At 37.1% G+C, this 144,179-nt stretch overlaps 5 protein-coding genes, 2 long non-coding RNA genes and 4 other non-coding genes across 17 annotated transcripts; 9 read left to right on the top strand and 2 right to left on the bottom strand.

Moving 5' to 3' along the window:
* The first annotated feature begins 27,438 nt into the window (after positions 1-27,438).
* On the top strand, positions 27,439-34,813 carry LOC145072082 (GDA1/CD39 nucleoside phosphatase family protein). 3 transcript variants are annotated; one of them, XM_079018451.1, is made up of 4 exons: positions 27,439-27,731; positions 28,224-30,370; positions 30,489-30,767; positions 34,294-34,813. In XM_079018451.1, exons 2-3 carry the CDS (start codon positions 28,381-28,383, stop codon positions 30,764-30,766), a joined length of 2,268 nt encoding a protein of 755 aa, XP_078874577.1. In that variant the 5' UTR covers positions 27,439-27,731; positions 28,224-28,380; the 3' UTR covers position 30,767; positions 34,294-34,813. The 3 variants fall into 3 exon arrangements, with proteins under 3 accessions (XP_078874577.1, XP_078874575.1, XP_078874576.1); XM_079018449.1 differs by lacking the exon at positions 34,294-34,813 and adding an exon at positions 32,535-33,046; XM_079018450.1 differs by lacking the exon at positions 34,294-34,813 and adding an exon at positions 31,490-32,082.
* Positions 34,814-63,373: 28,560 nt separating this feature from the next.
* LOC145075217 (uncharacterized) lies at positions 63,374-69,219 on the bottom strand. The gene is made up of 11 exons (XM_079021518.1): positions 68,957-69,219; positions 68,401-68,488; positions 68,035-68,328; positions 67,792-67,941; positions 67,562-67,702; positions 67,420-67,476; positions 67,161-67,299; positions 66,990-67,094; positions 66,342-66,532; positions 63,837-63,878; positions 63,374-63,703 (listed from the first exon to the last, which is right to left on the bottom strand). The coding sequence occupies exons 1-11, from the start codon at positions 69,067-69,069 to the stop codon at positions 63,581-63,583; spliced, it is 1,443 nt and encodes a 480-aa protein (XP_078877644.1). The 5' UTR covers positions 69,070-69,219; the 3' UTR covers positions 63,374-63,580.
* Positions 69,220-70,696: 1,477 nt separating this feature from the next.
* LOC145074416 (DEAD-box ATP-dependent RNA helicase 18-like) lies at positions 70,697-73,656 on the bottom strand. The gene is made up of 11 exons (XM_079020796.1): positions 73,338-73,656; positions 73,011-73,247; positions 72,686-72,931; positions 72,525-72,604; positions 72,342-72,447; positions 72,075-72,188; positions 71,881-71,979; positions 71,717-71,806; positions 71,533-71,639; positions 71,311-71,454; positions 70,697-71,237 (listed from the first exon to the last, which is right to left on the bottom strand). Exons 1-11 carry the CDS (start codon positions 73,605-73,607, stop codon positions 70,970-70,972), a joined length of 1,761 nt encoding a protein of 586 aa, XP_078876922.1. The 5' UTR covers positions 73,608-73,656; the 3' UTR covers positions 70,697-70,969.
* A 15,588-nt stretch (positions 73,657-89,244) lies between these two features.
* Positions 89,245-94,322, top strand: LOC145075034 (uncharacterized). Of its 2 annotated transcripts, XR_013692263.1 has the most exons (5): positions 89,245-89,462; positions 93,114-93,652; positions 93,746-93,809; positions 93,905-94,023; positions 94,266-94,322. It is a non-coding gene; the product is annotated as an uncharacterized LOC145075034 (long non-coding RNA). The 2 variants fall into 2 exon arrangements; XR_013692262.1 differs by having other exon boundaries at positions 93,905-94,314.
* On the top strand, positions 89,706-89,778 carry TRNAK-CUU (transfer RNA lysine (anticodon CUU)). The gene has a single exon. It is a non-coding gene; the product is annotated as a tRNA-Lys (tRNA).
* On the top strand, positions 89,864-89,936 carry TRNAK-CUU (transfer RNA lysine (anticodon CUU)). The gene has a single exon. It is a non-coding gene; the product is annotated as a tRNA-Lys (tRNA).
* Positions 90,034-90,106, top strand: TRNAK-CUU (transfer RNA lysine (anticodon CUU)). The gene has a single exon. It is a non-coding gene; the product is annotated as a tRNA-Lys (tRNA).
* TRNAK-CUU (transfer RNA lysine (anticodon CUU)) lies at positions 90,192-90,264 on the top strand. The gene has a single exon. It is a non-coding gene; the product is annotated as a tRNA-Lys (tRNA).
* A 301-nt stretch (positions 94,323-94,623) lies between the features above and the next one.
* On the top strand, positions 94,624-98,830 carry LOC145075033 (uncharacterized). The gene is made up of 10 exons (XM_079021325.1): positions 94,624-94,739; positions 95,469-96,293; positions 96,386-96,529; positions 96,610-96,978; positions 97,061-97,132; positions 97,224-97,307; positions 97,415-97,597; positions 97,686-97,952; positions 98,027-98,206; positions 98,307-98,830. The coding sequence occupies exons 3-8, from the start codon at positions 96,401-96,403 to the stop codon at positions 97,704-97,706; spliced, it is 858 nt and encodes a 285-aa protein (XP_078877451.1). The 5' UTR covers positions 94,624-94,739; positions 95,469-96,293; positions 96,386-96,400; the 3' UTR covers positions 97,707-97,952; positions 98,027-98,206; positions 98,307-98,830.
* A 9,329-nt stretch (positions 98,831-108,159) lies between these two features.
* On the top strand, positions 108,160-108,769 carry LOC145075035 (uncharacterized). Its single transcript, XR_013692264.1, has 3 exons — positions 108,160-108,208; positions 108,350-108,413; positions 108,552-108,769. It is a non-coding gene; the product is annotated as an uncharacterized LOC145075035 (long non-coding RNA).
* Positions 108,770-110,074: 1,305 nt separating this feature from the next.
* On the top strand, positions 110,075-112,813 carry LOC145077065 (uncharacterized). 4 transcript variants are annotated; one of them, XM_079022842.1, is made up of 11 exons: positions 110,076-110,444; positions 110,817-110,859; positions 110,989-111,042; positions 111,177-111,240; positions 111,344-111,400; positions 111,491-111,597; positions 111,746-111,784; positions 111,907-111,995; positions 112,093-112,171; positions 112,323-112,370; positions 112,478-112,813. In XM_079022842.1, exons 1-11 carry the CDS (start codon positions 110,266-110,268, stop codon positions 112,556-112,558), a joined length of 840 nt encoding a protein of 279 aa, XP_078878968.1. In that variant the 5' UTR covers positions 110,076-110,265; the 3' UTR covers positions 112,559-112,813. The 4 variants fall into 4 exon arrangements, with proteins under 4 accessions (XP_078878969.1, XP_078878968.1, XP_078878967.1 ...); XM_079022841.1 differs by having other exon boundaries at positions 110,986-111,042; XM_079022844.1 differs by having other exon boundaries at positions 110,339-110,444; positions 110,817-110,873.
* The last annotated feature ends 31,366 nt before the right edge of the window (positions 112,814-144,179 follow it).

Raw genomic sequence — 144,179 nt, 5'->3', positions numbered from 1 at the left:
CTAGGTTTGAGGGATTCGGGTGCACCTTCGGGAGTAACCGAACTCAAACCGAGGATTTGAGGAAAACTTTTAAAATAAAGGCATAAACTTTTGTAAATGGTTTTGGTGGTAAGCAAGAAAGAAGCAGTGTGTACGATCAGTCAGCGCCCGAACGGTAAAGATCCCCAAAATACTTTACAATATTATATGATATAAATTGTTATGCATGCTAGAAGACTAGGTATTCATGATAGGATTTGAGTGGCCTGATTTGTGATGCCTTAGTCTAGGGAAGTTTGCCGATATGAGATGCTTTGCTAGTGTGCGGGTAGATAGTGCATATCAGAAGTAGAGTACTCACTATCCGGGGTTTGGGGAGGAAGACTTGGGATGAACGCTGATGCGGTGTGGTCGGTAGTATTGGGCCCGTACTACCGAGGACACCGGGTCAGTGGGAGACCCAAGTAAGAATCCCTGGATATCGGGGACTGAGTAGGGTTGCGTTATCGAGTGCGATTACACTCGATGGAGTCTCTGATAGTTTTATGTTGTATTTCAGAGACATCATGGTTAGACCACGCCACGGAGCGAGTTCGAGCGGTGTGAGTGACAAGGAGATTCGTCAGATGATTCACGAGGAGGTAGCTGCGGCGATCCGGGCTGAGATCCCGGAGATGTTTGGGTCTATTAAGACCACCCTGATGGAGACGTTTGAGGAGCGGTATGCCGCATTGACTGAAGCTGCAGCCGCTGCAGCTACCGCAGCTGTGGCCGCTGCCAGGCCACAGGGGGGTGACTCGTTGCTGTTCCGGGAGTTCAGCAACATGAAGCCACCTGAGTTCGTTGGGACGCAGGATCCGATTGCTGCGATGAGGTGGATCGCGGATATAGAGGGGTGCTTCTACACTTGTTCATGCCCGGAGCACCTGAGGGTACGGTTCGCTTTGAACCAGCTCCGTCTGGGAGCGAAGGATTGGTGGAAGTTCGTGACGGCGAACTTCACTCTGGCAGAGATTACAGCGGTGACATGGGAGGGGTTTACTGCTATGTTCAGGGACGAGTACGTTCCCCCGGTGGAGAGGGAACGGTTGGTACAGGAGTTCTTAACCCTCAAGCAGGGTACTGATTCTGTTGCGGTGATCACGCGGAAGTTTCATGAGAGGGCGATGTTCTGCCCCGAGCTGGTATCCACTGATCAGGCTCGGATGAGCCGGTACTTGGGTGTGTTGAGGAGGGATATCCGGGAGTTTGTGTCAAACTCCACCTACCATACTTTTGCTGAGCTTCAGGCAAATGCCAGGAAGCGCGAGATCGAGTTGGAGACCCAGGCCAGGGAGGAGGCCGAGTCTCAGCGGGTGGACCGGCGGCCGTCTCAGTCCCAGCCGGCAGCCAAGCGGATAAAGTCCGCCGATTCGAGGACAGGAGGTTCGAAGGGCCGCACTTGCGGGAAGTGCGGCAAGAGTCATGATGGGGTATGTCGATCTGGTGCTTGCTACAAGTGTGGCAAGGAGGGGCACATTGCTAGGGAGTGCCCCAAGGGGTTTACGGTTTGCTTTCATTGCAACCAGACAGGCCATAGGAAGGCCGAGTGCCCTCAGCTTCTTCAGGGATCTGCACCTGCTGCCAGAGCTACTGCGACCCGACCAGTGAAGGCCGAGGCCCCGCGGGCTCGGGGGAGAGCTTTTCAGCTGACTGCGGAGGAGGTCCGCGCTGCGCCCGATGTTGTGGCAAGTATGCTGTAATTCATGTATTTATCTTTAATGTTGAGATGTTATGCTTATGTTATTATATGCGTAGGTACTTTCCTTGTGAACTCTGTGCCTGCTTTAGTGTTATTTGACTCGGGTGCGAGTAGGTCCTTTGTATCTTTAACCTTTAGTCAGCATATCAGCGTTAGTCGTGAGTCGTTGAGTCGACCTTTGAGAGTTTCTATAGCTGACGAGAAAGTGATTTATGCCACGGAGGTTCTTCGGGGATGCGTGCTAGAGATTTTCGGGATTGAGTTCCCGATTGACCTGATTCCTATTGCGATGGGTGACGTCTGTGTCATCGTGGGCATGGACTGGTTGAGCCGATTCGGCGCTGTCATCGACTGTGAGCATCAGCTGGGGACTATACGAGACCATAGTGGGGGAGTCCTTTCGGTGTACGGCGAGGGTACCCGTTCAGGATCAGCTTTTTGTTCGGCCGCTAGGGCGAGGCAGTGTCTACAGCAGGGCTGTAAGGGTTTCGTGGCGTATGTGATGGATACGCAGGAGGTTTCCGAGAGACCGAAGTCAGTGGAGGAGGTCCCCGTGGTGCGTGAGTTTCCAGATGTTTTCCCCGAGGAGCTGTCGGGAGTACCTCCTGTGAGGCAAGTAGAGTTTGGTATCGATTTAGTTCCGGGGGCCGCGCCTATTGCTAAGGTGCCTTATCGTCTTGCACCTCCAGAGATGCAAGAGTTGTCCTCGCAGCTCCAGGAGTTGCTGGGGAAGGGATTCATTCGGCCGAGCAGCTCGCCATGGGGAGCACCTATTATGTTCGTCAAGAAGAAGGATGGTTCACACCGGATGTGCATTGATTACCGGGAGTTGAACAAGTTGACGGTCAAGAACCGTTACCCGTTACCGAGGATCGATGACTTATTCGACCAGTTGCAGGGAGCATCCTGGTTTTCCAAGATCGATCTGAGGTCAGGGTACCATCAGGTGAGAGTGCAGGATGAGGACGTCCAGAAGACAGCGTTTAGGACGCGATATGGGCATTATGAGTTTGTGGTGATGCCTTTCGGGCTCACCAATGCCCCAGCTGTGTTCATGGATCTCATGAACAGGGTTTGCAGGGCGATGTTGGATCGATTAGTGATTGTATTTATCGACGACATTCTAGTGTATTCGAGATCTAGAGAGCAGCACGAGGAGCATTTGAGGGAGGTCCTTGAGGTATTGAGGTCGGAGAAGCTTTATGCAAAGTTCTCCAAATGTGACTTTTGGTTGCGGGAGGTCCAATTTATAGGACATGTTGTTAATCAGAAAGGGATATTGGTCGATCCGGCCAAGGTTGAGGCGGTGATGAGTTGGGAGGTGCCGAAGTCACCCTCCGAGATCAGGAGTTTCCTTGGGCTGGCAGGGTATTATCGGAGATTCATTAAGGATTTCTCCAAGATCGCAGTGCCGCTCACCAGATTGACCCGGAAGGGTGTTGCATTCTCATGGGGGCCCGAGCAGCAGACCTCCTTTGAGACACTTCGCCAGAGGTTGTGCGAAGCCCCGGTATTAGCTCTCCCGGAAGGGATGGAAGATTTTATAGTATATTGTGACGCATCGATTTCGGGACTGGGTGCAGTGTTGATGCAGAGGGGTCATGTGATAGCTTATGCGTCGAGGCAGCTGAAGCCTCATGAGGCGAGATATCCCACGCATGATTTAGAGTTGGGGGCAGTAGTGTTCGCTCTCAAGATTTGGCGTCACTACCTGTATGGGGTTCGATGTACGATATACACGGACCATAAAAGCTTGAAGTATTTGATGGATCAGCCCAACCTAAATATGCGTCAGAGGAGGTGGTTGGATGTAGTAAAGGATTATGATTGTGAGATCCTGTACCACCCGGGTAAGGCTAATGTGGTAGCCGATGCATTGAGCCGCAGGACGGAGAGCACTCCATTGCAAGATGTATGCTTGAGACTGACTGTGATGACTCCAGTATTGGATGCTATTCGTGGGGCACAGGCCGAGGCTGTGCGGCCAGAAATGCAGAAGAAAGAGCGGGTTGTGGGATTAATTTCAGAGTTCGTTAAGGATGGGCGAGGGCTTATGACGTTTCAGGGTCGGATCTGGGTACCGTTCGTGGGCGGTACGCGTATTACTTTGATGGAAGAGGCTCATAGATCGAAATTCTCGATCCATCCCGGTGCTACGAAGATGTATTTGGATTTGAGGAAAGAGTATTGGTGGCCCTGTATGAAGAGGGACGTTGCATGGTTCGTTGAGAGGTGCTTGACCTGCCGTAGGGTTAAGGCCGAGCACCAGAGACCGCATGGCAAGTTACAGCCATTGGAGATCCCCGAGTGGAAGTGGGAGCAGATCACTATGGATTTCATCACCAAATTGCCGAAGACTGCCAGGGGAGTTGATGCAATTTGGGTGATTGTGGATAGGTTGACGAAGAGTGCACACTTCCTTGCCATCAGCGAGAGTTCTTCAGCGGAGAAGTTGGCGGAGATATATGTGAGAGAAGTGGTATCTCAGCATGGAGTGCCGATCTCGATTGTTTCAGACCGCGATGTGCGCTTCACTTCCAGGTTCTGGAAGAAATTTCATGAGGAGCTGGGTACTAAATTGCATTTTAGTACCGCATACCATCCCCAGACAGACGGTCAGAGCGAGCGGACGATTCAGACGCTGGAGGACATGCTTCGAGCGTGTGTGTTAGACTTCGGGGGCAGCTGGGATGCATACTTGCCCTTAGCAGAGTTTTCCTACAACAACAGCCATCATTCGAGCATTGGTATGCCACCTTTTGAGCTGTTGTATGGTAGGAGGTGTCGGACCCCCATCTGCTGGGGAGAGGTGGGACAGAGAGTGATGGGTAGCACAGAGATCGTGCTTCAGATGACAGAGCAGATTCAGCAAGTTAGACAGAGGTTATTGACCGCCTAGAGCCGACAGAAGAGTTATGCAGACAGGCGCCAATCCGAGCTTGAGTTTCAAGTCGGCGACTTCGTTCTCCTGAAGGTCTCTCCTTGGAAAGGAGTGATTCGATTTAGGAAGAGGGGCAAGTTGGGGCCCCGGTATATTGGGCCATTTCGTGTGATTGCAAGGATAGGCCGGGTAGCCTATCGTTTGGAGTTGCCAGCGGAGTTGGGGCAAATCCACGACACTTTTCATGTGTCGCAATTAAGGAAGTGCATAGCCGATGAGTCGGCAGTAGTCCCATTAGAGGATATTCAGGTGGATGCGGGCCTGAATTATGCTGAGAGACCAGTGGCCATCAGGGATCGGAAGATCAAGGTTCTGAGGAACAAGGAGGTACCTCTGGTGTTGGTTCAGTGGCAACACCGGAAGGGATCGGAAATGACTTGGGAGCCGGAACGTGAGATGCGGGAACAGCATCCGGAATTATTTTCAGAGTGAGACTTCGAGGGCGAAGTCTAGTCCTAGTGGGGGAGAATTGTAACAGCCCGAAATCTCAGGTATTGTTAAATTATGTTTTTGGGGTGTTTTAAGAGGGGACTCGGCGAGTTAGAGCCTAGACTCGCCGAGTAGGACCGCAGACCTGGTCGCGGGTTCGCGACTGGACTCGACGAGTCCAGATATGGACTCGGCGAGTCGACACTGTTTAGCGAAAACCCTAACCGTTCAGGTTTGGGACGTATAAAAGGGACTTATAGGTCGTCATTGTCCGTCTTTAGTCGACTGAGAAGAACCCTAAACGGCTGTGGGCATCTAGAGCAAGATTGAAGGATATTAGGGCCTTGAAGAAATTGTTGTGCAAGGAGGAGAAGAGTTTTGGCTAAAGGAACAGCAAGGGATTCGAGTTCTGCGGTTTGGGGACATAGAGAGTGCGTTATTCAGGTAATATTTCGGATCTTTTCTGTTATGTTGATGTGTGCATGGATTTAGGGTTTATGGAACCCATTTGGTGATTAGATGGATTAGTACCTTGTTACCCAAACGACTATAACCCTGTATTAGGACCTTTAGAGGTCCAGAAGGTCCCATGCTTGTGTATTTCGGGACAATACTTATCTCAGGAAGCAGTTTGATCGACTGCATGGCATGGACTCGCCGAGTCCGACGAACAGACTCGGCGAGTAGCTTGGAGATTGACTGGAACTCGTCGAGCTGTTCTTCAGACTCGGCGAGTGGAGTCGGGGTGGCCCCGCGATTCTTCCACGAGGATCTCGTCAAGCCAAGAGGGATACTCGACGAGTAGAAAGGGAACATCAGGGAAAGTTGGGGAGGACGTCTAGACTCGCCGAGTCGCCTTAGCACCCGCCGAGTCCGGTCAAGTTGACCGTTGACCGTTGACCAGAGTTGACCTACATGTAATTTCTTAGGGTCAGTTGTCTTGAAAGATAAAAGTATTAATAAGGGATATATGATATTATAGGGAGTCTGTGGCTCGGCGGATCGAGTGCGAGTGATTTCAGGAGTCGCTAGCTTTCATTACCCGCGAAGTGAGTCCTCTCACTATACTGTACCCGGAAGGGTTTGACTGTGTGACCGGAAGGTCGGATATGATATGTGATATGTATGCTATATGTGGTAAGTTATTTGTTATATGTGCTATGTATGTCATGGGCCGGAAGGAGATTATATTATGGGCCGGAAGGCGATTATATTATGGGCCGGAAGGCAATATGTTATGGGCCGGAAGGCAATATGTTGTGTGATGGACCGGAAGGTCGGCGTGGGTAGGACCGGAAGGTTTACCCAGCAGGGACGGAAGTCCCCTGAGACACATGGACCGGAAGGTCAGGGCCTGGAAAGGCGTATCTGCGTAAGTTGTATATTGGGGAACTCACTAAGCATTTATGCTTACAGTTGTTATGTATGTGTTTCAGGTACAAGCGAGGACCGTGGGAAGGCGCCGGCGTGATCGATACACACTGAAGGATGTTTTTATGATCTTGGGATTTAGACAGTTTGTATTTGACATGACACTTAAATTATTTATGCCTTGTTTTGAATGGAAATACTATTTTTTTTTTTTAATGAAAAATTTGTTTGAAAATTTGCGTTGTTACATTTGATGCTTGCCTCGTGGGATTTCAGGTTCACAATTATGGATCGTCCCTGGCAGTGCTTCTTCATGGGTCGAGACCGGTTTCTCAGGATGTGATTTAGTGGACAAATCTAGATTTTTCGGTTTTTGGTTTTCTTTATTTATGGGTGTATTTGGGGAAGACGATGAGCAGAAAAAGTTGAAACCCGGATGTTGTGAATTAGAGATTTCATTAAGAACCGTAAATGGTAGAGCTTTGTGTGAGATCTATAGAGCAATTTGGGGGATTTGAATGAGTAAGATTTGGTAACACAATTGTTGCAGCTTCCACTGTTGCAACTTTTTTTAGGATTCCTCCATTGTAAAGTGGATTACCTAGAGAGAGAGAGAGATGGGACCCACTGTATATTAAAATAATTATTTTTTTTCTTTTTTTTAAGTAACAAAAAACTCATAAATGGTTCCTGTAATAGTGAAATGACGAAAATGCACTTCACTTAACAGACAAAACTTGACGGAGTTAGCAATAAGGACCTTTTGTTGAATTTTTTGAAACCACAGGGACCACCCATGAGGTTTTTTTAATTAGGGACGAAACTTCAGATTTTGTGAAACCAAATGGACCATTTATGAAGTTTTGTCAATATTTAATTTAAAAAATCATATTTTTAGATTTTTTTTAATGGATAGTTAGTTATTAGTAGTATCATCAAATTAATTAAATTCTTCAATACCCGGAATAAACTTGAGACCTCCTATCTAAAACCTTGTTCTTGAGTTTATTTAGGGAGTGAAATGGAAATGAATTGAATTAATTTAGAGGGGAAATGTGTTGTTGAGTTTTTTTTTAAGATGGAAGTGATATCTTTGGGACCCTTAATGATTTGTTGTTGACATCTGAAGTGTTTGGCTGATCCCAGACTAAATTGATGTTTTCAATTAGTAGTCTGAATTCAGTCGTCATAAATCAGGAAATCGAGAAACAAAATCTTGGACTATGAGATTGATTCTAATCCATGTCTCACGTCCATACGATATCTTGTAAAACGAAGGAATAGATGATCACTTATCTTAGGGTCAATGCTTGATTTAAATTAGAGTTCAACAGTGGTTTTGGAAAACACTCTTTGTTGTTTAGTTCAAGGTTTGTACTTGCAATTGTAGTTACGTACTTATCCAAGTGGAAGAATGTTGAATAAAGTGTCTAAGCCAGTAAATAAATTGATATATTGTTGTAATTAGAAGCAAAGTCCTTTTTAGCTTGCCCTCATAACTAGAACCTGATTAAAATGACATTTTATAGATAAATGATGATTTATTAGCTTATTATATGATTAATAAACTAATTGGAAATTGTAAGGAAATAATTTGTTAATATATTATATGATTAATATATTAATTGAAATAGAAAATTGATTTGTTAATTTATTATGATTAATAAATTAATATGAAATCAATTAAATTAGTTAATTATTAATCAGAATTAGTCTGGAATTAATTCAGGATTAATTAGAATTAATTAAAGGTCTAACGGTTGAATTGTAATTGTTCATAATTAAGCAAGGAAAGAAAATTCTAAAACCCATATAGGGGTGAACGAACTTAGGAGGATTTCTAGGGTTTCGAAAAGCCCCCTGGTATTAAATAAGGAAAGGATTTGAATTATGATTAAATATATTATTTAATCATTCAAATGGTGTTTTGTCCCTCAGTTACCTAAACTATAAATAGGATCCTTCGGGACCTCAAGTTCGTTCATACTCTTCCTTGGAAGATACTTTGGCCGAAAATCTCTTCCTTCCTCTCTCTTCTTATCTTCTAGTTCTAGGGTTTGGGTGTTAGCCATTAAAGGCATCATCATTGTTGTGCTAAGTTTTCCAAGACCTACACTACAAGGAGATTGAAGTGATTTGTTTAGTGCAACAAATCAAAGGTATGTAACCCAAATCCCATGATTTCGATTTATACTAGGGTTGTATCATTTTATTTGTTCATTGTATGTTGTTATCAAGGTGTATGACATGGATCTCTTATAGGATGCATGTACTATATTAAATGTTAACTTTTCCGCATTGTACAAATTGTGTTTCCTATAAATCCCATCATTATATTCATAAATTGTTGACCCAACCTAAAAAAAAAAAAGAACAGTCATCTCCTTGTATCTTTAATTGTGACAGCCCTAATTTCACGACCAGAAAAAGACTGATTTGCTTATGCTTTTTTTGAAAATCAGAGTATCCTTTTGAAGAAATATGTTGCAGAATTTGTTCCAAAAAATATGATAAGTAATTTATCGAAGCAATTTCCGAAGAAAGGTGTTTTCATTATATTAAAAACGTTGTTTGTCAATACAGTACATAAGCATAAACAGAAATACTACATGCCTTACAACATCTATTATTCTAATGGCCTATAATCCATTGATCTCTCATCAGATCATCACTCTTGTGCTCTATTACCACTACCTGTAATACAAGAAACTGAGTGGGTCAGGCTTGGGAGCATGGTGAGCACATAAGGTTCACAATAATGAGGTTTATTAATTTTGATCAAATCGATCAACTCGATTATCCGTTCTCATTATCCTCACTTCCTGTCCCTAAAGCATTTAAATTAAGGGACCTAGCCTAAGGATTTTCATCGGGACGGACAACACTGCTTTGGGGATTCCTCAGTAATATATGTCAGTAAGGAAACCATAAGGGGGATGGAGTACACCTGGTGAACACATAGTTCAAAAACACCTACAGGTTGCGAGCCTGCCAGCATTCCACTAGACTGTCTAGAATAGTCAGTGGTCGTCATTTATATTCTGCTAGATGACTGGATCAGCTTAAACATCAAGGTCTCTCATCAATTATTTGATCATCTATATCATCTACCCATCTTTACCCTTCATAACTATAGGTATAAAATACATATACAATTTAAAGCGAATAAAACATGTATATTTTGTTCATCCAGCATAGATATCAAGAACACAGATAATATGCACACATAACATATAATTTATATTAAATATTTCATATCTATGTGTAAGATGAAAGTAACTATGCACTCACTTGTTCAAGTGACAACCCACAATTCGGGCAACGCTTCACTTCTAACAATTTTATTTTCCTTCGACGAAACCTAGTATCATTATCACTAGATTTTAGTCTAATATTTATTGCGCCTAATTATTAGTCGAGCAATATTTTTTTTCTTGTATTATATAAGTGTTAAACAATATTTTTCAACTACTATGTATAGACAAGGGCCAAACATAAAACACCTTAGGGCAGGACCATTTTGACATTTAAGCTGTTCCAGGAATCCAACAACCCTTCAAACTAGATTCCCCATACCGCAAGCAGTTAAAAGGTATTATAATAACACTTTGTATAATTTATAATACTTAGCAGATATATTCTTTATAGGTTCATAATAACGATAATCAGCTTAAACATAAGCTATACTTAAAGTCGGGTAAGCGTAACTCACTTACAATGGAGTTTAGCTAGGAGTCGCGCTCTACAGGGGCAAAACTTATGAGCCGAAAGCTCTTCTTCTCGGAGCCTTCTGGCCCTCCGGGACTCGCCTCTAGCACTTAGGAAGTACTAGGGAATGGGAGAGGCTAAGAGAAGTAATTGAGAGAGAAATAATGGGAAAGGTGTGAAGAAAAACGAATAAATGTGCATCTATTTATAGCTGAGGGTTGTGCATACACGGGGCATATCTTCAGAGTACGTTGCGCGTACTCAGTACGTTGCGCGTACGAGGGGCAGGTGTCATAATCCTATGTGAAGCCGTGGAGAGAAAGGGAGGCTCCTGATTCGGCCACGTGTCAGCCTCGCATCAACCCATAATTTATTTAATTTCGGCCACGTGTCAGCCTCGCATCAACCCATAATTTATTTAATTTCTAAATTACGTAACTTTCGCATACAAGCTCTGTTTTTGACGTTATTTATATCCACGCGTAGGTAGCGACATGATCTACAACTCTCGTTTAATCTCTATCGGCAAATTTTTACTTTATTTTTAAAGTTATATTTTAACAAGCTTATAGATATAAAGTCCGTTAAAAATTCATAACTTTGTCATCTGATATCCGTTTTCATCCGTATTTTATATCGTTGATCTCCTATTAACAAGATCTTTGATTCTCGTTTAGATTGTGCCGGCTAAAAACAATAGATCTAAAATTCAATTTTTGGCCTGCATATTGTTATGTCAAATCTTAGAAAAATCATAACTTCCTCAAACAAAGTCAGATTTGGACGTTCTCTATATGCATGCTCTCGGTTTAACGTATACTACGACTTTCGTTTAGATCGTTAAGGATAAAAAGTATTTTATCGCAAACTCACTTTTTACGACACACAGCGTCGTGCTGGTTTTGTCGCAAAACTTTGTCAGATCATAACTTCTTCGTTATAAGTCGGATTTCTGCGTTGCTTATATCCCTGAAATCCTTGTTGCAACCACTTCAACTTTCTTCATACCATGGTTGCAGAATCGGGATTAATCGGCGATTAATTATGGATTAATCGTTTGACGTTCTCTAACCGTCGAGGATTAGGGTATTAATCGAAAATTTAGGATTAATCGGGTTTGGCGGGATTAATCTGTCAACAAAAGTAAAAAAAAATGTCAAAAACGGTCAAAAAAAATTTAAAGAATTTCAAAAAAATCAACTTTTTTTTACTCCAAAATTTTCAAATTTTCAAAATTTCAAATATTATACCAAAATGTTTATATTTTCGTATTTTCAAATTTTCAAATTAATTTTTTTTATTTTCTAATTTTGAAGTACTTGTTTCTTAAGCTATATTAATATTTGATTAATTTTATTATTTTATTAATAATTTATGGTCTCCAATTAATCCTCACCAAGACCGATTAATCCATTAACATCTGTCGATCGTCGAGCTACCGTCGAACAATTTTTACAACCTTGCTTCATAGAAATTGGGTCTATCTATTATTTTATTTTTGACACATATTATTATTATTATTATTATTATTATTATTATTATTATTATTATTTTATTACATCGTTATAAGCATGTATATTGCACATAAATCATATAAATCATATAATACTCAAATATTTTTTCTTCATTACTTCAAAATAGGTTATAATTGTTGACTCTAACTATTATATCATCATACTAGTGTTTAGCCAGAAACGCGGGCGTTACATCAATCGATGTCACAATTTAAGCACTTTTGTTTCATCCTTAAATTGAGCCAAAAACTTTTTTCCATTTATAGTGAAAACTTTTTTTTGGAAATAAATTAAAATAAATATTAATAATTAATAAAAAGCTATAAAATTAAATAATTAAAATTTAAAAAAATAGAATATATGATAAGTATGATGATAGAAATAAAATAGACGCTTAATAGAGTCTAATTGAGGAAAATTATGATTAAAGGATCAAAGTTGCCAAATCATGAAAGTTGAGATTTGACTCTTGTTGACTAAATAGAAATTAAAAGACATAAGTTATATGAGGAAAGGTTACTATCTAGTTCCAAGTCAAAATAATGGCCTAAGTGTAAACTTTTGAAGTCAAAGGACCAAAACTATCAATTAGACAAACTTAAAGGGCTACTTTGACCTCTTCAAGACCATATTTATAGGAATAGAAAATTATAGGAAAATATGTGAGAATGATAAATTGCATTAAAACATTGGTAAAATGGTGCCCCTTTAAGAGAAATCATACATAAAGGACCATACGGTAATATATAAAGGAATATAAGCTTGAGGGCTTTTCTCAATTTGGGAGAAACGCAAATTGGAGACAAAGAATAAAGCTTCCATGGACGATTTTAAAGCAATTATTAGTGGACTGGAATGAAGAAATTGGAGAATGATTTAGGGTTTGAATGCAAGAAGGCAACTAAGACTTTACATGGTAAAAACTCACCATCCTCTTTGCTAGAAGTCAATTTCAGGCTTGGGGTATAGACCTAAATCCGAAATATAGATCCCAATATGATGATTAATAGTTGAATATAATTTTAGCTCTTGTATTTGGACTCCTAAACTCCATGGGTTCAAATCCAAATTTATTATTGTAGAGTTTTGTGAGGATTTAGAGCTTAAAGCTTCATATATGGTGGGATTTTCTTGTGAAATGAATTAATTGATTTTATATGATTAGATTTGTTTTTAAAATGGTTTAGAATCAAATCTTAAGTTAGATGATCATAAAACACCATGAAATTAACTACTTGGATTCATAATTATAGTATCTAAGGTTTTAATGGCAACTCGTCTGATTGTGATTATGATTCCAATGGTTTGATTCAAATTTGGATGGAAATATCAATCAATGAAGAACTAGGTCAAGTAATTAGTTAGATTTGGAAGAATAAGTTGTCAGGAAAAGGATTTGGAAGTACATGTGATAAAACGGGTTTTAAGTTGCATAAAAGTCTAGAATCACCCATTACAACCTAAAATTCTAGTGGAATTATATTGTTAATGTTGGAAGCTATTTAGAAATAATTGGTTAAAAGGAAAAGAGAATGTCCATAAGAGTTTCTCTAAATCTCTTGTAAGGCTAAAATGGCTTAACCATTAAGTCATAGGGAATATAGGACTTCAATGAGATTAATTAATGATAATGAAACTTAATTCAAATTGTCACTACTTTGGAGCTCGGGCGGGCCTGAGAATATATCATTGTCACCTAAATTGTTATACTTGTAACTTTTTCATCGGGACTTGGAATCATAATTGGTTTCGCCTATGTTCATATATTTAACATAACGAAGATGATGAAGTAATGAAATTTTAGACTTAGGGTTAAGAGATTAATAAGTGAATTAATGAATCACTTAATAGAGTTATGATACACCTTTTGATGCTATTAGGTGAATGAAGTTTGTCCAACCTAAAATTCATGGTAAATGACTTTTGATGACGTATAATGACTTATGACTAGTGATGGTATCCTAGAAAATGTATCACATGCATGCAAATCTAGCTACTTTGTATGTGGATATATATATATATATATATATATATATATATATATATATATATATATATATATATATATTCTAGTGATGGTATTCTAGACAATGCATCACTTGCATGGAAAGTTAGCTAACCTTGTATACAAATATATGAGTGAGCATATATCCTATTTATGACTTCGAGGTTCCATTATAATGTTTAGTTAGGATGTGCTACATTAATTAGATACTCTCCCATGATAACAATGTGAGGCACTTTTTACTTTCTGACTTTGTGACTTTATGACATGTGAAGTTGAGCATATAAGATTGACAAGGGAAAAGGGTTAGAAGCATCATGTATTGCATCTATCTTTTTATAACTCTAATATAAATATTTTGATTATTACTCTATTGACGATATTTTGATTATAACTCTAATAAGGATATTTGATTATGAATCTAATGATGATGTTTTAATTATGATACTTGATTACGATTTTAATGATGATATTTGATTACGACTATAGTGATGATATCTTGATTATGACTTAACGACGAGTAGTGAATCATGAACTTTATTTAAAACGACTTGTGGTATAAGAGCCAAACGACAAAAGGACATATCGTTATGGTCGTACATTTTCATGGGATCCATAGAAGTGAGGACTAACTGGTGGGTTGCCGCAAATTAAAGGGTGATTTGTTGATGAATGCTCTACCTCCATTGAAGGAAGTATCTGTTGGGTTTTGGTCATAAGACATCCTATGTGCTCATACAAACCCTAATGCTTGGATCTAGGTTTCTCTATTATACATGCTTTGAATCCAAGACTATAAACCCTAATTCTAGCATATGGGAATCAATATTAACATATAATTAGGTTTATAATATTACCTTGATTGTTATGTAGCAATAACAATCCCAATTCCTCCTTGAATTGACTTTGGAAGGCTTAGAGTCACAAGTGTCACTCCTCTAATGGTTCACAAACACCATAAGAAAGAGGATGAAGAGGAGAGAGGATGGAGGCTGCCCAAAACATGTTCTAACCCTAGAAAAGAAGTTCCCCACGTTTTTGAGCCTTAAGGGTTCTATATATAGTGAGGCTATTAGGGTTATCTAACAAGGAAACCCTAATTTGGTTGCTTAAGCCCTAAGCAACCCATAGACTCCTTTAATCAAGCCCTTGGACGATTTCCTTATGGGCTTCCCATAAGAATTCGTTCACCTCTTGATTTAAGACAATCCATGGCCCAAATTGCAATTATCTTATAATTACAATTCCAGTCCCTTAAGTTTAATTAATCTTTTTTAGTCACAAAACTAATTACCAATTAATTATTGACTAATATTAATTAAACAATATGATTTCTCCTTTAATATATTATTCCCATAATATATTAATAAATCATATTTAATCCTTTCTCTCCATAATTCATCCTATCAAGTTGCTTTGGTGAAGGCAACCCAAAAGGACCATGCACCATCGGGTCAAGTACATACCAAAATAGTTATGGACTTAGACACTAATCCAATAGTCTCCCACTTGGATAAGTCTAATAACTATTATGCGTATAACTTCAGATCCTGATCTGCAATCGTAGCTTTCCAAAGCCGTTGTCAACTCTGATCCTATCAGATACGTGTGTCCTTAGATAAGGGATCATATATTCCTCCATTCTAGATATCATATGAGATATGATTTCAAATCATTCTCTTTGTACTATATCTCGATTCCCGATTTATGACAACTGACTAATTGAACAAATCAAATTAGCCCTAGCCCGGCCGAGCATTTACGTTTGTCATCACTAAACCATCGAGGGGCCCAAAGATATCGCTTTTATCCTACTTTGAATAAAAGGAACGGATAAACTTTGATACAATGCTTGCTTGCACTCACGCACCGAATCACACACAACAATATGTTTTATAACACCAAGTTACTAGTGCGTTTACATATTATCAATGTGCAACCGATTTGCAAGATACAACTCACACATCTCGGTTTCAAGAATATAAGATGTTATCGTCTCACCAATCACTCGTGATACAATTCATGGAGTGATCCAAGTGAGCGTGGGTTTAGTCCAATGCTCAAATTCATATTCATAAACACTCATGAACGTTGCATCAAACATTTGCTTATGTCTAATGCTCTTTAGACAATCCACACACCATTTCACGACAGTCTTCATTCATATCTACTTCCAACATATGAACGACTGTGGCCCGTTTGTATAATTCGATTATTCTTAATAAACTCAATTATTCTGGAAGTCAAAACATGCAAATGTGAAACACAAGAATAATACTAATCCCATATGGCCTCAATCCTTTGAGCATAAATAAAACACCTTTTATTTATCACCATATCGATTACTCATTATTTGTCGTTTCGGGTAATCAACTTCTTACTTGAATTACAACACTTGTCCCATGCTTCTTAGCATGCACACAATGTTTACCTATGGTTCTTACTTTTGTGAAATAGATCAAATTGAACACATTTCCAATCATTCTCATTTCACAACTCCAAATCCTTTTTCATAAGTGTAAGAATATCAAATACTTGCCACTTATAGAATATGCTAGATTCTAACACTTTATGCAATGATCCTTTTGTAATGTCACCGCACCAACGTCACAAAGACTATTGCCAATGATATTACAAAGTTCTCTATCGGAGATTGTTACAAGACAATTCCTTAGATATGATGTCTCTCACTCAAAGTACATTCCTTTGAACATCCTTTTGCATAAAAGTTTCTAATCTAGTCATAGATTATCAATATTCAATTCCCAATGTGGATACATTTCCATATTTTCCATATGACAACTTATTCTTAATAGAATCTTATCTATTCCTAATAATGTTGATATGGTCCATCCAATATGAAAACATTTCCATATCTTCCAATACTATACTTCCAACTACTCACAAGCAACCAATCCTCGTCGAACTTGGATTGTCCTTTGATAGTTGTTTAATTATTTTAGTCTAAATCGATTCTAGTCCTTTTTCCCTCTAAATGCACTAGACATTTGGAAAATTTTAGAATGGTCAAACATTAAAGCATTTGCAATCGATCCTATACCCGAAGCGTATGGGACACGACGCATAATGTTTTATTTGCTATGTTCTCAAAATTCGAATTGTGAAGAGGAATGCCGTAATCATAATCGAAATTTTAAGAACACACTATGTACCCTTGACTAAATTTATTAACATTTCTCAACCTAAACCTTTATATTTGAAATGAAGCATAATATTCTCTCCCTTAATTATAGCAAAACAACTATTCCATCCTTACAACTTTGCAAAGAATGACTCTTGTTTTCTATAATTAATATTGCCAACTTGCAATACTTTCCTTAATAATCATACAATCATAACATTTATGCTCCCACTATCATGATGATTATTATAAAACATAACACTTATGCTCCCACTAGCTTCGACATGTATTCATAAACATCTTAACTTTCAGAAAAACAATACCTATTGAATTTCTTAAGTCCATGTTTCTAATACTTGGTGCTTTGATAATCTTTTATCAAGGCTTCTTGAACTTATACACCTTTGCCTTAGATAGTTCATATGTGTGTGTAAACAATTGCCAAACCTCACAATTCAAATTATGGAAAGGGATACCATAACCATGATTGAATTCGAGAATGCAATTTTACAATTACTATCTTCTTAAAATCTTTCTTAGTGAAAGCATTTCCCTACAATCATTTTCATGAAGGAGGAAATATTATGACACTTATATTTTAAACGGTGTATGTGTTCCTATCCATGTGAATTTGTTAAAACCAAGGTTTACGACAAATTCAAACTTATATGGATCGAACTTTCTTAATCTTGATTTCTTGCCTTCATGGTAGCACAACTGCCCACCATGTCTTCCAAGTAGTCAAGCAGCTCACCTTTTCTTATCAATGTACTTTCCATTGATCAAGGTCCTTGCCTTTTATGCATTCAAATGAGAACTCATAAGACTCACATGCATAATTAACTCAAGTGGAACGGCACAGAAACAAAATACTGTCAACACGATAGGTTGTAAACCTCAACTCGTGTGCTAGTGATGATCGATAAGGTTTATTTGATTTGTTCTTTAAACCTTTCAAGACCATTAAGACTCCCACTTACTCCTTGACATATAAGATTCTCTTGTCAATAAACATTTATTGACAAATAAATATCCAAGAGTTAGTGTAGCTCATATTAAAAATACTTCATAAATTGGTCCTAGTTGGTCTTTGTCTTATCATAACTTTCAACATTTGATGAATGTTATAAACCTTACTTTTTTACTCGATGTCACAATCTTAACTTTAAGACTTGTTATTGGAACGAAGTATGATTGACTTATTGATTTAACCATTTCTTCAATTCTTGATTCCTCTTCTTAGACATACAATTGTACTAAGACTCATTTAGAGGATCAATTGAGATATGGTTCTTAATCATTAAGACCTATCATAAAGCATAAAAGGCACTCTCCCATCTTCTTAGAATGGAGAAACTTTTATCTTTTTGCCTACTTGATTCTTCTTATTCGTTCTGCTATTGATCTAAACCCTTTAATCAATTCAGAATTACACTTAATCTTGTAAGTATAATCATATTTACTAAACCTTTAGTAAATCATGACGAATTTCTTTGTTACTCATATGGTGACCTTGATCAACACACAACTTTGTGTGCTTGATCTCCTAGTCCTTCACTTGACACTTTGTCAATGAATTAGTCTAATTTCCAAATATAAAATTTCTCATTCATAGTGCAACCAAGTTGCATGATTCCAAATTTCTGTCCAATTGAAACTTGGGCGATGAGAAACTCTCCCTATTTGGTAAATTCTCGACTTTTCCATAAACACCATAAATAAGAATCATATCCATTTGTTGTAGAAATATGCAAACACCAATTTTCATAACGATTTCATTGCAAGGAAATAAACAAACAAATAAATAATTCAAACGAAAATTTATTTTATTTATAAAAGCAGCGGAAAACATTTGTCCTTACAATGCAAAATCCATTGAAAACTATGTATTTCAAATGAAAATTTTCTAACAACTCTATCATAACTATCTAAGCTCAAAATCTAATCTTCAAGTCCATGCGATCAAGATCCATTCCTTGTGATTAGATTCATCTTGCTCTTTCACCAAGCTTCCTTTCTTTTCACCGATCCTATAAAACATTCAAATGCAATCTTATTACATTATGTATTAAGAATTAATGAATAGGAACTTAATGGAGTTAGATAGTGGATTTTACCTGAAGCGTAGCCATACTCCTTGACTCTCCCATCTTCTGGACTCTTCAGGCTCTTTGGGCAGACTTGTATCCAACGCCCTTTCTTTTGGCAGCAAACGCAGGTCGGTTCTCCTAGAACGTCCTCGGAAGCATGGTCGGTTAACTTTCCCAACAAATACGCTCCATTGCTTCGCCAAATCATTTCTGATTCAGCAGCAATGAGCATGTAAGTTAGGTCAATGAGGTTGTCGTCATGATCCATCATATAATACTTTCTTTTGAACTCATTATATGATTCAGGAAGTGACTGCAAAATCCAATTCACAACCAACTCATCTGGGAATGACACACCCAACATTATCAACCTATCAATGTGTGATTTCATTCCTAGAACGTGGGCACACACGGGTTTACCATCTTCATGTTTCATTTCCAATAGGGCATTAGTGATATTGAACCTTTCAATTCTTTGATCTTGTGGGTTGGGGAGAACAATAGGAGGAGGAGGAGGAAGTGAAGCATGATTTCTCGTTCCTCGATTGAATCGTGGAATACCATCTTCATGTGGAATGCTTGTTCCACGTGATTTGGGAAGACCATAGTTGTCGAACTTTGACATCTACAAAATGGGAGAAAACGAATTCAAGTTATTTGATTGATTGAGTCCTTAGTAAATCACCCAAATGAGATACTAAGGCTAGGACCCAACACAATATTCTACAACTCGGGAGAGGGATGCCGTAACCCTAATTGCAGAATATTTGAAGGTAAGTGAATGACGATTCACTAATTTCCACCATGAAAAATGAAAAAGGAAATTTAAGTTTTAAATCTATGAAAACTCCTAGATCCTTTGAGATACATTGAACTTTCAATGGCATGTTTAAATCTCGATATGCCCCTCTTGTTTGTGACTGGGATGCCGAGGATCACAAAGCGAGTGTGAATAACCATGCAAACTTACATGGTGCCCTCACATGTTACAGTCACCTATTTGATGTGCCGGTAAACCACACACGCTCCACCGAACTATGACAAACATTGAGTCACCCTTTGCTACCTTTGCTTAGAACCATTTAGTGTGCCGGTAAACCACACACGCTCCACTAACGTCTTCGCAAGGGCACAAAGTGTAATTTCATGGAATTGCATCAATTCACTTTTGCCTAAGTAACTAAGATTGGGAATTTTATGAAAACATTTAGTTACTTTTATACTTCATTATACTTATAATGGAAGGTTTCGTCCTATCCTACCCGTTCGGCTAACGACCCTCCACTAGTCAACGGTGCGGTGGGTAAGAGTGGATACCCATTCAATCGCCATTTTATAGGCAATTTCCTTAAACACCCCTTATAGACCAGCTTCGTGAATGAGGCCTACTAACGGTAAGACCGACTTTTTACTCATACATATATATAAAGTTAGACTTTTAATGTTATATATAGTATAGGGTGTATTTTATACTTTTAAAATATTAGGTGGTCAATTTTAACAATTAAATTTTAAACCTAAACTTTTATGGATTTATTAAACCTCTTTTAATTATACACCTTAATTAATTAATAAAAACATAAGGGTGTGATTTGAACTTTTTCAAAACAATACTAGAGTTTTAGAATTTAACAATCCTAATTAAACTTTTAATCAACTTTTAAATTCCAAAACTTGAGGGCAAGTTTTGAAACATTTCAACACATTAGGGTTTAGAATTTAAACATACATCAAAGTTAAACCATTTAATCAAAATTTAAATTCCAAAACTTGAGGGCAAGTTTTGAAACATTTCAAAACATTAGGGTTTTAACTATTTAAATTTCAAAACAACAAAACTTTTGGGGTTCAAATTTAAACTATAAAACCTAAAAGAGAAAATATGAAACTTTTCAAAACAACAAGGATCAAATAACAAATAATCTAAATTAACAATTAATCACATAATTATCCAGATTTGATTTATTTAATGATTTCTTGCAAAAACAATTTACCAATTTAATCAAAATAATTAATCAATTATCACATAAGGAAACAAATATTTTATTAATTGATTGATAAATATCTTCAATTAGATCAAGAATATAGTCATATATCATAAAATCGGATTTATATTGATCTAATATGATAAGGTAACTATCCATAATCAAAAACAGCAAGAAATCCCGGATATACCTCTGTCTGACGAGTTGACTCGTCGAGTCACGCTTGGACTCGTCGAGTCTACATGGACTCGGCGAGTCCAGCCTCCAGAACACCAAAAATCGAATTTTTTTGAACATGTAATGCATCAATACAATTGAAACCAGTCTAGGCTCTGATACCACTGTTGGGTTTTGGTCATAAGACATCCTATGTGCTCATACAAACCCTAATGCTTGGATCTAGGTTTCTCTATTGTACATGCTTTGAATCCAAGACTATAAACCCTAATTCTAGCATATGGGAATCAATATTAACATATAATTAGGTTTATGATATTACCTTGATTATTATGTAGCAATAACAATCCCAATTCCTCCTTGAATTGACTTTGGAAGGCTTAGAGTCACAAGTGTCACTCCTCTAATGGTTCACAAACACCATAAGCAAGAGGATGAAGAGGAGAGAGGATGGAGGCTGCCCAAAACGTGTTCTAACCCTAGAAAAGAAGTTCCCCACGTTTTTGAGCCTTAAGGGTTCTATATATAGTGAGGCTATTAGGGTTATCTAATAAGGAAACCCTAATTTGGTTGCTTAAGCCCTAAGCAACCCATAGACTCCTTTAATCAAGCCCTTGGACGATTTCCTTATGGGCTTCCCATAAGAATTCGTTCACCTCTTGATTTAAGACAATCCATGGCCCAAATTGCAATTATCTTATAATTACAATTCCAGTCCCTTAAGTTTAATTAATCTCTTTTAGTCACAAAACTAATTACCAATTAATTATTGACTAGTATTAATTAAACAATATGATTTCTCCTTTAATATATTATTCCCATAATATATTAATAAATCATATTTAATCCTTTCTCTCCATAATTCATCCTATCAAGTTGCTTTGGTGAAGGCAACCCAAAAGGACCATTCATCATCAGGTCAAGTACATACCAAAATAGTTATGGACTTAGACACTAATCCAACAGTATCGGGGTTGGCCACATGTCGAGGATTCCGACCTCGAAGTATAAGGGTTGGATCTAGTGTTGTGGTGTGCAATTGTACATGGAGTCATAATTAAGGCTATTTCGAAGGGAAGTTCATATTCCAATTGAAGATGATGTGTAACATTTTGGCGGTACGAGAGTTTCAAAGGCCGAATATCCCATGACCATGTTGAGTGACAAGACAAAGATGATGTCATTAGATTAACTTGTCATTGGGTTCAAAAGGGACCTGCCTAGACCAAAGGCGTTGTTAGTATAGTAGTTGTCGTCTAGACGAGTCGTTGAAGAGCTTAACAATGAAGGGGACCATAGCAGTTTAGACATAACTTGTTGGTGGGCTAGTGTCGCTTCCCTGATAAGCCTATTGTAGTGTGAAACCAGTTGACATATGTAATTTGGGATGGATGGTCTCAGGGTTTTATAAGGGACCTCGGGACGCAACATAGGAAAGAAATAGTATCGAAATTAAGTCCATGAAAAGTTGTACCAGAGCCAAATGATGAACATACATATCAGTAGAGATGAGCTTTGGAACCAGACCGGTTCGGAACCGGTTTTCGTATATTATAAGAACCGGGAACCGGACTGCCGGTTCTAGCGCCGGTTCCAGTTCCGGTCCCGGTTTTTCGGTTATTTTTCAAATTAGAACCGGTTGAAATACTATAGATTATATGCTATCTTCTGGAGCTTGTAAATGATTCAATATTTATCCAAATTATGACTTTTTACATTCTAAATTGAAGTACAAACACTAAATTACATGATGAAAAAAGAATCAAGTAATTCCGGCTTCATATGAGTGAGTTATGCGCATTTTAAAAGCGGGGACAGATTCCAAAAAAATAAAAAAATGCTGAAACAGAAAAATCGCAGCATTGATATGTTGTCTTCTGGGGTCTATAACTGATTCAATATTTAACCAAAATAGGTGTTTTTATAGTCTAAAATGAACTACAAACATCAAATTACATGCTGGAAAAAAAATTAAATAACTCTGACGTCATATGAATGAGTTATACACATTTAAAAAATGGGAGATATTCAAAAAAACAAAAAATGTGTCTGATTTAATATCTAACCAAAACATATGTTTATACCGTCAAAAATGAATTACAAACTCCAAATTACATGTTGGAAAAAAAATCAAATAATTTCGACTTCATATGAGCGAGTTATGCGCATTTTAAAAATGAAAAAATGTCAAACCGGTTCCGGTTCTTAGATCCGGGACCGGTTTTCATAAAAATGGAGAACCGGTAACCGGACCTATAACCAATTCCGGTCCGGTTCCGGTTCCGGTTCCGGCGGTTCTAATGCTCATCCCTACATATCAGTATGCTCGTATACTTTTGTGGGCTCCATAGAAGTGCAAACTACCTGGTGGGTTACCGCAAAATAAAGGGTGATCTATCGATGAATGTTGTACCTCCTTGAAAGGAAGTATCAGGGTTAGCCACATGCCAAGGATTCTAAACTCAAAGTATAAGGGTTGGGATCTGGTGTTGTGGTATGTGACTGTACTTGGCATCAAAAGTAAGGCCATTTCAAAGGGAAAAAAGTTCCCCTTCCATCGCACGAGGATGTGCGACATTTTAGGAGTGGGAGAGTGTTACATGGCGGATATCTCGTTTTCGTCTTTACTAAGAAGATGAAGGACATGCCATCAGATTATCTTGTCATTAGGTTTAAAAAGGGACCACCTAGACCAAGGGCATTGTTAATCTAGTCATTGTCTTTTGGTTGAGTCGTTGAAGAGCTTGATAATGAAGGGGACCGTTACAGATTATACACAACTGGTTGGCGATTAGTGTGATTCCATAATGAGCCCATGGAAGGGTGTAACTAGTTGGCTTGCATAATCTGGAATGGTTGGTCTCAAGGTTTTATTGGGGACCTTGGGATGTCGTATGGGCAAGAAGTAGTGTCAAACTAAAATCCATGTCAGGGTGGAGGTGATGTTCTAGTGGCAGATTTAGGTACAGCGACATGAAATTAGGCGGAGGTGTTCTAACGTTGAACTGAATCCGAAGGAAATGATTTAAATGTTAGAAAACACATATGGAAGACGAAGGGTTTGTTTTTGAAACTAGATTTTTTTCATGTCTTTTAATGAAAAATTGGATTAAATGTTTTCAACTTTTATTCTTGAAACGAGTTAAATGTTTTAGGCTTTGGTTCAGTTAAACTTGAATGTTTTTTAAGAATATGTTGAATGCTCTTGAAAATGTTAACCGTTAGGTTGAACACTAGTATTTGAGCTCGCACTTTATCCTAGGTTTTTATGTGTTTTTCATGTGTATAAGGCATGAGAATTGATTAAACTAGTAAAACATATCACAACTTCCTACAACACTAAAAGTTTAAAATAAATGAGCGTTAGACGATTTATCAAAAATTGAGAAGAGTTTTGAGACTATTTTTTTAAGTTGTATGGTTTTTGAATAATCAATATAGGACCATTACATTGACCAAAATACAATGATATACAAGTAAAGACTAAAAATGACAACAACCAAAATACAAGGACTAAAGTTCGATAAAAAGAAGTGTGCTGTCACTTCAACCTAGATTTAAAAAACACATAAACATACATAAAATTTATATTGAAATGTTAATAAACTCGAATTTATATGACACGTACATAAAATAAGGAGTAAATTACACGAATGGTCCCTATGGTTTGGAGTAATTTGCGTGTTTGGTCCCTAACTTATTTTTTTAACTCGGAAGGTCCATGGTGTTTGTTTTTGTTACGCGCTTGATCCCTACTGTTTGTTTTTGTTGCACGCTTGGTCCCTGTTTTACCTAAAAAAATTATTATTTAAATAGGGAAAACGGTGGGGTCAGTAGCGGATCCTCTATAGGGCCAGGGGGGCCATGGCCCCCTAGCTTTTTTGATTTATTAATACATGTATGTATAAGTATGTATCTCTTATTCTCGTTACAAAAATATAAGAGCCGATTTTATGGCCCCCCAAATTTTATGCTTAATTGTTTATAGATCTAACTGATTTAAAGAATCCGGACAAATCTTAATAAGTTATAGACTAATAAATTTGGAAGCTTAAAAAAAAGTAACATCAAATCCGAAAATCACTGAAAAATCAAAACCAATCGTATCTTACCAAAATGTTAATTAATTTGAAAAGTAAAACTCTACAATAACCAAATAACTATTATAATTTACAACTTATTTCATCAAAAAGTTGAAAAAAATGAAAAAACCCTAAAAACCACAGCCTCCACCGGAGAATGAAATCTCGAGTCTCACTAGAAAATATGACAGTCGGAGTAGTGCTAACCTCCGTCGTCTGCCGAACAAGACCTTCGTTCGCTTTATTTCTGCTCTCCTTCCTTGCTGCTCACCTTCGTACGCTCTCTCTATCTGCTCTCCTCCGTTTGCCCGCCGAACCTATCATCTCCTCGAAGAAGCTACCTCTGATGCGCTGCTCACTTTCCTCTCCACTAGTACGTTGTCTCTCCTTTTTTCTCTTTATCTCACTGGTAATTTTTAGATGAATAAGGTTTTGAAGATATGAATTCTGAAAAAGTGATAAATGTCTGAAAAGTTCAAAAGTGACTCACAGCTTTTTTTTCCAATTTAAATATTCATTATTGTTTTACCAAATGAAACATATCAGTGGGTATCGAAAGTATCTACAAGTTAAAAGAAGTAAATAATTTATTTGTTAAAACTTAAAAAGGTATTTATTCCTTATTAATTTATTTTAATAATGTTTAATTGTTAATTAATTTGTTATTTGTTAACTATCAGTAAATTATATATAATTTTTTATGTGAAATATGTTAATAAAGCAAAAATAACTATTTAAACAAATATTTGTTCAATTATTTTTAGTGTTGCTCTATTGTTTCTATATATTAGTTAATATTTTATGCATTGAAAATTGACATGAAATAACAACCAAGTATCATTGTGTTTAAAAATCATGCAAGTACTCAAAATTCCGAAAACCATTGCCGATTGTTTCTGGTTTCGGCCCCCTAGTTTTAGTGTTTGTGTTCCGCCCCTGGGTGGGGTAGGTAAAGTAAGGTGATGGCGGGTGGGGTTGGGGTGTGTTTATTTAAATAAATTAAAAATCAAGGGGAAAATAGTATTTTTAGGTAAGACAGGGACCAAACGCGTAACAAAAACAAACAGTAGGGACCTTCCGAGTTAAAAAAATAAGTTAGGGATCAAACGCATAAATTACCCTAAACCATAGGGACCATTCGTGTAATTTACTCTAAAATTAGCAAATAATTTTTTTAAAGTTAACGAACAAAGTTATTAAATAAAACCAAAAAACCAAGTTATATATATATATATATATATATATATATATATATATATATATATATATATATATATATATATATATAAAACAGGGGATAAACACGAAAATATAAAAAATTGAGGTGGTAAGAATGATATTCTATAAAATTCAAAGTTGATGTGTCAAAGTATCATTCTAAAAAATAGAGGGGTGGAAAATACATTTTCAAAAATGTTTAGAAAATAAAAGAATGAAAGTGATTTTACAATGTAAGTGATAAATTATACAAACCTAGAGAAATTAAATATGACATGATGTAATATGAAGTGTGCATTATCTACATACATGTACAATATGTTTTATAAAATGCACTTTTAGTTAAAGTAAAAGCCATTTACATACCCTAACTTTCAATTTTACATTTTAGTTGTATTTATAATTCTAGAAATATCAATTCGTATTGGATTGCTACATTAGTGATGTTACCATTGTAGAGTTTTGATGAAATGGCGTTTTTGATAATGTTTTTCTTAGTTAAAGCTTTCGGTTAGTGAAAAAAAAAAAAAAACTCAAAAACCTTTTAAACCAAAAGCAAACTACATGCATTTAGACGTGTTTGGCACAAAGCTTTTGGGAGTATTTGGTAATTTCTAACTTTTAGCTTTTGACAAAACGTTCTAGTTTAAACAAAAAACTTCGTTTGGTAGTACGAGGGTTTAACTTTTAGTTTAAACAAAACACTTCAAATCTAAAAGCTACTTCATGTAACGTTTAACAAAACGCTACTGAGCTTTTGAAATCAATTTCCATAATTACCTTTAAAACTATATTTATATATTTATTTATTTTTAATCAATTGTCCTTTTATATAAATTTATATATTTCAAAAGCTTGCGGTCTCTTTTGCCTAACAAATAAAAGTTATAGCTTCCCGCTACCAGCTACTGCTACTCGTTTCCGCTATTTTTGTCAAACACGCCCTTGGTCCAATTACACTTACATTTTCCCTATATAAATATCAATTAAAAAAAAACAAGTGGGGGTAGAATGGTAAAAATGCAAAATAAAATTGAAAGGAAGGTTCAAAATTACTTTGGTATGATGTGTGCGTCGGAGTTGTTTAACGCGGAAAGCCTAGCCTAGCCTACCGTATATTACTTCTATCGCCTTTCTGGATCCAATCAAAATCCGGTGACGGCCGACGGTTCTTCGCGATCTCCGGCAACCACAACAACAAATCCGACTTTCTTTCCTTAAATTATTAATTATATTCTTCTTCCTCTTAATCTATTGTATTGGAACTGTCACTTCATTCATACTCATCCCTCGAGATCCGAAGTCTTACTCTACTCATTAATCAAAGGAACCTCATTGCTCTTCACACTGTAAGTATTTGTAAATCTATTTTTGTTCTACAATTTACTATTTCACTCGTTTTTACTATGAGATCTGAATTTTGTATCTTCGAATTTCCATATGTTTGAATTCTGATTATCGGCGTCACGTTATTGACATTTAGGACTTCAGTTATTGTTACCTAAAATGCAGACAATAGAATTTAGAAGATTAAGATTACAGATGCTAGAGTAAATCTTAAAGTTTTAGAACGATTTGATCTCACTTAGGGGTATCATCATAACAAATTCAGTCTAATTTCATGTAAACAATTACTAGTCACAGATTTTGGAGGAGAATTGATATTATGCAACACACATAAGATGACAGATGAAGAATTAAATTAAGAACTTGAAAGAAAATACTCAGTTTCACCTTCAGTTATATGCATAGAAATGATAGAGTTTTCTTATTCATTATTCATGGAGTCTTCAATTAGATAAAGTCATACTAAACTAACTACTAACCATGTAATATTACAGGTGAACCTATGCATACAACTCTCGATTCTCACAACACAGAAACATGAAGAGTTTCATTCTCAAGAGTTCAACAAAACCATATGAAGGGAAGATGCAAGTCTTCATTTTTCTCTTACCCTTAACTTTCTTAGCTTAAAACTTCCAAATTTCTCCAAAAATGGCATTCAATGGAATCACAGAAATCTTTTCCTCATTCACAAGTCGTTTCTCAACTCCAAAATCTTCAACAAATCAATACGTATCATCCGGATTACCACCACTAGGTAGTGGTGGTGGATCTGTTCATGGCTATGGTTTTCCTGGTTCTAGACAAAAGAATCTTCTCAGACTCTCATCCTCCCTCCAAGATTTCTCAGCATACCGAAGGCTCGATCCAGAAAATGGCAATTTTACCCCTGGAATCGAACCAACCTCATCAAACATCAACCAAATTTTACTAAGAGAAAATGGAACCACAAGTTTCTCAAAAGAAAAACCATCATCACAAACCACGATTAGAAGAAAATGGGTACGTGCAATCATGGTTCTCTTTTGTCTACTTTCATTGGCTTCTATCATCTATGGTTTACTCTTTCTATATTCCAACTGGACTCAATCTTCCGGAAGATTCTATGTTGTTCTAGATTGTGGAAGCACTGGAACACGTGTATATGTCTACCAAGCATCCATAAACCACCAAAAAACCAACGTTCTTCCCATTTTGTTAAAATCAATCCCTGAAGATCTCAAAAGCAAACCAAGTTCTCTAAGTGGGAAAGCCTACAATCGAATGGAAACCGAACCTGGATTTGACAAATTAGTCCACAATGTATCTGGATTAAAACAAGCAATAAAGCCACTCCTTTTATGGGCTGAAAAACAAATCCCCAAACATTCTCATAAATCCACTTCTGTGTTTCTTTACGCTACTGCAGGTGTTCGACGCCTCCCTGATTCCGATTCCGATTGGCTTTTAAAAACCTCTTGGTCGATTTTAAAAAAATCATCTTTTTTATGTAAGAAAGAATGGGTTAAAACCATAAGTGGAATGGAAGAGGCGTATTATGGATGGATAGCTTTAAACTATCATGCTCGTGTCCTTGGATCTTCTTTACCAAAAAAAGAAACATTCGGTGCACTTGATTTAGGTGGATCTTCTTTACAAGTGACATTCGAAAGCAATGACTATGTCAACAATGACACGAGTTTGAATTTACGGATTGGCCCTTTAAACCATCATTTAAGCGCGTATTCTTTAGCGGGATACGGTTTAAACGACGCGTTTGATAAATCTGTTGTCCATATTTTAAAAAAAAGTCCAAATTCCATCAAGGGTAATTTGGTCAAAGGAAAAGCCGTGATCCGACACCCGTGTCTCCAATCCGGATACAAAGAGAAATACATTTGCTCCCAATGTCTTTCCGCTTTCCAAACATCAAACGTAAAGAGAAACCTTTTGGGTAAAGGGGTAAAATCGGGAATTCCTGTTCAACTAATCGGATCTCCAAAATGGGAAGAATGCAGCGCGTTAGCTAAAGTAACGGTTAATTTATCCGAATGGTCAGATAACGCCCCGGGACTCGACTGTGATTTACACCCGTGCGCCCTTCAAAATTCCCTCCCTCGCCCCTACGGGAATTTCTACGCGATGTCCGGTTTTTACGTGGTGTATCGGTTTTTCAACTTGAGTTCCGATTCTGCCCTTGATGATGTTCTAGAAAAAGGGCGTGAGTTTTGTGAAAAAACATGGGAGTCTGCTAAAAGAAGCGTGCCAGCTCAGCCTTTTATAGAACAGTATTGTTTTAGGGCGCCTTATATTGTGGTGTTGTTGAGAGAAGGATTGCATATAACAGATAGACAAGTGAATATTGGGTCAGGGGGGATTACATGGACAACTGGTGTTGCATTGTTGGAAGCTGGGAATTCAGTATCGAGTAAAAAAGGGTTTTATGATTATAGATTATTTGAAATGAAGATAAATCCGGTTTTTGTTTATGTGATTTTGTTTGGGTCGCTGTGTATGGTGATTTGTGCTTTATCATTTGCGGGGAATTGTGTCCCGAGGTTTTTTCGGAGGTTTGTGTTTAGAAGGAATAATGGTACAGGGAGTTCTGTGCTGAGTATATCAAGTCCTTTTAGTTTTCGGAGGTGGAGTCCGATTATTACAGGTAATTCTTCTATTATAGAACTCAACTTCTTTCCAATTGAAAAAAAACTAGCCAAGTAGATTGGTGTTTTTGGTATGTAAAATAGTAAAAGTAGTGATTTGTTGTATGTGAAAAACAGGGGAAGGAAGGGTTAAGATGCCACTGAGCCCTGTGGCGAGTGCGCAAAACCGAGCCTTCAGTCCGGATATCCAGCTGGCAGAATCATCTTCGCTAAGCAATGTTGCACATAGTTTTTCTTCAAGTAGTCTTACCCAATCCCAATTCGATAGTAACAGCAACACCAGTGGATTCTACTCGGGCCCACACCGAGGCCAAATGCGCCTGCAGAGTAGACGATCGCAATCCCGTGAAGACCTTAATTGTTCTGTTGCTGATGCTCATTTGGTCAAAGTCTGAGGTACTACCACTACCACTATCTCCTGCTTGACTTTTTTTTCCATCTCAGAAAATCAAAATAAATATGAGTCAACTCATGGTCAAATCACACATGTTCAGCTGTGCTTTGTAAATACGTTGACTGACTGACATGTTGACTATGATGCATGGTTTGACTTTGACCAAGTAGTCATGAGGTTTATTTTGGTTTGGGATGGACTATGTTTGTGAGGAGAGGGGAGGGGAGGTCTAATGAAGGATAAGAAAATTTTGGTTAACATGTTTTGGCCTAATGGGGGAATTAGATTTTTTTTTTGTATAATATTCGATAGATGTTTTTGGCTAAAGTTATATTTATATTTTTCGGTTTTATTATCATCAGTCTTTGTGTTTTTCAGTTTATAAATAGTTGAACAGGTAACGAAGTTTGTCTCGATAAACGTAATGGCTGTTTATTTTTTGGACCGAATAAATGTTTGGATAAAGTGGTTAGTTAAGGGTTGTTTCATTGTTGATTGAATTTACATCTTAAGAATTTTAAATCATTAAACAAATATAAAGTTTTGTATTTATAAATAATTAACAAAAAAAACCCAGAAAAGAATAGATATTGTCTCCTATACAACGTCATCGTGATTAGTAACATAAAACAATGAAACTACATACATTCACAACTCCTAGTGCATCAAATTTCACACTCATATAAAATGAATGTAGTAATAGATTCATCTTTCCTGGATGTAGATCACAACAAATGCCTCGGTAATTATCTCAGCTAAATCGAGGCTCGTTTCATCTAAAGATCCACAAGAGCTGATTTTCAGGCGAAAAGAAACAAGAATGATGGCAATGAACTTTAGTTACTAAAGTAGATTAAAAAAATATTAAATATAGAAATGGCTTTGACTAGAGGGGTGAAATCTAGAGCACTTTGGTATATCTATTTTTTTTTTACAAGATCTCAGACATAAAAAAAAGTCTAGATTACCTTTTTTTAGAAGACAAAAAATAGATAAAGATTTTCAAAAGATATCTTATAATTTCTAATATGTTACTTTTTCCAACACTATTAAAACCATCTCTACCTCCGCCGCCACAACCACCACCTTTGCCAATGTATCACCACCACCTCCGCCGTCACTACCACCTCTGATGTCACCTCCACCGCTGCCACCACTGCTGTCACTGCCACCACGACTTGGTTTTTTGTTTGATATCATCAATGATCCATATGGTTTAGTATTAGTTATGCAACTTGCAAATAGTTTTTTAGAATATCAATGATCCATATGGTTTAGTATTAGTTATGCAACTTGCAAATAGTTTTTTAGAATGCACACTTTTTGTCTACGTACTCTTCTATAAATATGGAAAAAGGACTACAAACATTTTATCTCTTAAAAAATAAACACCATAGTCATAATTAACTGGAACATTAGTTGAATTTAGAACTTAGAGTTATATGTGATCTTCATTAGCTAATGAAAGTGTGGCCTGTAATGACTTAAAAGTGTAATATATTTTTTGATTTGTACACATTAAGTCACTGACTTTTTTTTTCATCCACATTTACCCCTTTAACTTGTTAAACTGTACACATTTAGTCCTTATGACCGGTTACTCCAGATTAACCGGTAAAAATGACTTAATAGGGTAATATATTTCTCACTTTGTACATATTTAGTCCTTAATATTTTTGTACACATTTAGTCATTAATATTTTTTTTTATTGCAAAATAAATCATTTTTGTTTTTGTACTCATTCAGTACTTATGAATGATTTCTTTAGGTTTTTCTCACGACATCTTACGTGGGATAGCCATATGGTGGTGGGATAGGTTGAGGTGGTCCTACTATATGTTGTAGGCCAAGATACCTGGTGCGGGCCGGTTGTAAGTTGTAGCACCGGAGGCTCGAGAAGAGAGGTTGGGTTAAGACAACATGCTGACAAACCCTAGGTATTCTAGTCTGATGACTGAGTGAATATGTTGTATGTTGGCATTCCAGTCTGATGACTAATTGGGCAAAGATATTCCAGTCTGATGAGTGTGGGCTCGTTATGCATGATAATACGTTTGTCGTATCGAGTACTTTGGGGGAAACTGACTAAACTTTGTGCTTACCCAGTTGTTCGAAGGCACGAGTGTACACACTCATCAACAGTATTGAGGATTTCACGTTTGTTATATTACTCTGATTTTCCATAAATATATTTTGGAATAAACATTTTTTTTCTTAACAATGGATTTATAATCGAGGACTTTTGCCTTATATAAAAATGAAAATTTTTGGTTGTGAAAATGAGACGTTACACATAAACATCAACAACCCCACACACTTCATCAATGATTATCTCACGTAAGATGTCTTGAGAAAAAAAACCTAAGTAAATCATTCATAAGTACTGAATGAGTACAAAAACAAAAATGACTTTTTTTAAACAAAAAAATATTAAGGACTAAATGTGTACAAAAATATTAAGGACTAAATGTGTACAAAAATATTAGTGACTAAATGTGTACAAAATGAGAAATATATTACCCTATTAAGTCATTTTTCTCGGCTAACCTATAATAACCGGTCATAAGGACTGAATGTGTACAGTTTAACAAGTTGAAGGGGTAAATGTGGACGAAAAAAAAACTTAGTGACCAAATGTGTACAAATCGAAAAATATATTACCCTTTTAAGTCATTATCACTTTTTATAACGATGTACTCCAACAACATAACTAAGACTATGTTTGGCAGACTGGTTGAAAGTTAGCTGGTAGCTGAAAAACTAGCTGATAGCTAAAAAACTAGCCGATAACTAAAAAGCTAGCTGCTAGCTTTTAAGCTAGCTGACAAAAAATAATGTTTGATAAAAACTAGTTGATAAGCTAGTTGAAAGATATATAAAATAACATAAAAGGACATTTAAAAGAATACGTTTTTTGTAATTAATTAAAGGTATATTTGAGAAATTTTTAAAAAACTCATAAAAAAACTACTCAAAATAGTTTTTTAAAAAGCTAGCTTATTAGCTACTTTTTGGTTTGCCAAACATGACGAATTAAAAAAAAAAAAAAAAACAAAAAAAACTCGAAAAATAAGGTAGCTTATCAGCTAGCTGTGGCATGCCAAACACAGCCTAATTTTATATTAATAAGCTGGAAAATCACCTACAGTTAGAAGTTAGAAATTTTATTTGATCTTCATTAACTAACAGAAGTTCTTTTTAATTTCATAAGTTAAAATAACGTAGAATATTTTTCTTAAGATGTAAAATATTAATTTAATTTCTTCCTTAGCTCACATATTATGAAGAAGACAAGAAACAATATGAGAGAATAAGTACCATATAAAAAGATGACAACATAACTTTAGAAAGAGCATTGAACACGTCAACATTGTCAATTGATAATTGGTCTGTAATAAATCTATTTGTTCATCAACTCCAAAAGCATAATGAATTTTATGCTCATAATCAACATTAACATCACTTTTATTTAAAAGTTAGAATTCTTTACAATTTTAATTAAAATTAAGGGAGGTTTGTTTGTCTAGTAGGTTCAGTCGTCATGGTGGAGACCATGATGCAGGTCGAGTCTTCGATACAGTTTTGAGAAGAACGGGTGTCTCTGATATAGATTGAGGATATGGTTCCAGGATCCGGACATGAGGCCCGACAAAGGAAGAAAGACTTGGTGCATGATCAAGCACTATTGGAAGTTCAAGTCTGTTGATGTTCATTAGTAGATCAGGGAAGTTGCGATTCTTGCAACATGTATAGGAAGGCGCACATAGGAGTTTATCAAGCTTATGACTTAAGGTGTTTCAGATATGGTTAGGAGAATACTTGCAATTGGGATTGTAAGTAATGGGAGATGAAAGTATAATTCTCTTTTCACAATCAACTGTATCATGTCAAGATGATTGTCTCTATTGGACCAGAAGGATGGTGTGGGATTCAATACCCGTCGTTATGGCTAGTATGTTTCTATTATGTTATGATGGTCTGTTATAATCATGTTGTTGATCAGGTTGGGTAATGTAATTCGACTGAATCCTTGTCTTAATTTGTCAACTTAGTCTTTTCAGTTTAGAAATAGACATGGACCAAAACCACAACTGAATTTATTCAAAATGACCACCAATTCGAAAATATCATAATTAGACCTTTTTTCTAAAAAAATAGATACAATAGACCATTTTTTCTAGGTTTTTATATAGAGTGATGATGATATTAGCTTATATCTCGAATATTATATGGGCCAAAAATAAGGGGCCTTCCCCATGGGCTAAACCCTTAAAAAACATAACAAACGCCTCTCATCTCTCTATTCATCTCGTACGATTGATGATATTGATTTTTTTGCATTATTTTCTTCTTTGTCGTCTGATATATATATATATATATATATATATATATATATATATATATATATATATGTGTGTGTGTGTGTGTGTGTGAGAGAGAGAGAGAGAGAGAGAGAGATTACAAGTCGCAATATGTGCACGGCTTCAGAATTAAGCATTTACTGATCAAAATTTTGGGGGCAAGTTGAAGATTTGACCTATTAATTAGGCAGATGCTTACAACTGAATCCTTTAAACCTAGATTGCACATCAATTTGTCTATGTTTCTCTGATCAACATCACTAACATATTTTTCAAAAAAAAGTAAACCATGAAAAACCCTGCACTTTGATCTCTTTCTTGAGAAAAGAAATCAAACATCTTATGTGAAAGTATTCTGTCTTAATAAACTTTGTAATAATGTTAACATTGGTTATGTTCTAATGTTAACCAAATGCAAACAACTAACATATTTTTCAAAAAAAAGTAAACCATGAAAAACCCTGCACTTTGATCTCTTTCTTGAGAAAAGAAATCAAACATCTTATATGAAAGTATTCTGTCTTAATAAACTTTGTAATAATGTTAACATTGGTTATGTTGTAACGTTAACCAAATGCAAACAACTTGTCCAGCAAGAAGTTTCAAGTAAACGGGATGAGGTCATTATTGGATATTAGGGATCGGGTATTTTATTTCTCTTTATGTGTGTATTAAGTTTGCTTTATATACAGGGGAATTCACAGTTCCTTGCATTATATTAGAAGTTGATACATAAAAGATATTCTTAATACGACTAATGTAACTGTCTACTGCAAGTTTTCCATGTTAATACTACTTCGTTTGAATGTAAACTAAAGTTGTACATCTTTGGTTTTTCTTAACACACGATCATAATCTTTGCCGTGGTTTGTTTTTGAATTTCGATCACCATGTTAACGAATCCCCAAATTTATGTTCCAAATTATATAACAATTCGATACTGACAATTTTATCTGCATTTTTTATGTTTACTTGCAAAAACACTACAACAACACCACTACCACCGCCACCTCCACCGGAGATGGATTCAGCAGCATTCCAGGCAGCAGTCTCTGCTGCAGTTACCGTAGCATTAGCCCATATTAAAAACAACAACGGAGGTTGATCAGGGAGCTCTAACCTTGGAAATAACCAAGGAATCCAAGAACATGTACTTACAAAGACTTCATGAATGGGAAAACAAGGCCATTCAACGAAAGTGGGGGTGTAATAGCCCTCACCCGGTGGTTCGAGAAGGTCGAGTCTGTGTTCGAGATATGTGGATGCCCAGAAGAATGCAAGGTTAAATATGCAACTTGCATATTTACTGACCGAGTTCTGTCGTGGTGGAATGGCCATGTCAAGGACTTAACACTACCGGTGGCCAATTCCATGGCATGGGAGGATCTGAAGAACATGATGATGAATGAATATTGTCCCTGGGGCGTAGTACAAAGCTCGAACAGGAATTGTGGAACCTGACTGTGCAAAACTCCGACATCGAAATGTACATTACTAGATTCAATGAGCTAGCACTTCTGTGCCCTGGAATAATAACATCGGAGGGCAAAAAGGTCAAACGCTTTATTTGGGGGTTAACACCTCCAATCCAGGGGAACGTGATCACTGCGAACCCTTCGACCTTTGATAGTGCCAAGCGTATAGCACAAAAGTTGTACGACCACGGTGATGGGAAGGGTGTAAAAACTTTCGGCAACGAAACAAAGAAAGAAGACAACCAGAATCGGGGAAATAAAAGGAAGGAGCGACAGAATCAGGAATCCTCCATGTAACACTGAAATTTTTTGAAACTAAAATTTTCATTTAAAATCGCTTAATCTTAAAACACTTTTCGTAAAAATCTCATTTTGAATAAATTACAAAACAAAACTCCATATTCAATTAAATAATAATCCAGGATCCTCGAAAACATAATTCTTCCTCTGGTGTGTACAATCGAGCCGGTACCATCCCGTGATCCTGAGAGAAACCTGAAACACATAACACATTAAGCACGAAGCTTAGTGAGTTCCCCAAAATACCACGTACAACACATAAGCCTTTCCAGGCCATAGCTCTATGGGATCTTCCGATCCAAGTGTCTCAGGGGATTTCCATCCCATAACTCTGTTGACCTTCCGGTCCATATCATCATATTCATATCATAACATATTACATATACAACATACATCACATTTTCATCATATAGTGAGAAGACTCACCTGGCAAGCAGAAAGCAGTTATCCTCACACTTAAATCTCGAACTCGCCACCGCCTAACACATAAGGCAAATATCTCTAATTAACACTCGAAATCTCAACTCTAATTAAACCGATGATTACTCTTTCCCTCTCTAATCGGGAAGTGGGTAAAAGACCATTTTACCCCTCCATGGTCTCTATTATTTATGTTGACCAAAACCCCAAGGTCAACAAAAGTCAACTCAAGTTAACAGTCCACACTTGACCCTACTCGTCGAGTGCATCCTTGCGACTCGTCGAGTCCCCTCGCATCATCTGAACTCTACCCGGGTCTCATTCAGCTCGTCGAGTTAAACCCTAACTCAGTGAGCCAACACTGGGTTAGGCTACTCGATCAAACCCGCTACGACTCGTCGAGTCACCTCATGGACTCGACGAGTTGGCTCCAACAGATTGCTAATTCAGCCATCTGAGGTCATATCTGCTACCCAAACTCATAGATCTAACCTCCTACTACCCAAAAGCCACGTAAAGGTCTGAAATTGAGGCTCATACATGGTGTATTTTGCTCAATACACCATTTGGACTCCATTGAAGCTCCATAGCTTCAAAGCTCCCTAACAACTCTTTCATGGCTGCCTACTTTCTGGTTCCCTGGACCTCACAAGGTCCAGATCTACACATGACTCGAAAAAGGGTTTGGATGCACCCACAACCCTATCTAAATGGTGATTCAAGCCCTAACTTAACAACCAAGGAAATCTATACAAACACAAAGAAGGGAAGAGATTGTACTAGATCTGTAGCTTGCAATGAAAATGAACTGATCCTTTAACTCTCCTCTGAGATCCTTGCAACACCTTTGCTCTTTCTTTCCAAGAAATAACGTCCAATTAGCCATTTTCTTCTCTAGATCACCAATCACTCTAGGGTTTCTCTCAAGGAACGAAGACTCTGATGGGGAGGGGCCAAGGAGGCTAATAAGTGCCTTTAAATAGGTCCCAAACCCCAGAAATTAGTGTTTTCCTTAATAGCGCTGACTCGGCGAGTCCAGATACTCAACTCGTCGAGTCCTTCATTAAACAGGTCACCAAGTCGCGATCCTAATCGATTAGTTAAGGCGTCAACTCACCGAGTCTCTTCATATCCCAAAATAAAATACTCAAATTTCCAAGCCTGGATATCTGGATGTTACAATTCTACCCCACTTGAATTAGATTTCGCCCTCGAAATCATTCCTTAACCACTTATAGATTGAAATTATCAACTCGAAAGGCACTATCGAAATTATCTTCATACTATACTGATATCTTTCTCTATGGACACCCGAAACCACATAGAACTTCGAAAACCAGAGTTTAAACCAACTCTTTTGTCGCTGAAATACTCCTTCCCAATACCCGAAAACTCTAGTGGCCTGACCCGCCGCCAGACCGCCTACTCGAGTGATCACCATGATATCTGCTCCTCAAATATCAACCATGTTTACTCACTGGCTCTTTGATTCTTATAAGACCACATCCAACAACCGGCTATCGCTCCTCCAAATCGATCATGCTAAATCATACGAATCACACCCCAAGAACGAAAGGGGCACACCCACTAAACTGCTATTAGAACCCATCCGAAAAAGAACCCCTAACACTTTGCCCTCAGAACACAAGGGAGAAACCATGCTCGTTCATAAGTGTCCTCAAACATCACATTCATAAGCCCCAACTCCAAATTCCATATCTCTTTTAACACCACACAAGGTCTGACCTCGACCCCATAGTTGAACCTCCATGGTTACCCATAACATGATCCAAAATGTCTCACTGAATTCCTCCTCGCATCAATTATCTCGGCCCAGTGACACATAAGTCACAAAGTCCTCTTTACCCCAACCGGATACTTTACTCTCAACTGGAATCGTCTCATGTACCCCATGGTATTTCCAGTGCCCACGAACCGACCCTGCTCAGGTCTAAGATATTGGGTGACAACAACACCCCCTTCTTAACACGGAATCCATCTCTAAATCCGAAACTCAACCCGCCTACCTGACGCATCACCAGTGCCAAACTCAACTTGAGAGTTTGGTTGGCCCCAAAGTTGGAACTACGCATCCCAACGAAACCTCATCTCATAACTCATGACTCGCAACCTGCACGCAAACCACCTCTCTAATTCCCTTTGGTTGCGACAACCACCACTCAATTCGGAATATAGCGATTCTGAAAAAGACGGAGACCCTAGTCTCGCCCCTGGTCCAACCACCAGGCTCCAAAACTCAATACTATGGCTACTCAAGCCTAAAACTCTTTTGCATCATACTCTGATCGGAGAACACTTCATCATCACACTCTCTTGTCGTCTAGTGAGTACTACGACTCCTCGTAGCATCACAACAACCTCTGACTAGTGAGTACTATGGATCCCCGTAGCATCATAACACCCTCTGACTAGTGAATACTATGGCTCCCCGTAGTATTACAACTCCCTCTCTCTGACTTGTGAGTACTACTGCTCCCCGTAGCATCACAACACCCTCTCTTATCACCCCATAATCTCATTCTCATTACAACACAACACTACGTCCACTAACTCATGCTCCACAAACTATCATAGATAGCTACACACACTTGACCCAAATATGCATCACAGACTCTGACTGCAACTGCCAAAACAAAATACCTTCCCCTGCTGAGATCCACATTCCTAAATAATCCCTCTTGATGACAATACTCGAAGGGCTCCCACTGGAACTGTAGATTCTTGATACACCACTTGTCGTCTCAAACTCAAGATTCTAAAATAATTCCGAAATCAGGACATTATACCCAGATTCCTCGGAGCACTAACACAGAACGTTACAATGTGCTGCCCCAACCACTAGTCTCCTACTCCCATCATCTTACATATACATCAATACATTCCCTCTGAACCCCATAACTAATTCTTCATTTTACCCAATGCACAACTTCGGTGTATCCAAATACTCAATTGGAACACAGAGAAAGCGCTAACACTTCAGAACACGCTAATGATCTTTCCAAAATTCTTTCCTTTGCCGCTCAAAACCCTTGCAATAATAAACATACCGGCCCGGAAGTTGGCTGCTCGATCATCTTCTATCTACCCCCAAAAGGGGCATATACAATTTATACTTCGACTCAGAAGTTCTCAACTGCCCATACCCTCCTTACGAGCCTTCTACTTGGAACGACCCTGACCACTAACAGGTTCCTGACCATTGACCACCTGCCGTGGAGACACTCATCCTTTCCTCGATCACCAATAACTCCGGTCTCATGAATTTATACCGCAGGTCTCTAAATCTCACCTCCTAACTGCTCTTGAACAAATCTCTGCTTCCTTCAATACGATACCAAGTTCTCCCCCACTTAGGGTTCGAACCATCATCAATTGGCGCACAAATCATCCCACAGACTGTTTCCACTAGCAACATCGCACCTGCCCTTGGAAGGTGCTACGCAACGTCCGATAATCTCCTTTAAAGAGATCAAGCAATCCTCACATACTCTGAATCTCATATGAAGTCCTCAGGAACCTCTCATCACGACTGCCTCTAGTCATTCAAAGTCTCATACCATCCCAATCCCGAACATCTCAACTGTCCTGTAATATCACTGACTCTTAGACTGAGACAATAAATCATCATACTTCTCAACCCACGTTCCAACACATGAATCATCACAACAACAGGGAATCCACTCCCATACTCAATACCCATCATATACAGAAGAGTCGCCGCCCTGATATACTTGTTTGGATTACCCGCTGATACCGCTACCACACGCCCTACTATACTCAAATAGGGTGCAACGTGGTCCTTGATCACCTCAGTCCCAACCGACTACATGTTCATGATATATGCTTACCTCGCGGCAAACATGCTGCCTGATACTCTGGTGGAAAATTGACATAAACGTCAATCCGCAGGGTTTTACTCCTAAACCCCCAAACCAAAATCTCACACCTCGTATGTTTCCCACTAGAAACAGAAATAGCACCACCCAGATCACCGAAGGTGACATCTCTTCTATCGGCTGGTTGCTCAACTCATACCGCAATCCTCCATAAACGTCATCTCTACTTATCCTTGAGGCTCGCGACTACATCTGACATCTTACCAAAAATACTTTGAAATGCTCTCGACCTCCCTCTCAAGGGATGCCTCTTCGGACTCAATCATGGCCCTCAGGCCTAAAACCCCATCGCGTCCAATTTCCACCTAATCAATCATGACCGGAGAACCACAAGCGTCATTCGCTACGAACCCTGGTACTCATCCCATGACATCTCTTCTCATTCTGCTACGATGTATGGTACTCAAACCATAACATCACCCCTCAATCTGCTAAGATGCAAGGTACCCAAACCATGACATCACTCCTCAATCCGCGATGATGCATGGCACTCGAACCATGACATCACTCCTCAATCTGCTCCGATGAATGGTACTCGAACCATAACATCACTCCTCAATCTACTACTTAGAACCTTCAGGATACTCCTTGTATTGAGTATGGGTCCTCTGCTTTCGGTAGTACGGGCCCATACTACCTGCCACATCTACCCATACTTTCCACACGAACTATCCCAGAGCTCCTAAGTAGCTACTCAACCTTCTTGTTCACTAACTCCGTCACCCGTTCTTGCTCCTCAGCAAAAGGCTCTACTCTTCTAGTGTACTCATCTGACTAGGGTTACCGCATAGGCTCTTCCTAGGTTCTCACATTTCTCCGCCATCAACTGCTGAAGAGCTCCTAATGATGCCAGCCATCTACCTCCTGAATATCGTCATATTCACTTAGTAGCTGACTCCCATCATCGAGAGTTCCACAGAGCACGAAGCAAGCAACATTCAGGCATCGAAGCATCTCCTTCAGCACATAAAACCTCCTTAGATTATTATCCACTCACTTTCCTCATACTCGAAGGATATCACCGAACTCTAACAACTTCGCCCCACATGGCATCTGGCTACCCTCTCGGCATGCTCCTCCTATGCTCATATAGACACCTCTTCTAGATTATTCCTCTACTCGAATCCCCTAAAAGGATTCCTACTGAACACTCTCACTCAGCACATACTCGAAAGCGCGTCACATATAACAGCAACTCCTAGGCTAAGGCATCACAAATCAGGCCACTCTAGTCCTAAAATATGAAATACCTAGACTGTCTCTAGCATGCATAATATCTTATAAAATGTCTCATAAATATCTCATAACATAAAAGTAAGGGTATTTTGGGAAATCACCGTTCGGGCTTTGGCTGATTGTACACACCGCTCTTTCTCGTTTTCTCTTTGAGCTCTTATTCGCTTTAGAAAATCATTTCTTTGAAAACCTTATCTCAATTCCTCATTTTGAGTCCAAATTTACTCGAAAGTGCATCCGAATCCCGCAAACCAAGGCTCTGATACCAACTTGTAACACCGAAATTTTTCGAAACTAAAATTTTAATTTAAAATCGCTTAATCTTAAAACACTTTTCGTAAAATCTCATTTTGAATAAATTACAAAAAAAACTCCATATTCAATTAAATAATAATCCAGGATCCTCAAAAACATAATGTTCCTCTGGTGTGTACAATCGAGCCGGTGCCGTCCCGGGATCCTAAGAGAAACCTTAAACACATAACACAGTAAGCACGAAGCTTAGTGAGTTCCTCAAAATACCACGTACAACACATACGCCTTTCCAGGCCATAACTCTATGGGATCTTCCAATCCAAGTGTCTCAGGGGATTTCCATCCCATAACTCTGTTGACCTTCCGGTCCATGCTCTGTTGACCTTCCGGTCCATACCATCATATTCATATCATAACATATTACATATACAACATACATCACATTTTCATCATATACATAAGACCTTCTGGTCACACATAATCACCCCATTGGGTAAGGCATAGTGAGAAGACTCACCTGGCAAGCAGAAAGCAGTTATCCTCACACTTAAATCTCGAACTCGCCACCGCCTAACACATAAGGAAAATATCTCTAATTAACACTCGAAATCTCAACTCTAATTAAACCGACGATTACTCTTTCCCTCTCTAATCGGGAAGTGGGTAAAAGACCATTTTACCCCTCCATGGTCTCTATTATTTATGTTGACCAAAACCCCAAGGTCAACAGAAGTCAACTCAAGTCAACAGTCCACACTTGACCCTACTCGTCGAGTCCCCTCGCATCATCTGAACTCTACCCGGGTCTCATTCAGCTCGTCGAGTTAAACCCTAACTCGGTGAGCTAACACTGGGTTAGGCTACTCGATCAAACCCGCTACGACTCGGCGAGTTGGCTCCAACAGATTGCTATTTCAGCCATCTGAGGTCATATCTGCTACCCAAACTCATAGATCTAACCTCCTACTACCCAAAAGCCACGTAAAGGTCTGAACTTGAGGCTCATGCATGGTGTATTTTGCTCAATACACCGTTTGGACTCCATTGAAACTCCATAGCTTCAAAGCTCCTTAACAACTCTTTCATGGCTGCCTACTTTCTGGTTCCCTGGACCTCACAAGGTCCAGATCTACACATGACTCGAAAAAGGGTTTGGATGCACCCACAACCCTATCTAAATGGTGATTCAAGCCCTAACTTAACAACCAAGGAAATCTACACAAACACAAAGAAGGGAAGAGATTGTACCAGATCTGTAGCTTGCAAGGAAAATGAACTGATCCTCTAACTCTCCTCTGAGATCCTTGCAACACCTTTGCTCTTTCTTTCCAAGAAATAACATCCAATTAGCCATTTTATTCTCTAGATCACCAATCACTCTAGGGTTTCTCTCAAGGAACGAAGACTCTGATGGGGAGGGGCCAAGGAGGCTATAAGTGCCTTTAAATAGGTCCCAAACCCCGGAAATTAGGGTTTTCCTTAATAGCGTTGACTCGGTGAGTCCAGATACTCGACTCTTCGAGTCCTTCATTAAACACATCACCAAGTCGCGATCCTCCTCGACGAGTTGAGGCGTCAACTCGCCGAGTCTCTTCATATCCCAAAATAAAATACTCAAATTTCCAAGTCTGGATATTCGGATCTTACACTCCAAAAAGTAGAAAACTATAGTAGTCCATACTACCACCACTCATGATCTCGAGCTGGGAGTTGTGGTCTTCGCCCTAAAGATTTGGAGGCACTACGTCTATGGTACAAAGTGCACCATCTTCACAGACCACAAAAACCTCCAGCATATCCTGAATCAAAAAGAACTAAACATAAGATAGCGGTGATGGTTCGAGCTGCTAAATGACAACGAATGCGAGATCAAGTACCATCCAACCAAGGCTAATGTGGTGGCCGATGCCTTAAGCATAAAAGAATACTCGGAACGCCGAGTAAAAACACTAATGATGACCATCAATTCCTACCTGTCATCACAAATCAAGGAGGCTCAACTGGAAGCCTTGAAACCAGAGAATGCCGCAAACGAAGCATTACATGGGATGGACAAGAATCTTGAAATCAAAGAGGACGGAGCATAGTACATCAATGACCGGATCTAGATCCCAAAATTTGGAGGGTTCAGAGACATAGTCATGAGCGAAGCACACAAGACACAATACTCCGTCCATCCAGGTTCCGATAAAATGTAACTGGATATCAAACAACATTATTGGTGGCCGAATATGAAAGCAGAGATTGCTAACTACGTGAGCAAGTGGCTGACTTGCGCAAATGTTAAGGTAGAATATCAGAAGCCCTCGTGATTGTTACAACAGCCAGTGATACCCGAGTAGAAATGGGAGAGGATTACAATGGATTTCATAACCAAATTACGTAAGACGGCAGACGGGCTGGATGTCATTTGGGTGATTGTCAATCGGTTAACCAAATCCGCCCATTTCCTACTAATAAAGGAGACGTATAAGATGGAAAGACTAACGTGGATTTATATAAAGGAGGTAGTGAGCCTACATGGAGTACCAATATCTATTATCTCTGACCGAGATAGTATGTTCACTTCTCGATTTTGGCAGTCGCTCCAAAAAGCATTGGGAACCCAGTTGGATATGAGCACCGCCTACCACCCCAGACTGATGGCCAAAGTGAGCGAACCATACAAACACTAGAAGATATGCTCCGAGCTTACATGACAGATTTCGGCAAGGCATGGGATAACCACCTGCCACCAATCGAATTCTCGTACAACAACAGCTACCACACAAGCATTAAGGTCGCTCCCCTTGAGGCCATATACGGACGGAAATGCAGATCACCTCTTTGTTGGGCGGAGGTAGGAGACACGCAAGTGGCGAGAGGGATGTTACCAAACAGCACTCTTATAGGACTTGAAATCATCCGAGAAACAACTGAGAAAATCGTCCAGATCAGCGCACGGCTTCGGGCATCTCGAGGCAGGAAAAAGAGCTACGCAGACAAAAGGCGAAAGCCTCTGGAGTTCCAAGTAGGAGATCACGTGCTGCTAAAGGTCTCCCCTTGGAAAGGGATGGTACAATTTGGAAAACAGGGAAAGCTAAATCCATGATAGATCTAACCATTCGAGATCCTTGTTAGGATCAGTCTGGTGGCCTACAAGCTGCAACTACCATCGAAGCTTAGCAACATCCACCCTGTCTTCCACGTATCAAACCTGAAGAAATGCTTGTCGGAAGAAACCCTCGTTGTCCCACTCAACGAGATTAAGGTGAATGAAAATCTACTGTTCGTCAAAGAACCGGTTGAAATCATGGATAGAGAAGTGAAACGTACGAAACAAAGCCGCATTCCTATTGTAAAGGTTCGATGGACTGCAAAACGCGGACTTAAGTTCACATGGGAACACGAGGATCAAATGATGAAGAAGTACCTAAAATGCTAGTTGTGACAAATATTCAATTATTAATTTTATCTATTTATTTATTTATTAAACGAAATGTTACAGGTTAGAGTCAAAGCCGAGAATTAAGGAAGGAAACCCTAATCCCTTAGCTTAAGGACCAACCAGCCCAAGATTCCCTATCGAAGACCCCTTGGACAAAAATTCTAGGGCCTTCCTAGAAGTTTTCTTCCAAGCCTTTCTAGGGAGATTCTAGAGTCTCTTTCCTCAACTATCAATAAATTGCCAAACAACCCCTACACTTTTAATTAATTCTTTTTATCCCAAAATTAATTCTAATTAATTTCTGATTAAATATTAATTAAATAATATGATTTCTAATTAATATATTATTTCCATAATATATTAACAAATCACTTATTTCAATTTATTAATCAAATAATAAATTCAACCTTTCTCTCCAAAAGTCATCATGTCTAGTTGCTAGTATGAGGGCAACCCAAAAGGACTATGCTACTATCAATTCAAGTATATATCAATTATAGTTATGAGCTTAGACACCTAATTCAACAAATGTAACATCCTATTTCGAGAATTTCTTATTTTAGGATTGTAGAGAATTAATGGATCAACGAAGGCCTTAGGCTTCAATGGAATGGAGTTTAGAATCTATTGGAGATGTATGATGTTGGATAAGTGACTTAAACCTTGGATTGTTCAATGGAAGCTGAGGGGTAAAAATGTTTCAGACTTCTTACATAAATTAAGGATTTTATTTTAAGATGTTTTTAGTCATAAGTATCAAGCTATAATTGTAGAGCTTGTCGATACCTTTCCGTGGATATAAAGATCATTGAAAACGGAGTTCGAATGAAGAAGTTGTGCCTATTTGAAGTTAAGCTGGAGAGTCTGGTAGTACGTTGCGCATACACTAGGAGTACATTGGGCATACTAGACTGAAGAATTCATGTTATTAGCGTATTATGTGATGGGTTTTATACAAACAACCCTAGAGTTGGATCTATGTTTTCACTATTAGTTATACAACTTTATGAACACAAAAAGAAACCTGGCATGCTAGTACTATTTTCGAAATCCACATAGAAAAATAGAATACATACCTTTTGTTGTTATATAGTAATAACAACTAGTTCCTTGAATCTCCTTAGCTTTGAAAGCAAGTACCACAAGTGTAGTACCTCTAATGGCTCACAAACACCAAGAGCAAGAGGATGACTTAGGAAAGGAGGAGAAGCACCCAAAAACGTCTAGAAACCCTAAGGAAACTCTTGGCCACGTTTTTGGTGCTCTAGGGGTCCTTAAATAGTGAGGCTATTAGGGTTATCAAACAAGGAAACCCTAATTTGACTGCTTAGGTCCTAAGCGGCCCATGGATTCCTTTAACATATCCCTTGGACGATTTCTAATGGGCTTCCCCATAGAATTCGTCCAACCTATATATTATTAGGTAATCCATAGCCCAATTGCAATTATCTTATAATTACAAATCCAGTCCCCTAAGTTTAATTCCCAAAAGGACCATGCACAATCGGGTCAAGTACATACCAAAATAGTTATGGACTTAGACACTAATCCAACAGTCTCCCACTTGGATAAGTCTAATAACTATTATGCGTATAACTTCAGATCCTGATTAGCAATCGTAGCTTTCAAAAGCCGTTGTCAACTCTGATCTTATCAGAAGCGTGCCCTTTTGATAAGGGATCATATATTCCTCCATTCTTGATATCGCATAGATGTCAGACATGGATTGAAATCAATCTCTCAGTCTATGTGTTGTTTCCCGATTTCCGATTTGTGACGACTGACAACAGACTACAATTGAAGACATCAAATTAGTCTCGGCTTGGCCAAGCGCTTAGGGTGTCATCACTAAATCATCGAGGGGCCCACATATATCACTTTTATCCCACTTTGAGTAAAAGGAATGGATAAACTTCGACTCATATGCTCGCTTGCATTCACTCATCGAATCACACACAACAATAAGTTTTATGACACCAAGTTACTGGTGCGTTTACTTATTATCAATGTGCAACTGACCAGCAAATAACCACTCACACGTCTCGGTTTCAAGAATATACAATATTATCTACTCACAATCACTCGTGATAAAATCCATGAAGTGATTCTTGTGAGTGTGGGTTTAATCCAATGCTCAAAATTATATTCATAAGCACTCATGAACGTTGCAGCAAACCTTTGCTATGTCTAATACACTTTAGACAATCTACAAACCAATTTATGACAGTCTTTATTCATACTTACTTCCAACATATGAACGGCTGTGGATCATTCGAATAATTTGATTATTCTGAAATAATTAATTATTCAAGAAGTCAAAACATGCAAAGTGAAACACAAGAATAATACTAATCCTACATGGTTCCAAACCTTTGAGTATAAATAAAACACGTTTTATTCATCACCATATCGATTACTCATTATTTGTCATTTCTGTTAATTAACTTATTACTTGAATTATTACTACAATTGTCCCATGCTCTTAGCATGCACACAATGTTTACCCATGGTCTTTACATTGTGAAATAGATCAAATGAACACATTTCCAATCATACTCATTTCACAACTCCTAATCCTTATCACAAGTGTAAGAATATCAAATTCTTGCCACTTATAGAATATGTTATATTCTAACATTTCATGCAACGATCCTTTCGTAATGTCACTGCACTAAAGTCACAATGACTATTGCCAATGAAATTACAAAGTCCTCTATTGGAGATTTTTACAAGACAATTCCATAGACGTGATGTCTCTCACTCAAAGTACATTCCTTTGAACATCCTTTTGCATAAAATTTTCTAATCTAGACATAGACTCTCAATATCCAACTCCCAATATGGAAACATTTCCATATTTGCCATATGACAACTCATTCTTAATAGAATCTTATATATTCATAATAATGTAGATATGGTCCATCCAATACCATACTTCCAACTACTCACAAGCGACCAATCCTCAGCGAACTTTGGATCGTCCTTTGATAGTTGTTTAATTATCTTAGTCAAAACCGATTCTTGTCCTTTTTCCCTCTTAATGCGCTAGACATTTGGAAAATTTTAGAATGGTCAAATATTATAGCACTTGCAATCGATCCTATACCCGAAGCGTATGGGACACGATGTATAATGTCTTACATAAAGATACGATACTCTATTAATCTTCTGCCATAATATTTTATGTGTCACGTTCTTACAATTCAAACTATGAAGAGGGATGACGTAATCATAATCGAAATTTAAGAACACACTATGTATCCTTTGACTAAATTTATTAAAATTTCTTAATCTAAGCTTTAGATTTTGAAACGAAGTACAATATTCTCTCCCTTAATTATAGCAAAACAACTTTTCAACCCTTACGACTTTGCAAAGTATAACTCTTGTTTTCTCTAATTAATATTGCTAACTTGCAATACTTGCCTTGATAATCATACAAGCATAACATTTATGCTCCCACTATCATGATGATTATTATCATATAGGCATAACACTTATGCTCCCACTAGCTTTGACATGTATTTAGAAAACAACTGAACTTCCAGAAAACAATACCTATTGAATTTCTTAAGTTCATATTTCTAATATCCAATTGCCAAATCTCACAATTCGAATTATGGAAAGGGATGTCGTAACCATAATCGAATTCGAGAATACAATTTTCACAATTGCTATCTTCTTAAAATCTCTCTTAATGAAAGCATTTCCTCACAATCAATTTCATGAAGTAAGGAATCTTATGACACTTAGATTTTATGGTGTATGTGTTCCTATCCATGTGAATTTGCCAAAACCAAAATTTGCGACAAATCCAAACTCATGGACTGAACTTTCTCAATCTTGATTTCTTGCCTTATGGTAACACGAGTGCCCACCATGTCTTCCAAGTAGTTTAGCAACTTATCCTTACATATCAATGTACTTTCCATCGATCAAGGTGCTTTGTCTTTATGCATTCAAATGAGAACTCATAGAACTCACATGCATAATTAACTCAATTGGAATGGCACAGAAACAAAATAATGTCAACACGATAGGTTATAAACCTCAAGTTATGTGCTAGTGATTATTAATTAGGTTTATTCTTGATTTGTTCTCGAAACTTTTCAAGACCATCATTAAGACTCCCACTGACTCCTTGACATATAAGGTTCTCTTTTCAAGAAACTTTTTCTTGATAAACAAATATTCAAGAGTTAGTGTAGCTTTTATCAAGACAAAACACTTATCAAGATTAGTCCTAGTTGGTCTTTGTCTTATCCTAGACATCATAACTTACCAATTTCAAATGTGCAAGAATAAGAAAACCTTTTTCCAAATTCCACATTTGATGAATTTTATAAACCTTCTTTAGACTTTTCACTCAATGTCACAATCTTAACTCTAAGACTTGTTTTTGGAACAAAGTATGATTGACTTCTTGATTTAACCATTTCTTCAATTCTCGATTCCTCTTCTCAGACATACAATTGCACTAAGACTCACTTAGAGGATTAATTGAGATATGGTTCTTAATCATTAAGACCTATCATAAAACATAATAAAAAGTACTCTCCCTTCTTCTTAGAATAGAGAAAGTTTTATCTTTCTGCCTACTTGATTCTTCTTATTCGTTCTGCTATTGATTGAAACTCTTTCAATCAACTCAGAATTATACTCAATCTTATAAGTATAACCATATTCACTAAACTTTAGTAAATCATGACGAATATCTTTGTCAATCTTGTGGTAGACTTGATCAACGTACGACCTAGTTTACTTGATCTCCTAGTCCTTCAATTGACACTTTGTCAAGGAATTAGTCTAAATTTCCCAAATGTGAAAGTTTTTCATTCATCATACAATACTCGTTGCATGATTCCAAGTTTCTGTCTAATTGAAACTTGGGCGATGAGAAACTCTCCTTATTTGGTAAATTCTTGTCATTTCCACAAATAACATAATTAAGAATCAAATCCATTATTGCTAATAATAGAAACCTTCAAACATCAATTTTTCATACACGCCATTGCAAGGATAAATAAATAATATAAAATCAAAATTTATTTTATTCCGGAATAATTTGTCTTTACAATGCAATTCAATTGAAAAACTATGTTAATACATATTTCTTAGCAATCTATTCTAAATCCAAGTAGTAGCTCAAGAATCTAATCTTCAAGTAATGCGATTGAAATCCATTTCTTCACGATTAGATTCAGCTCACTTCTTCCCTTAAGCTTCCTCTCTTTTCTTCGATCCTACAAAACATCAAAATGCAATCTTATCACATCATGTATTAAGAATCTAGAATAGGAACTTAAAAGAGTTAGTTAATGGATTTCACCTGAAGTAGAGCCATACTTTTTGACTCTCCCATCTCTTAGATCTTTCAGGTAAATAGGACAGCTTCGTCTCCAATGCCCCTTCTCTTGGCAATAAAAGCAAATGGACTCCTTTGGCACAACACATTGGATAATCATAGACTTAGTTCTTTCTAGACTTCTGATGTTGCCAGTGTCCATTGTAATTTGGGAATTTGACTCACCAGAGAAATTTGCTTGACCAGCACGCCAAATCATTGCTGATTCAGCAGCTATAAGCAAATAGGTGAGATCAATGAGGGTCACGTTGTGATCCATCATATAGTACTCTCTAACGAACTCACTATATGATTCAGGAAGTGACTGAAGAACCCAGTCAACAGTCAACTCACCTGAAATCTCGACACCCAACATCCTTAACCTATCATTGTGTAACTCCATCTCTAAGACGTGTACACACACAGGTTTCCCATCTTCATGTTTACTTACCAAAAGGGCATGAGTGAGCTTGAACTTTTCAAGCCTTCGAACTTGTGGGTTAGGGAGAACAATTGGAGAAGGTGGAGGAAGTGAAGCATGATCTCTTGTTCCTCGATCATATCGTGGAACATCATCTTCATTTGGAAAGCTTGTTCCATGGGATTTAGGAAGACCATGATTGTCATAAATAGATATCTACAAAATGGGAGAAAATTCAAGTTAAGTTGATTAGAATCCTTGATGTGACACCCAAATGAAACATCAAGCTAGGATCCAACACAATAATCTACAACCTAGAAGAAGGATGTCGTAATCTAGTTGCAGAATATTTGAAGGTAGGTAAATGACGATTTACCAATTTCCACCACGAAAAAAGAAAGGGAAATTTAAGATTCAAATCTATTGAAAACTCCTAGATCTTTTGGGATTCATTGAACTTTTCAATGGCATGTTTAAATCTCAATATGCCCCTCGATTTGTGACTGGGATACCAAGGATCACAAAACAGGGTGTGAATAACCATGCAAACTTACATGGTGCCCCCAATGCTACAGTCACCTATTCGATGTGCCGGTTAACCACACACGCTCCACCGAACTATGAAAAACATTGAGTCGCCCTTTGCCACCTTTGCTTAGAACTCAATTAGTGTGCCGGTTAACCACACACGCTCCACTAACGCCTTAGCAAGGGTACAAAGTGTAATTTCATGGAATTGCATCAATTCACTTTTTCCTAAAGTAACTAAGATTAGGAATTTTGTAAGCATTTAGTTACTTTATTATTTATTATACTTTTAATGAGGAGAGGGTTTGCCCTATCCTACCCGTTCGACTAACGACCCTCCACCAATCAAGGAAGCGGTGGGTGAGAGTGGACACCCATTAAACGGCCATTTTAAAGGCCATAACCTTATACCCCCCTTATAGATTGGCTTCGTGAATGAGACCTACTAACGGTAAGACTAGCAGTTTAAGTTATACATATATGATATTAAACTTTTAATGTTATATATAGTATAAGGTGTATTTTACACTTTCAAAATACTAGGTGGTTTAAACTATTAATTATACCTTTAATTTAATTAGTCTTAAACCTTTTTAATTTATGGCTTATTAATTCTTTCTTTTAATTAATCTTGTAATTAAATCAATAAACCACAAGGGTGTAAATTTGAACCTTTCAAAATTAGGGTTTTAGAATTTAGACTTTCGAAAATTAAACTTTTAATCAAAATTTAAATTCCAAAACTTGAGGGCAAGTTTTGAAACTTTTCAAAACATAAGCAAGAACATTCTAGATCAAATTACAAATAATAATAATTAACCAATTAATCAGTAATTATCTAAATATGACCTAATTCAATTTCTTGCAAGATAATCTATCAAATAATTCAAATAAATCAAGTTTATCACATAAGGAAATGATTATCTAATTAATTTGACAATTATCTTTTATTTTGGTAAGGATATCTTTTAAATTAAACAATTAATTTAACCTAATCCCTTAAATCCCCTAGAATTCGAAATTATGGGATGGGATAATTCAAAATCTTTAATTACCAAATTTAAACATTTAAGGATAATTACAAGATATGGCATCATCCAAATCCCTAAAATTTAGGATCTAATCTTGGGGAAGGAGGCAATTTCGAAAATTCTAGGGTTAGACAACCCTATAATCGAAATCTTGGGGCCAAAGAAAAAAGGTTTAGGAAATCTTACCAAAAATTTCGAAATCTAAGGTTTAGAAACCCTAATTTCGAAAATCAAGCCTCCAGGGTTTATTAGCCATAAACCCTAATTGTCATATTCATACATTTGTATCAAATCTAATTCAAAACAAAAAAACAAAGGCTCTGATACTACTAATGGGTTTTATACAAACAATCTTATGTGTGCATGCAAACCTAGAGTTTGATCTATGTTTTCACTATTAGTTATACAACTTTATGAACACAAAAAGAAACCTGGCATGCTAGTACTATTTTCGAAATCCACATAGAAGAATAGAATTCATACCTTTTGTTGTTATATAGTAATAACAACTAGTTCCTTGAATCTCCTTAGTTTTGAAAGCAAGTACCACAAGTGTAGTACCTCTAATGGCTCACAAACACCAAGAGCAAGAGGATGACTTAGTAAAGGAGGAGAAGCACCCAAAAACGTCTAGAAACCCTAAGGAAACTCTTGGCCACGTTTTTGGTGCTCTAGGGGTCCTTAAACAGTGAGGCTATTAGGGTTATCAAACAAGGAAACCCTAATTTGACTGCTTAGGCCCTAAGCAGCCCATGGATTCCTTTAACATATCCCTTGACGATTTCTAATGGGCTTCCCCATAGAATTCGTCCAGCCTATATTTAGGTAATCCATAGCCCAATTGCAATTATCTTATAATTACAATCCAGTCCCCTAAGTTTAATTAATCTCTTTTAGCCACAAAATTAATTCTTAATTAATTATTGACTAATATTAATTAAACAATATGATTTCTCTTTTAATCTATTATTCATATAATATATTAATAAATCATAATTAATCTTCTTTCTCTATAAATCATCCTATCAAGTTGCTTTGGTGAAGGCAACCCAAAAGGACCATGCACAATCGGGTCAAGTACATACCAAAATAGTTATGGACTTAGACACTAATCCAACATTATGTTGGACGTAACTTTAGGTACGCTAGGCGTACCGTCGTTGTGTAAAAACCCTATTTTCATGGTTTTGAGTCCTATTTAAGGACTCTAACCCCTTAGGGTCCTTCCTAACGTCAGCCTCCACTCTCTTGAGCCTCTAACTTGAAACCCTAGCCTCCTCTCACTTATCTTGATCCTTGGAATCATTTATGAGCTTATTTCTCCATAGAAAGTGGAATCTTGAAGAACAAGGCAGTGACAAAGTTTATGGAAGAAGGATTCAAGCATAGATCTAGCAAGATTACATCATTTATGGACCATTGTGAGTAAAAAGCCTAAAACTTGCTCATTAGTTTCATAGATCTTGTTAAGTTTCATATTTGTTACTTTTGGTCACTTAAGTGCATAAAGTTTAGATCTTGGAAGTTTGTGACCTTGTTATGGATAAAGTTGGAAACTGTATCCATCTAAACATCATATTGATTCAGATATGAAGTTCGAAGACTTGGACTTAATGGATAAAATTGAGAAAGATGCATTTTGGTCCCTTTGAGACTTAAATACTAGATCTTGGTTGCTTAGATCATCCTAACGGATAAAGTTTGAAACTTCATCCATTATGGATCTATTAAGAACCATAAAAAATATGATATTGGTCCTTATATCCCTTCCATGTAAGAGTCATGATGTCTTAATGGATTATTAAGTTAGGGTTTTATCTTTTGGACCTTGTCTAGCGATGGAAAATCATAAAGGTGGAAACTTTATGACTTGGAATGATGTTACGGGTCTAGATCTGAGTGTTGGATGAAATAACTTTAGGTATTAAGCACTTAACATGAAAGATTGAAACATGGCCTAGTACGATGGGTGTACTTCTGAGTACGTAGTGCGTACTCCTTTGAGGCCCCATTTTTGGATGAATGAGTATGTTGTATGTACATGTTGAGTACGCAGTGCGTGCTCAGTTTGGACTTGACTTTTTGAATTTTGACCAAGTTTGACCTAGGAGTATTATTTTTGGGTTGTAGTATGAGATTTGTTCACTGTTTAATGTATAGGTGACCTATAGAGTTTGTATTTGGAGCAGTATATTGTTCAGCTATTTTGTTAGACTATGAAGTGAGTTTTCCTCACTGTACTTGTGGGTCGAAGACACTAATGTCGGCCCTGTAGATTGTGTATTCTGATTTAGAATGTTGTTATGTTGTAGTGATCAGTTAAGATCTGTATGATTATCTGTTTGATGTTATATGTTTTATCTGTTATACATGTCGACATAGTGTGGTTAGGTTGAGACTGTACTGCTATGTGTTTTCAGTCAACAAACCCAGGCAATCCAACCGAAAGGTTGTGGGCCAAGGCAATCCAACCGAGAGGTTGTGTGCCAGGGTAATCCAAACCAAAAGGTTGTGGACCCAGTATGCAATATGTGTAACAATCCAACCGGAAGGTTGTGGGCCAGAGCAATCCAACCGGGAGGTTGTAGGCCAGGGGTAATCCAACATGGAGGTTATGGACCCAATATGTATATTTGTTTGGTTGTGTGTGGTACTTTAGGGAAACTCACTAAACTTTGGCTTACAGTTTAAGTTTTATGTTTTAGATACTTTAGATGATCGGGGGAAAGATAAGACGTGATTATACACATCCTTCAGTTTTTATGAGATTCGATGTTGGGATAATCGTATTTGTGATTTTACACTTGGAAACTATGTTTTATAAACATTTATGGTTTTGGGTTGTTTTTTGAAAAATAAAAAAAATTTACCTTGATTTTTGGGATAACATAATTACATAATAACGAGATAAAAGTGATGGGTTTTGGTCATAAAACATCCTATGTGCTCATACAAACCCTAATGCTTAGATCTAGGTTTCTCTATTGTACATGCTTTGAATCCAAGACTATAAATCCTAATTCTAGCATATGGAAATTGATATTAACATATAATTAGGTTTATGATATTACCTTGATTGTTATGTAGTAATAACAATCCCAATTCCTCCTTGAATTGACTTTGGAAGGCTTAGAGTCACAAGTGTCACTCCTCTAATGGCTTACAAACACCAAGAGCAAATGGAGAAGGTATAAGGAGAGAGGAGAGGTACAAGAATTCGTCTCTAGAACCTCTTGGGAAGGCATAGACGAATTCATGAGCCTTGGGGTTCTTTATATAGGTGTAGAGATTAGGGTTTTAGTCCTTATCCTTATCTAGTTGCTTGCCCACCAAGTAACCATAAGATAAGCCTTGAAAACCCTTATCCTAGTCGAATTCTAAGGCCTTATCACCTTAAATTCGTCCAACCTATTAATAAGATAATCCTTACCTTATTTTGTAACTATCACATAATTACAATTCAGCCCCTCTAGTTTAATTAATTACACTTGATCACAAAATTAATTCTTAATTAATTATTGACCAATATTAATTAAACAAATATGATTTCTCCTTTAATATATTATTCTTATAAAATATTAATAAATCATAATAACCTCTCTCTTTATTTATTTCTCCAATCAAGTTGCTTTGGTGAAGGCAACCCAAAAGGCCCATGCACCATCGGGTCAAGTACATACCAAAATAGTTATGGACTTAGACACTAATCCAACAGTCTCCCACTTGGATAAGTCTAATAACTATTATGCGTATGACTTCAAATCCTGATCTGCAATCGTAGCTTTCCAAAGCCGCTGTCAACTCTGATCCTATCAGATACGCGTGTCCTTAGATAAGGGATCATATATTCCTCCATTCTAGATATCATATGAGATATGATTTCAAATCATTCTCTTTGTACTATATCTCGATTCCCGATTTATGACGACTGACTAATTGAACAAATCAAATTAGCCCTAGCCCGGCCGAGCATTTACGTTTGTCATCACTAAATCATCGAGGGGCCCAAAGATATCGCTTTTATCCTACTTTGGATAGAAGGAACGGATAAACTTTGATACAATGCTTGCTTGCACGCACTAACCGAATTACACACAACAATATGTTTTATAACACCAAGTTACTAGTGCGTTTACATATTATCAATGTGCAACCGATTTGCAAGATACAACTCACACATCTCGGTTTCAAGAATATAAGATGTTATCGTCTCACCAATCACTCGTGATACAATTTCATGGAGTGATCTAAGTGAGCGTGGGTCTAATCCAATGCTCAAATCATATTCATAAGCACTCATGAACGTTGCAGCAAACATTTGCTATGTCTAATACGCTCTAGACAATCTACAAACCAATTCATGACAGTCTTCATTCATACTTACTTCCAACGTATGACTAACTGTGGTCCATTTGAATAATTCGATTATTCTTAATAAACTCAATTATTCTGGAAGTCAAAACATGCAAAGTGAAACACAAGAATAATACTAATCCCATATGGCCTCAAACCTTTGAGTATAAATAAAACACATTTTATTTATCACCATATCGATTACTCATTATTTGTCGTTTTGGGTAATCAACTTCTTACTTGAATTACAACACTTGTCCCATGCTTCTTAGCATGCACACAATGTTTACCTATGGTTCTTACTTTTGTGAAATAGATCAAATTGAACACATTTCCAACCATTCTCATTTCACAACTCCAAATCCTTTTTCATAAGTGTAAGAATATCAAATACTTGTCACTTATAGAATATGCTAGATTCTAACACTTTATGCAATGATCCTTTTGTAATGTCACCGCACCAACGTCATAAAGACTATTGCCAATGATATTACAAAGTTCTCTATCGGAGATTGTTACAAGACAATTCCTTAGATATGATGTCTCTCACTCAAAGTACATTCCTTTGAACATCCTTTTGCATAAAAGTTTCTAATCTAGACATAGATTTTTCAATATTCAATTCCCAATATGGACACGTTTCCATATTTTCCATATGACAACTCATTATTAATAGAATCTTTTCTATTCATGATAATGTCGATATTGTCCATCCAATATGGAAACATTTTCATATTTTCCAATACTATACTTCCAACTACTCACAAGCGACCAATCCTCGTCGAACTTTGGATTGTCCTTTGATAGTTGTTTAATCATTTTAGTCAAAACTAATTCTAGTCCCTTTTCCCTCTAAATGCGCTCAACATTTGGAAAATTTTAGAATGGTCAAACATTAAAATATTTGCAATCGATCCTATACTTGAAGCGTATGGGACACGACGCATAATGTTTTATTTGCTATGTTCTCAAAATTCGAATTGTGAAGAGGAATGTCGTAATCATAATCGAAATTTTAAGAACACACTATGTACCTTTGACTAAATTTATTAACATTTCTCAACCTAAGCCTTTAGATTTGAAATGAAGCATAATATTCTCTCCCTTAATTATAGCAAAACAACTATTCCATCCTTACAACTTTGCAAAGAATGACTCTTGTTTTCTATAATTAATATTGTCAACTTACAATACTTTCCTTAATAATCATACAATCATAACTTTTATGCTCCCACTATCATGATGATTATTATAAAACATAACACTTATGCTCCCACTAGCTTCGACATGTACTCATAAACATCTTAACTTTCAGAAAAACAATACCTATTGAATTTCTTAAGTCCATGTTTCTAATACTTAATGCTTTGATAATCTTTTATCAAGGTTTCTTGAACTTATACACCTTTGCCTTCAATAGTTCATATGTGTGTCTAAACACTTAAGACTAATTGCCAATCCTCACAATTCAAATCATGGAAAGGGATACCGTAACCATAATTGAATTCGAGAATGCAATTTTACAATCACTATCTTCTTAAAATCTTTCTTAGTGAAAGCATTTCCTCACAATCATTTTCATGAAGGAGTAAATCTTATGACACTTAGATTTAAACGGTGTATTTGTTCCTATCCATGTGAATTTGTTAAAACCAAAGTTTACAACAAATTCAAACTCATATGGATCGAACTTTCTTGATCTCGATTTCTTGCCCTTATGGTAGCACAGCTGCCCACCATGTCTTCCAAGTAGTTAAGCAGCTCACCTTTTCTTATCAATGTACTTTCCATTGATCAAGGTCCTTGCCTTTTATGCATTCAAAATGAGAACTCATAGAACTCACATGCATAATTAACTCAAGTGGAATGGCACAGAAACAAAATGATGTCAGCACGATAGGTTGTAAACCTCAACTCGTGTGCTAGTGATGATCGATTAAGGTTTATTTGATTTGTTCTTGAAATCTTTCAAGACCATTTAGACTCCCACTTACTCCTTGTCATATAAGATTCTCTTGTCAATAAACATTTCTTGACAAACAAATATTCAAGAGTTAGTGTAGTTTTTATCAAACACTTCAAAAATTGGTCCTAGTTGGTCTTTGTCTGATCCAAGACATCACAACTTTCCACATTTGATGAATGTTATAAACCTTTTAATACTTGTCACTCATTGTCACAATCTTAACTCTAAGACTTGTTTTGGAACGAAGTATGATTGACTTCTTGATTTAACCATTTCTTCAATTCTTGATTCCTCTTCTTAGACATACAATTGTACTAAGACTCATTAAGAGGATCAACTGAGATATGGTTCTTAATCATAAGACCTATCATAAAGCATAAAAGGTACTCTCCCATCTTCTTAGAATGGAGAAACTTTTATCTTTCTGCCTACTTGATTCTTCTTATTCGTTCTGCTATTGATCTAAACCCTTTAATCAATTCAGAATTACACTTAATCTTGTAAGTATAATCATATTTACTAAACCTTTAGTAAATCATGACGAATATCTTTGTTACTCTTATGGTGGACTTGATCAACACGCAACTTTGTGTATTCGATCTCCAGTTCCTTCACTTGACACTTTGTCAATGAATTAGTCTAATTTCCAAATATGAAATTTCTCATTCATCGTGCAACCAAGTTGCATGATTCCAAATTTTTGTCCAATTGAAACTTGGGCAATGAGAAACTCTCCCTATTTGGTAAATTCTCGACTTTTCCATAAACACCATAAATAAGAATCATATTCATTTGTTGTAGAAATATGCAAACACCAATTTTCATAATGATTTTCATTGCAAGGAAATAAACAAATAAATAAGTCAAACGAAAATTTATTTTATTTATAAAAGCAGCGGAAAACATTTGTCCTTACAATGCAAAATCCATTGAAAACTATGTATTTTAAAAGAAAATTTTCTAACAACTCTATCATAACTATCTAAGCTCAAAATCTAATCTTTAAGTCCATGCGATCAAGATCCATTCCTTGTGATTAGATTCATCTTGCTCTTTCACCAAGCTTCCTTTCTTTTCACCGATCCTGTAAAACATTCAAATGCAATCTTATTACATTATGTATTAAGAATTAATGAATAGGAACTTAATGGAGTTAGATAGTGGATTTTACCTGAAGCGCAACCATACTCTTTGACTTTCCCATCTTCTGGACTCTTCAGGCTCTTTGGGCAGACTTGTATCCAACGCCCTTTCTTTTGGCAGCAAACGCAGGTCGGTTCTCCTAGAACGTCCTCGGAAGCATGGTCGGTTGACTTTTCCAACAAGGGCACAAAGTGTAATTTCATGGAATTGCATCAATTCACTTTTGCCTAAGTAACTAAGATTGGGAATTTGTAAAACATTTAGTTACTTTTGTACTTCATTATACTTATAATAGAAGGTTTTGTCCTATCCTACCCGTTCGGCTAACGACCCTCCACTAGTCAAGAGTGCGGTGGGTAAGAGTGGATACCCATTCAATCGCCATTTTATAGGCAATTTCCTTAAACACCCCTTATAGACCAGCTTCGTGAATGAGGCCTACTAACGGTAAGACTGACTTTTACTCATACATAATGTTAGACTTTTAACGTTATATATAGTATAGGGTGTATTTTACACTTTTAAAATACTAGGTGATCTAATTTAATAATTATACTTTTAATTTAATTAAATTGTGAACCAAGACTTTATGGATTTACTAAATCTCTTTTAATTATACACCTTAATTAATTAATAAAACCATAAGGGTGTGACTTGAACTTTTTCAAAACAATACTAGGGTTTTAGAATTTAACATTCCTAATTAAACTTTTAATCAACTTTTAAATTCCAAAACTTGAGGGCAAGTTTTGAAACATTTCAACACATTAGGGTTTAGGATTTAAATATACATCAAAATTAAACCATTTAATCAAAATTTAAATTCCAAAACTTGAGGGCAAGTTTTGAAACCTTTTTCAAAACATTAGGGTTTTAACTATTTAAATTTCAAAACAACAAAACTTTTGGGTTCAAATTTAAACTATAAAACCTAAAGGGGAAAATATGAAACTTTTCAAAGCATAGGGATCAAATAACAAATAATCTAAATTAACATTTAATCACATAATTATCCATATTTGATTTATTTAATGATTTCTTGCAAAACAATTTACCAATTTAATTAAAATAATTAATCATTTATCACATAAGGAAACAAATATTTTATTAATTGATAAATATCTTCAATTAGATCAAGAATATAGTCATATATATCAAAAAAATCGGATTTATATTGATCTAATATGATAAGGTAACTATCCTTAAGCAAAAACAGCAAGAAATCCCGGTTTTCCCTCACTCTGACCAGCCGACTCGTCGAGTCAGACATGGACTAGTCGAGTTCATCATGAACTCGGCGAGTTCCCCTAAAAACTCAACGAGTTCAGCCCCCAGAAACACAAAAACCGAAATTTTTCAACATACAAAGCATCAATACAATAGAAACCAATCTAGGCTCTGATACCACTGATGGGTTTTGGTCATAAGACATCCTATGTGCTCATACAAACCCTAATGCTTGGATCTAGGTTTCTCTATTGTACATGCTTTGAATCCAAGACTATAAATCCTAATTCTAGCATATGGAAATTGATATTAACATATAATTAGGTTTATGATATTACCTTGATTGTTATGTAGTAATAACAATCTCAATTCCTCCTTGAATTGACTTTGGAAGGCTTAGAGTCACAAGTGTCACTCCTCTAATGGCTTACAAACACCAAGAGCAAATGGAGAAGGTATAAGGAGAGAGGAGAGGTACAAGAATTCGTCTCTAGAACCTCTTGGGAAGGCATAGACGAATTCATGAGCCTTGGGGTTCTTTATATAGGTGTAGAGATTAGGGTTTTAGTCCTTATCCTTATCTAGTTGCTTGCCCACCAAGTAACCATAAGATAAGCCTTGAAAACCCTTATCCTAGTCGAATTCTAAGGCCTTATCACCTTAAATTCGTCCAACCTATTAATAAGATAATCCTTACCTTATTTTGTAACTATCACATAATTACAATTCAGCCCCTCTAGTTTAATTAATTACACTTGATCACAAAATTAATTCTTAATTAATTATTGACCAATATTAATTAAACAAATATGATTTCTCCTTTAATATATTATTCTTATAACATATTAATAAATCATAATAACCTCTCTCTTTATTTATTTCTCCAATCAAGTTGCTTTGGTGAAGGCAACCCAAAAGGCCCATGCACCATCGGGTCAAGTACATACCAAAATAGTTATGGACTTAAACACTAAACCAACAAAAAGTACCTCGACTCATCGTGCAGTTCAACCCTCGTATCTCTGCACACCCCCGTATAATCTTGTCAACCAAACAAAATTTTTATTGGATTTTACATTTGAATTCCTTTGAAATTTGTGAATCAAACACACCCTTATCAACCATATATTTGTATGTTTTGTTTCTAAAAAGTCAATGTTATATAAACTTGCCGATCGAATCATGCAAATACGAGTATATTGATGGTTTTATAGTAAAAATTATCATTTTCATTTAAAACATTAGTACATTATCAAACACTTATCTTTCGAATGCTTCATGTGCTCCACTAATTACATAAATACCCCCATGCCAAAGCTAAAGAAGAAGAAGAAGCATTTTCAAGGGTATAAACGGAACTAAGAATCTACTATTCATATATGTAAGAATTTAAATATTTTCACTCTTTCACTAAAAAAACCAACTTAACATTTCTAATAACTTAGTGGTGTAAGATTCATTGTCCATCTGTTCCAACTTCCCCTTGCATATGTTATTGTAGTTGTGTTTCAGATGTGGACTTGCTATTTTTTCCTGCTCCATACATATATGCACAATATGTTTTTTTTTTAAATAATAAAACGAATTAAATACATCCTATTTTTTCATCGTATCGAATGGTATTTTAAACATTTTAACAAATGATCAACCAGTTTTTTGGGGTTACCTTGAAAACTTCAAAAGGACAAAAATCGGCTTTTCCACACCCCTACACAATAATAGCAAAAGCATTAAAGGATTTAAAGATTCTAATAAATTTAAATCCCAAATTGGTATTACTGTTTATTTGGTATGATAGAATGAAATCACAAAGGAATGGAGTGAAATAGATCATTACATCCTCTTATTATGTTTGGTTGGTTTGAAAGAATGGAATGAATCATTCAAATATATTAAATATAACTAAATTGATAAATAAAGAAAATAACTGTTATTTTTATAAAGAAACTTCAATCAAATAAAGATTTATGCTAAGTTTGTTAATTACATAATGGAATGGATGAAGCATTCGAAAATGTGATGGGCTAATAGGGGGGTAGAATAATTAGGAGTGTTATTTTATTTATAAAAGTGTCGGTAGGATATTTCTATGTAAAGTGTCGGTAAGTGTCAATTATATTATTCGTGATGTAACATGGGGGGGGGGGGGGGGGGGGGGGGGGGGAATTGAATGATATATTATAATTATATGTTATCTTCCGTAATAATAATCTTTTTATAAATAATAAAACTTTAACTAAATTAATTTTTTCATTTTCCAAAAATGCGGAAAACAATTTTTTATTATAATACTATTTTAAGATTGCATGATATGTATTTTATAAACAAGTTTTAGATGATATGCATTTATCTAACAATATACCTTTATTTAACTAAACTTTGTTTTTATAAAATACAAAACTACAAAAATGGTCCCTGTGGTTTACCAAAGGTCACAAATTTAGTTCTTGCTAAATTTTTTGGCGTAGATGGTCCCTATGGTTTGCAAAACTTGCATGGATGGTCCATTTTGCCAACACCGTTAGTTTTGGTCAATTAATGTGAGGGTAATTTGGTATTTTCAGGTTGCACGGACCGAGTTTGTGATCATGAATAAACCATATGGGCCTTTATGTAATTTTGTCAATATTTTATGTTTATGAGTTTGTGGCATTTCCACCCTTTACTTTTTAAAATTTCACTTTGACCCCTTCAGTTTGAACTCTATAAAATGTTATTTTCACCATTTTATTTTCTAAACTTTTCGTGTTTACCCCCATAATTTATATAATTTGATTTTCTTTAATAACTTTCGTTCGTTAACCTAAAAAAACTATTTTTTACGTGCTTATTTTTATATATGTGTCGGTATAAATTCAAGATAGTCAACGTTTCAACATGAATTTAGAACTTCAGTTTCATTAATTTGTTTTTTAAGAAGTTACTTTTTTATGCTCGTGCCATTTAAATTCGAGTCTGTCTATGTTTCAAAGTAATTTTTTGTACGTTTTCGTGTTTAGTTTTATATACGTTTTGTACATATGAGTCGGGTCATATATAATAACTAAAAAACGTATTATATTCAAGTTTATGTATGTTTCAACGTAATATTTTTCTTAAGTTTTTGTGCTTAAATTTATATATATTTTCTATGTATGCATCGTGTCCTATATAGTAACTTTCATTCGTTAACTAAAATAAACTAAATTTTTTACTTGCTTATTTCTATGTATGTGTCGGAAATTTAGTTATTATATGTGACCCGACCCATACATACGAAACGTACATAAAATTAAGCACGGAAACGTAAAAAAAATTACATCGAAACATAGACAGGCTCCAATTTAAACGACGCGTGCATAAAAAAGTAAGTTCTTAAAAAAAATTACATCTTGATTTTATACCAACACATATATAAAAATAAACATGTAAAAATAGTTTTTTTTTAGGTTAAGGAATGAAAGTCACTAAAGAAAATCAAATTATATAAATTACGGGGGTAAACACGAAAGTTTAGAAAATAAAGTGGTGAAAATAACATTTTATAAAGTTCAAAGTGAAAGGGTCAAAGTGAAAATTTAAAAAGTAAAGGGGTGGAAAAGCCACAGACCATAAACATAAAATATTGACAAAATTACTTAAATTGTCCCTATGGTTTATTCATGATCATAAACTCAGTCCCTACAACCTAAAAAGACCAAATTACCCTCACACTAACTAACCCAAACTAACGGTGTTAGCAAAAAGGACCATTTATGCAAGTTTTGCAAACCATAGGGACCATCTACGTCAAAAAGTTAGCAGGGACTGAGTTTGTAACCTTTGGTAAACCACAGGGACCATTTTGTAGTTTTATCTTTATAAAATAACTTTTTTTATGTATCAATTTGAATATATATATATATATATATATATATATATATATATATATATATATATATATATACACATGTTTAAATGACTCATTCCATTCCTTGAAACCAACGAAACATGACTATGGAATGTAATGATCCATTCCATCACCTTACTCATTCTATTACTCTGTTCATTCGATTCATTTATGATTCCATTCCATCATACCAAACAGAGTAACACACCCATGACTTTGAAAGAAAAAATCTGATTTAATCGTACTATTTAGAAATTTGAAAATAAACAAGATACAGAAAGAATGAAAGAAAGAAAATCTTACAGCCATGGGCATTGGTTGTTCATTGTGTAGAACTTGCACAAAGTATTTGGTTTCATTGTTTGATGGACAATGGTGCAACACTAAAGCATTATTCCCACCAAAAGGTGCCACCTCGCTGTCCTTCCAAATTCTTTTTTGTGGAGGTTTTGGAGGGAGTTCCATGGTCTCTTCTCTTTGTAGTTTCTCAAACTCTGTAATGTTTTACCAAATAATAATCATTAAAAAGAAAAATATAACTTTAAATTGAATAAGGATTAATTGTTTCGGATGATGGAAACAGAAAAGGAATGGAATGGAATGGTTCATTCCGTTGAAATGAAAAAAAAAAAAGTTGTTTATGCATGAATGAAGGAAGGAATGGAAAACACGATTCTATTCCTTCATCGTTCCATTCCATCCAACTAAACACACCCTAAGGTACTATTTGGTATGCATGAATGAAGGAAGGAAGGAATGGAAAGCATGATTCCATTCCCACCAAAAAATGTTGTTCGGTTGATAATATGGAAAAGAATGACGCATTGCTTTAGGAATACGATTCCAATAGAGTAACTAAACATGACAAACTGACAATGGAATGGTAATCAACCATTCCATTCCTTTGTCATTCAATTCCATCTAACCAAACAAAAAAGTCAAAGAACTCACCAGATTCATTAAGAAAGAGACCAATCAAACATGAAAAAGGGACCAAAGTCTCTGCATGAGCAAACCGTAGTCTTGCTTTCTCATAACTCCCAGGTGCATGTCTTTCTACATGGAGCTTATATTTAATATAAAACCATTGATGTAAATAAAAATGTAAAATGACATGAGTACCCTTATTTGCTATAATCGCCTGCTCCATGGATGAAATGACATCTTCCAGTAAGGGAACTCCCATTCGATAATTTAGTGAATTTCCATAACCCCTCAATATGAATGTTTCAGTATCATCTGTCCACTCCAACAAATTTACCTATAATTCCACTATAGCATTGTCTTTCAACTTTTTTTTTTATTATTTTGACATAGTACTTTGAAAAAACTACCCAATTATAGACATAATTAGGTGTGAGTTTAAAGAGTAATGATGTACCTCATCATTAGTGAAAAGGCCACAAGCTTGATCAGTTATGTTAAACAAAGATGCTTCCTACAATATAAATAGAACACAGCATTTGTCAAACAAATAAGAAATAAATATTTCAAACTCCATGAGTATTAGAGTCAGTTATTACCTGTTTGCAAAGAAACCACAATGAAGAAATATCATTCAATGTGAAATTAAGCTCATATCGCGTTGTTAATGACCCTTTGATTTCATCTAATACAGGCTGTTTAAGCTTTTGAACAACAGATTCCTGATTTTTTGTTATTTCCTGCACCCAAAGTGAAACACTTCTACTGAACTATTTGCATATTATACAAAATAATAACAAAGGAAGTTTGCTTATGTTATATTATGTACCCTGTAGTTCTGACAACAATCATGAAATCTCAACATTATATCATTTGCACGACTTTCAGTAGCAACAGCAAAAGCTCGATGCTTTCCTTCTTTTTGACCACTAAAAATCCCCATGCCAAATGCCACAGCACTAGCTGATGCCCTTGGAACCTAATTCACCCTAAATTTCATTAGCTTTTGGTGTAATCACAAAACATGTGATGTTATTATGTAATCAGATAAAAGTTAACAATGGTTGCTAACCTGGCTTGCCCTTATGTGATATATATCAGGATGATAATTGTCACTAAAAAGTTCTGGAAACCTTTCCTTGATTCTGATTCCAAGATTATACAATTCATCTTCTCCCTCAGGTACTAAATATCCACCTCTTGTTTTCCCCTTCCATGGTGAACTCCAATTCTGTAACCAGGGAGGAAGATTCTCAAGAGATGAGCCTCTTTCTTTTGCGTTTTTTACTAGGGATTTAAGTCGAATTGATAAAGTGTCCATGTCTTTGATCCATTTTTTGGTAGGATCTCGAGTTCCATGCCTTGCCTGAATACAATAGGAGAACATTGATCAGCATGAAGTTGATGATACTGACTTGTGATTATAAAGGGGAAATACCACAAGATTTAGGTGGATAGGAGAACATTGATTAGGAATACTTGGTGAAGCGAGAAAATTCTTCTTCTTCTCTTTTACAACATGATATCTGCACAGAAAGTATACTAATCGCTATGAAGTTACAGATGAACCGAATCAGGTTGTTCATCCGAAAGTTGGTGTGGAAGAAGGGGATTTAAAGAAGTATCTATACTTGCTTTTCTGATAACGATATAAACTCAAATTAAGACAATAATAATAATAATAATAATAATAATAATAATAATAATAATAATAATAATAAACAGAGCAAAAACAGTGTTCTATTCTCTCAATTAACATTCAAAATTGAAATTATTTTCTTTCAGCAAACAAAATTCATCGATACGCTCTTCACCCTAATTGAACCTGAGAATTTCGTTGAGGAATACTATTACAGACACAAATTATAAACCCTATCAATAACATTTGAATCTTCCACCCGGATTTTGTATGCATGTTCGTCTATTAAGCCAAAAGAAATTACACAGTAGAGGCAAAATGATGATAAAATCGAGTGCATTAATCGAGAATTTACCTTGTTACAGTAGACAGATGATGACGAATGTCGAATGCTTCTTCAGCATTTGAAGCAAATGAATCACAGCATAATAACAATATCGTAAACCCTAACATTGCTCGATTCTCCATTGTTACAGATATACAAACACAAACACGCCGTCGATATTCGTTGGAGGGAAAATGAGACGATTATGGGAAGAAGTTGTGGAAGTCGACGAGGAGGACAACAGAATTAGGTGGAAGTTATTGTCAGTTTAACTGGACTTTGGCAGTTCGGTGTGAGGCGGTACACGTAAGTCATATGGACCAACCAATGGGGTGTTTGCATTGTTCTCAAACTCGTAACTTACATTTTAATAATCAAAATCTTAAATTGTAATTTTATATATTAAAATTAATGATGAAATTGTGTTTTTATATATTAAAACCAATTAATGATTAAATTGTAATTTTATATATTAAAATCTTAAAATTCAGTTTCTTTTTTCAACAAATTCTAATTTACTTCAAATCGGAAGTAGAAAATCTGTTATAAATGTTGAAGGTAGTTGAATGACAAAAAAAATAACTGGGTAATTCAAATGAGTGGGGATGGATTGATAACTTTGTTTATTCTTTGTCCATACACAATAAAATGAGCCTCAAGTTTCTGGAGTATGATTAAATTTTATATTTTGAATAATTAACTATATATATTAAATCGCAGGAAAATAACAGTATTCTTTTCTATTTCTGACTTTTGCCACATCTTTTTTATATTTTAGGACTTTTGATACATCTTTTCTACATTTTAATTTTAGTGTTGAAACTTCTCATCTTCATAATTTGACCACTTTATTTTACTTTTTTATAATTTTGCCACTAAAGTTTCAACAAACTTTACATTTTTATAATTTTGCCACTTTTTTTTTTACTTCTTTATGTTTTTGCAACTAAACTTTCACTTTTACTTCTTTACAACCATTTTTCTTTATTCTTTATCATTTTCGTCTACTGTATTCTTCTATCATTTTTTTTTATTCTTTGAAATTTCTGTCAAACATATTCTTCTATCTTTCATTTTTTTTTTCTAAAAAGAATGACCCGTGCAAAGCACGGACCTTTTCCTAGTTTAGATGAAAGGCAATATCAAATTTTAGATTAAAAAAAAATTAACGAGAAATGAATTATTCTTTAAATCGTTCTTCAGAAATGAGTATGGAATTAATCGATGACTTTGTTTTGTAAAAAACGTATGGTATAGACAAGTGAGGGGGTGAAGATGCTCATTTCACAGCATTTGAGTCGGATTGTTGGGTGTGAGGTTTGACATGCCTTTGAAAATGTATGATTCTTTTTTGTCTAAGAACTAACACATTATTCATTCCAAGGCAACCATGTGTTTTTTTATATACCTAAGCGCAATTTTCTTCGACTGATAAAACAACTCAAATTCACCTCAATTATGCTAAAATATAGTTGTTTAATATACTATATTATTCCAATTTGACATGAATATATCAAACTCTTCTACAAAGGTTTGTTTAGTTCAGAAAATATATTCATAGACATACAAAGAGAATCAAAGATCAGATGTTGTGAAGATATTCATATGTATACACAAAGAATCAAAGATCACACAATGTTTTACCACAATCAGGGATCACTTACCATTTGAAAGTGAGCCGAAGATCAGAGCGACAAAGGAGGAAGGAGCATTGGAAACAAATCCATGAGATATCTCTCTTCAATATCTCTTAAATTAAAATGAGGTGCATAATTTCAATACATTAATTTTTCATTTGATAAAAAAAAATCAAAACATGGTTTGTTTTCCGACTTACAACTATTTTGTCATTACATGCAGCAATAACTATACTTTTCTTTTTCTCCTAATCTAATCCACAAAATTGAAACAAAATTAAACGACCAAATCCACCCTAAACAAAAATCACTCTCTTTCTTCTCTGCATAATCTCTCTAAATACTACTGCATTCAGGTACTTGTACATCAATGTACAAGTCGCCAAAGCATAGCCTCCATCTCAACTCAAAGCAAGTCTTCAGTTCCAGTTAGTTTAGCAAACTCGGTTTCATTAATAGCCCCCTTTTTAAGCTTTTTCAAAAGGCGATAATCTCTAGTAAGTTCATCATCATCCTCAGCAGACTGTTTAGCACGTCTTTGTTTAGCTGTTCTCTTCTTCATCACCATAGTCGCGTTCTTCATAGCAGCTTTAGCCTTGTGGGTTTTTTCTTCTTGTGGCTTCTCTTTCTTTATTTGCAAGTTTTTCTTTCTTTGTTTCTCTCGAGATTTATCCCTGGACCAATATTATTATTATTATTATTATTATTATTATATACTCAAGGTGTAAGAGATGAATAAAAACTTACTTGAACTTGATCTCTTCAAGATTTAAATCTTCAACAGCAATAAAACCCGCTGTAGAAAGTGAATTTTGTTTTACCTCTGACATTGAAGGTAGCTGTAATAAACCATACCCCATCCCTAACTTTCCAATCTCTAGATCTTTCCATCTGAAAAGTCAAAAAAAGTCAAACCCAAAAAAAAAAAAAAACATCACATTAATAATCTACATGGCATCAAAAAGCAACCTGAGAATGAAATTGCAATGATGTTCTTTATAAGCACGAATGTAGGACACAAATGCCCTTAGACCTTTTTCCATCACATCACGATCTTTCTTAGCAGCATCACGTATCTGAATAAACGACAAAGGGGGTAAATCAGAAATAAACAAAATAGAAGGGTGAAAACTGTAAATTTTTGAAGACTTACAAGGGGAACCACATCAAGCGCATCTTCGCAGCACATTTTCTCTTCTAACGGAATCCTTTTAATGCGCAAAAACTCCACATATGCTTCTTCCTATGATGTTTTAAAAAAATATATAAGGAAAATAAGGTTTTACTCTTGAGGGCAAAATTGTAAAAAGTCAAAACCTTTGGTAGAAGAAAAACAATGGCACTTCCTTGACGCCCTAATCTAGCAGTCCTCCCAACTCTGTGAACGAATACATTAGGATCTTGAGGAGGATCATACTGCAATTAACATATGAAGATATTAGTAAAATTTTGTTTTTATAAAAGTAAGTAAAAAATCATGGAATGGAATGACTGATTCCATTCCGGTGTACCTGCACTATGCAATCAACCCCTGGAATGTCAAGTCCACGAGCTGCAACATCAGTGCACAGAAGGATTCCATCCTGAAGAGATGTAAATGAAGCCAAGGCTTTCTCCCTTGCTATCTAACAGAGTAATATAAAGAACATAAACATTAGACACGATTCTTCTTAGTTTTTGGTATGAAGGAATGGAATTGAAGATTCCATTGAAACGAACCATTCCATTCCTCCTTGATTCCATCATTTCAAATAGACCCTTAGTTTCATGGTCTTTACCTGTTTCATCTTCCCATGAAGAGAAATTAAAGACACCCCCTTCAATGCAGTAAGCTGTGGAAGTACAACTCCCCAATAATCCACACAAGCACATGTCATAAAGTACCTGTAGATAGATAAAAAGACATTCATTATTTACCGTTTTACCCTTGGTCATCCAGAAAGCACTTAAAATCAACTCACACTATCATCTTCTTAGACTTGTTCTTAATAAAGAAGTCCACAAGCTGTGATGATTTCTTATCTGCTTCACATTTGATAAACTGCAATTCACAAAATTACAATGAGTAAATATAGGAAATCGAAATATTGTATAAAAGGTGAAACTTTAGCTGCATACATGCCTCAATGTGAAGGCCTGAGGGTGTTTTTGATGAGGTTGCTGCATGTTCTAATGATTTTGTTTCTGCACGAACTTCAACTCTTACAGGATTTCTTAATCCTGCTTTTGATAGTTCTTCAACAGCTTCTGTTTGAGTAGCTGAAAAAAGACCAGTTCTACGAAGCTTTGGTAAGCGAGATATAATAGAATTTATCTGCTTTTGAAACCCCATATCCAGTAGTCTATCAGCTTCATCCAAAATCAAAATCTGTAAACCCACAAAGTTGTTTCTAGAATTAGTTTACAAAGAGGATATAGATGATCATGAATGGGAAGAGAACAATCACCTCAAGATTACGAAAATCCAAGATATCCATGCGTTCCATTATGTCATGTAGTCTTCCAGGTGTTCCTATTAACAAATTCGCTCCTTCGCCTTCAATTTTCTTCATGTCTACTTTAACTTCTGATCCCCCAACGAGAAGCATTGGCTTAACATCTGACAGTGATGAAATAAACGGTTGTGCAACATGGAATATTTGTGATGATAATTCTCTCGTTGGAGATATGATAATTCCCAGGACCTGTAGACATGATTAAGCACCAGAAAGCCAATTCACCACAAAAGCTAAGAGCTATAGTCGGGTATGTCTGCCTTAGGGATTAGGAGGTACCTGGTGAGGTTTAACAGACGTTGTGCGACGGAGGATCTCGACGAGTGGAACAACAAATGCTAGGGTTTTGCCCGAACCGGTGGCGGCGTCGACCGCGACATCCTTGTAGCTGCATAACAAGGGTATAGTGGCTGCCTGAACGGGAGTGCAGAAATCGAAGCCTGAAGTAGATAGGGCGTCGAGGACTTCATCGGAAAGCGGCGGACTGAGGTCGGAGAAACGAGTATCAGTTAATGCTCTGTTTGGATTCGAAGATTCCGTTGACGCCATGGCTGTTTGGGTTAACGGCGGTGGACGGGGAGGAAGAAAAGGGTTTGGGTTTATGGTATTTAAACGAATCCCCGTTTCTTAAAAATGTTGCAGTTTACACCCATATACTTTTGTTTTTTTTATTGTACTCGTAATATGTAGAAATGTTATAATTTTGGGGAAAATGACTTAGGAGGGTAACTACCTTTTATCCGTGTTTACATATTGGCAACTTCTTCTTTTTTGTACATAATAAAGCAACTAACTTGTTTTAACTGTTTAAATTACACCAATATTACCGGCTAATAGCTATTTTAACCGGTAACTCAAAGGGAAAATGACTTAGGAGGGTAACTACCTCTTATCCGTGTTCACATATTGGCAACTTCTTATTTTTTGTACATAAGAAAGCAACTAACTTGTTTTAACTGTGTAACATCCCAAAACTCATGACCAAAAATTTCGTTTTTAATTTAATACTAAAACCATAATTGTCAAACCATTAATTTAATACTCCGACATCGGGCCCCGCCTGGCATTGAGCCCCGCTCGGTATACAGATCTGTCTCTCTTAGACCCCGCATGTCTCTGGGCCCCGCCCGCTAAACACATACAATCATATAACATGCTAACACATAAAGAAACATACTCTACTGTATCCCTGTCCTAAGAAACATACTCTGCTAATAATGGGATACAGAACTTCGTCTGTACTCAGCTAGTTCCAGCCAGGGCTTCAGCAGTGCAAGGTGAGTCTCCTCACTGTGTGAATGGGTCTAAGGCCACAATGCCTGCCCATGTAGTCTATGAGTAGGAAGACCCGGGGGTTAGCCCTAGGCATTGTATGTTAGTATGTTATTCCAGACCAAGGTCTGATGTCAGGCGGGTGCCCGAGGAATGTTTGCATGTTAGATTATACTTGTTGTGTGTGTGATACTTGTATGTGCCTGGTAAGGAGGTGAGTGTGGGCGAGGTCTCGTATCTCATCACTAGTTGAGTACGGACGATGTTCCGTATCTCATTATTAGTAGAGTATGTTTCTTAGGACAGGGATACAGTAAAGTATGTTTCTTTATGTGTTCGCATGTTATATGATTGTATGTGTTTAGCAGGCGAGGCCCGGAGACAGGCGGGGCCTAAGAGAGACAGATTTGTATACCGAGCAGGGCTCGATGCTAGGCGGGGCCTAATGCCGGAGTATTAAATTAATGGTTTGACAATTATGGTTTTAGTATTAAATTAAAAACGAAATTTTTGGTCATGATTTTTGGGATGTTACACAGTTAAAACAAGTTAGTTGCTTTCTTATGTACAAAAAATAAGAAGTTGCCAATATGTGAACACGGATAAGAGGTAGTTACCCTCCTAAGTCATTTTCCCTTTGAGTTACCGGTTAAACAGGTATTAGCCGGTAATATTGGTGTAGTTTAAACAGTTAAAACAAGTTAGTTGCTTTATTATGTACAAAAAAGAAGAAGTTGTCAATATGTGAACACAGGTAAGAGGTAGTTACCCTCCTAAGTCATTTTCCCTAGAATTTAGTCCTTAAAGTTTTTGTCGGTGCTATACAAAATAACTTTGTCATGTAGTGAACTATTTTGTTTGGAGGCTTTTATTGGACAGAATTCCAACTTTGGTTGATTTGTCCAAGCGTGGGATTCATGTTAGCTCTTCCTCATGTTGTTTCTGCAATGATGCTGATGAATCTATTGATCATCTTTTCTTTTCGTACGTGTACGCTAAAACCATCTGGAATTGGCTTGGAGTGTGGTGTGGTATTCTCCTTGTGATACCTTGTAATCTTGTTAAGCTTCTTGAGGTGTTGAAGTCTAAAAATCAGAACATGAGATACACTCTTTTAAGGTTAGCTTTGATTTACTCTGCTCTTTGGTTGATTTGGAAGGCGCGGAACAAGCTCCTGTTTAGAAAGGAGAGAATTGCTCCTTTAAAACGGCGGATGACATCCAAATGTGTACTTCAACTGGATTAAACATAGATCAAAATTAGCTCCTTTAAATTGGTTTATTTGGATTAGTTCCTCAATGCTAAACTGTATTTTGTAATTGTTTCTCTAGCTTCTTGCTAGTCTTTTTTTGGTTTAATATATTTTGTCTTTCTAAAAAAAATGTAGTAACACTCTATCCACAAAAATATCCATTTTCTTCAAACTCAAAAACACAATTAATTACTTCTATTTTCCTATTCCTTTCCATCTCTATCCACAAACTAAAGAATGTCACTTGTGAACCAATAAATAGAAGAAAACATTTTGTTTCAACTTTGAGGACTTAATCATGTATGTGTTTAATGAATAAAGCTATTATACTTTTTCTTAGATTTTTTTCTAATAAAAGAAAAATAAAAGATGTGGAAAGGAATAGGAAAATAAAAGTAATTAATTGTGTGTTTGAGGAAAATGGATATTCTCATGTTAGAAGGAAATAGAAGGAAATCAATATTATTTACATTTATGTTCTTTCATTGAAAAGAAATAAGACTTGTTCTATGGGTAAAAAGATAATTTATGTATATTTCTTTCACTTCCTTTTTTTAATCCGCCTAACAGTGAGCAGATTGTCACGTACTCAAATTCGGTACTACTTCCTGTCAGTGCGGCGTACTAAGGCCCCCTATGAAACCTTGATATCAATCCTCCCAGATTACGCATGTCAAACTGGTTTCGTCCTGCCATGGGCTCATCATGGAAGCGACACTACCCCCGAACAGTTGTGTCTAACCCGATTACGACCTCCTTCATTGTCAAGCTCTTCAGCGATTCGGTAAAACGACAACGACTAGAATAACCGGAACATGGGTGACGGGATCATCAGGGACATGGGCTTCATGGGATGAAAATGTGATTAGCTCATCCAAAATAGATCATGAATAATCAATTGAATTTGAATCCTTAGAGTAAGAATGTTCTTCAAACTTCACATGGATGGATTCTTCAACAGTCTGCTTCCTTAAGTTAAATACTCTCAATGCTTTAGAAATCGACGAGTAACCCAAGAAGATTCTTGCATCATGATTAGGGTTAGAAACATTACCTTGATTGTTATGTAGCAATAACAATCACAATCCTTCTTGATCTTGACTTCTGAAAGCCTAGTGCCTCAAATGTTGCACCTCTAATAGAGTCACAAACACCACTAGCAACAAGGAAGAACAAGAGAGAGAGGAGAGGCTCAAAATCGGCTATGGAATCCTTCTAGGGTTTCTAGTGTCCGATTTTGGCATGCCCAAGGATTCCTTATATAGCTAAGTAATTAGGGTTCCAGTCAAAACCCTAATCCAGTTGCTTAGACCTTAAGCAGCCCAAAGGATCCTTCTAGAAGGCCCCTTGGACGATTTCTATATGGACTCTCATCTAGAATTCGTCCATTGCTTCCTTATGGATCCTAAGCCTAACTTTGTAACTATCTTATACTTACAATATCAGTCTCATTGATTTAATTAATCTCCTTTGACCACAAAACTAATTCTAAATTAATTATTGATCAATATTAATTAAATAATATGATTTCTCTTTTAATATATTATTCACATAATATATTAATAAATCACAATTAATCCTCTTTCTCTAGAATTCATCATATCAATTGCTAAGGTGAAGGCAACCTAAAATGACAATGCTCATAATCAGATCAAATGCATACCAAAATAGTTATGGGCTTATACATCTAATCCAACAATTATTATAGTTGATCTTAAACATGCTAAATTGAGTGGGAAGAGATAACATGATGAATGACCATTTCAACGTAGACGAAACCAAAAAAAAACATATTAACCAAATTTGATTATTCGACCCACTTCTAAAAACCGATCCCTTTTAAGGTTACAAAGGATCCTCTATTTTACATCTCAAACCAATGAAGATCGTATTCGGATCCACAAAAACTATATTTTAATGCTCACAAAAATAATCAAATTTAGATATTTTCCAAACGATTTGGATAAAATCTAATTTATGGGCACCTTTATCTAGAGAAACTCTTTGCTAACTAGTTAGTTTCTCAATCTTAACACATGCTCGCTACCATGATTTACTACTCATATAATACACTTGTTCGACATAATCCATTTAGGGTTGTCAAGATTAAACCTCATGGAGTTTGAGATAAAATTAAAAACATATTTTAAAACAACTCAAACGATTTATCTTAAAGATACTCTTTAATAAGTAAAAGACTAAACTGCACAAATGGTCCCTGTGGTTAGCTAAAAATTGTCACTTTGGTCTAAAAAAGTTTGGACTAGCACCAGAGGTCCAAACTTTTTATTTTGTTGCGATTTGGTCCAGTTTAGTTTTAACTTTTTTATAATGACGAATTTGCCCCTGAATTTATCCTTTGTATTTTCTTTTTTGAATATTTTTATTAGGGTTGTTCATTATTTGGATAAAACCGAATTGTCCAATTGGACAATTTGGATTGGACTATTTGGTTCGGATATTCAGATTTTTGGATTGGTTTTCAACAAAACCGAATTATTATTTTGGATTTCGGATTGGTTTTGGTTTATAAAATAAGAACTGAATAGTCCAAAAAAACCGAATAACAATTTGTTATGTATTTATATTCAATATATCTATAATTATTTATTAATTTTATAAATTTTTTTAAATAAGTTCAAAAAATTTTACCTAATAAAAGACATTAATATGTACTTTCTCTCAAAAGTTTTTTATCTATTAAATAATAAACTATAATATGCATTCTTAGTGGTTTATACATTTTAAATCACAAGTAAATAATTTGTTTTTGCTTCTTCTATAAAATTAGATCATATTATAATTCTATGTCCTTTTAAAATGTTATGGTTTTTGAAAACCGAATTGTAAAAACCGATCCAACCAAATTGTAATTGGATCGGATTTGAATTTAGTTTGGACTATTTGGATCCATATTTTGAAAACCGAAATCGATTTGGATTTACTTAATTGGATCGGATCGAACCGATCCATCCAAACAAACACCCCTAATTTTTATTATAGAAATTGGAAAAAATACCTCTCTCTCTCTCTCTCCATCCCTCCCTCTCCTCTTTCTCTCTCTCTAATAATCAACACATATCCTTGTTCTTCCCTTCTGCATTCGTTCCCAGCCAAGAACATAAGAGCATTCTTGTTCTTTTCATGTATACCTGCAAATGAGAAATACAACCACTCCTTGTTATTGCTTCATCTTCTTTCCATGGCAATTTCAAGCAACCAAAACACAAACCTAAACCTAGTGACTTACACGTTATTGATTCTGTCAAGCAAAACAAACATACACCCATCGATTTCCTATAAAAGATTAACCTCACTCATCCATTCCATTTATCCATTTCTGTCAAGAATCAATCAACAAACACTCATCTTAACCTAAATTTATTGACTAAGCCCCATGGATTTACAATCAAAGTAAGAAGAAGAGAGATGAAAAGAAACTTGTGATTGTCGAGCAAATAACAACGTCCAACACCCCTCATCGCACCTGCCCTTCTACCCGTCGAGCTCCACTACCAAACACACCACCTGCGCTAATGTTGTTGCTCTCCTAGCTCAACCGGTTCTCCTTTCCGCATCGCAACTTGTTATCAGAACAGGAAGAGAGAAGCTTCACTTCCTTCCCTTTCCTTCTCTTTGGCCCCATCAATCTTCGGAAACAAAGCTTTCACAGGAAATCGACCCACACTACTGCCCTACCCATCCCATTCTCTCACCTATGGTCGACGACCACGTTATACCCACCGACGATCTCCCTCGTCGCTATCAATCGACCCAGGAGCACCAGGATTAGCCGCCTGCAAGCCTTCTTCCCTTCCCCTCGCGAATCACCATCCACCGTCAAACCACACCCCTCGTCACTTCATCCTCTTCACGATCGGGCACAAAAAGCCCATTCCCTTTTATTTTCGATAAGGGGCTCCAACATTATTGAAGCTTGAAAAAGAAGATTTAAAAAACACGAGGTATGTCGTTCAAAAGGTTGTTTTGAAGAACACGAGGTATGTCGAACATACCGAAGAAGACGAACTAAGAAAGGGGGTTACGAATTAGGTGGTCATTCCAGTTGGATCGATTTCAACATTAATTTCTACAGCTGGATCGATTTCTACATTTTGGTTCGGTTTCTGAATCTGCATCTAGATCGATTTCATGGATTTTTTTTTCATATTGCTTTATGGGTTTTTATCCATCTAGATTGATTCAAGAATCCAAATTTTTTTTTTGCATTATTATCTTTTCATAATTCATATTTTTAAGGTATTTTTCATTGTAATGTTCTTGGGTAATGTTCTGGGTGGGAGAGAGAGAGAGAGAGAGAGAGAGAGAGAGAGAGATTTAATTTTATTTTTTTATTTTTTTTAATCAGAAAAACAATTAAGAAAAAAGAAAAAATCATATTAATAAGGGCAAATCCGTCATTTTGAAAAAAAATGAAAACAAATTGGACCAAAATCGCAACAAAATGAAAAGTTTGGACCTTTGGTGATAGTCCAAACTTTTTTTGGACCATAGTGACACTTTTCAGCAAATCACATGGACCATTTGTGCAGTTTACTTGAAACAACCCAAATTTTACAAAGAAAATTTTTCATTTTAATTAATCAAACACATTTGCATAAATTACGGAATCCCAACACAATTGTTTTCAAATCCACATTCATAAAAATCTTATTTGTAAAACATCAGAGTGTTCCCAAGCCATATTAGTGAAAGAGAGAGAGATATAGTGCACGCCGCGCCATCACGCCTTGCCTTTGTCCTTGGGCTCATATGTACCTGAAACAAATCAACAACCTGTAAGTGAAATGCTTAGTGAGTCCCCCAGAGCATATTCCACACGTAAACCACATAACACATATCAAATTAGCCATAAGCTACATGTAACACATAAGCCAGGCATTCAACAAATGAGGAAACCCTAAAAACCCTCCCGGGTCTTACACCGAATGTAACGGGAACCCCCACGTGGTATTTATCCGTCATGGGAACCCCCCACATGGTCTTCCTGCCTTAGGAACCCCCGCAAGGTCTTTCTGCCTTGGGAACCCCCACAAGGTCTTCCTACCAAACAAGACATGCTATTATATCGCATATTCAATCAATAAACTGCATCTCATAAAATGGGTCGGCCTTGGTGCCTTAGACCCATTGATATGGTGAGAAGACCCACCTTTGGAATGCTAGACTGGTATGATGAAGTTAGATATATCACATGCTGCATCTTCTAAACTACATATAACCAGCAAGTGATTCACTTAACACCATCCCATAAATTTCCTCGTAGTCAACCCTGGACAAAGTCAAAGTCAAGGTCAACAGTCAATGTTGACCTCAACTCGTCGAGTGGAACCTGCCATTCGTCAAGTTTCTGGTATCACTCACCGACTCACCCGAGAGACTCGTCGAGTTCCTGATGTTTACGATCGTAAGCTTCCAACCAAACACCCTTGACCGTAAACCCTTGTTCGTGAACCTTCGACCGTAAACCCTTGGCCGTGAATAAGAAAACCCTCTCGACTCGCCGAGTTCTCACGTATTCGGTCCTCTCCAGTGGGATTTAAGGCTTCAAACTTCAAATCCATAATCTCCTAGTGAAGATGTCACGTAAAGTTGCAAACTTTATGTGCATGCAAGGCCTCATATGACCAAAACACCAAAACTAACCTTCAAACAAGGTTTTCATGCATGGAAAGGGGATAAGCTTAATAAAAGGTGCAACTTTATGATAATTGGGACGTAAGGAGGTCCAGATCTCGAATCATATTGTAATGCCCGTAGATTTGGGCTAGTCAATTTAGAGATAATAGGGGTCGAAAACGACTTTTCGACAAAAAATTATTTAGAATAAATAATCTTAACCAAGTTGTAGAATATGCCTCAAGGATTCCATACATATAAAAAACGCGACATCCAAGATATAATGAAGAAGTTATGGCTCGTTGAAGTTTTTCGGCAAAACCGTCACGACACCGGGAGACGTAAATAGTGAATTTACGATAGAGGACTTTTTAGCCTTAGTGATATAAACAAACGTTGTAGTATACGTTAAACCGAGAACATACAAAAAAAAAAGAACGCCCAAATCTGACTTCGTATGAGGAAGTTATGAATTTTCTAAGATTTGGCATAACAGTGCACGACTCGAAACTCAAATTTTAGTTCGAGCGGATTTCGGCCTACACGACCTAAATGAGAGTTACAGATCTCATTAATAGGAACTCAACGATAAAAAGACAGACGAAAACGGAGTCCGTATGTAGAAGTTATGAATTTTACGCAAACACTTAACAATATAATCTCCTCCTACTGTTAAATTTAAGATCGGTTAGGAATTAGCCGACAGAGTCTAAATGAAAGTTGTAGATCTTGTTTTTACCTACGCGTGGATATAAACAACGTCAAAAACGGAGCTCGTATGCGAAAGTTACGGTGCTTAGAAGTCGGCTGGATGTTGTGCGAAATCGGGTGACGTGGCTGAATATGGGCCAAGGCTTTCTCCCTAAGGCAAGCCACCAGAAAGTGACATGTGTCATGGACTCGATGAGTAGGTCCTCCTACTCGACGAGTAGATCTGTTTTCCAACCTATAAATAGAGGTGTCGGGTTCCCTCATTCTTCACACCATTAGAACCTCTTTTCTCTCTCTCTCTCTCTAAACTTTCTCTCTAGCCCCCAAAACCCCCTTAAGCCTAGGTAAACCCCCTATCACCCGAAGGAAGCCCCGAGAAAAGATCCTTTTGGCTCGGGATTGCTGTCACACCCCTAAACCGAATTGGCGGAAACATTCGGGGGTGGAGGACGTCATGTACAGTATCATAACAATGCATAATAGTAAAAACAAGCAACCACATCCATTGCATTAATAGAATAGTTAAATACATGTGTGTTCTTTTTTAAGGTTTAAATGACACCATAAATGTACAATCAAAATACAGACGAGTCTTGGATCCACTTTGTCCTTCAAAAGCTGCATGGGTGTACCCGTCTTACTGGTTCCCTAAGAATACAAGTTATTTTGAAAGAGAGTATCAACATAAAATGTTGGTGAGTTCATAAGTATTTAGTGTCATTTAGTAGTTAAATACCTCGAAATGTTTGTATTGAAACCTTGAAAAGTTTATAAAGTTTTCCAAGAAAATCCTATATTTCCTGCTTATAAAATAATGTAGCCTTCAACTCGAGGCCCGACTGTTCTACATGTTTGTTTTTGTATGAAAATGTAATGTTTACATATGTACTTGTAATAGTAGGGAAAATATAGTAATACTTCGTTACTATGCAAAAGTATGTTTCCTCCCAACTATTTCTATCATCTACTAGGAAAATAGTGTGTTCTACCTTAGCAGTGACACTGCTGACTATGAAATGATAAAAATGAAGACTCAAGGTCGCATTAAATGTACCATACTCCTTGGTGAGTCTTATTGCCTTTAATTTCTATTTGGTTAATTAAAGGTTTAGATGTGAATTAGTTTGTAACCATGTCGATTGACGACTGAATACCCGACGACCTTCTGGCGTCATGAAATAGTGAGGTGACATTTTGTCACCCCTTGGCCTTACCGGCTGGGACTGTAGCTAACAGTCGGGGTGTGGGAATTTCTGTCCCGTATAGATCTATACACACGATGCCCGCTCTCCCTCTAGGAGAATCTAGTTACAATGTGATACAACAATGTATTGTTGTATCATGAAATAGTATTTCACATTCTAGTTATCGTATCCCAGTGTTTGTATAGTAAGTTATAGCGTATTAATGTTCTCGCTGTACTAGTGTATAGTATGTTCTCTTGTATAGTATAGGGTATGTTATCTTAGTTTCTCATCATAGTATGTTCTTTCTGTTTCTCATAATAGTAAATTTGTATCGACTCATAAGTGAACTGACTCTTGTATGTTTCATTGTACTAGTAATAGTGAGTAGTAATCTCTTAAATTATACCTATTATAGTTTACTAGTAATGTTGTTTAAATGCCTACTTGCGTATTGAACTGAAATAAAAGCTTTTATATCTATATACATATACATAATATATAACTAAGGTTCAAACGACACTCGGACAAACAACCGAATACTCTAAGTCCACAACCAAACAAGAAATAGGAAATAGAGCGAGTTATCAGTCCTAAGTCCTTTCAAACTTACTTATATAACTATATCTATATAGACATGATTTTTGACAATATACGTAAAAGAGTTTGAATAAGTAGTTTTAGTTTGAAAAGAATTTGAAATAGATGTTTGATAACATAGTTTGAAAGTGTAAGAAGATCTATCTATTTGTTCTAGTTATTAATCACATGTGATTGATATAATAACTACAATGTTTCAACTTGTATCCCCCCATAAAAGCATTTAAAATCATTTAAAAGGTAGATTCAGGGGTATGAACTCGCCTGTAGTGAGTGGTTCTGACGTGTTGTTGGAAGAGGATTGCAGAGTGTCAGGTGTAACCTCGAGCACACAATGATCCTAACAGACACATATAGGCATGTATGTGTATGAATTTAGTGTATAGACGACTAAATAAGAAGGGTAACACCCTTATTGGCTAGGAAAATCTAAGATTTATGGGATATAATCACATATAATTGCATAACTAGGGTATATGGCCACCCTATAGAGTTTACGGTCAAAGAGGTATGACCATTGGAGTTCACGGTCCAATTGTTCACGGTCTTAGGTGTTTACGGTCCAATGACCTTACGATCATGGAGTTCACGGTCTAAGGAGACTCAACTTCAAACTCATCAAATCTTGCACAAATGATGGTTTTCAAGGGCTTCATTCAAAGGCATCATATTCCAGGGACCATGCTTAGCCTTAGGAAGGGTAAAGGCTATAAGAACACCCTTTATAAGGATTTACGGTCTATGAAGATTCATAGAACCGTAAACTCTTTTGTTCATGCAAAGAGTGATGATCGTAAGTCCAAAATGAAGGATTGTAACTAGATAGATGTAAAGGAGGATGATACTTACAGTTTTGAAGGCAAGGAAGGTGTTTTCGGTCCAAAACACAACCGTGTTCTTGAGAATCTTTGATGATCTAGATAAAAGATGAAATCCTTGGATGAATCAAGAGTGAAACATGGATCTAGGAAGGATCTAACACACAAAGAAGGAATCACTTACTTGTTCTTGAAGATTTGGAAGCAAAAGCTTATGCTTTTTGAGAGAGAATCGGTTCTAAGGCTTGAAAGAAGGAAAAAAATGGCTGATGATCACCCTCCATATATATAGGGATGGGTTTACGGTCACCATGACTGTAAACTCATTGGTCTTGACCGTAAACTCCCTTTTTGAGAAGGTTTACGGTTGTAGACAGTTAAGAACTTAAGTTGCTATTTCCAATCTCTTATTCCTTTGATGTACTAGGGTTAGAACACTCAAAACATGTTCCAAACAGTGATAACTGGAAGCAAAATGATTCTAACACTGATAGGTTTAATTGATTAAACAAGCTTGGAAATTTCAGGTTGTCACAATTGCTGCTCCGGCGAAGCCCAGTTTTCGAGAAAACTTGTTGTAAGTGAGCTACGCCTAACCTATCTTTAGTATATTTTATGTTTCAATATAGTAATGTTATTGGGAACTTATAATGAGTATTTGGGCTATTATTATGAGTTATATAAATGTAGTTATAATATCTTTTTAACTACTCATGGTATAGGGAATATGGTTTGGAGGGCCGCTTGGGTTGTTGGATTCAGAAGTGCTATATGCCAAAATGATCCTGCCCTCCGGTGTTCCATGTTTGGCCCCTGTCTGTACATAGTGGGTGAATAGTATTGTTTAACGCTTATATAATAGTAATAATAGCTAGACTATTAATTAGTCTCGTCAAACATTAGACTAAACTCTAGTAGTAATGATACTAGGTTTTGTCCGAGGGAAATTATTTTAACAGTAACGAAGTGTTGTCCGAGTGCCGAGTCACCACCTTATCAGGTGAGTGCATAGTTACTTTCATCTTACACATAGATATGAAGTATTTTATATAAATTATGTGCTGTGTGTGTGCATATTATCTGTATACTTGCTATCTATGCGGGATGAACGATTTTATACATGTTTTAAATGATTTAAATTGTATATGTATTTTATATCTACGAAAATGTTGGGTAAAACATGGATAGATGAAATAGTTGATGTGATAAAATAATGAGAGGCCTCAATGTTTAAGATGATCTAGCCATCTAGTGGAGTATAGATGACGATCACGGACTATTCTAGACAGTCCAGTGGAACACTAGTAGGCTCGTAACTTGTAGGTGTTTTAGAACTACGTATTCACTAAGTATTTTTGAACTAAGTGTTCACGATATGTTTTTGGATAACACAAGACACTAAAGAATCATATGCATCTCTCTGACTTGTACTAAAGAAGAATTGGAGTTCAGGCACTCACAAACAATAAAATCTCGATAACTTAAGTATCGGATGGCCTTAAATACTCCATTTGATCCACTAATGATCTCGATCGTTGATGCCTAAACAACCAATGGGAATATGATTAGGCCAAAGTGAAGGAAATAACAACATACCTTACTCTTTTTACCAATATATAGACAACATACTTTATTTTTCTATCATAATAACAATGTACTTATATTTTTACCAATAACAATGTGTTTAGTATTTACATTGTGTTATTACATGTAATTATGGGACCCATTTAGTATATGTAAGAGAGAAACTTACCAATCTCGATAGCACTTGAAGCACAAAGAATGGATGCAATCTGGCAACACAACTCTACTATTTGTTTCCATGCAGATTTTGCATTCACTTTCTCTTTCTACATCAGCATCCGAGAGTTTTCCCTTATCAAAAGCTTCTTTTCATGAATATCTTTTTTGAGTATATTTCTTTTTGTTTCCTCTCTTCCAAATCTGTTATCCCACTTTCGAGTTGCAATATTGAAGGAAATATAACACCTCTTAATGTAAAAATGCACAATTTTTTTAACATAATGAGCACTTGTAAATCATTCATTTTTCAGAACCTGAGATAGAAACGAAAATGATTAGTTTTGATGCCGAGTTAATTATTGTCCCCACCTACCACCTCCTGGATAAAGGAAAAGGAAATTTTGATGGTGTTGATGAAAGCTGATGTAGTATTAGTTTGGAACAGGAAATTTTGATGATGTCATAATCAAAGTGAGAAGTAGGAGATGGGGAAAATAAAAAGGGGCTAGTATGGTTGTTGGAGAATGAAAAGGGCACAAATTCTGCAGCCATACGATTCAATTTTGATAGCATTTTAGCTAAATCACACATTTCTCTTTTAAACCCTCTTATTCTTGTTCCTGATCCCTGATGATTGACGGCATCGACAACCATCTGATGCTGATGATGATTATTTGGGACACCGTTAGTATCCCAGACTACCATTTCTAATAAGAATAATATGTTCTACATATTCCTCTGCTCACATGAAATTAGGGGAAAACATCAAAAGCAAATTATCAAAAACTTGAAATTGAATGAAAATAAGATTGTGGAAGAAAGAAAAGGGGAAAAAAGAAAAAATTTATAATAGTCCACTTAACTTACCCGCAGTTTGTCCTTGTGATCTTGTAGCATATAAATTTCAGGTTGCACATGCTTCAACTACACCCTAGGTTTAGAAGGAAATACAGAAAAGTAAGCACCTTAAAGTTTTGACCTTTATAGCCAAATAAAAAAATTGGTAACCATCAATTAATAATTAAAAGGAATATTAAACCTGATCATCATAAACATACTTGATTTCTGAAGATGGGGTTTTTGTTTCTCTTCCTTACTCGCCGCCATCTGATAATATGAAACTAGTTGTCACTTGTAGATTTCTGGCCCTAATTATAGTCTAACTAAAATGCATTCAGAAGAAATCAAAATGGAAACTTGAATAGAACAGAGGTGCTTATTTTGTTATTGATGTCTTCCAAACATAAATAAAGCTTAAGTAAAGCCAAAGGTAAGGCCTAAGCATAGTTCCACCAGCTGTAAATTAAGAAAATAAATATTAATAAAGCTTTGAAACCTTCAATTGAGTTATTCACCCATAAAAACCTTTTCATAGTGTTTTGCACCCAAACACTAATTGAATTGTACTTACATGGTACTGGTTAAGAAGATGGATCAGCTTTCTGACAAGACTTCAAACGAAAGTAATGCGAAAACCAAGTCACCAACCATAGTCATTAATAATTCCTCATCGTCTCTTCTTCAATCGACAGACCATATAGTAAAATACAAAATTTTAGTGTTATTTAATATTTTCTAATACATGTAAAAATATTTCATATCGTGTTTAGTACTTTATAAAGAAAAGGAGCCATCCCTCCATATCTTCTCTCCATAATCATAATTGAAGAAAGAAAAAAAATACATACTTTCTCACCGATTCGAATTGAAAAAGAAAAAGATCGAGTAAACTATTGTCATTGTTTTTTGTGAAACACGAATTTAAGTCGTCACTTTTCAATATATTCAGAGAAGATACACAAAACGAAAAAGTCATTTTTGACTGAATGAACCGAACATGCGAATGTGCGATGTACATTTAAGATCCAAAAACAATTCGTTCTCATTACCGATATATACACTAGAACTCCACTGAATTTAAACAAATCCCAAAATATTCATATATTAAAATCACCACATCGAACTTACAGTTTCTGTGCTTGAGTTTCTTTTCTCTGGTTCTTGATTACGCGACGACAAAGCAGATGGCTACAGTATCGCTGATACTCTTCTTCTTCAGCAGTCAAATAGAAGATGACACAAATGGAGACAGGCGTAGACAGGACTTCGAGAGAGGTACCTGAATCCCCGATTGATGCGAGGTTGAGAGAGGCGACGGACGCGAGAGGCGCAGATACAAGTTTAGGGTTTCTTTGTCAAACTTAAATACCTCGTGAACAAAGGTTTTTAAGGGGTCGATATATCTTTATCTGCATCAATTGGAATTCGATCGTCTTCATCGCGTTGAGGATCTCACAGGCTTGGTTGGATGAATTTCGGAACTTCAAAGATAACACAGATGTCGAAATTGAGATATATGAAAGAAATACGTGGTCGGAGGTAACTTGGGACTGCTCGCCAACTGTTGCTCCTTTATCAATCGTCTAGTCAAATTGTATTGGAGGAGGAGGGCGACAAGGTGGCCACGAAAACGGATAAGATGGAAAGGAAAAAAGAGAAGAGCCGGGACGCTTTTATGAAAAGGAAAACTTTAGTGGAAGAAGAAGAAAGAGAAAAAAGTTTTCTGTTCCTCAAGATTTTAATAATTAATAGTATATATAACGGTCAATAATAAAAAACTTAAGTTATTAGTTTTTTATTTGAAAAAGTTTATGGAAATCGATACAACAAAACTATAAAAAAAAAAAAAACAAAAAACAAAGATATAGCATGAGGACTATGATTATCCAGATATTTAATGAATGTCAATTATTTAAACTGTAAAAAACAGATTAGTCTAAAATACATGTAATATTATAATATTATAATTTAATTTTGTTAAAATCTGTATATTTAGTAAATTAGAAAAGAAAAATAACGTTTAACAAAATAAAATTAAATTCCAAAAAAGAAGAAATAAAAACAACTGTCTAGTATCCATAGAAACAGCAAAATCGTCCTACAAACCACCCATCCCCCTCTCTCTCTCTCTCTCTCTCTCTCTCTCTCTCTCTCTCTCATACATTGCAATCATCGCGACCCATTGCGACGATGACGGGGAGGCAGGAAATGACAACGAGGCAAAAACGACGGCAGGGGGATCATCATCTCCGTTGAGGAATACCACCACCATCGGCCACCGATTTCCTCAATACACATGCAAAATCAAGCTTCAAGATGATGCCGTGTTCTTTCAGATCTGAAGGTAAGTCTTCAATTTCCTTACTAATTTAAACCGATCATAAGTTTCTTGGGTTTTTCATATCTGAATTGTAGTATTTTTCATTATTTGGTTTTCAATCTTTGAACATCGTAGTAACCGATTATTATTTTGAAAAAAAAAAAACATATTCAAAGATCTCATACACGTTCTTGGTTACAGATTTGATTTGATGATGATAAAATTTTTATTTGGTATGAAAATCAAAGTTCTTGGTTGAGAGCAATAGCCCGTCTAGCTCAGTTGGTAGAGCGCAAGGCTCTTAACCTTGTGGTCGTGGGTTCGAGCCCCACGGTGGGCGTCTTTTTTTATCAAAATAGTTTCAGTCGTTTTCTTTCGTAAAAGAATGTTTTTACTTTATAGAGAAAAGTTAATATAAAACAAAAGCCCGTCTAGCTCAGTTGGTAGAGCGCAAGGCTCTTAACCTTGTGGTCGTGGGTTCGAGCCCCACGGTGGGCGTTTGATTTTTTATCAAAAAATCACACTTTTATAAAAGTTAATTTCTTTCGTAAAAGCATTTTTTACTTTTACTGGAAAAGTTAATTCGAGATCAAAGGCCCGTCTAGCTCAGTTGGTAGAGCGCAAGGCTCTTAACCTTGTGGTCGTGGGTTCGAGCCCCACGGTGGGCGTCTTTTTTTATCAAAATAGTTTCAGTCGTTTTCTTTCGTAAAAGAATGTTTTTACTTTATAGAGAAAAGTTAATATAAAACAAAAGCCCGTCTAGCTCAGTTGGTAGAGCGCAAGGCTCTTAACCTTGTGGTCGTGGGTTCGAGCCCCACGGTGGGCGCTTTAAAGTAGATTTTTTTTCGTGAGAATGAGAAAAGAAGAATGTTCGAAAGATATGTTTTTTGTGGCAAAATACATTGACTATCATTTTTGTGATCTCAATTATCAAATTTCATGTTTATGACTTTCATATTGTTATCATCTCAAATTGTCGATTTTCCATGTATTTTTTCTATATTTCATTTTTTTTTTCTCGGCGTCAAATCAAACCGATTTTGATGGTTCTCAATCTCAACCTTCCAAGGGGTCCTCACAAACCGACCATGTTGTCAAAATATTGTCGTGGTGTGCATTTTTATATACATATCTTAATACAAATATGTAAAGTCGTGGATGAGACGTTGATTTGTTTAGGAAAATGTCAAGATTTATTTTTTACAAACACCGGTAGACATTATATGTGTAGAAGCTTATCCATAGCCCTTACTACTATACTAATACTGCTACTAACGATTATGAAAGTGTCAAACTATAAGACAAAGACCGCGTAGGAAAAATCTTAGGCATTGAAGAAGACCAAGACTACTTTGATTAAGATAATGAATACGACGAAGCAGTATAAGACAAAGACCGCGTAGGAAAAATCTTAGGCATTGAAGAAGACCAAGACTACTTTGATTAAGATAACGAATACGACGAAGTAGTATAAGACAAAGACTGCGTAGGAAAAATCTTAGGCATTGAAGAAGACCAAGACTACTTTGATTAAGATAACGAATACGACGAAGCAGTATAAGACAAAGACCGCGTAGGAAAAATCTTAGGCATTGAAGAAGACCAAGACTACTTTGATTAAGATAACGAATACGACGAAGCAGTATAAGACAAAGACCGCGTAGGAAAAATCTTAGGCATTGAAGAAGACCAAGACTACTTTGATTAAGATAACGAATACGACGAAGCAGTATAAGACAAAGACCGCGTAGGAAAAATCTTAGGCATTGAAGAAGACCAAGACTACTTTGATTAAGATAACGAATACGACGAAGCAGTATAAGACAAAGACCGCGTAGGAAAAATCTTAGGCATTGAAGAAGACTAAGACTACTTTGATTAAGATAACGAATACGACGAAGCAGACAATACAACCGATTAAATAACACGAAGAGCATTGCAAATTTGAAGAAAGTAATTTCAAACTTCTTTTCTTGTATCCTTTGAGTAAACGTAGTTGTAATAATTTAATTTTTGAAAAACATATATAAATAATTCGGGTTTTTTTTAGTTAAACAATTCATATCCGCTATATGGCGTCACTTTAGAACGAGTTTAGTCCATGTGGCATCATGGTAGTGATTTTAGGCTCATGCACGGGCCCATGACTGTTTTACGCAATTCATTTTAGCGATGAAGAAGCCCAATGCTAGTTATATCCGGTGCCGTGTCTTAGTTTGTATTCCGTTCTCTCCAACTAATCTTTTTAAATAATCCAACTAATCTTTCACGGCAGGACTGATTGTTTTAAAAGTTGCTACAGGCAAAATTACCAAATATGAGAAATCGTGTATGGATAATCAACACAAATATGAGAAATCGTGTATGGATAATCAACACGTGTTCATACCATTTGTATTTGAACTTCTTAATAGAGTACAACGGATTATGCATTGCAATGGTATATCCTCTAGTTCTATGAATATAGTTTTTAAAAGATTGAGCTTTGCTATACAAAAAGGCTTAGCAGGGCAGCTTGTTACCCGTTTGCCATCTCGCTTGTTGTACGATGATAATTAAATTTATCGTCATTTAAAGACAAGTATTTTTATAAAAATATTTCAATTGCAATATATATATATATATATATATATATATATATATATATATATATATATATATATCCTCCTTAATAAATGAAGGTTTTTTTGCCACATGTCAATTTCTCATTAATTTTGACACTTGTCATTTGTGTTATTTTTGAAATAAATATTATCCACTTGTCAATTTTTGGTTTGTTCCAATTTTTAAAATTAAAGTCATATACTTATATATGTAAAGTATTAAATATGATATATATGATATATTAAATTGCAATAAATATGTATCTTCCTTAATTTAAAGTTATACATTAAAAAATATTTTTTGTTTACACTTTAATGTTTATTATTTTTTTTAAATTAACCCATGTAATACACGGGTTTCACACCTAGTATGCTTAATAAAAACCTCTCTTAAACGCCACGTGTCCATCTTATAAACAAGCAAGATGCCACGTGTCATTTTCTCCACCTATTTACCCGATTTTTTCCCGCCCATTCGATTAATTTCAATTACATTCAATACCAAATCTTAATCCCTACAATTTAGCAGCCGATTTTGGGCAGTTTCGGTTTGGTCATCTCTATCCCTATCTCCATTTACTGCTTTTTATGGGCGCTGCCTTTTCCTCCGCAACCACCATCGGCTATTTCCTCTCCCTTTCTCTAAACCTCCAGGTTTCTATCTTTCTCAACCCAAAGATCTCAGCAGTCGCAACTTCATTTTCACCTTTTTTGCAGGTTTACACAAGGAGTAAAGGTTCGTCCGGATATTTAACTCCTACATGAACTGATTGGATGCAAGTTTGTTTATTTTTTCTAAGTGAATGGTCATATGGAATCCAATTAAAGCTTTCGATTTTGGTATCAGTGAATGGTTAGAGAGAGTCTGATTGAGATGATTGAAGTGCGTTTTATTTGTTATAATTTTTTTTTCTACTTTTTCATTCAAAGTAGATGTGTTTTACATAATCATGTTCCATTCTTATCGATTTTCTTGATTCTGTATTCCTATTGCTTTGATCAATACATTTGGGTCTATGGAATTTCAAGATTTTGGGTTTGCGATTTTTACTGTTCTTTTAATGATGTATAGGTCGGTGTGTGAATTCCCTGAATCGATTGTCAAGTATGCATCGTATTTGAAAGAACTTGACTGGGAAAGATGTATGTTAAAGGACCGTATCAGAATTTGATTCTTAAAGAATGTACTGAACACTAGCTTAAAGGCTATGAAGTAGATTTGGGCTATATAGCCATGATTCAACACATACATCCAATTTGTTGTATATCCATGCATCTACATGTGCATCTTGCAATCAATTGTCGTATATCCATACTGATTTCTATGCCCTAATTTAATGGATCGCAATTTACCCTAGCTAAGGGTAGCATAAGCCTGTAAAGTGTAAATTTGACGCTCATGCTTTACTGTTATCAGTCAATTACCTAAGGTTCTGTAATGTATAATGTATTAAGGTCCCATTATATCTTTATCAGTGTCATCGATCTATTCTCGAGTGTTTTAGGGGTTAATTTGAATTTGGTTGACATTATAAATCCGGTCAGATTCTTGAGACTGCTTTCAAGAAGGAAATAGTTAGGCCTGTCATAAGGGAGCAATATGTTGAAAAGGTTAGTCACTGATTCAAACATTCTTTCTCCTTTCACTCAACTTACTACTTACAAAAACAACTTTGAATTTCACATAACTATACTTGTATACAGAGGGTTAACATTCGAGTTAAGATTGAAGAAGAAGAAAAAGAAAACTTTAATAGCTACAACAAGAGTGAGTAACATTAAGTCATTAACATTTATATATTTTCGTGTTTACAGTTAATATTCATTCTTAATTGCTAATTTTATATTTTTGTATTACTTTAGGGAAGAGGAGCTTCAATTACAAAAAAAAAAAAAAAAACGGAAAATCAAAGCTAATCCATGGCTATCTTTTTCTGAAGATATTGAAACGAGGAAGAAAGAAGAATAAGATGAGGCGGATAGTAAGCATATGTTTAGTTTATTTTTCATTATTTTAAGTTCATTTAATCAAATACTTCTCTTTTTAACACTCATTAACTTAAATTAATGTTCTTATGTATATACAGAAAAACAACAATCAAATACGTTTGGTTGTAGAGAAACTACCTTTTTGCATGATAGTTTTGATTGAAAACTCTCAAATAATAAAATAAAAAAATTTATAAATCTTATATTTTTTGCTGATTAATTGTCACCATCATAGTGTGAAGCATACTCCTTTAGTGAGAGGGAGGCAGAGGAGCAAGCTGAACGTGAAAAGGTAATTTAATATTATAAAACTTTATCTTATATTTTAGAGAAAATGACAAAAATAGCCAATTACACTAATTGCATTACAAAAATAGCCAAAAAAAATCGAGATTACATAATTAGCCACCCATTTCGCAGATGAGAAGGTCCCATCTGCGAAATGGGCTTCTCATCTGCGAAAGTACAAGTGCTTAAAGCACAGTTGTGCTTTAGGCACTTGTACTTTCACAGATGAGAAGCCCATTTCGCAGATGGGACCTTCTCATCTGTGAAATGGGTGATTTTTAGGTATAAAAACGTTTTTTTTTTTTTTTTTCATTTTTCACCATTCTCTACACAAAAACTCTCTCTAACTTTGGGCTTCTCTCGGAATTTTGGCTAGTTTTTGAAGAAAATGGAGGATTATGTCAACAATCCCGCAAATATGGTTAGATTTTAACTCTTTTAATGTTTAAAGTTATTTTTTTTTTATCAATTGTTGTATTATTTAGTGTTAAAAAAGGGTAATTTTGTTGTGTTTGATAGTTTTAGTATATTTTTAGTATACTTGAAGTTTAAATGCAAGTAGAGACAAGTAGAGACTGCGTAGATAATGTTTACAATTTGTTATTTTTGTAGTTTTTTTAGTTGTTGTATAACCTGAAATCTTGTAAATTTTTATCCTATAATTGTTTATATAAACTGCAAAATAGTCGTTTGTATATATATTTGTCGTATAAGTATAACATTTGTATAAGTTGAAAATTTGTCGTATATATATTGTTAGAAATTGTTTTTATTTGTCGTATAAGTTGAAAAATTTGTATAAAGTAGTCGTATAACTTGCAAAATTGTTAGTTTGGTTGTCGTTTTATTTTTAAATTTTTTTGTTTATATGGTTATATAATGTTAGTTTTAATTAGAAAGATAAAAATTGTTTATATATTTGTCGTTTAAGTTGAAAATTTGTTTAAGTTGAAAATATGTTTAAGTTGAAAATATTTATATAATTATGTATGATATTGTTTTCTATCGTAAATATATTTGTGTATGTTATTGTTTTTTATCGGAAATATATATATTAGTAATTAAGAAAGTATTTGCAGTTCGTAATCATATATTTAAAAAAAAATATATTTTTTAGTTATCTAATTTGTTTTTGTGTTTTTTTTTGCAGCATGATTTTAGTTTAATGAATACGAAAGCCTTTGCGAACCTAAAAGGCTCTGGCGGTAACATATGGGAAGTCTTTGAAGTTTTAGATGATGCCCGACGTGCTATTTTCAGAAATACCGTCTTTGGCTATTTTATTGATGTCCCTCGTTTACAAGGGGACGTTTTATTGTTTCATAAAATGTTCCTTCATCAGATCCGGTCGGACCCTGTTTTATCTCCAGATGGAATAAAACGTTTATATTTTCGAGTAGGCAATACCAAAATGGTTTATGGGCCGGAAGAGTTTTGTTTGATTACCGACTTCAATTTTGGGGAGTATCCAAAAAACATTGGGAGAAAAGGGTCGGAAAAATTAATAAGCAATAAAAAAAGATGTTTACTGCGTGAACGGCTATTTCCGGACCATACTAATAGTTCGGTGAAAATCGGCGACCTGAAAAGTTTAATTTTAAATCAAACATTCCTAGCACTTGACGACCTTGATGCAGTTAGAGTATGTTTGATATACATTTTGTGTGAAGGTTTTTTGGGCAAAGAAGTTAACGATCGGGTGCCACAAGATTGGTTTTATTTGGCTGAGAATTTGGATATCTGGAATAGGTATATTTTCTTTACGTTAAAAGTTCTATTTTATTAAAGTTATAATTTATATAATAATCAATTTTGTTTTTTTTGTTTTGTTAGCTTCGCTTGGGGTAGCTATCTATGGGATTTTACTTATGTTGACCTTGAGGATACGTGGAATAAGATACATCATTATTTATCACTTCCTGAGCGTGGTCAAACTTTAAAGTATTCCGTCTCAGGATTTACGGCTCCAATTAGGGTATAAAAATTTTCTTATATTTAAATTGTTTTATTGTTATATTTTTTTATTTTAATTTTAACTTTTATTACTGTAATTGTACAAAATTGTAGATATGGATATATGAGATGATTCCGGCTGTTCGTGCATGTGGATTTGCATTGAGAAAAAATAAAGACTTGCCTCGGATGAAAAGATGGAGCGGAACAAAAAAATTGAAATGGGTTGACGTGAACAAGATTTGGTCAAAGATGCAGGTTTAAAAATATTTCGTTTATTATTAATAAAGTTGATTATTATAGTTTTATATGCATTTTTAATATGTTTAATTTTTTAGGAGGGGCTACCACCAAGACAAAACATGTTATCGGGTGATGGTGAGATGACATCTTTTTATTATATGTCATTTCAAGAGTATGTATATGGTGAAGGGAAAGCAGTTCCATCCCCAGTACGGGACCATTTTAGGAGACAAGACGAATCTTCGTCTAGTATGTCGTCAAGTGGTCGCTCTCATGGTAGAGGTCGGGGCAGTGGGAAACACAAGCTAGACGAGGTGTTGAAACGGCTACATGCACTGGAGCAGCATGTGTTTATGAACCGACAACCTACAGAGGTTTTTGTTGAAGAAGTGAATAATGATCAATTTTGGAACGACATTATTTTTGAGGAACCGACAGTGTCACAAAGAAATTATGATGAACAGGTTAGTTACACGCTACATTATTTATTAAATTTTATTAACATATATGAATACCTGTGTTCATATTTTATATTTGAAAATATAGGTTGTGCAAGATGAAGTGATAAATAAAAACAATACAACTCAAAATGTTTTTGGTGATACTCAAGACGACAAGGTTGTTATAGATGTTACCTTTACGATTTTAATAATTACTTTTTAATAAAATGTATTTTGTTATTAAGTAAAAAGTTATATTTTTAATGTAGGTGTTGGAGGAGAGTACTCAGTATGCGGGGAACAAATTTGATGATGATGTGTGTGATGTAAACGATTATAGTGAAGTTAAAGAGGTTATTATATAGTTACATTAATATTAATATTTTGTTTATTTAGATATTATTGCTTATTAAATTATGTGTATTTCGTTATTAAGTATAAAGTATTATCTTTAATGTAGGAGTGGGAGGAGAGGAATGACAATGCAAGGAACAAATTTGATGATGATGTGCCGGATGAAGACGAACTAATAATAATGGGAAATGTAGATTATTTTCATGATGGTGATGATGACAAAGAAGTTACACCCGATAAACCTAGGAGTCGAAAACCATCACAATTTTTATGCACTCCTTACACCGAGGTATTCGTTTTATTTATAAACTGATGATTTTATGTTTATGTGAATTATCTGAAAGATATACATTTAAACATTTGAATATTGTTTTTAGTTGCACACGACACCGAAATAAAAAAGAAGAACAAAAAAGAAGGTTGGTATGAAATCAACAAGCCCCGTTCCTCCTCCAGTTTTTGGTGTTGCTCATGACTTCTCCATGTTGCGCCTGCAACCTTACGTAGCAGGCGGTGAGGATGTCATCCAAAATTATGTATTGCATTCATACGATGTGCAGCATCGTTTGTTTAATTTCATGTTAGATAGAGATTTTTGGAGCTCATTGTTTGGGCATACACACGACGGATGGTTGGAGTCAGCGGTAAATAAATTGTTAATTAATTCTTTTAAAAGTTAATTGTTTTTTAGTCAATAACAAAAGTATCATGTGCGCAGCATATAACCATTTGGTACCGACTTTTGATGGAGAGACGGTTTGAGAGCGACCGACATACAATAATGCCTCCAAATTTTTTTGTTTCTCATGCTTTGGAAGAAGGACAGGACTGGAGGGCGTTTATGGCTGGTATTGCTACATACCCCAACTTCATGGTTGCTTGGTGGGATGTTGATACGGTAAACTTAATAGTTTATATTGAAAATAATATCGTTTTTTTGTTATGTTTTTGTATTGTGATGTAAATAAACATAATTTTATTTTCTGATCCTTATACAGGTCTTATTGCCGATTCATTCATCCCCTAATCATTGGCTATTTGGGGAACTACGATTAGCGTCAATGGAAGTGCATATTTATGACAGTCTTGGTAGAGGTGCTTATGAAAAATTCCAATCCGAAGGAATCTTTTCCAAATTTTAACATCGGGTGGCAAATTATTTGGACAAGATTAAGTATTGGGCGCGGAGGAACATCCCAAGGATTCCATTGAATATGCAATTCATTTATGAAGAAAACGTTCCCCAACAAAGTAGTCATTTGGGAGATTGCGGTGTTTTTCTTTGTATGTTTATGGAGCAATTGGTTTCAGGTCAACCAATACGTGTTCTTATTGACCCAAAGAACGCAGCTTTAGAGTTCCGTCTCCGGATGGCAAAAATTATTTGGGGGTCTAGTCTTGCTCCTCTGTAGTTGGATTATATAAATGTATATACAAATTAATGTTGGATTTCATTATTAGTTTATCTTTAGAGTTTACTCAACGGATGACAAAAAATATAACGTTACGACAATTACAACAATTTAATGACCTACTAATTACTTATCAATAAATTCAACATAAGAACGACCACAACATTTGTTTTAACGTTACAAATACAACAATTTATTGACCTAACAACTTCAAAACCATAAAAACAATATTGAAAAGCTTACAACTTGTAAACAAGAACTGCCAAGAACAACACCCAACTACAAACCAACGCTATCTTTAACTTCTTATTTTCTGATTGAAAGAGCTTATTAGAGTTAGCTACTTTAGCTATTACCATAGAAGATTGGTCCTTCTCTTCATCAACCCAACTGATAAACCCGCATTTTGGTCCCTGTTAAATTTAATATCCACAGTAAGAAAATAAATTTGTGTGATGTAAACACGAGGGTTTAAATTTGAATGACGGTAAGAACATGATACCAAATACGGGCAAACGTAGAACAATCTTCCTGGGTTTTTAGCTGTACCCGAAATCCTAACGATACGTTCTCCTCCACAATTGCAGTATGCCATTAGCCTTCTTATTCTTTTAAATCGGAGTTACTTTCTCAGTTAAATTTTTTCATAATGAGTGACACCCATTTATAGAATAAATCATATTACGGACAATTCTTTTTGACTATGAAATGAACTGGTTTGACTATGAATTCAAAAAGTTCAACTATGGAATGCAGACAAGTACATTCTGTAGTATTGTTATGTCGGTCAGTGAAATTTGACTATGAAATGAACTGGTTTGACTATGAATTCAAAAAGGTCAACTATGAAATGCAGACAAGTACATTCTGTAGTATTGTCATGTCGGTCAGTGAAATTTGACTATGAAATGAACTGGTTTGACTATGAATTCAAAATGTTCAACTACGAATTTAAAAGGTTAAACTATGAATTTTGATCAGTAGAGATACAATATCTTCTATTTATAATTCCATTTGTGTGATCATTGTAGAGCACAATTATCGGTATTGAAAATGAGTAGTCACAGCCAAAGAACCTTTTCTCAACTACCAATTTTCTTGCATAACCTTCAAAGAACAAATCCTAATACCTTCACAGCCATTAAGAAAACCGATAACAACCGCTTTCAGTTCTGTTTTGTGGCTTTAGGTTGCGTGGTATAACATACTTCTTTTATTGAGTTATACAATATTTCATGGTAATGTATGTCGATTAGTTCTTACATAACACTAATATGTGTTCGTTTTTATGTAGATTCGTACCTTCCTTAGGTGCATGATACCGCTGATATATGTGGGTTATTTACCCCTTCTTGGGAGCTTTCTGACAACAATGTACTTCGCAGTGGCTTTAGATGGAAATCATGAGCCACTACTCTTAGCACTTGGTTTGGGAACCTTACAGTGTGAAGAATCATGGAGATGGTTCATGATGAGGTTAAGAGATTGTTTAGGTGAGGACACAGAGGTTGGTTTCATAAGCAACATGTGTGATAACATAGACTTTGGTGTTGACAGTGCCTACCCGGATTCCTATCATGGATATTGTCCTAAAGATATAGCTCGAAAGATACATGAGTCTATCGGACATAACAATACGAAAGTCGAATCGTTGTTTTGGAAGTCATGCAATGCATATAGCGTTGATGATTTTTACTTGTGTTTCGAAAGGTTGCAAAGTACATGTAGGCAACCACCTTTCTGCACCTTGCTTATGAGTCCAATTTACTGGCTTGACGATATACCGATTTCAAAATGGACAAGAGCATTTTTCCCAAAAATACGTTACAATGTTAAATCGATTGACGTCCCTGAAATTTTGCAAATTATATCCTCACGTGATTTTCCTATAACAATGATAATTGAGTTAACCACCACGTCGATAAAATCAAAGTATGCTGAACGGGCCGAACTGGCTGGTAAGGGAGATTGTTATATTTTGTTTTTTTTATTATGCTGCTATTTTTATTAAAATATCAAATTTTACAGGGAGGTTGTCTGGTGGGTTGACCCCTTACGTTGAGAGTAAGGTTCAAAAAAGTCTCAACAAGTCTTACAATTGTAATGCAAAACGTTTGTATGGGGATACATTTGAAGTCCATGACACTTTTTCCACCAGCAACGTACAACTTGAACGAAGGGTATGTAGTTGTGGTAAATGGCAAAAAAACGGTATACCATGTGGCCACGCTATAGCATGTCTAAGAACCCGTACATCTGAGTCCATTCAGAGAATGGTTGAATACAAGCTCACTAATTATGTGTATCGAGTTGCATATGGATCTGAGTTGGTGAATGGTATACCATCATATGAGCATTGGGAAATACCAAATGAAACGGTGGTCCTGTTACCTCCCTCAATGTAGTAGTTATTCATGTAGCACATTTATGTTTTATGTAGTATTATGTATTAGTTTTTTATGTACTCCGTTTTTATTTTACTGCTGTGTTACGTATTAGTTATCCATGTACCCAGTTTATTTTTTATGTCGTATTATGTGTTAGTTATTTATGTACCCCGGTTTTATTTTATTGCTTTCTAAATATTGGCTATTGAGGGAACAACATACATTAAAAGAAATGGACGTTTATTAAATACTAACGACTAGACACATACAACAACAAGCAACTTAAATAACGAAAAACAATTAACTTAACCAACATGCATATTAAAAATAAGGGACATTCTTTAAAACATTCCATGCATCTAAGTGGGTAAACTCGCTACCATCGTATTGAAAGCGGTATAGTTCCAAAGCCACCTGCCGTAGAATGTCTTCATCCGTATTTGCATGTTCGTTATCCAACTCGTTATAAATACGTTGAAATTGTTTCACCTTCATTTTCATATCCAGAAACTTCGCTTTGACATCTCTTCTTCTTCGATATTGAGTGCGGTTCATTAAATGGTGAAACAAATGACAGACACGAGACCAAAATGATCCAGCACGAACTTGTGGGGGACCCGGTGGAAAATCCACCTCTACAGTTGTAATCCAAGCTTGAACCAAAGCGACCTCCTCTGCGTTCCTCCATATACGTGGTGAGTCCATAATTGCAAGGAGGGAAGTAATAGAATACAATTACAACGGATATTGAAATCTATTTATAACGACTCCTTACTTTCCTGGTGCAATGAGTTGTCAACTCAAACAACAATGTATTGTGTTGTCATTCAACCGGGGATGAATTGTCAACTCGAACAGTGATCTGTTGTGTTATAAGTATAGTACACTGCATTCGTCAGTTAATTTTGACTATGAATTGCAGACATATTAGAAGTTTGGACTGCGATTTTGTGTAGAAACTACTATAAATTGACCCTAAGTTACATGCAAAACGTTATTAAATTAACCAATATAGTTGTTCAAATATTGTTTTTTAGATTCTACCCTCTTTGTTTCAATCCAAATGACTTCTATATCATGGAGCAATGAAGAGTTCTTGGTTCTTACACATGCTTATATTCATGTGTACGAGACAAGCAAGTTGAATGATCCAATGTTTTGGAGCCGTCTAACAAATATTTTCAATGCTGAAAACCGAATGGCTACAAGAAACGATCGTGACGAACTAGACATCTTAGCAAGATGGTATGAAATGAAAACCGAAGTTCTATTATTCAACGATCTTTATACCAAAATTGACGACACCCGTTTAAATGCTACCGAGGATGTCATCTTGGAAGCTGCTAAGGAGGAATACAAGTCATTAAGTAACGGGTTGGAATTCCAGTTTGAAGCCCCTTGGAATATTTTGAAATATATCCCGTTTGTTTAAAATCTATTTTAGTTTATTATTTGAGTACTAGGTTATTTTCATGTACTAGGTTATTTTCATGTATTTCTTATGTAGTTCGTATGTATTTCGTTTGTTTAAAATCTATTTTAGTTTATTATGTGAGTACTAGGTTATTTTCATGTATTTCGTATGTAATTCGTATGTATTTCATATGTTTAAAATATATTTTAGTTTAGTATGTGAGAAACTCGTATGATTAAGTTGAGTTAATATATTTTAGTTTATTATGTGAGAAACTCGTATGATTAACTTGAGTTAATAAATGGCCATTGCATTAGTTATCAAAATATATTAGAATACATTAGTAACAAGATTCCATGAACCATTAAAACATCACAACAATTACATGAAAAAAACGACATAATACGATCAAAGCATTAACGTAAAACACAAGTCCATGGCTTATTCTTAACACAAATTAGAGCGGTCTACTTGAAATACTGTTTATCTCTAACAACCTTCCAAACTTCCTCATATTCGAAGTCTCTGCCTTCATGCTCAAAGATGTAAAACTCTGTAACAACTTCCAAGAACTCTTCTTCGTCACGACAACGAACATTGTTACGTTTCGCATAACTACATGCTCGATTGAACCATGTCACTTCCTCCTTTACATCCGTCCACTTAGTAACAACATCTGATTTTTCTCTTTTTTGCCCTTCTCCCATCTCATGGTTAAACAAAGATGTGATGCGACTCCATTCATCACCAATTAGGCAATGCGGGGGAGCAAGTAACGGTTCACCATCCTTAACACTTAGCCAGCACCGTGTTAGAACTAACACCTCGTTTGTCGTCCATGGCCTTTCAGAATTGGAACCAGGTACTTCATTCGAAGAACTTGCTGCATTCGACGACATTTCTAATAATGGGAATTCGTTTCGTTTAGGTGATTTGGGTGTTTGGTTTATAGATCTTAAACATCTATTTATATAAATAAATAGACTATGAAATAATACTTTGACTACGAAATGGTTATATTTGGACTACGAATTTCAGCTTTATGCAGTGTTTTGTCATGTCAAACTGTCATTTATCTCTTGTCACTTAAGGGACCCACTGGAATGTGCAGGTTACTACAGTGACTTGTCATTACTGTCTAGTCATTTCAAAGTTGGACTTCTCATTACTGTCTAGTATGTATAAATACCACTTATTGCTCCAGTTTAATACAACATCGATTTTATTATGAGTTCCTCACACAAATTCGAAATTTGCTCATGCAACGAAGTAGATTGTTACTACTGTGATTCGGTAGACCCTTTTTTTACACCCTCTTCAGCCGGGTCATATATGTCACATGAAAATTTTGAAGAATTAAAGAAGGCTGAAGCACAACAAGAAGAGGACAAAGAGTCATCCCGACTTCTCACTCAACTTGCTAATGATATAGGTTCGGAATGCAAACAAGCTGAAGAATGGATTGACCTCAATAAAAACAAAATCAAAGAGCATAAAGATTGGATAAAAAAGAGTAAGAAGGCAATCAAAACGACTGAAAAACGGCTTGCTGAGAAGGATGAGCAGTTGATACACATTATGGTAAAAAAGGATCGTTTCGAAGACAAAATGAGAATTAGGGATGACTATATAACAATGGAGAAAGAGAAGTACCTGTTGCAGTTCCCTGAGTTTAAAAATTAGTTATAAAGTTGTTGTAATATTATCATGAAACAGATTAGGTTGCCAAAGGATCGTTTGTTGTTTTTTTTTTTAAATAACATGTTGTAACTGTTAAAATAAATCTGCAAACTATATTTTATAATATAAAGGCTTCATTCATTGTTATAATCAACAAACTTAACTAAAATATGAAAGCATAGCAATGTCTTGTAAGAGTTAATAAAAATATTACAATACATAATAAGCTAACAACTCGTCATTACTCTTAATTTCAAGGTTGTTTTATATCAAAATCAGCGTTATGGGTTTGTGAGCAACCCGCTGAACCACCAATATTATATGCCATTTCTGCAGTAGAAATTATGTGACCTGCTCTGCTACCAGACGCCCTTCCAGTACAATTATTTCTCGTGTGTCCTAGTTGACCACATGTAGAACACTCTTTTATAATTGGACCCTCGCCTTGGGATGGAATGCGGTCTGTGTTTCTTGGCCTGCCTGGCTGACGTTTATCCATTATAGGTGGCTTAACAATCATTAAATCATCGGGGATCTCCCATTCGGATGGCTTCGGCAGAGGGTTTATTGATTCCTCATATGTTTTCCTCAGTGTTTCGGTAAAGTAAGCATTTAATGCAAACCTCGAGCAGTCTTGGTAATTGTTCACTGTTAAACATCTTATGACATGACCACAAGGTATCCCATCAAGTTGCCAACGCCTACATGTACATGTCATATGTTGAAAATCAACAATCACATTTTGTGCCCCCTTTTTGACCTCGCATTTCGTATTTGAGATCATGCGAACATCCCATTTGGTAAATTTTTTCTTGTTTTCTTTTACAACTTCATCCGCCCAAGGGGTAAGTGTTGTTGTTGCTTCCGCTAAAAAAATAGCCAAAATGAAGAAGTTAAAATCAATAACATCGAAACTAATAAAACATTAATATTACAAATTTACGTAATACCTGCAAAGTTACGTCTTTGAAACCACCATTGTTGCATTGTAGCACGAAAAAAATCAATCAACATAAGTATTGGCACCTTACGTGCGTGTCTAGATAATGCATTTATAGACTCCGCACTGTTGGACGACATAAGATTGTATCGGTTCCCTTTAAAATGTGCCCTTGACCAGGTTTCTGGATTTATACTTTTTAAGTACTCCCATACTGGTTCTTTTGTCTTTTTCATAACATCCATGGCAGCATCAAAAGCATCAACTGTGTACGCCCTACACGCCTCCCAAAAAATTCCTTTAACCGTCTTACTCTTGCCGAATCTAGATACTATGTTGAAATACAAATGGACACCACATATTCCATGATGAGCGTGAGGAAAAATGTTGGCAACGGATGTTGCTATAGATGGAGACCTATCAGATATAATTGTAAGCTCCTGCATATTTCCTATGCAATCACGTAGTTTTTGAAAAAACCATGTCCAAGAATCAGTACACTCATTTTTGCATATACCATATGCAACCGGTAATATTTGATTTTGTCCGTCCTTAGTAACTGCAAGTAGCATGGTACCTTTGAACTCGCCCTTTAGGTGAGCTCCATCTACTACTAGGGTCGGCTTACAAAAATTGACAAAAGCTCGTACCTACAATACATTGTATATCTATTCAAATACACCAAAATAAATATTAAAAAAAAATTAGGACATGATAATACTAACCGAGCAACCGAGTGCGACGTACAAAAACTCAAACTGATCATCAGCATCTATTTTAATATGTGTGACAGTACCCGGATTATGTTTGGCCAAGTTGTGACAATACGCCGGAAGTTTGGTAAAAGAATCATCTTTCGTACCCCTTAACGACAACAATGCATATTGCTTCGCACGCCATGCCTGATGGTATGAGATATTGATATTCAATTGAGCATTCATATCATTAACAATTTCTTTTCCCCGATAAACTCTACTATAGTCTTCAGCAAAAACATCAGCAACATATTCACCCAAAACATATTTGTTTGCTTGTCGATGATTAGGTTGCAACAATGTTGAAGAACATGTGTGTACATCAACAAATTTATTCACTTGGAAAAGTCCATCAGTATTTTTAATTGCTTTTGCTCTTAGTAACCAAGAACAATTTTTCGAAACACACACAACTTCATACCTTGATTTGGTGGATCTACTTGTCCTCGTCTGGAAACCTTCTAGAAGACATTTTTTTACCAATACACCGCTTTAAAAGTTCTTTGTTTTTAAATATACTCTCACATTGAATCTTTTGAAGATTAATGTCTACCATCTGTGTTGGGATATCTTCATTATTATCAACTGGCCATGCTGGTACAGGGGGCATACCGTGAAAAAGGTTATCGGGATACTTAGCTTTAACTTCATCACCCAACTCATCTCTATCGGAATTACTTTGTAGCTCGGTTATATCTAAACATACATCACCAACATCAACATAATGCCCGTAAACATGATTTTTTTCATTTTTTTGAGTTGAATTTTTTTTCTTTTTAGTTTTATCTACCACACGCCTATTCATAAGTTTAACTTCTTGTTCGGCAACATCATCACAACGACCACCAACATGATTAAGATATGTACCAACATCATCATCACCAACATACTTGTAATTCTCGGGATCCATATAGTGAATAGGTGAATAACTAACATTAACATTTTCAGCAACACTGTGAAACTGAGGTACACTAGGAGTATTGAAAGTACCTATCGGATCGTTGCTCCCTTTAAAACTGCATAAATTACCAACAACTTCGTTTCCAATTTCACCGCCCCCATTAACCTCCTCAACTTCATCAACCACCACAAACACTTTCACAGCCCTTCCTCCACTACATTTGATTACGTTTATCAACATTCTAACATCCACGTCTTCAACTATAGCTATATAATAATTTAATTCAGGATGGTGGAAACGAAGACTAATTCTATATTTGTCTAACAAACCAATTTTGCTTCTTACCAAAGATACAAAATCACTATAACTAATATACTCAGAAAATATCAAAGCAAGTTCAGAAATACCTCCCTGTGGACATATGTATTCCAGATTAGTTCCATTAACTTGCCATCTCCCACCGGTTACAAGACAAACCAAATATTCAATCATTTTTTGAGCAAATTGTAGAGATAGAGAGTATTTCACAAACAAATAACAACCAAAATGATATTTTTTCTACAAAAGTTTTTATATAGCAAAGCCCATTTCGTAGTCAAACCAATTCATTTCATAGTCAAACTTAAAAAAAAAAAAAATTAAAAAAATTGCATCATTTCGCAGATAGGATCAGAGGATTTCGCAGATGGGACCTATTCCATCTGCGAAATTACCCCTATTTATACCGAAAAAATTTAAAAAAAAAAAAAAAAATCTCATCTGCGAAAGTACAAGTGCCTAAAGCACAACTGTGCTTTAAGCACTTGTACTTTCGCAGATGAGAAGCCCATTTCGCAGATGGGACCTTCTCATCTGCGAAATGGGTGGCTAATTATGTAATCTCAATTTTTTTTGGCTATTTTTGTAATGCAATTAGTGTAATTGGCTATTTTTGTCATTTTCTCTATATTTTATTAATTAACAAAAAACTGTCCTTTAAGTTCTAAATCATATGTTAATTACATTATAGATGAGGCTCTTGAAATCACTTATAGTTACTGGGATGGTGCAGGACATCGAAGAGTCATGCAGGTAATTCTTAATTTCTTATGTTCTAAATATTGCTAAATTACCATTTTACCCCATCCTTGTGGGTTTTAGGTTAGAAAAGGGGATACAATTGGCGAGTTTTTACAGGTTTGGCAATAACTTGCACTTGAATTTAGAGAAATATCAATAGCTTCAGTTGAAAATCTTTCATATGTTAAAGAGGATCTAATTATTCCACATATATGTAATAATGTAACATTCATCATTTTAAAAAAATTAATCCAAATTAAAAAAAATTAAGATGATACTAATAAATAACTAATGTCTATTTTTCAATAACACGATTTCTATGAGGTGATTGTGAACAAAGCTAGGGGAAAAAGTAAGTTAGCATTTTTTTTTTCATTTTTTATATATTATTATTATTATTATTTTTAATTGGAGTATGAAGTTTGCACTTCTTACAATAATTAATGTTTTTTTATTTTTTTATTTTTATTTTTTTACTTTTTAATGTCTACAGCTTTTCCTATTCGATATGCATGAAGATGTGCGAACCATTATTGATAACCATAGAAAAAGATGAGGTAATAATGTTTAATTTGATTATCTATATTTATAATGTAGCCAAAATCCACTGTGTAGAAAATTTAGTTATAGAAAAAAAATTAATATAGGGATTAATATTTGGTAAATTTTATATATTGACTTTGTTTGATTGATAGTCATATGTTGGTAAAGTTGTTGAGAGTGGCTGGTATGAGAAGAACAAGCACATTGTGCAAAAAGGACAGTAAATGGGATGCAAGCGAACCAATTATGCACTGTATTTGTATTTGTTGGCTGTTTATCACATCATACTTTTTTGTTGTGATATTTTATAAAAGGAAGTTTATTTTTTTCATTCATTTTATCTCTAATAGTGGATGATTTGGTGCAATTAAAATACCATGGAATTTTTTTTTCATTTATTTATGCATCCTTTTAAATGAAAAATAGCAATGTACTTTTGTAAATATCTAATTAGCATATTATAGCATCATAATTTTCTGTTATAAGAGCTTTATACAGAAAGCCTAATTTTTTAATTTTTTAACTTATAGGGAAAAAAGGTAATATACATTTTTTATTGTCTTATAAGTATATTATACTAAATTATACTTAGACGACAAAAAATTCCAAAAAATAAATGTCTACTGCATCATCATCTCATGGTATATCTCTTTCATATGTTATTCATTTTAACCAATATGGTAATAATATTAGTTTATTGTCCATATGTAGTATGATTATTTATTTATCAACCTTTTATATAGTAATGTTATCATTATATCATCAAATTATCATGTAGAATTTTACCATTTGAAGTGAGTAATTTTGTAACCGTGGTTCCCACGGGTTATAACCTAGTATATATATATATATATATATATATATATATATATATATATATATATATATTTTACGGTGATATAATCTTGACAATAATTGAAAAAATATATTCCGAGAAGTTTGGATAGTAAATCATGACCAAAATTGAAATTTGGGGTACTTTTTCTATCCATCGTGACAAAATATCTAAATGGTTAAAGTTTCTTCAACAAATATAAATTTAATTCAATATAGTTTTTAATTGGCTACTAAAAGGGTATTTGTTCGTGCTCGTCTACTAGTTTGTTTAGGAGGTTATTATAAAGTTCTATCAAATTGTCGCAATGCATAGTCGAATTGTTTTACATATTTTTCAAGATAAGCATCAAAATAAGTTTGTAAGAATATTATCAAAACTTCCTCTTTAGGTTGGAGAAAATTGGTTTTTTTTTTCTCTTCATAAAGCAACAATTGCAGAATCCACAATTCCATAAGACACTTACTAGTATTAATGAAACCCCTCCACTTAGGATTCACACGTAAAAACTCTCATACCCTTTAGATTAAGGGGTGGGGTTGGATGGAATGGAGATGATGCCATTTAATTTTGTGAAATTATTAATTATTAACATACAATAAAAAAATAAAAATAGATGATGATAATATAGTTATTTTATATGCGGTATGAATAAAAACCAAAATAAAATCAAAACATAACAAAATCCAAATTAAAAAAAAAAAACTATCGACCAAACGTGCACCACATAGAATTTACTCTTGAATGTGTACATGAATATATGTATGTCAAATACTTGGTAATATTAAAAAAATAATAATTAAAACTCAGGCACATATAAGCAATTTACAGCTAAAACACCGACGCAAACAATATCACATGAACATCTCTCGTTTTCAAAACAACTGTCAGCATTCGCAAGCACCAAAGGACAAAAGATCGATGAAATCGAGCCGTTTTCCCCTATTCACCACTGTTCGAACAATAATCTTCATAAACCTCATCAACTTTCTCCGATTTCCTTCTGATTGAACATAAAGCTTCATCAAGAAATGAACTTATGGCGGTTTCTACTTCAATTTATCAGCTTACTGATCATACGCCGGCTCATTGTAATTCGATCAGTATCCGCAGTTTGCGAATACAGTATCACTCACGAAAACACGCACTACAACTTCAATCTGGTTGCTCCTTCCAAACAATTCCCCCATGGTGTTCTCAGCGAAGACGGGTACTTTTTCTCGCTTTCTAAATGTTCGTGTAAGAATCTCGCTAAAATTGATTGATTTGCAAAATTGATTGTCTAATTCTCTTTCCCAAAGTTTTGGAATGTATCATACATATGAAATTGGGCATTTCGATTGTGGGATGATTATATTCTCATAAAATAGTCGCACTTTCGTAAACACAAGTTCACTTTGAAAGTTGGAAGGAAATTCAAGAACAATTTTACCATTGATTACATATAAATTAACAAGATGACTCTTATTAATCTTCAAATTCTTTACCTTATAGTAATTTATCTGTATGATACACTTGAGTTTATGAACATTAAAGGGGAATTGAAACTTTGGCTAACCATATTTACATTTGATTGAATCAGATATTACAAGGTTTCATCTAATGGAACAGTGGTTTGGTTTCAGGTTGGCTCCACCAGGTTACACTTTATTTCTTTATTTTTCAGTTATTATTATTATTATTTAATCTTTTGTATGTCATTGGTTATGTTATTAAAGTTGTCTTCTTATCTTTTTCTGTATTGATTTGAGCGGCTGTGTGATGCGATGATTTTCAACCATGACCCACCACGATGTTTTGATTGTTGGGTAATGTATACCTATAGTATATTTAGAACTACATTTATTTGTGATATTTTTTTTATAATTTGCTAAATAGTTTTATTTTCTATTTTTCTCTATAGTTTTAATTAGTAATAAAGGTTTATATTGCCTCTTTACAGGAATGTGGTGGATCATCTCATTGTGGCATGGGTTGTAGTGCACTTATGTCAAATGTTATATCGGGTATATATTCTTAATTGAACCTTGTATAAACATTTTTTGTTGATATTTTATACTTCTTTGTTGTTATAGTTTCAAATATTTTTTTATGTAATACTACGTGTAGGATATCCTGTATGTATCACTATGGGGCAAACTCCTACTATTACTATAGATCTGATTGGTAATATATAATATATAATATAATATACCTTTAAATATTGTGTTATCTAATATTTTTTGATACGTTTTAAATTTTTTTTGAACATGATAGATAAAAGAAATCCTCAAATGGGCCTCATTGTTAAAATGAAGCACAATAGCCCACATATGAGTTGTTCACTTTCGGTTTCTGTTGTATGTGATTCAAATCAAGTTCAAGTAAGAGAATGCTCGTTTGTCCTGTTTTGTAATTTTACAAAAACATTTGAACTCATTCATAAGAAAAATATTTAATAAAAGAAAAATACATTGCTATTTCTTTAAATTTTATATTTCTAAATAACAACTCAAAGTCTTCAATCTTTAGGTACCTCAGACACTGGAAAGAGTTGGGGGTTGTAGTTATGTGAGTGCTTACAAACTCAAAAATAAATAAATTATAATTATAATACGCAAATAAACAAAAGTACATTATTAATTCTCTTATTATATAAAAAAAAGCCTCATAATAATTCTAGATGATTACAGGCTACACAATTGAGGCATCCATCTGGTTGTGCAATAATTGAATCTACAAATAGCAATGGCTTAGGCTGGTTTGTTACACTATTAATCATGTAATATTTATATTATATGCACAAATGGATATATTTACTTAAAAAAAACCACACGTTTGCTGAATTCGCTTTACATTTTTTTTTTTAATTTTTTCAGAATTTTATGTCTCTTTGGAAGTTACCTTATAGCAGGAGCTACATACCGATTTTTCTACCTTCACATTCGTGGTATAGATGTAAGTTTCACAAGTATAAGGGAAAATTGTGATAAATAGAAAATTATTTTCGTTTATTTGTGCATTAAAGCGTTCTAGTTTCATTTCTTTTGTTACAACATTGTAATTTTATTAATTTATTATATTTCATCTTTCTACATCTCCTCTTCAGATATTACCTAACTTGGAATTCTGGGACAGTTTGCCACATAGAGCACAGGTATTGTTAATTACTTCAATTTGTTGATCATAATTTAAAATTCTTTTATTTATAAAACGATAATGATTTGAAATTGATTTTATATATTATTTTACTACGTTTTGCAGAGTGCATTTATGTGTTTGGTTGGAAAATTTAAAGGGCATTCTGAAGGTTACCAAAGCTTCGATCCCCCTGTTGACTTTTGACTTACGAGTAAATTATACACAGTTTCTCTCATGAGAAAATTGTATTTGTGTTTTATTAATTACAATGAAGGTTTTGTTACACTTTCTCTCACTAAAGGTGTATTTTTTGGCTTTTGGGTATTTCATACTGGACTTTAATACTTTCCGGATGTACTTCTCCTAAGGAAGTTTTGTCTTTAATACTTTATGCTCATGGCAAATATTTATGTAGCAGCTACCAAATATTCTATTGGATATCATTATTTTGTCTTTATTGTTGTTTTTATACAATTTTATTTTTATATGATGATTTTGCATGCCATGTACCTAATGCAAAAATAAAACAACAAGCCGTAGAGAAAATGTTTTTTCTGAAACGCGACGATTAATGAGAAGTTTTAATTAAATAAAAAATGTTTTAATTATTTAATTTTCAAAATTAATGGTGTGTTCGAATAAAATTAAAAATGTTTTAGTTTTTTTTGAAACTAAAATGAGTTATAATTTTAATAAATCATACAATTATAAAATTAACATACGTATTTCAGAACACGATTTAATTGACGAATGTTAAAAATGATTTTTTCGAAAATCAACTGAAATTAGTTTCAACTTTCAAATGAGTAACTTAAGGATGACTTAAGAATATAGATGGAAAAGGAGGTAGTGGTTCTGAGTGGGGCATGTAAAACCTTAGGGTGCGTTTGGTTGTGGAAAATTGTTTTCATTTTCTATGAAAATGTTTTCAGAAAATAGAGTTGAGTTTTCATTTCCAATTTGCAATGAAAACGTGTTTGGTTGGAACGGGTGGAGTTTTTATTTTCCATCTTAGAAATTTGGAAAACTATAAAAATCATTTTTCTAATTTATATACAATTTAGAAAAACTGAAAATTTTTATTTTTTTAAAAAATTTTGAAAAACTAAACGAACCAAATGTGTTTTCAGAATTTTCGTTTTTCTTAGAAAAATTTCCTAGAAAACTGGAAAATTTTGCACAACCAACGCACCCTTAATTTTATGGATAGTTTGAAATACAAATTTAGAAAGATTAAAATAATAGTTTTAAAAACATTTAAGTAATAAATTGTGGAAATAGTCCCAAACTTCAAGTTCTTTTAACAAATAATAGTATATTTAAAAGTTTATATAAGGGCATAACGATCAACATAAAAGGCAAGGTAAAATGTATGGAATATTTTAAACATGTCAAGACGCGGCCCTCTAAAAGTATGAGAGCTCTTTGATATCCAAAAAAAAATTCAATTTAAAATATTAAGAAAAATAGTTAGAGTTTATGCAAAAGAATAAGAGATAGTCACATCAATTATATATTCCAATCACATATTCCGACAATTAATTTAGGCATAAATAGTCGCTAAAAAGAGGAAAACTAAGGATTGATAATTAATGAAAAGGGACATTTGGTTTGTATTAACCTCTACATACCCCTCACAACTTTGGATGTTTATAATTCATGCAAAATTTGGTCCGATTTACCTTTTAGTCATAAATTTTTTTTTTTTTTATAAAAAAAATCATAAAAACTGGAAAAAGTTTGTATTTTGACACTTTTTGATCTATTGGAACCGGTAATAAATTAATTTAGGACTATTTCGTAAACTGACCTAAAATATTGAGGTTCTTCTGCAAAAAAATATTATGACTTTTCTGCAAATAAAAACCTTATTATTATTATTATTATTATTATTATTATTATTATTATTATTATATTAAAAGTATAAATAAGTATACTATTTTTTAAATTTGTTATTATTAATATTGTTAATAATACGTATAAATATGTTTAAATGAAAAAAAATTGTAACATCCCAAAAATTCATAGTGAAATTTTTATTTTTAAAACAATAAGCCATATAAAGGAGTTGTTCCAAAAATGATTAAAGTGAGTACTATTCAAACATCAGAGTAAAGATCATAAGTTGCTAATGCGGAAAACTATGGGGGATGTTGTGCAGTCACGTCGAACCATTCCCTTTCGAACCAGAAGTACCTAAAACCATAAACATAAAACCGTAAGCACAAAGCTTAGCGAGTTCCCCAAAATACCACATACCATACATATAATAGAGAATGCCATGTGCCAACCATAGTCTTGCCATTATGCCTCGAGCCGTATCATGGTTTTTCCTTGCTAGAACGAGGGCCAAAACCCTAGGTCTTACAGACAAGTGCCAAGAACCACCTCCTAGTCTTTCATGCAAGTATCACAAAGATAACTGGCATACCACATATAATTGTCAAGGTCTGATCCTTGGTCTTGCATACAATTTACCGGGATCCACCTCCAGGTCTTTCATACAAATGCCTAGGGCCACCCCCTGGTCTTCCTATATAACATAAGCTAATGGGCCGACATTGGTGCTTTCGACCCGTAGGTATAGTGAAAAGACTCACCTGAATCACAAAGTCGACTAACACTCAGCTCATAACCGTGCCGACCATAACTAGCTGCTCTCCTGCCAAAATATGGGTGCTTAACACCTCATATCAATCCACGCAAGGTAAACCCTAACTCTACCTTCTAAAAAAAGAATTTTGATCAAAAGTCAACCCATGAAAAAAGTCAACAGTTAAAGTCAAAGTCAACGGTTAAAGTCAAAGTCAACGACCCAATGCCAACTTATCCATTCTCACCAGTGGCGAATCTAGGATTCAAACTCACGTGTGTCGCACTTAAATGTAATGATAAAATAAATAAGTCAAAAATTTGGTTATTGGGTCGGTATATCAATAATATCATCATAACCAATTATTTATTAACTTTAATACTACGTATCAATATAATTTGAAAAAAACACTTATAAATGTCTCATAATTGTTCATACAGATTACCTATCCCTAAAAAAAATCTATAAATACATCATTGCTAATACCATATTAATATAATATGAATACATCAACAAATTATATAAAAAATGAAACCAGAAAAGGGAGTTCTAAATGTTTATTATACCAAGTACAATAGACAATATATGTCTGACATACATCACAAAAGCAATTGTACAGGTAGGTGTATTTAGTTTCAAGATGTAGGCAGTAACTTTTATAGCTTCTAGTTTCTAGACTTTTTGACTTTTAATATGAAGAGTACACGATAAATTGCTTCCATATCACAATACCAAAAGAAATTTAACAATTCCTAAAAAGAGAAAAAGAGCTTTACCTGAAAAATAAATCGAATGCACGATTTAGGAGACGACAAGTACCAGACGTCCAAAATTTTTACACCAAGAATGGTTCAAGATTGATTGCAATCACCGGAGATCGGAGATGGGCATAACTGTGATCTTCGGGGACATTAGAGAATTGTCGACGGCCGGCAGCAATTTGAAGTTGAGAAGACGAAAGGTTTGGCAGCCGTCCACAAAAATCATAATGTTTTTTAGGTTTTTACTTTTTTCAGTTCACTAATTTTCTACCAAACAGATTAATACGAGTTTCAAAGATTATTTGTTTATTATATTTTTGAAAATATTTTGTATATTTAACTCCTAAATTTATGCTCTTACTTTTTTTGTAACTTGTAAAGATTAAGAACATATTACGAATTTACTATTGACATATGTGAAAGATCAATTTTTTCTCTTTTGTGTTTCTCGTTCAAAGGGTGTCCAGTATGTTTTGCTAACAAGTGTCCCATAAAAATTTATGATATATCTTATAATTAAAATTTCAAATCTAGGGGTGTCCATGGACACCCTTTATATAACGGTAGATTCGCCCCTGATTCTCACGTTGTGACCAGTCCTTGGTCACGTTATGAGATCTCACTCGGTCCGATTCCAACTCATCCCAACTCAACTCAGTCAACTCGGATATGAAAAGTCACATGAGCATATCTTACGTCGTGAGAGCCTCCTCCCACATCGTGAGCTCCAAGAAACTAACCAGAAACGAGGTCATTCAATCCTCACATTGTGAGCTCTATGTATCACGCCGTGAGATGAGTCTGAATCAAAAGTCCAACTTTTAAGTCCTTAATCCATTAAAGCTTGAACTCTAACTTTCGAGAGGGTCTTATAACTCCATAATGCACTTGAAAGTTGATGCTTTTAAGACATATATGTTGTAACATCCCAAAAATTTCAAAAATTTTAAAATTTTCAAAACGACTTTTTTACTAATAAAAATGTTTACAGAAGTAGTGTTCTCAAAACATTATTTGAAAATCAGTGCCTCCCAAGATCAATGACATAAAATCAGGATGTGTACGGTCACGCATTCGCCTTGCCATGAATCTCTGAAACATCTGAAACCATAAACAAAAAACTGTAAACATAAAGCTTAGTGAGTTTCCCCCAAAGTACCAACACACAACAGATAACATATACAACAAACAACATGCATACAGGGCCTTCTACATGACTGTAACGCCCCACCGACCTACATTCTATCTGGCATGCCTACAGAGCCTTCAGTCTAATTGGAATGCCCCACTGGCCTACAATCTATCTGGACCGATCATAGAACCTTCAACATGACTTGTGATGGGTTTTGAGCATAACAACAATTCCCATGTCTACATGCAACCCTAATGCTTTTGATCTAGGTTTTCTCTAATTGAACATGCAAACTTGAACACAAAAGGAGAAACCCTAGGATGTAACTACTATTTTCGAAATCTATATGAAACTAGGGTTTGGTTATATACCTTGATTGCTATATTGTAATAACAATGATTCCCTTGTAGATCTTGAAGCTTGAGAACTTAGTGTCACAAGTGTAACACCTCTAATGGCTCACAAACATGCAACATAAGAGAATGATATGAGAGAGGATGAGGAGATCAAAATTTCGGTTCTTGTTTCTTCTAAAGAGTGTCAGGCCGAAATCCTTAGGGTTTAGGACCCTATATATAGTGCACCAAGGATCCTATGGATAACCCTAATATCAAATATGGTAATTATCCACCTCCTTTGATTATCCATATATGATAAGATATTCTAGAAATCTAGAATAATCTTACACATATCATCAATTTTTCCTACCACGTTCAATAGGAAGGTTCTGGACCCTTTTGCTCAACTATTGAACAATTACACTTTTAGTCCCTGCGCTTTCCTTTAATCCCAAAATTAATTCCAAATTAATTTCTGATTAAATATTAATTAATGATTATTAATTAATATATTATTTCCATAACATATTAATAAATCATTTATTCCAATTTATTAATCAAATTAATAAATTCTTCCTCTTCCTCAATTAATCATCCTGTCTAGTTGCAAGTGTGAAGGCAACCCAAAAAGAACATGCCACTATCAATTCAAGTACATATCAATTATAGTTATGGGCTTAGACACCTAATCCAACAGTCTCCCACTTAGATAAGTCTAATAACTATAGTTGCAAGTATGACTTCAAAAACTGAGAAGCAATCGTAGCTCTCAAAGCAATTGTCAAACTCTGACCTAGTCAGTTGTGTGTCCTAAGATAAGGGATCATATAATTCTCCGTTCTGCAAGATATCATGTGAACAAATGACGTGGAACAAAACCATTCTCATTGTCCAACAATTTGTTTCTCGATTTCTGATTTGCAACGACGGAGAACTTAATTGAACACATCAATTCAGTCCTGACCGGGCCCGACACATAAGTCAACACCAAATCATCAGGGGGCCCAAGATATCGCTTCCCCCTTAGGGTAAAAGGAACAGATAAACTTTGACTCATATGCTTGCACTATTTACTCATCAAATCATGCACAACAATATGTTTTATAACACCAAGTTACTGATGCGTTTACGCATTATCAATGCACAACCAACTCGTAAACAACAACTCATATATCTTGGTTTAAAGATTATATGATATTATCATCTCAGAATTACTTGTGATAGATTCCATGAAGTAATATACTGAGCGTGGGTTTAATCCAATACTTAAATCCTCATTTCAAAAGTACTCATGAATGTTGCAACAAACCATTGTTATGTCTAAACACTTAGACAATATACAATCCAGTTCATGACAACCTTAATTCATTACTTACTTCCAAAGTATGATCGACTGTGGACATTTGAATAATCCAATTATTCGGGAAGTAAAACATGCAAAAGAAACACAATGATAAACAATTGACAAAAGATAGTAAACAATACTTATAAACAAATCTCTATTTATTTAATTATCTAATGTCAATTACATTTATTTGTTACAAGTTTCTAAATAACTATCTAATCACTAAAAATAATATCATCGTAACATCCAGAAATCAGGTGTTGCTATTTAATCACTCTTCTTTTCCAATTTGTCAAAACTAGTCCATGGAAGAATATTATAGCAAATGAGTACGTTGGGCGTATTGAAGAGTACGATGCGCGTACTCATGCGCTTATTCTTGACGCGGATGCTACCCAGTATGCTGGGCGTACCATAGTGCACGTTGGGCGTACTGGGCTCATACATGAAACCCTAAATGAGACTTGAGCACTATAAAAGGAATGCTATGGCCTCCATCGCACCCACTATTTCCAGTGAGTGAAACCCTAAAAGAGCCAACCCTCGTTCTTGAGCTTGTGTGTGTGTGTGTTTGGGCTTGATAAAGTATTCTTGTGGGATTTTGAAGAGAAGAAGGACAATTTTAGAAGTTAGAGTTGAAGTGCAAGCCTTGGATCTGAGCTTTACAGAGGTTGGAGCATCATTTGGAGGTAAAAAGCTCAAAGCTTTCTTAACCTTTTTGGATTTGTGCATATTGGGTCATTTTTAGGGTTTTTGTCCCAAAGATGGAGAATTTATGAGTAAATTGTCTCCATAAGCCTTGATCTGCCCTATTTTAGTATAAAATGTGTTGTAAATCCATAAAAATCCAATCTTGATCGTTAACATTGAGTCATGCATTAGATAAGGGCTTAATGAGGAAAGAGGATAAGAGTTTGAAGTGATTAGTGACCTTTACAGCCATGCAAAGGCTTAAAGGCTTCGACTTTATGGGTTAAGAGGCTTTAGAAGGACTAGATCTAGAATATGAGCTTGTGTCTTAACTGTTTCAGACTAAAAACCATTAAGAGTATGAAACTGGGACTTACGCAGGGCGTAAATCCCAGAACGTGCAGTGTAGGGGGTTGAGATCCCCGATTCTGGATAAGCCGGGCTAAGCCTCGCGTACTGCCCTCTGTTGACTTTTAGGGTTTGGTCAACAATTTGACATTTGGACCATTGGAGAGGTAAAATGGTCTTTTCCCCTTCTGAGAGATCATAGAAAGGGGTTTGGGCCTAGCCTTGAGAGCTGTTATTGATTTGAGATAATTACTTATTGTAATTAGGCGGGAGCTAGGTCATTGTTCGAGTTCGGGGATATCGAGCACGTGAGCTACTAGACATCATACGAGGTGAGTCTTCTCACTATACATTACCTTGAAAGGTATTTATGTGCAAACCGGAGAGTCCTAGGTGTATGTGCATGTTTGAGATTTATGTGTATTGTGTTATATGGATGCTATGTGTTATATAGACCGGACCAGAGGGTCCAACGACTCATGAGGCCAGAGGGTCTTCGATTAGAGCGGACCTAAGGCTCCAACGAGCTAGACCGGACCGGAAGGTCCAACGAGCTACGAGACTGGAGGGTCCCGCTGAGACACATTAACCGGAGAGTCAAACTGTGTTATAGCCTCGAGTGGCATTATGTGATGTATGTGTATTTTGGGGAACTAACTAAGCATTTATGCTTACCGTGTTTGTGATATGTGTTTCAGGTACTAGCGATAATCGCGGGAAGGCGCCGACATGATCTGTACAAACTGATAGGGGATTTGTAGTTGAGATTCTGGGTTATGTTTTATCGTGAAAAAATTTGAGACACTTAAGTTTTGAGATGATTTGTATGAGACATGAATTGTTTGAAAAATGGAAAAATTGTTTTAAATTTTTACGTTGTTACAAGTTGGTATCAGAGCCTTGGTTTGAGGGATTCGGATGCACCTTCGGGCGTATTTGAACTCAAACTGAGGATTCGAGACAATCTTTCATAAAAGAAACAATTTTTCAAAAAAAAAGCAAAAGATTTTGAGAAGAGCAAGAAGGAGCAGTGTGTACGATCAGCCAGCACCCGAACGGTGATTTCCCAAAATACCCTTACATTATGTGTTATGAGATTTATGTGATGTGCTATGCATGCTAGAGTAGGTTAGGTAAATCATATTTTAGGAGTACGGTGGCCTGATATGTGATGCCTTAGCCTAGGAGTTTGTGCTGCTATGAGTTGCTCTGAGTGCATGTAGGTAGTAGAGAGTAGCTTGTGAGAAGTCTGCTTGAGAGTAGGCTGAATTCAGGGAGTATAGAGTACTTGAGAATTGGGATCCTAGGAGGAGGACTTGGTGTGGATACGGATACGGTGTGGAAGGTAATATTGGGCCTGTACTACTGAAAGCACCAGATCGGTAAACATTCCAAGAAGGAATCATTAGAGTGCTAAGGAACAAGTAGGAACGGTTGATCGAGTGTGAGAAATATCGATCGAGTCTCTGATTATTTTATGTCGTATTTCAGAGTCATCATGGTGGGGACGTGCCACAACCCAGGAGGCAGTGGGACCAGTGGTACTAGTGATGAGGAGATCTGTAGGATGATTCACGAGAAGGTGGCCGCCGCCATCCGAGCTGAGATACCAGAGATGTTCGGGTCTATCAAGACCATGCTGATTGAGACATTCGACGAGTGATATGCTGCTCTGACTGAGGCAGCTGCTGCTGCAGCCACTGCGGCTGTCGCTGCTATGAGGCCGTAGGTGGGTGACTCGTTGCTGTACTGAGAGTTCAGCAACACGAAGCCACCAGAGTTTGACAGGACTCAGGATCCGATATTCGCGATGAGGTTGATCTCTGACATTAAGGGATGCTTCTACACCTGTTCTTGTCCGGAGCATCTGAGGGTACGGTTCGCGCTGAACTAGCTTTGCTTAGGAGCGAAGGATTGGTGGAAGTTTGTGACGACTGACTTTACTCTTGCAGAGATTACAACGGTGACCTGGGAGAAGTTCACCACCATGTTCTGAGATGAGTCTGTTCCCCTGTGGAGAGGGAACGGATAGCTCAGGAGTTCTTATCCCTCAAGCAGGGGACGGAGTCCGTGACTGTGATTACACGGATGTTTCACGAGAGGGCGTTGTTTTTCCCTGAGCATGTGTCTACTGAGCAGTCACGCATGAGTAGATATCTGAGCATACTGAGTAGAGAAATTCGTGAGTTCGTGGCGAACTTGACATACCGGACATTTTTCGAGCTCCAGGAAAACTCCCGAAAGAGGGAGATCGAGCTAGAGACTCAGGCCAGGGAGGAGGCCGAGTCTCAGAGAAGGGACAGGCGGCCGACTTAGTATCAGCCGGCAGCCAAGCGAGCAAAGCCCGCTGATTCGAGATCAGGAGGACCGAAGGGCCACACTTGTGGGAAGTGCGGAAAGAGCCATGAGGGAGTGTGCATGACGGGGGTGTGCTACAAGTGTGGCAAGGATGGGCATTTTGCGAGGGATTGCCCCAAGGGGTTTGCAGTTTGCTTCCACTGCAACTAGACCGGCCATCAGAAGGCTGAGTGTCCACAACTACTTTAGGGATAAATACAGGGATTTGCACCTACTGCTGCTAGAGTCACCTAGGCCCGACCAGTGAAGGCCGAGGCACCGAAGGCTCGCAGGAGAGCCTTTCAGTTGACAGTGGAGGAGGTCCGCGCAGCGCCCGATGTCGTGGCTGGTATTTATTCTTTTATTTACTTACACCGAGCTTGATATATTGTTCTTATATTGTGATATGCATTGGTACTTTTCTTGTGAGTTCTGTACCTGCTTTAGTGTTATTTGACTCGGGTGCGAGTCAATCTTTCGTGTCATTAGCGTTTAGCTAGCACATCAGTATCCGACGAGAGGCGTTGAGTCGACCTCTGCGAGTTTCTATAGCTGACGAGAGAGCGGTGTATGCTACTGATGTGATTCGAGGATGTGTACTTGAGATTTTCGGTGTTGAGTTCCCGATAGATATGGTACCGATTGCAATGGGGGGTGTCTGTGTCATCGTGGGCATGGACTGGTTGAGCCGATTTGGAGCTGTTATCGACTCTGAGCGTCAGTTGGTGACCATACAAGACCCTAGTGGGGGAGTACTTACGGTGTATGGCGAGGGCACCCGATTTGGGTCAGCATTTTGCTTGGTTGCCAGAGCGAGACAGAGTCTACAGCAGGGCTGTAGAGGGTTTGTAGCCTATGTGATGGATACACGAGTTGCCGTAGAGAGGCCGAGTTCTGTCGGTGAGGTTCCGATAGTCGAGAGTTTCCAAATGTTTTCCCCGAAGAGTTGCCGGGTATGCCTCCCGAGAGGCAGGTGGAGTTTCGCATAGATTTGGTTCTGGGGCGGCGCCTATTGCCAAGGCACCCTATCGCCTTGCGCCACCATATATGCATGAGTTATCCTCGCAACTTTAGGAGCTGTTGGGGAAGGGATTCATCCGAACGAGTAGCTCGCCGTGGGGAGCGCCGATCCTTTTCATCAAAAAGAAGGATGGTTCACACCGGATGTGCATTGATTACCGAGAGTTGAACAAGTTGACGGTCAAGAACCGTTATCCACTTCCGAGGATCGATGATCTATTCGATCAGTTGCAGGGTGCTTCTTGGTCCTCCAAGATAGACTTGAGGTTTGGATATCACCAGATGAGGGTGCGGGATGAGGATATCCAGAAGACGGCGTTTAGGACTCGTTATGGGCATTACAAGTTCATGGTGATGCCTTTTGGGCTCACCAATGCACCAACAACATTCATGAATCTCATGAACCGTGTATGCAGACCGATGTTGGATTGATCGGTGATTGTCTTCATCGACGATATTCTAGTGTATTCGAGATCCAGAGAGCAACATGAGGAGCATCTGATGGAGATTCTTGGGGTATTGAGATCGAAGATGCTTTATGCCAAATTCTCCAAGTGTGATTTTTGGTTATGAGAGATCTAGTTCTTGGGACTTCTCGTTAATCAGAATGGGATATCGGTCGATCCGGCCAAGATTGAGGCTGTTATGAGTTGGGAGGTGCCGAGATCCCCCACTAAGATCAGGAATTTTCTGGGTTTGGCCGGCTACTATCAAAGATTTATCAAGGATTTCTCCAAGATTGCCGTTCCCCTCACCAGATTGACCTGGAAGGGCATTGCTTTTTCTTGGGGTCTCGAGCAGTAGACCTCATTCAAGACTCTTCGCCAGAGATTGTACGAAGCCCCAGTGTTAGCCCTTCCGGATGGAATGGAGGATTTTGTAGTGTAGTGTGACACATCTATATCGGGGATGGGTGCGGTGCTTATGCAGAGAGGGCACATGATAGCATACGCATCGAGGCAGATGAAGCCTCATGAGACGAGGTATCCCACCCACGATTTGGAGTTGGGAGCAGTGGTGTTCGTCCTCAAGATATGGCGCCATTATTTGTATGGGGTTCGGTGTACCATATACACGGACCACAAGAGTTTGAAGTATCTGATGGATCAGCCCAACCTGAATACGCGCCAGAGGAGATGGTTGGATGTGGTGAAAGACTATGACTGTGAGATCATGTACTACCTGGGCAAGGCTAACGTTGTAGCCGATGCTTTGAGCCATATGGCGAAGAGTGCCCCGATATGAGATATATGTATGAGGATGACGGTGATGACTTCGGTATTGGATACCATCCGAGAGGCCCAGGCAGAGGCTGTGAGGCGGAGAACCGCAAGAGAGAGCACGTGATTGGGCAGGTATCCGAGTTTATTACTGATAGCCGATGGTTTATAACCTTTCACAGCCAGATTTGGGTGCCGTTTATGGGCGGGGCACGTAGCATATTAATGGAGGAGGTGCACAGGTCGAGATTTTCGATCCATCCCTGGGCCACTAAGATGTATTTGGATCTAAAGAGAGATTACTGGTGGCCTTGTATGAAGACGGATGTTGCGTGGGTTGTAGACAGGTGCTTGACCTGTCGTCGGGTTAAGGCCGAGCACCAACGTTCGCATGGCAAGTTGCAACCGCTAGAGGTTCTCCATTGGAAGTGGGAACATATTTCTATTGATTTCATCACCAAATTGCCGAGGACCGCGAGGGGTCTTGATGCAATTTGGGTGATTGTGGATTGGCTGACGAAGAGCGCTCACTTCCTTGCTATCAGTGAGAGCTCTTCTGCAGAGAGGATGGCAGAGATATATGTGAGAGAGGTGGTGTCGCGGCATGGAGTGCCGATCTCGATTGTGTAAGATCGAGATGTACGTTTCACTTCCAGGTTCTGAAAGAAGTTCCATGAGGAGTTGGGTACGAGATTGTACTTCAGTACTGCTTACCACCCACAGACGGATGGACAGAGTGAGCAGACGATCCAGATGCTCAAGGACATGCTTCGAGCATGTGTTATGGACTTTGGTGGAAGTTGGGACACCCATCTACCTTTGGATGAGTTTTCTTATAACAACAACCACCAGTCGAGCATTGGTATGCCTCCTTTTGAGATTTTATATGGGAGGAGGTGTCGGACCCCTATCTGCTGGGGGGAGGTAGGGCAACAAGTGATGGGTAGCATTGAGATAGTGCTTAAGATGACTGGGCAGATACAACAGGTCAGACAGAGGTTACTGATAGGCCAGAGCCGCCAGAAGAATTATGCGGATAGGCGGTGATCCGAGCTCGAGTTCCAGGTCGGAGACTTTGTACTCCTGAAGGTATCTCCTTGGAAAGGAGTGATCCGATTGAGGAAGAAGGGCAAGCTGGGGACCCGATACATTGGTCCTTTCAGTGTGACAACTAGAGTGGGCAGGTTAGCTTATCATTTAGAGCTACCTACGGAGTTGAGCCAGATTCATGATACTTTCCACATATCCCAATTGAGGAAATGTATAGCCGATGAGATGGTAGTAGTGCCGCTAGAGGATATTCAGGTGGATGCAAGCTTGAATTACATTGAGAGGCCGATTGTGATCTTGGATCAGAAGATCAAGGTTTTGAGGAACAAGGAGGTGCCTCTGGTTCAGGTCCAGTGGCAACATCGAAGAGGATCCGAGCTGACATGGGAGCCAGAGTTGGAGATGCGGGAGCAGCATCCAGAGTTATTTACAGAGTGAGACTTCGGGGGCGAAGTATGATTCTAGCGGGGGAGAATTGTAACACCTAGAAATCAGGTATTGCTATTTAATCCCTCTTCTTTTCCAAGTTGTCAAAACTAGTCCATGGAAGAATATTGTAGCAAATGAGTATGCTGGGCGTACTCATGCACTTACTCTTGATACGGATGCTACCCAGTACGCTGGGCGTACTGGGCTCAGATATGAAACCCTAAATGAGACTTGAGCACTATAAAAGGAATGCTATGGCCTCCATCCCAACCACCATTTCCAGTGAGTGAAACCATAAAAGATCCAACCCTCGTTCTTGAGCCGGTGTGTGTGTGTGTGTTTGAGTTTGATAAAGTATTCTTGTGGGATTTTGAAGAGAAGAAGGACCATTTTAGAAGCTAGAGTTAAAGTACAAGCCTTGGATCTAAGCTTTACAGAGGTTGGAGCATCATTTGGAGGTAAAAAGCTCAAAGCTTTCTGAACCTTTTTGGATTTGTGCATATTGGGTCATTTTTAGGGTTTTTGTCCCAAAGTTGGAGACTTTATGAGTAAATGGTCTCCATAAGCCTTGATCTACTCCATTTCAGTATAAAATGTGTTGTAAATCCATAAAAATCCAATCTTGATCGTTAACATTGAGTCATGCATTAGATAAGGGCTTAATAAGGAAAGAGGATAAGAGTTTGAAGTGATTAGTGACCTTTACAGCCATGCAAAGGCTTAAAGGCTTCGACTTTATGGGTTAAGAGGCTTTAGAAGGACTAGATCTAGAATATGAGCTTGTGTCTTAACCGTTTCAGACTAAAAACCATTAAGAGTATGAAACTGGGACTTACGCTGGGCGTAAATCCTAGAACGTGCAGTGTAGGGGTTGAGATCCCCGATTCTAGATAAGCCGGGGTACGCACCGCATACTGCCCTTTGTTGACTTTTAGGGTTTGGTCAATAATTGGACATTTGGACCATTGGAGGGGTAAATGGTCTTTTCCCCTTCTGAGAGATCATAGAAAGGGGTTTGGGCCTAGCCTTGAGAGACGTTATTGATTTGAGATAATTACTTATTGTAATTAGGTGGGAGCTAGGTCATTGTTCGAGTTCGGGGATATCGAGCACATGAGTTACTAGACATCATACGAGGTGAGTCTTCTCACTATACATTACCTTGAGAGGTATTTATGTGCAGACCGGAGGGTCCTAGGTGTATGTGTATGTTTGAGATTTATGTGTATTGTGTTATATGGATGCTATGTGTTATGTAGACCGGACCAGAGGGTCCAACGACTCATGAGGCCAAAGGGTCCTCGATTAGACCGGATCGGAAGGTCCAACGAGCTATGGGACTAGAGGGTCCCACTGAGACACATTGACCGTAGGTTCAAACCGTGTTATAGCCTCGAGTGGCATTATGTGATGTATGTGTATTTTGGGGAACTCACTAAGCATTTATGCTTATAGTGTTTGTGATATGTGTTTCAAGTACTAGCGAGGATCGCGGGAAGGCGCCGACATGATCTGTATACACTGATAGGAGATTTATAGTTGAGATTCTGGGTTATGTTTTATCATGAAAACATTTTAGACACTCGAGTTTTGAGATGATTTGTATGATACATGAATTGTTTGAAAAATGTAAAAATTGTTTTAAATTTTTACGTTGTTACAGTCATCCTTCATACCAATGCTCCTTGCATGCTGAACATGCTTAATCCTATTAAGACCCTTTATGAGGGGATCGACATGATTCTCTTCTGATGATATCCTCTTAACAACGAGGCTTCCTTCTTCTACATGATGTCTGATAAAGTGATATTTTCTGTAGATATGTCTTGATCTATCATGATCTCTTGGTTCCTTGGTCAAGGCAACCACTCCTTCATTATCGCAGAAAATCTCCATTGGCTCCTTATTGGCTGGTACAACTCTAAGATCTCGAATGAAGTTCTTTAACCATATAGCCTCCTTCGATTCTTCACTCACACCTATATACTCTGATTCGCATGTTGAATCAACCACAATTTCTTGCTTGGAACTTTTCCAAGTCACTGCTCCTCCATCAAGGGTAAACACCCGACTAGATTTAGAACGGAAGTTGTCTCTGTCTCTCTGAAATCTGGCATCACTATACCCAGTAACTCTTAATTCATCACTACCACCAAGCATAAGGACCCAGTCCTTAGTCCTTTGCAAATACTTAAGGATGTTCTTAACCGCTATCCAATGAGCTTTACCCAGATTTCCCTAATATCGACTAACCATGCCCAAATCAAAAGCCACATCAGGGCGAGTACATTTCATAGCATACATGATCGATCCAACGACGGATGTAATGCCCCGATTATCATGTATTGATTTAAGTACAAATTTCTTTGGTTTTAAGTCCTAATCGACGAGTTAAGAGTGCCCTACTTGTCGAGTAGCAGCGAGGTGGGATCGCACACTTAGTGACCTACTTGCCGAATCCATAAAGGGACTCGACGAGTAGGAGCTGGCAGATGAAACCCTAAATTTCGGGGTATTTCACCCTACTTAAAGGATTATTGGCCATCCCCCCAGCCTCCCCTTCACTGCTTCTTTCCCCTCTAAAACCCTAATCATGTGTGAGCTTCTTTTGTGCATTCTTAAGCTTGGAGGAGGATTTTCTTGGAGAAAAGAGCTTGGAGATCAAGCATTCAGAAGCAAGGAGCTTGAAGGACCTGAAATCTATTGTAGTTAGCATCTTCTGGAAGGTATAAATCATTAACCTAACCTCATTCATTCTAGATCCCCTTTTTGGGCAAATTCTAGGGTTTTCATAGTGTGATTGGAAGCTATTCTCCTTTGCAACCTCAGATTAGAAGTTGTAAGTTTAGAACTGAGCTCCTTTGGGCTTCTTAGTACATAAAGTTTCCAGCTTGTGCAAGAATGCGACTCTCCTAAGGTGTAAAGCTCCATTGGAAGCATAGATTGGTCATTTAGGGCCTTTAGAACCTTGCATGCACATAAAGTTTGCAACTTTACGTGATAAGCATGCCGTAGAAGCTTGGATCTGTGATTTGGAGCCACTACATGGCTCAAAACAACTCTGTATGGAAAAGGGAATGAATGGACTCAGCGAGTCGCAAGGTTGATTCAGCGAGTCATATGAAGATGGCCGAGAACTCGACGAGCTGGATGAACAACTCGGCGAGTCCAATGAAGATTGCCATAAGACTCGACGAGTTGAAGAACAACTCGGTGAGTCGGATGAGTTTTCTCTAGGGTATGTATGCGTGTGTATCCGTCGAGTTGCAAGGAGGAAACTCGATGGGTGGCCTTAAAGTTTGATCGAGAATCGAAGGAACTCGACGAGTCACTCCGATGACTCGGCGAGTTGGAATGTTCTTCAAGGAACTCGGCGAGTAGCCGAGCGTACTCGGCAATTTGAGGTCAATGTGGACTGTTGACCTTGACTGAGGACTTTGACTTTGACCATGGGTTAACTAGTTGGTTTATGGAGTACTTTGTAAGGATGAGGACTTAGGAGTATATTCGTACTATGGTAATAGGTGGTGGAATCCTTGGCAAGTGATCGAAGAGTTGGGATTATCTACCGAGTTGACATCTACGAGGTGAGTTATCCTCACTATACTAAGGGGTATAAGGAACCAAGGCCGACCCTTTGGTTATGTTATCCTAGTAGTGTTACATGTTGAGTATGAGTATATGTTGCATGCTAGTTGTTATGCCAGTTAGGTAGACCTGTAGGACTACCTGTGATGTTATATGATTATTTCATGCTCAGTAGTTATGTTATATGTTATGTGGGTTGGGTTGTGGTTGTACTGCTCCATGCGGTAGCCAACAAACCCTAAAGTATTCCAGATATGAGCTAAGGGCCTGGTAGGCATTCCAGACTCATACTGAGGACTCGGGAGCATTCCATATACGAGCTGAGGGCCCGGTAGGCATTCCAGACTCGTATTGAGGGATCGGTGGCAATCCAGATGTGAGATGAGGGCGTGGTAGGCATTCCAGACTCACACTGTGGGCCCAAGGGTATTCCAGTCTGTAGAGTTGTGGACCAGTTACGTGCTGTTCTGTTCAGTTTGTTATGATATGTTATCGTTGACATGGTTATGTGGACTGTATGTGCATCGGTATTTTGGGGGTAACTCACTAAGCTTTCGGGCTTACAGTTTTAGTTTATTGTTTCAGGTACATCAAGGGATCGCGGCAAGGCAAAGGTGTGATCTTACAGCTCCTCTTATTATGTTTATGTTTCTGGGAAAACTCTGATAATTTATGCGTCACGGCTATACATAATTAAGATCTTATAGCCCGAGAATGTTTAATTTGGCCTTATGTTCTGTTCTTGTTTGATTGGGAGCTTAGGGTAGGATTGAATATTCGAAAGTATATAGGGTCCAACATTATGTATGGCTAGCATACAATAGTGCTACAGAGTTGGTGGAAGTTTCGTGGGTGGATATGTTGTTAGGATGAGTCCGCCGACTTCGAGGCATCTAGCCTTCCTTTAGGAGTGAGGCTTGAGTGCTCGATATGATTATGTGTGTGTTGTTAGGGCGTTGTGATGATACTTGGGACAAATATGGGTAGGTGTGGAAGGTAGTATGGGCTCGTACTACTGAAAACACATGACCCATACGCGTAACAAGGAAGTCACAACCCCTAGGGTTTTATCGGGAGTTGGTTCCTAGTTATTTGTATGAGTTATCTGACACCTGGTGTTATGTTTCATAATGGTGATGACCAGGCGCTTTGTGACTGGATCCGGTTCGGGATCAGGATCAGGAGAAGGCGGACAAGGGACACTGACAGCGCCCGGGACTATCAGCCAAATGAGGCCAGATGAGATGGATGACAAGATCTGAGAGATTCTGTACGATGAGGTTGCTGCGTTGTTCTTGGCCGAATTTCCAGAAATGTTTGGGTCGATTAAGACCGCCATGGTGGAGTATTTTGATGAGCGCTACGTAGCCCTTGCAGAGACAGCCACCGCATCAGCTGCATCAACTGTATCTGCGGCAGGGGGAGGAGTTGGTAGGGGTTTTCAGTACAGGGACTTCGATAACACGAAGCCACCTAATTTTGATGGGACGCAGGATCCCATCAAGGCTATGAGATGGGTTTTAGATGTGGCGGGGTGTTTCTTCACCTGCTCGTGTCCTGCTGACCAGAAGTTCAGGTGTGCTATGAACCTTCTTAGGTACGGGGCCAAGGACTGGTGGAGACTTGCGACTGGGGCATACACTGATGATAAGAGAGCTGCTGTTACTTGGGAACAGTTCAAAGATATGTTCCGCACCCGTTACATTCCACGGGTTGAGCGGGAACATTTGGCACAAGAGTTTTTGAGTTTGAGACAGGATGGGGAGTCGGTGACAGAGATCACCTGTATGTTCATTGAGCGGGCGATGTTCATCCCAGAGTTTGCTTCCGAGCAGTCTCAGATGACCCGTTATCTGAGTATGCTCAAGACTGATATCCGACAGTTTGTATCTACCCAACGATGTGATACTCTTTTGGAGTTGCAGGAGGCCGCCAGACGGCGGGAGTTGGAGATTGAGCTGTAGATGAGGGAGCAGCGGCCAGCCCCGATACAGTCGTAGCCGACGCCGAAGCGGTCTAAGACCGCTGATACTAGGATCGGGGGCCAGCAGGGCCGCACTTGTGGAAAGTGTGGCAAGGGTCATTCTGGTGTATGTCGGGTTGGTAGTGGGTGCCACAAGAGTGGCAAGGAGGGGCATTACACGAAGGATTTTCGCCAGGACGCCCTAGTTCAGGGTGTGAGGTTATGCTATCACTATGATTAGGTTGGCCACATGAAGGCCAACTGTCCACTTCTTGCCGCCAAACCGATGCAGGCTGCATCACCGGCTACTTTGAGGAACACAGATGGGATACCTGTCAGGGCAGAGCCTCCGAAGGTTCAGGGTCGTGCTTTCCAACTTACGACAGAGGAGGCCAGAGCAGTGCCAGATGTGGTTGCTGGTATGTTTCTATCCTCGTCTCGTTTTCTTTACCTGTTGTATGCTTATCTCTTATACCTGTAATTAGGTACGTTTTTGGTGAACTCTTTGTCTACTTTGGTCTTATTTGACTCGGGGGCGAGTCGTTCCTTCATATCTCAGTCGTTTAGTTGGGAGTTCTGTGCACCAGTGGGCGAGTTAGAGTGTCCATTGCGAGTGTCTATCGCCAATGAACACGGGGTTTCTGCTTCTTCGGTTTATCAAGGGTGTGATTTGGAGATTTTCGGAGTGTGATTTCTGATAGATTTGATTCTGATCCCCATGGGGGAGGTGTGCGTGATTGTGGGCATGGATTGGCTCAGTCAGTTCGGTGCTATGATTGATTGCGAGGGTCAGTGAGTGGTGGTTCGAACCCCTAGTGGGGGAGAACTGGTTGTATATGGTGAGGGCACCAGAGTAGGATCAAGGTTTTGTTCAACTGTCAGGGCTCGACAGTACATTCAGCATGGGTGTATGGGTTATCTAGCATATGTGGTAAATACGCGAGTCAGGGACCAGAATTCGGTTTCCGACATACCAGTAGTCAGGGAGTTTGCAAATGTGTTTCCGTAGGAGTTGCCAGGGATACCACCAGAGAGGCAGGTCGAGTTCAGGATCGACCTGGTGCCAGGTGCGTCCCCTATCGCTAAGGCGCCGTACTGATTGGAGCCACCAGAGATGCAGGAGCTGTCGTCGCAGCTACAGGAATTGCTGGGCAAGCAGTTCATTCGGCCTAGCAGTTCTCCATGGGGAGCGCCGATTCTTTTTGTCCGGAAGAAGGATGGTTCGCGCCGGATGTGTAATGATTACTGGGAGTTGAACAAGTTAACGGTGAAGAATCGTTACCCACTCCCGAGGATAGACAAAGTCTTCGATTGGTTGCAGGGCGCATCTGGTTTTCCAAGATAGATTTGAGGTCTGGGTATCATTAGGTCAGGGTCAGATAGGAGGACGTGGAGAAGACCACGTTCCGAACTCGTTATGGACATTATGAGTTCGTGGTGATGCCGTTTGGGCTCACCAACGCACCAACAGTGTTTATGGACCTGATGAATCTGGTCGGCAGACCGATGCTTGACCGCTCGGTCATAGTGTTTATAGATGATATCTTGGTGTATTCCAAGACCCGAGAGCAGCATGAGGAGCATGTGCGAGAGTTATTGGGAGTCCTGAGAAGAGAACGACTGTACGCCAAGTTCTCAAAGTACGAGTTTTGGTTGCGGGAGGTCCAGTTCCTCGGACATCTTGTTAACCAGGAGGGGATTTTGGTCGATCCGGCCAAAATCGAGGTGATTATGCAGTGGGAGATCCCTAAATCTCCCTCAGATATTAGGAGTTTTTGGGGTTGGCAGGATACTACCGGAGGTTCATACGAGATTTTTCCAAGATTGCAGTACCCCTCACTCGTCTGACGAGGAAAATGGTGGATTTCCGTTGGGGCCCCGAGCAGCAAAGGGCGTTTGAGACCCTCCGTCAGCATTTGTGTGAGGCACTAGTCTTGACACTCCCGGAGGGAGTTGAGGATTTTGTGGTGTTCTATGATGCATCCATCACAGGTTTAGGGGCGGTCCTCATGTAGAGAGGACGAGTTATAGCCTATGCATCGCGACAGCTGAAGCCGCATGAGACGAGATACCCTACGCATGACTTGGAGCTGGGGGCAGTGGTGTTCGCCCTCAAGATATGGAGACATTACCTTTATGGGGTCCGCTGTACCATTTACACGGATCACAAGAGCTTGAGACATATCATGGATCAACCGAACCTAAACATGAGGCAGTGTAGGTGGCTGGATGTTGTCAAGGACTACGATTGTGAGATCCTTTAACACCCTGGTAAAGTGAATGTGATTGCGGATGCTTTGAGCCGCAAGTTGGCTGGGTCTTCCACCCCCATGGCATGTATGAGGATATCAGTGGATTCTCCGCTTGAGAGTTTGACCAGAGATGCCCAGGTAGAGGGCATACGACCGGAGAATTGGAAACTGGAGAGGATCAAGGGTGAGAATACCCGTTTCGTGCAGGATAGTCGAGGACTATTGACCAGATGTGGTCGGGTTTGGGTTTCGATGTCTGGTGATGTTAGGCAGACAGTTATGGAGGAGGCTCATAAGTCTCACTTATCTATTCACCCGGGGGCCACCAAGATGTACCGAGATTTGAGTTTGAGCTACTGGTGGCCGTGTATGAAGCGCGAGATCGCTTGGTACGTTGAGAGGTGCTTGACCTGTAGGATGGTCAAGGCTGAGCATCAGAGGCCGCATGGCAAGCTGCAGCCCCTGGAGATTCCCATGTGGAAGTGGGAACAGATCACGATGGACTTTATCACAAAGCTGTCAAGGACGGAGAAGGGGTTTGATGCCATTTGGGTCATCGTGGATCGATTGACCAAGAGTGCCCATTTCTTAGTCATACAGGAGAGTTTGTCGGCCGAGAAGTTGGCCGAAGTATACGTTCGCGAGATCGTGTCTCGCCATGGGATGCCCGTTTCCATTGTCTCTGATCGGGATGTCAGGTTTACCTCCCGCTTCTGGCAAAAATTTCACGAGGAGCTGGGCACGCGATTGCACTTCAGCACAACATTCCACCTGCAGACAGATGACCAGAGCGAGCGGTCTATTTAGACGCTCCAGGATATGTTGAGGGCGTGTGTCATTGACTTTGGTGGGAGTTGGGATTCTCACCTACCACTTGCGGAGTTCGCCTATAACAACAACTACCATTCTAGTCTTGGCGCCCCACCATTCGAGCTGTTGTACGGGCGGAGGTGTCGCACCCCAGTTTGTTGGGGTGAGGTTGGTCACAGGGTGATGGGTCGGACGGAGGTGGTTTTGCAGACTACCGATTAGATCCAGCAGATAAGGCAGCGACTGCAGACCGCTCAGAGTCGGCAGAAAAGTTATGCCAACAGATGCCGATCTGATTTGGAATTTCAGGTGGGTGACATGGTACTCTTGAAGGTCTCGCCCTGGAAGGGTGTGATCCACTTCAGGAAGAGGGGAAAATTGGGCCCTCGATATATTGGGCCATTCTGGGTCATTTCGATGGTTGGAAAAGTGGCTTATAGGCTTGAGCTTCCAGAGGAGCTTAGCCTGATTCACAACACGTTCCATGTCTCGTAGTTACGGAAGTGCATCATGGACCAGGAGGCGGTTGTATCGCTGGATGATATTCAGGTCGATGAGCGCCTGAACTACGTAGAGAGGCCTGTGGTCATCTTGGAGAGGAAGAAGAAGATTTTGCGGAACAAGGAGATACCTTTGGTGAAGGTGCAGTAGGAGCATCGAAGGGGATCCGAATGGACATGGGAGCCGGAGGCAGAGATGCGCGAGCACTACCCAACGTTGTTTGTTCCAGAGGACTTCGAGGGCGAAGTCTAGTTCAAACGGGGGAGAATTGTAACGCCCTGATTCTCAGGTATTGATTTAAGTACAAATTTCTTTGGTTTTAAGTCCTAATCGACGAGTTAAGAGTGCCCTACTCGTCGAGTAGTAGCGAGGTGGGATCTCACACTTAGTGACCTACTCGCCGAGTCCATAAAGGGACTCGATGAGTAGGAGCTGGCAGATGAAACCCTAAATTTCGGGGTATTTCACCCTACTTAAAGGATTATTGGCCACCCCCCAGCCTCCCCTTCACTGCTTCTTGCCCCTCTAAAACCCTAATCGTGTGTGAGCTTCTTTTGTGCATTCTTAAGCTTGGAGGAGGATTTTCTTGGAGAAAAGAGCTTGGAGATCAAGCATTCAGAAGCAAGGAGCTTGAAGGACCTGAAATCTATTGTAGTTAGCATCTTCTGGAAGGTATAAATCATTACCCTAACCTCATTCATTCTAGATCCCCTTTTTGGGCAAATTCTAGGGTTTTCATAGTGTGATTGGAAGCTATTCTCCTTTGCAACCTCAGATCAGAAGTTGTAACTTCAGAACTGAGCTCCTTTGGGATTCTTAGTACATAAAGTTTCCAGCTTGTGCAAGAATGAGACTCTCCTAAGGTCTAAAGCTCCATTGGAAGCATAGATTGGTCATTTAGGGCCTTTAGAACCTTGCATGCACGTAAAGTTTGCAACTTTACGTGATAAGCATGCCCTAGAAGCTTGGATCTGTGATTTGGAGCCACTACATGGCTCAAAACAAGTCTGTATGGAAAAAGGAATGAATGGACTCAGCGAGTCACAAGGTTGACTCAGCGAGTCACATGAAGATGGCCGAGAACTCGACGAGCTGGATGAACAACTCGGCGAGTCCAATGAAGATTGCCATAAGACTTGACGAGTTGAAGAACAACTCGACGAGTCAGATGAGTTTTCTCTAGGGTATGTATGCGTGTGTATCCGTCGAGTTGCAAGGAGGAAACTCCATGGGTGGCCTTAAAGTTTGATCGAAAATCGAAGGAACTCGACGAGTCACTCCGATGACTCGGCGAGTTGGAATGTTCTTCAAGGAACTCGATGAGTAGCCGAGGGTACTCGGAGAGTTGAGGTCAATGTGGACTGTTGACCTTGACTGAGGACTTTGACTTTGACCATGGGTTAACTAGTTGGTTTATGGAGTACTTTGTAAGGATGAGGACTTAGGAGTATATTCGTACTATGGTAATAGGTGGTGGAGTCCTTGGCAAGTGATCGAAGAGTTGGGATTATCTACCGAGTTGACATCTACGAGGTGAGTTATCCTCACTATACTAAGGGGTATAAGGCACCAAGGCCGGCCCTTTGGCTATGTTATCCTAGTAGTGTTACATGTTGAGTATGAGTTTATGTTGCATGCTAGTGGTTATGCCAGTTAGGTAGACCTGTAGGACTACCTGTGATGTTATATGATTATTGCATGCTCAATAGTTATGTTATATTTTATGTGGGTTGGGTTGTGGTTGTACTGCTCCATGCGGTAGCCAACAAACCCTAGAGTATTCCAGATATGAGCTGAGGGCCCGGTAGGCATTCCAGACTCATACTGAGGACTCGGGAGCATTCCAGATACGAGCTGAGGGCCTTGTAGGCATTCCAGACTCGTACTGAGTGCTCGGTGGCAATCCAGATGTGAGCTGAGGGCTCGGTAGGCATTCCAGACTCACACTGTGGGCCCAGGGGTATTCCAGTCTGTAGAGTTGTGGACCCGTTACGTGTTGTTCTATTCAGTTTGTTATGATATGTTATCATTGAGATGGTTATGTGGAATGTATGTGCATCGGTATTTTGGGGGTAACTCACTAAGCTTTTGGGCTTACAGTTTCAGTTTATTGTTTCAGGTACATCAGGGGATCGCGGCAAGGCAAAGGTGTGATCTTACAGCTCCTCCTATTATGTTTATGTTTCTGCGAAAACTCTGATAATTTATGTTTTGAAAACAAAGTTTTAATGTTTTGATGAACTTGACATGTTTTATAAAATTTAAATTGGTTTGAAATTTTGAGTGAATTGGAGGAACACTCGTGTGAATCCAATCTCAACCCAAGGCAAGGATTTTCCAAGAATGGTTTTTAAAAATGGTCTTCAAAATAGGTAAAGGAGGATGCATGGTGTACGATCAGCCGGAGCCAGTACGTAGACCCCAAAATACCATACAGTTATTGATATTGTGATATGTTAGAATAGTATGCTAGTACTAGGCTAGGGATCTTCAGGGATTGCATGATAGAATTGCCTGATTATATGATGCCTGCTAGCCTAGGGTTTCCCTTATATGAAATTGACATCATTACTGTAGTTATCTAGTGTATGCGTCACGACTATACATAATTAAGATCTTATAGCCCGAGAATGTTTAATTTGGCCTTATGTTCTGTTCTTGTTTGATTGGGAGCTTAGGGTAGGATTGAATATTCAAAAGTCTATAGGGTCCATGATTATGTATGGCTAGCATACACTAGTGCTACAGGGTTGGTGGAAGTTTCGTGGGTGGATAGGTTGTTAGGATGAGTCCGCCGACTTCGAGGCATCTAGCCTTCCTTTAGGAGTGAGGATTGAGTGCTTGATATGATTATGTGTGTGTTGTTAGGGCATTATGATGATACTTGGGACAAATATGGGTAGGTGTGGAAGGTAGTATGGGCTCTTACTACTGAAAGCACATGACCCATACGCGTAACAAGGAAGTCACAACCCCTAGGGTTTTATCGGGAGTTGGTTCCCAATTATTTGTATGAGTTATCTGACACTTGGTGTTATGTTTCATAATGGTGATGACCAGGCGCTTTGTGACTGGATCCGGTTCGGGATCAGGATCAGGAGAAGGCAGACAGGGGACACTGACAACGCCTGGGACTATCGGCCAAATGAGGCCAGATGAGATGGATGACAAGATCCGAGAGATTCTGCATGATGAGGTTGCTGCGTTGTTCCGGGCCGAATTTCCAGAAATGTTCGGGTCGATTAATACCACCATGGTGGAGTATTTTGATGAGTGCTACATAGCCCTTGCAGAGACAGCCGCCACAGCAGCTACATCAACTGTATCTACGGCAGGGGGAGGAGTTGGTAGGGGTTTTCAGTACAGGGACTTCGATAACACGAAGCCCCTACTTCTGATGGGACGCAGGATCCCATCAAGGCTATGAGATGGGTTTCAGATGTGGCGGGGTGTTTCTTCACCTGCTCGTGTCCTACTGACGAGAAGGTCAGGTGTGCTATGAACCTGCTTAGGTCCGGGGCCAAGGACTGGTGGAGACTTGCGACTGGGGCATACACTGATGATAAGAGAGCTACTGTTACTTGGGAGCAGTTCAAAGATATGTTGCACACCCGTTACATTCCACGTGTTGAGCGGGAACATTTGGCACAAGAGTTTTTGAGTTTGAGACAAGATGGGGAGTCGGTGACGGAGATCAACCGTATGTTCACTGAGCGGGCGATGTTCTGCCCAGAGTTTGCTTCCGAGCAGTCTCAGATGACTCGTTATCTGAGTATGCTCAAGACTGATATCCGACAGTTTGTATCTACCCAACGATGTGATACTCTTTTGGAGTTGCAAGAGGCCGCCAGACGGCGGGAGTTGGAGATTGAGCTGCAGCTGAGGGAGCAGCGGCTGGCCCCGACACAGTCACAGCCGGCGCCGAATTAGCACGCTATCAAATACCAATAATCAGCGCGCTATCAAATACCAATAATGACAACCCATTAACATCTAGCCCCTGACTCACACTATGAGTCCAAATTAGGGTAAAAGATCTTTTTACCCTTCCTCGAGCTTGGCCCAAGGCTAATGCCCAATCTAGATGACCAAAGGCCCAAAATCAAAAATAGGCATCTAAGGCCCAAATATGGCCCAATTCCAAATTGGGCCCAATTCCTTTCATGGGCCTTCACCCAAGAAAGTCCAACAAGTCAGAACAGCCCAACCATAAAATCCAGATGGTCCAACATGGCCCAAAAAAACCAAGCCATAAAACCGAAGCCCAAAACGAAGACGCCCTACTCTGCTGAGTACGCGAGGCGTACTCAGCCTGTACGCTTAGCACACTACATGAAATGCTTGTACACGCAACATACATACTTGTACACCCAATGTAGTCACCAGCCATGGCTGACTTTCCAAAGTAGCACTTAATCCATTAAGACTTGGATCCAAACTCGGATCTGACTTACCTACGGTGGTTAATCACATAAAGTTGGCAATATTATGTGCATGCATGGCTAAATGGGACTCTAGATCTCAAATGAGCTTAGTACTTGACTTAATACATGCATGGGACCAAAACCATCATAAAGTTTGCACCTTTATGACCAAGGAACCCATAAAATATCTAGATCCTCAAGGACAAACTCCCAAAACGACCATAACTCCCAATCACCAACCAAAAGGACCACAATGACCAAAAATGAGCTAAGAAGTAGATCTATGAAATAAAATGGCAAGGTTTGAACTTTATACCTCCCAAGCCACCAAAAGGAGATGCTAATGCTAGATCTCAAAGATTTCCTCCAAATAACAAGTCTTCAAACTTATTCTTCTTCTTCTAGACCCATAAAATCTTCCACAAAAATCTCATAAGAGCTCAAGATCACAAAACATGTACTAAGGGATGAATTAGGGTTCTTAGGGTATGGAGGTTGGCTATGAAATGAACAAAAGAAGCTAACATAAAGCTTATATAGGGTACATCACGAAAATTTTGGGTTTTCACTTTACCCCTCGTATGCCCCACGTACTCCTTGGACGCCCAGTGTGTCACACCCCCAAACCGGAACGACGGAAACATTCAGGGGCGGAGGACGTCATGTACATTATCATAACAATGCATAATAGTAAACAAGCAACAACATCATCCATTGCATTAATAATATAATTCAATACAAGTGTGTTCTGTGTATAGTTTGAAAGACACCAAAATATGAATCACAATAAAAGACGAGTCTCGAATGTGCTCTGTATTCTCAAATCCCGGTCCAGTGTACCTGTCTACTGGTGACCTGAGAATACAAGTTATTTTGAAAGAGTAGATCATCATTTAAGCTGGTGAGTTCATAAGTACTTTAGTGTCATTTTTTGTATAAGTTTGATGAAAGTGTTTGTAAATGTTTGGTGTAAATGTTTGTATCTCCTAGAAAATCCTGTATTTTCTACTTATAATGAAATGTAGTCTTCTACCAAGACCCGACTGTTCTGCATGTTTGTTCTTTTGTAAAAGTGAGTGTTTTTCGCAAGTATGACTATCATTACCAAAAATATAGTTTACATTACCGTTTATGTGAGAAGATCACAATATGAATGTAATGGGAAAATGACAACGTACTGTAGTATTGTATATAGTAACTACCATTGAATTAACTACCTTAAACCAATTGTTTAATTAAGGTAAAATGTGATGAGATTATAACCATACTTGATTGACTAGTAAAACACGACGATAAAAGACGTCGAAATGATATGACATTCGTCACCCGGTAGGCCTGCAGGTCCCACTGTAGCTAGCAACAAGGTGTAGGATGGTCAATCCCCTATAGATCTATACACAAACTCACGCTCTCGCTCCAGGAGACTCTGGTTACAAAACGTGACACAACAATATATTTCCATGCCATGAAGTAGTGGCTCACATTAATGTTATATTGTTCTTGTTTTAGTGTAGTATATTCCTTCTGTTCTAGTGTATAGTATGTTTGAACTGACTCTTGTAAGTTTCATTTTTCTAGAAATAGTGAGTAGTAATCCTCTAAACTATACCTATTATAGTTTACTAGTACTGTTGTTTGAATGACTGATCATGTTTGTACACCTTTGTTACCCAAAGGTATTGAACTAATTGGAAGAAACTTTTATATCTACATATATATATATATATATATATACATAATATATAATTAAGATTCATATGACACTCGGAAAAACAACTGATACCCTAAGTCCACAACCAAACAAGGAACATGAAATAAAGCGAGTTATCAGTCCTAAGCCCTTTCAACATTATCTATATAACTATATCTATATAGACATATTTTGACAATATATAAGTTTAAAAGAGTTTTGTAAAACAATAAAGAGTTTATATAAAAGAGTTTTAACCATTTGAATGGTTATTGCAGACTTGATGTCAGTTTATAAAATGATTTGAAACAGTTTGTTTGATAATACAGTTTTGAAGTATAAGAAATCCTCTTCTTTGATAGTTATAAATCACATGTGATTGATACAATAACTATAATGTTTTCTACTTGTATCCTCCCCATAAAAGCATTTAAATTCATTTAAAAGATATTTTTAGGGGTATGAACTCACCTGTAGTGAGTGATTCGAATGAATGACCGATATAGGATGCTAATTATGCCAAGTGATGTCCCTAGCACAAGTAGATCCTAATAAGCATATAATGACAGACATATGTATATAACTAGTGTATATAACAACTAATCATGTTAAGGGACAACCTTAGGGACTAGAAAACACTTGGAAAGAAGTGTTTCAATCACGTATGATTGTACTAAAGGTGTTCACGGCCACACAAGTGAGTGTTTACGACCTAGAGGGTGTTTACAACCATGACATGAAGGTTTTACGGCCATAAACTCTTGATGTTCATGCTTAAATGGTTGTTTATTTGATGCTAAACATGAGCTTCTAATGAATGTCAAGTATATGGAAAGGATACATATGATTTGGAAGCTAGAAGGGGCATTTATGACCCAAAGAACTAGTGTGTGTTCTTGGTGTTCTTGATGATACTTGAGAGAGAATTGAGTGTTCTTGACTTGGAAGTGTGAGAAGTGAAGAATAATGAAGGAATATCATACTTAAGGGACTAGTTCACGGAACAAGAGCTTACCGCTGTAAGCTCTAGCTTATGGCCGTAAACTCCATATGATGGAGCTTTCTGGCTTGAATGCTGCACAATGAACTCTAGTAGATTCTTCCTAACACCTAATCATTGAATGTACTAGGCTTTGAACACTCAAAATAACATCCTTAACAATGCTAAAAGATAGCAGAAACAAGTCCGACTTTTGATTGAATTGAATGGCTTTACAAGATAGAAATTTCGGGTTGTCAAATCATTCCCCCGTTAGAGAGAATTTCATCCCAGAATTAGAGTTTAAGCAAATACAAATAACTAAGTAAAAAGATGAGGATATTTTAGTTTCATTTGATCCTCGCACTCCCTAGTGAATTCAGTTTCCCGCTTGGCATTCCAGCGAACCTTCACTATCGAGATACAACTTTGCTTCGTTTGCTTGACCTATCGGTGCATGAACTCTACTAGTTCTTCCACGAAGTTGAGGCTCTCGTTGATCTCGATCTCGTCGAGTGGGATTACAAGAGTCTCGTCGGACAAACACTTTTTCAAGTTTGAAATGTAGAAAGTAGGGTGTACATTACTAAGCTCGTGAGGTAGTTTGACTTTGTAAGCTACAGGGCCGATTTTAGCAAGAATTTGAAATGCCCTACGTACCTTGGATTTAGCTTTCCACGCTTTCTGAAGCGTATAAAGCCCTTCCAGGGTGAGACCTTCAAAAGAACACGGTCACCAACCTGGAATTCCAAAGGCTTACTTCTCTTGTCAACGTAGCTTTTCTGTCAGTCTCTAGAGGCTTTCAATCTTTCACGAATCTAAACAATATTCTTTGTCGTTTCCTGAATGATTTCTGGACCTGTGAGAGTGCTGTCAGGAACTCATCCTTTAGCTAACTATGTGTCACCCACCTCAGCCCAACACAGAGGGGATCTGCACTTCTGGCCATAGAGGGCTTCAAATGGAGTAGCCTTTATGCTTGTGTGATAACTATTATAGTAAGAGAAATAGACCAGGGGTAGATGAATATACCATGACTTTCCAAAGTCAACCATACAGGCTCGCAACATATCTTCCAAAGTGTGAATAGTCCTCTCTCTTTGTCCATCGGTTTGCGGATGGTAGGCTGTACTTATGTCCAGCCTAGTTCCTAGGGAACCTTGTAGCGACTGCCTGAACATTGAAGTGAATCTACTATCTCTATCAGAGATAATGGATATGGGAACAACATGCAGTCATATAATCTCCCTAATTCTCGTTAGTTTCTCCATCTTGTCAGTTTCTTTGATAGGTAGGAAGTGCGCGGACTTGGTTAACCTGTCTACGATCACCCATATGGTATCGAGACCACCCGTTGTCTTGGGCAACTTGTTTATGAAGTCCATGGTGATCCGTTCCCACTTCCATTCCGGTATCTCTGGTTGTTGTAGTAAACCTGAGGATTTTTGGTATTCAACCTTAACCTTAGTGCAAGTAAGACATTTACTCACGAAGGTAGCAATATCTGCTTTCATGTTAGTCCGCTAGTATAGCTTTTTGAGTTCCTGATACATCTTATCTGAACCTAGGTGGACGGAATATCGAGTGTTGTGTGCTTTGGTCATGAACAAGTCTCTGAAACCACCGTGCCTCGGTGTCCAGATCCGATCCATGAGATATAAGGCTCCGCCACCCTTGACTTCCAAGTTTTTATCCATCCCTCTCAGGGATTCACCCGCCACATTTTCAGGTCTCAAGGCTTCAAGTTGAGCCTCCTTAATTTGTGTGGACAAGTGTGAATGGATAGTCATAGTCAATGATTTGACTATGACCAGAGTATTTTTTCCGACTTAGGGCGTCAGCTACTATGTTGGCTTTACCAGTATGATAACGAATTTTGCATTCTTAGTCATTGAGTAGCTTGACCCACCGTCGTTGTCTCATATTAAGCTCCTTCTGGTTGAATATATGTTGAAGTCTCTTGTGGTCTGTAAAGATAGTGCTTTTTGTACCATATAGGTAGTGTATCCAGATCTTCAGAGCAAATACAATTGCTCATAACTTAAGATCATGTGTGGTGTAGTTGACTTTGTGTGTCTTTAGCTGTCTTGAGGCATAGGCGATGAACTTACCTCTTTGCATAAGAAGACAACTAAGCCCTTGGTTGGATGCATCGCAATAAACCACAAAGTATTCTATCCCTTCTGGGAGGGATAGTATCGGTGCGCTGCATAAGGATCGCTTTAGCTTTTGAAACATTTTTTCTTGTTTCTCTTCCCAGTAAAAGGCCACGCGTTTCTAGGTAAATGTTGTAAGCGGTTTCGCGATCCTAGAGAAGTTCTGAATGAACTTGCGATAGTAGCCAGCGAGGCCTAG

Source organism: Lactuca serriola, chromosome 9 (assembly GCF_051521515.1).
Source record: "Lactuca serriola cultivar US96UC23 chromosome 9, Lser_US96UC23_V15, whole genome shotgun sequence".
Lineage (NCBI taxonomy): Eukaryota > Viridiplantae > Streptophyta > Magnoliopsida > Asterales > Asteraceae > Lactuca > Lactuca serriola.
The sequence above is the reverse complement of the archived record's forward strand: the minus strand, read 5'-3'. Positions and strand labels throughout refer to the sequence as shown.

Coding starts and splice junctions, on each gene's coding strand:
- LOC145072082 (XM_079018451.1), top strand. CDS start 28,381: ATGGCATTCAATGGAATCACAGAAATCTTTTCCTCATTCACAAGTCGT. Junction 30,371..30,488: donor GTGGAGTCCGATTATTACAG/GTAATTCTTCTA, acceptor TGTGAAAAACAG/GGGAAGGAAGGGTTAAGATG.
- LOC145075217 (XM_079021518.1), bottom strand. CDS start 69,069: ATGGAGAATCGAGCAATGTTAGGGTTTACGATATTGTTATTATGCTGT. Junction 68,489..68,956: donor CATCTGTCTACTGTAACAAG/GTAAATTCTCGA, acceptor CTTTCTGTGCAG/ATATCATGTTGTAAAAGAGA. Junction 63,704..63,836: donor GTCCTTTTGAAGTTTTCAAG/GTAACCCCAAAA, acceptor TGTATGGAGCAG/GAAAAAATAGCAAGTCCACA.
- LOC145074416 (XM_079020796.1), bottom strand. CDS start 73,607: ATGGCGTCAACGGAATCTTCGAATCCAAACAGAGCATTAACTGATACT. Junction 72,932..73,010: donor TGGATTTTCGTAATCTTGAG/GTGATTGTTCTC, acceptor GTGGGTTTACAG/ATTTTGATTTTGGATGAAGC. Junction 71,238..71,310: donor CTTGAAGAGATCAAGTTCAA/GTAAGTTTTTAT, acceptor ATATTGGTCCAG/GGATAAATCTCGAGAGAAAC.
- LOC145075033 (XM_079021325.1), top strand. CDS start 96,401: ATGATTCCGGCTGTTCGTGCATGTGGATTTGCATTGAGAAAAAATAAA. Junction 96,979..97,060: donor AAAGAAATTATGATGAACAG/GTTAGTTACACG, acceptor TTGAAAATATAG/GTTGTGCAAGATGAAGTGAT. Junction 97,308..97,414: donor ATTATAGTGAAGTTAAAGAG/GTTATTATATAG, acceptor TCTTTAATGTAG/GAGTGGGAGGAGAGGAATGA.
- LOC145077065 (XM_079022841.1), top strand. CDS start 110,266: ATGAACTTATGGCGGTTTCTACTTCAATTTATCAGCTTACTGATCATA. Junction 110,860..110,985: donor GAACAGTGGTTTGGTTTCAG/GTTGGCTCCACC, acceptor TATTGATTTGAG/CGGCTGTGTGATGCGATGAT. Junction 111,996..112,092: donor TTTGTTACACTATTAATCAT/GTAATATTTATA, acceptor TAATTTTTTCAG/AATTTTATGTCTCTTTGGAA.